The following is a 144179-nucleotide window of genomic DNA, read 5'->3' as shown; positions in this document are numbered from 1 at the left end:
GACCAAAGAAACACTCAAGACAAAGCCAGGCAGAGGCTGGGACAGTGCTGCCACACAGCAGGAGAGATCTGTGGCCTCGGAAGCCAGAGGCAGCCTGGGAGGAACATTTCCTGCGCAGATTTGGAGGGGTACAGCCTGCAGCCGTGCATTTCAGTGGGTGGTAAAGATGCCAAGTCTATGGTCACACAGGGGATCTCTTTGATGCAAAAATGTGCCCTTGGTGGGGTGGGGTGGGGATCTTCTCTTTCATTGGTCTCCGTTTGATGAGACATTTGTCCTGGAGGTAGGTGTGTGATAGTATTGGCAAGAGAGCAGAAAAAAAACGGCAGGTCCACAAACAGGTGTCGGTTCCAAAAAAAGAAAACTATTTCCCTTGCTGGTAAGGGAGTCCCATGTTGTCAGCTTTCAAGCAAGGGTCTGCTGGTCCCCCAGGACTGGCAACAAAAGATCAGACCAGCAGGTCTTCAGTTGAGGCCAGAGTGACATCAGCCATGGTGAGGGTCACACATAACCCTCACCCACTCCTAACAGCATGGCCACCCAGCCCGAGCACAGCATGACTAGGCTGAGAACAGAGGACAGCTGACATTTGCAGACCAGTCTTCCGCCCACCTGGCTGGAGAGGCGTGGAGGGCCTTAGTGGACCCCGCATGTGGGGCAGAGGCCTGCCGACCTTGAACCACTCCCTCCCTCCCATCCACTCACCTCTTCCCTGGGCTTCCAGTCCTGCTCTGCAGGCATCCGCTAGAAGTATCTTCCAGTTTCTGCTTTGTGGTAGTCTTTTGTTTGTTTGTTTTGTTTTTCGAGGTAGGGTCTCACTCTATCCCAGGCTGACCTGGAATTCACTCTGTAGTCTCAGGGTGGCCTTGAACTCATGGCGATCCTCCTACCTCAGCCTCCCAAGTGCTAGGGTTAAAGGTGTGCACCACCACACCCGGCCTGTGGTTTTGTTTTTTTAATGATTTGTTCCAGCACACAACTAATGGAAGGAGACATCCCTCTCCGCATCTAAACTGTGAATCAAGATCTTTCTTATCGTGTCTCCTATATGGCCCGTCTGCATCCTGTCATCAGGAGTTGGGCACACACGTGTGTTTATACGTACCCACAAACACAGTTAAAAGTGGCAGCAGGGAACTGGAGAGATGGCTTAGCAGTTAATGCACTTTCCTGTGAAGCCTAAGGACCAAGGTTCAACTCCCCAGAACCCACATAAACCAGATGCACAGGGTGGTGCTTGTGTCTGAAGTTTGTTTGCAGTGGCTAGAGGCACTGGCATGCCCATTTGTTCCCTCCCTCCCTCTCTCTCTCTCTAATAAATAAATAATGAAATAAATATTTTTAAAGGGCTGGAGAGATAGCTTAGCCATGAAGGTGCTTGCCAGCAAAGCCAAAGAACCCAGGTTCCGTTCCTCAGGACCCACATAAGGTCACCTGCACAAGGTGGCACATGCATCTGAAGTTTGTGGTAGTGGCTACCATTCTCTATATCTGCCTCTCTCTCACACACACAAATAAATAAATTAAATATTTAAAAAAAAAAAAGAGAAAAGACATGAACCCTAGGGGTGTAATGTCTGCTGCTGTCTGGTTAAATGTGTATACTATGCTCAACAAACTGCCCAGTAAGCAATTCTTTTAATGTTCATACCCATATATTAATGCTACTCTCACTTTTGGTTAAAGAAGCTTCCCTTTTCAGGTGGCAGTGACTTTGGGATGACTCAGAAGGCACCATGGTGCTGAGAAGAAGTGACAGAGGAATGCTCAGCAATGAAATATTTCTATCACACCTTCCAAGGTTCAGGGTCCATTGTGGAAGAGGTGGCAGAAAGAATGTAAGACCCAAAGGAAGGGTAGAACTCCTTATAACGTGTTCCTCCAGACACAAACTTGTCTGGATATCCATGACCTCACAGTGCCTGACACTACCTACACAAGACCATCATAAGAGGAGGAAAAGATCATGACATCAGAATAAAAGAGAGACTGATTGAGAGAGGGAGGGGATGTGATGGAGAGTGGGGAAGGGAGGGAATTACCATGGAATATTATTTACAATCATGGAAGCTGTCAATAAAAAATAAATAAAAAAGAGAAAATAAATCATAATGATGAAGATCAAAACTGCTTGTGTGGGTAGCATACAGACCCCTCATAGGAACCATGGATGTACCTCTGTCCCAGTCAGGTCCTTGAGAGGGAGCCCTGTCCCACATGCAAAGGAGAGTCCCTGATTGTTTTCGGGTCTGTTGATGTGCTTAACACCTAGTGTGTTAGTTATTCCTTGCTGTGGCCAAATACCTGACAAGCCACAGCTTAAGGAATGAGGGAGGGGCTTGTTAGGGCTTAAGTTTCCAAAGGAAACATTCCTCCGGGCAGGGAAGGCCTGACAGAGGGAGCAGAAGGCAGCTCGCCACAAGCCATTAGCAGTCAGGAAACAGAGGGTGAACAGGATGTAGGCCTGGCTATAAAACTGCAGGGTCCGCCCCAAATGACCTACTTCCTCCAGGAAGCTCCACCTTTTAAAGGTTCTGCCGCCTTCTCAAACAGCACCATGAGCTGGCAGCCAATTATTCAAACAACCCTATGGGGACATTTTACACTCCAATCACAACACCTGGGTTCATGGTTCATGTTTTGCAGGTTCACAACTTTACACCTTTTATTGTAACCCCATTGGAGAAGATCATGACCCCACTGCTTTCAAATGCTGAAGATTGCTATAGGCTTCTGTGATGTTAGGCAAATAAATGGGCTTGGTTCTCCACAAAGGAAAGAAACATATTTTGGTTCTGTTTAAGTAGGGCTGGAGACATCTGGAGTCCTTAGCAGTAAGTACTGTTGAGGATCTGTTGCCATCCCCTACAGTAGCAGTGTCTCGTTGACTTACCCAGTAACACTTAAAGTGTATTTAAACATCCTGGCATGTCACAAGCAGTCACTGGGTCACACTTCAGGTTTTGTATAGAGGAGACATAACAAAACCCCAGAGCAAAGTGACTCCCGCGTCATCCTCAGGAACAGCAAGACAGTGTGGGGAGTGATGGTAGTCATACACACAGTCACGTCTGACACCACCTCGCCGCCCTTGTTCACAGCAATGGGGCTTTCAGTGCCTCTCTCTTGGGTACAAATGTCACCTCCTGATGGGGATGGTTTCAGCCACATGCAACTCAGCCACACAGGTAACACCACATAGGAGTCCCTGTTACCTGAGGCCTCCCTCTCTCTCTCTCTCTCTCTCTCTCTCTCTCTCTCTCTCTCTCTCTCTCTCTCTCTTTCTCTCTCTCTCTTCTTGCAAATAAATAAATATATTTTTTAAATAGAGAAGAGGTCCAGAGGTCAGCAGCCTGGACCAGATCACACAGGCCTGAGGTAAGCACTGCTCTATGACTTTCTTTCCTATCCTCAGTTCACACGACCACCATCAATAGCTGCATCCCCTGAAATTTTATTTCTCCAGCTATGATCTGACAACTCCAAGGGGAAAACTCATTGGCCCATCTCAGTGCAGAGGTCCATCTCTGGACCAGTTGTAACTCTCTGAGCAGCAAGGGCCATGCGAAGACATGGCAGCTGTACAAAACCGCCCAGGTGGAGTGGTGTTGGGAAGTTTCCCCGGGGAAGGGGACAGTGACCTGCCAAGCATTTTCAACACAGACCGCTTATGAGCCTGCAGACATGAGGTTCGCATCTTCTGCCGCATGGCTTCAAACTTCACTCGGCCCTGAGAATCTTCTCAGCCTTCTGGAGTCCTCATGGGTGATGCCACATCTTTTGACAGATCCCAGGAGAGGCCCACAGGTCACCAGCATCCAGTACACGATTTCTCCATTTGCCCAGCGGGCCACTAGGTGGCAATGGAACTCAGAAGCCAGAACTGCGACATCAGCCCCTCCTCCCCAGACAAGAGATGCCTGAGACAGCAGGGTGACAGCTACGTGACAGATGCTTCCTGGCTAAAGGCACGGCTTATGCAGGGACCAACAAGGAAGGACCACGGAGGGCAGCAGTAGCCCTGCAACCTGACCAAGGAGGGGTAAGGCCCGCCTTTAGGGACCACTGCCAAGTTGTCCTATTTCATTTATGAGAAAACCACCCAGGGGAAGGAATCTCCATAGCAACCTGCTCCAGGGTAACTTCGTGATGGCACAGTGGGCACCATGATCGCTGGCTGTGCCAAATGCCTCCCAGGATGAGTCACCCAGGGTGACAGCGCTGACGGGGCTGTGCAGGAGGGAGGCTGAGGGCTGTCGGGCCTGGCAAGGGGGTTCAGGAGCCCCCAGAATTGGACTCGAAGTTGAACAGCATGTTCCGGGAATGTGGGAGGCCTGGGCGTCCACGTGCTGTTGGGGCCACAGGATCGTTCCTTCGCTCTGAGATTCTTCCTTCCACTTTCTCCTGCACACCTACTCCTTCTCCTGCTTCTCTTCCTCCTCCCTCTTCCTCTCTTCCTCCTCCGCCCCTCACTTTCTCCCCTCCTCTTCCCCTCATCTTCACCCCTTTCTTCTTCCCTGCCTTCTTCGTTTTCCTTCCCTCCTCCTCTTCTCTCCCTCCCCACCCCCTCCCAGCTTCCAGGATTTGTTCCATGGGAGCCTTGGGTCTCGATTCCAAATTCCTACTAGATGGGTTCTCACTGGTCTGCCTCAGTCAAATGTCCCCACAATTATTTGTCGTTGTGGCCATGGGCATATGACACAAGGTTCCAAACTGGCCGCTAAGACCCCTCCGTGGGTAGGAAGGTTAGTGTCAGTAGAGGGGTTTATGCCTCGTGACGTCCATAAAAACACAAGTTCGACGTGCCAGTGGCTTTCATGCCCAGAGCCTACCGTCTTGTTTGGAGAAGCTGTCCCCCGCCTGGGGGTGCAGCACGCCCTCCCCCTGCGATAGTGTCTCGGGGTGGGTGTGAGCATGGGCGTCCCCGAGCGACCTCAGAGGCTGACGTCATTGAGCTTGGTGGTCACATCTCCATGCTGAAATCTCACACTTTTCTTCCTCTTCAAGTGCCTGCCTGGCTCTGCTTTTCTTATAGCTCTGCCGTGCTTTCTGTCCTAAGAATCTGTGAAGTTCTGGCCGTGACTACTACCAGCCATTGCTGCCGATGCAGACGGAGAGACGGCAAGACTGAAGGCTGTGCTCCTGGGCCACGTGTGGATCCCAGCCTCCGAGGATAGCCATATGGGTACCCCCCACCCCCGTGTCACTCTATGCAAGAGCAAGTATGAAACCCCAGAACCAAACCAGCGGATTTTTAAAAGTTACAGAACCTCTCCCAACCCAGGTTTCCATACTCAGGAGGAAGAAAAAAAAATACCTCCAGTTAAATTTTAATTTCAGTTAAGCAGCGAATGTTGCTTAGTGTCAGTGTACCCTATTTCCCTTGCTCCTCTGAATATTTGAGACACCCTTAGGTAGTTGAAGGTAATCGGAAGTTAACTAGTGCCCTGTATTTTATCCAGTAATCCTTCAATGCCCACATGTTCATCAGTAAACTAGAAAGAACAATTGGGGTTTTGTGGGGTTTCCACGTGGATTTAAAGAAGCAGTATGCAAGGCCCTGGTTCACCCACGTGTGCAACATAATCGTCACACCTCCCTCCCCCACTAGGATTAGGTTTGCTCTTGGAAGACCTGGATCATGCTTGTTACTCCAGAAACGTATTAATCACTTCCCATTTTACATTCAAAACTCCACACACGGGTAACTATGACCATACTACAGAAGACATGGGTATAAGTTGGAATGCAGTCCATTTTAACCACCAGGTGGCACTGTGGGGCGAGAAACAAGAAACCGGACATGCAGAGACTATTTGAAAGAACATCCTGAGGTTGATTTGCTTCCTACTCACGACCCACACATCCTCACTTTATTCGAGTTGGTGTGGATAGTGACTCAGAAATTCTATGAATAGGCTGTGCATGGTAGCACACGCTTTTAATCACAGCACTCGGGAGGCAGAGGTAGGAGGATCGCCATGAGTTCGAGGCCACCCTGAGAGTACAGAGTGAATTCCAGGTCAGCCGGCACATAAAAAAAGACTATCTCTGCTCATACATAAAACCTATCAATGACTTTCCTCTCGCCAACTTTTATTTCTGAATACAAAAGTATGTTTCCGAGTTCATAATGCATGCTAAGCTTATCTCGAACACTGTACTCTTGCAAGAGCAGAAGCCCATTTCTCACTTGTTTACAGGGTAGCCTCAATATCTGGTACTAGGGTTTGGATGAGCAGCACCCAGAAGTCCACCTATAAGTTCCTGGTCCCTGGGTACTGGTACCGGCAGGTGCTTTGGACCTACAAAAAGTGGGGCCCAGTAGAAGGCCTGTAGGTTATTGGGAAGGCACTCTCTGGAGGAATGGTGGGGCTGAAGAGATGGTTCAGTGATTAAGGTGCTTGCCCACAAAGCCTAACAACCTGGGTTCGATTCCCTAGTGCCCACATAAAACCGGATGCACAGACCAGCACAGGCATCTGGAGTTCATTTGAAGTGGTTGGAGACCCTAGCATGTCCATTCTCTCTGTCTCTCCTCCTTTCTTTATCTCTTTCTCTCTCTCCTTGCAAATATATAATTTTTTTTTAATATTTTATTTATTTATTTGAGAGGGGGGTAGGAGAGGCAGATAGAGAGAAAGAGAGAGTGAGCATGCCAGGGCCTCTAGCCATTGCAAACAAATTCCAGATGCATATGCCCCCTGGTGCATCTGGCTTACATGGGCCCTGGGGAATCAAACCGGGGTCCTTAGTCTTCACAGGCAAACGCCTTAACCACTCAGCTATTTCCCCAGCCCATAAATCTTTTACAAAAAAGAAACAGTGGGATCCTATTTGCTCTCTCCCTCCTTTACTCACTTCCTGCCTCCTGATATGCTTCCCAAACAAATGGGGCCACCTGTCCTCTGACCTGAAGTTCCAGAACCACAGATGAGGCTTTCTTTTGCTTTCCATGCATCCTGTATTAGGCGTTCCGGTATGGGGACACGAAGCTGGCTCTTGTACTGTTTATCCCTACCATGTGTCCTGGGTAGATGCCTAATGGAGAAGGAGTGACTGAATGATTGACAAGGGTGGAGTTGCCAGTGGCTACTGTCTGGACCTGAACTCAGTGATTTCAGGTTACTGGCGTTTCATGCAAAGAGTGGACAAAGTGCACATAGGTCTCAGACTAGGCAGCGGTTTCATTCAAAGGTAAAACAACGGTATAGAAAAGATGCGACGCCAGGGAGCTGTGGAACACTTCAGCCTAGATGCTCAAGAGAGTGGTGACTTCTCCGGCTGGTGTCCAGGAAGAGTCCTTGGTTGCTGAGAGTAGGGTATGGGTGATGTTCTGTTTTGACCCACAGGCTTGGCTTGTGCAAGCTTTTATTCACTACACATGACCTAGAACCATGACACATTTGATTCTACTCATATGCGTGCCCAAGCATGCATAGGCATGTGATGGTATTTAGAGGATTCCTCCCAAAAGTGCACTCAGGGGACCTAGTTTGCCTTACTGTGGAATACACCCCAAACCAGTCCAGGCTGGAGTGACCCCATCTCTGGTTCCAGGATGTGGATGCTAAGGAGTTATTAGGAGTTACTAGGGCAGGGTGACCACTTGCTTTGTTTGGAGTAAGGTACGTGCATGTGGAACTTGAAGCAGGAGGCGGTCTCGGGTTGCTGAGCACTATGTTAGACAAGGGGTGTTAGTTAAAGGCAAGCAGGGCCTGGGGCTGCTAAGCTATCCCTACACTTACCTGCCTTGTGAGTATTAAGAAAATAAATATGTGGGCTGGAGAGATGGCTTAGCTGTTAAGCGCTTGCCTGTGAAGCCTAAGGACCCCAGTTCAAGGCTCGATTCCCCAGGACCCACGTTAGCCAGATGCACAAGGGGGCGCACGCGTCTGGAGTTCGTGTGCAGTGGCTGGAAGCCCTGGCATGCCCATTCTCTCTCTCTATCTGCCTCTTTATCTCTCTGTCACTTTGAATAAATAAGTAAAAATAATTTAAAAAAAAAAGAAAATAAACATGTGATCTTCAGGGCTTGGACTAAACCTGTTGAAATGATGTGGCCCTGTTGAAAGCAAAATAATATGTTACTGATATTTAGAAGGAGGTGTTTATAGCATTCAAGATTATTCACCCTCTGCCTTAGAGGAGAATCAAACGTTCTTGGGGGAAGAAGAGTCAAACAGAATAAAAGGCTAAAATTTTTTACCGGATAAATCTTTTTTTTTTCTTACTCTACCCCAATATGAAGATCAGGAAGATCCCCCCCCCCCGCCCCGCTTCAAGCTCCAAGCAAAGCCATTGGTCCCTCTGCCCTGGTGACCCCTAAAAAGCCCTTAGCAAGCCCCCTGCCCTCTGCAGCTCCTCTGCATTCTCTTCTGAAGACATCATCGAGAAGAGCAGGCCAGACAAGGAAATATTCGGACTGAAACTGTGATCCAGGCTGGACACTATGAAAAGAGGGCCATTTCCTCTTCGGGTCCGTCAATAAGCAAGACACATGAAACATGCCAGCAAACGTCAGTCAGCCAAGCAGAAGAGAAGAGAGGAGCCTTTTCAATCAGTGAGGCCTACTGGGTTTTTTGGTTGCTGGTTTTTTGGGGTTTTTTTTATTATTTTAACAGAAAATTTCACTAGCTAGTCATGTGTTTATTTTTAAGGCAAAAGAAACAAAATGCTGCAATATCACAGAAATATCCACAATAACTTCCTGGTGGGGTGGTATCCGGAAACAGAGCAGATGGAAGGTGCGCCGTGAATCCCACCCCCGACGCCCACACCATCTGGTGCTGATGGCTGAAGTGTGTTTAATGCTCCTCGCAACACAGCGTACTCGGTGAGGGAGGATTGCTTAGGTGTGACTCCCCCCAGTCTGAATCTGTCCCTACTATGAAAACTCGCTCTATCACTCCCTTCACTGTAATAGCAATGTTTTCTCCCAACCATCGGAGGTCAGTCACTGGAGATTACATGCATCCGAAAGGCAACATGGCAGACCCACAGAGGAGATAGTCCATTGCTAATCCAGTGTGCCACAGCTGGATAGCCAGCCCTCTGGTGGCATCCTGCTGTACCAGTGTGGCTTCTTTAGCCTCTAGGCATGCTTGTGAAGGATTATCTTGGTTAGGTTAATTGATGTGGGAAGGCCCGCCTTTACTGTGGTGTGGGGGTGGACCATTCGGTGGGCTGGGGTTCTGGACTGTAGAAAGAGGAGAGAGCATGCTGAGCAGCAGCATTCAGCACTTTCTGTTTCTGACTATGGACTGGATGTGACCAGCTCTGCTTCAAGCTCCTGCCGCCGTGCCTTGCCCTCCATGAGGGACTGTAACCTGGAAGTGACTTCCTGTTGGGTATTTTGTCCCTTTAATGAGAAAGTCACTAATGCAGCATATAAATACCAACCTTCAGCAACATGCGGCGTATGCTGGGCAAAGTAGAATGACCAGAGAACAGAGCTTGGGGGTAGTGAGACGGAGGATCCCAACTCTCTGTGGGACACTGGGGCAGGAGATCAACACTGTTAACCGGTATTTTACATGCTACCATTAAATGCTATTAGAATTCTTAGCTCAGTGTTGAACCTTCATTAAATCTTCGCTGTAAACACTCTTTTAATGCTTTTTGAAGCAGATTAAAATCGTCAAGAGTGGGTGCTTGGCAGACCCTCCGATGCCTGGCTTGAGTGGAGGGCTGTCAGCCAAGCAGCAAGCCTTTGGCAGCTGTTCCGAACACCCCATGGATGGGGAAGCGACAGTAAGCCACGGCTGCTCGATGCTAAAACACAGCTCTTGGCTCCCAAAGGCCACACCTGTTTCAGACAGCTCACACCAGGCTCTTAGGCATCCCCAGCCTCAGTGAACAACCATGATCACCCAAAGGAGACAGGGGAACACTTCCCTTAGTAGACCAGAAGAAGCCTTGTGATTGTTGCAAATGCTTCGTTGACGTGTAGTCCTGTGCTGTGATGGGTGCCAACACCATTGACCCGCCCTCTTTCTGTGTAAAGCGCTTTGTGAACCTACCATTAAACGCCCTCCTGTGCTGTCTCCTGGCATTGCAAAGTTAGGCTATGAAGTGCCTTATCTTCAGTGGTCTCTTCTGGCTACTTCAGACCTTGATCATGAGCTAGAAGAGGAACCCATGGAAGCGAGAAGCAGCTGTAACCATGGTGAAGACAGCAATGGAGACAGCAATAGCAGTAGCAGTAGGGACAAGAGGGTAACTAGCCCAGGCTGACCTGGAATTCACTATGTAGCTTCAGGGTGGCCTCGAACTCACGGCGATCCTCCTACCTCTGCCTCCCGAGTGCTGGGATTAAAGGCGTGCGCCACCACGCCCGGCTAGTCACGAGAACTTCTAAGCTTTAAAGGCCAAAGGATCCCACATACAACTTTCAGCTTTAGCCCTAGCAGGGGGCTGTCCCTGCTGCCAACTCATTTCTGCTAGATGCCAAGGATCACAACAGCTGCCGAGGGCCATGTCCATCAGGGTTTAAAGCCCAGAGCAATAAGCCTCCAACATGAGCACCTAGAACCTCCAGACTGGAGCAGTCAGCCTCTGGCTCTTGGGGCTCAGAGATGTAAGCCTCTGGGTCTGCCAGTCCAGCTCTAGGCCCTGAGGAGAGCCCAGGCTTGTCCACAGTGGAAGAGCTTCTCACCTGCTCACGATTTCTGTCAGGGTAAAGGACCTCAGGCGGCAGGTTAAGAACAGCCAGACCTGGTCCTGATGTCCGTACACACTACATAGAGGCGCTTCCCACAACTCTGGTTTGGGGACCACCTATGGGAGGAGTACACGCCCACCATCTTCTCCCACACCTGCATAAGTCCTGTCAGGATATAAAGTCCTTCTCTAGCCTCATGTGGCTCAAGGGCCTGCCCAACAGTGAGTACTGGACACAGCGCCATGACTTACAGCTGTAGCGAAGTCATCTGCACGGAGAGAAGTGTGTTTTCAAAGGAGGTGCAGCGCTTTTAAGAACTTGTAGTAGGGCTGGAGAGATGGCTTAGTGGTTAAGCGCTTGCCTGTGAAGCCTAAGGACCCTGGTTCGAGGCTTGATTCCCCAGGACCCACGTTAGCCAGATACACAAGGGGGCGCACGCATCTGGAGTTCGTTTGCAGTGGCTGGAGGCCTGGCGCACCCATTCTTTCTCTCTCTACCTCTCTATCTGTGTCTGTTGCTCTCAAATAAATAAATGAAAATAAAAATAAAAATAAAAAAAATTTTAAAAAAAGAAGTTGTAGTAGATGTTGGGTAACCAAAACATCAATACTGCCATCACCGGACTTAACTCAGAGAGACCTGCATTTGCTGTCTACAGAGCAGAAATTTCCCTCAGAGGAGTGTCCAGGAGACATGGCCTCCCCGTCCATTCCACTTCCTACATAGTCCTCCCTTACAGGGAGGATGCAGGCTGCAGGAAACACCTCAGGCTCAGTACCTTCAGGCTGGCCTGACCCAGGCCACATGTGTGCCTACATAGTCCTTCACCCTGTGTGCCTTTTCAGTCATCCCAGAGGTCACCACCATCTGAAAAGAGAAGCTTCTCTAACCAAAAGTGAGAGTAGCATTAATATATGGGCATGAACATTAAGAGAAGTGCTTACTGGGCAGTTTGGTGAGCACAGTATATACATTTAGCCAGACAGCAGCAGACGTTACACCCCTAGGGCTCATGACCTCCCCTGACATATGTTTTCAGTATCAGGCATGTATTTCCTCCCATGGAGTGGGCCTCTAGTCTAATTCGAGAGTGGTGGGTTTCCCTCATAACAGACATTCCACTATTGCACCCATTGTCTCATTTGGCTTGGCTAGCCAAACTTAAGGCTTACAGTGTCCACTATTGTTTATCTCCACTGATGACTTCTCTCTCTCTCCCATGGAGCTGCATGCAACGTAGCTTTTTCCAGCTTTCTGTCAGCTGATCTACTCAGAGGAGGTTTTCAACTCAGCTCCCGCAGGATTTCTCAGTAACCTTGCAGCCCAAGTATGTGGAGTCTTCAGCAGTAGGGTCTTACCATCTATTCCTAGTGGGAAATAAAGAGGCTCAGCAATAGCCAATAATGTTTTTTGGAGCATCAGAGAACTCCATGGCCAACAACTCACTGGAAGTTATCCCATCTCTGGCACTGAAAATTTTCTAATGACAATCAATAGCTTCTGGATGCACCATTGTCCAAAAAAGTAGATTTCCATATGACTAACTGATACCCTCTTAGATTTTTATTAACTTGTTTATCTTTAAAAGCCAGAACTGGGCTGGAGAGATGGTGTAGCTGTTAAAGCATTTGCCAGTGAAGCCTAAGGACCCAGGTTCAACTCCCCAGTACTCATGTAAGCCAGATGCACAAGGTGGCACATGAGTCTGGAGTTCATTTGCAGTGATTAGAGGCCCTGGCATGCCCATTCTCTACCTATCTCCCCCACTTAAATAAATAAATGAAAAATAAATGGCCAGAACCACTGTGGCAAGAGAATTAAAAGGCTCCAAGAAGTGTGCACACCAGGAAATGTACACCACTTTAGATGATTGCTACTGATTGTCATCTTGTTGGGATTTAGAATCACCATGGAGACAAGCCTCTGGGAACATCTGTGAGGAAGTTTCTAGATTAGGTTAACTGAGATGGGAACACCCAAGCTAAGTGTGTGCATTCCACTGGCCTCTGGTAGTTTGAATAGATGGCCTCCAATACATTCAGTGTTTTATTAGTTTGTAGTTTGGACCTGCAGGCACCCAGCTGGAGGAGGTGTCACCGGGCAGATCTTAGGGTCCAGCCCTAAGGTGTGGTGGTGGATTTTTAATTCCAGTCTAAAGATATGAAAAGTGCCTGGAGTTCCTGAAGTGTGTTTGTTAGTGGTGTGGCTTTTTGGGTTTTTAGCTTGGGGCTTCTTTCTGTCTGCTTGGTCCTGTGAGAGACAGCCAGTTTATTTTGCCATTATGGGACTTCCCTTGGATCTGTAAGTATTAATAAATCCCTTCCTCCATAACTGTACCTGGTTTGGAAGTTCATCTTAGAGATCTGGAAGCTGCCTACTACAACGCCCACACACACACACACACACATACACACGTGCACACACACGCACACATGCACTTACATGCATGCACAAATAATTTTAAAAAGAAAGTAGGTTATTGTATATGTGCTAACATAATTAGTGAGGATCCTAACCATTATAACTGAATATAACTTGCATCCTTCTGCAAGAGAAATGTAGGGGCTGGAAAGATGGCTCAGCAGTTAAGGCACTTGTCTACAAACCCTAATGACTTGGGTCCAGTTCCCCAGTATTCAGAAAATCCAGATGCACAGTGGCCCATGTATCTGCTAGAGTTCATTTGCAGTGGCCAGAGGCCCTGATGTGCCCATTCTCTCTCTCTCTCTCTCTCTCTCTCTCTCTCTCTCTCTCTCCTTGTGAGTACATAAATAATATACTTTAATTTTTTTAAGATTTTCTTTTATTTATTTTTATTTATTAGAGATGAAAAGAGAGAGTGAGTGAGTGAGAATGGGCACACCAGGGCCCCTAGCCAATGCAAATGAACTCCAGCTGCACAAGCCACCTTGTGCATCTGGCTTACATAGGACCTGGAGAATCGAACCTGGATCCTTAGGCTTCAAAGGCAAGCACCTTAATAGCTAATCTCTTCAGCCCAATATTTTTAAAATTTTTTGAAGAGAGAAATCTTGTCACAGGACATTCAGAGAAAATACCATGTGAAGATGAAGCCAAGACCATGGCGACACTTGCACAAGCCATGGAACCTCAAAGACCATGCTGACACTTCCACAAGCTATGGAACACCAAAGGTCTCCAGCCAACCAGCAGAAGCCAGTGAAGCCTAAGGACCCAGGTTCAACTCCCCAGTACTCATGTAAGCCAGATGCACAAGGTGGCACATGAGTCTGGAGTTCATTTGCAGAGCAGAGGGAGACATCAAAAGGATCCTTCCCCACCACTCTCAGCCAACTGCTGACACACCTTATCTCACACTTCTGGCAGCAAGTACTATAAGGCAATAAACGCCTGCTATTGACACCAGCCAGGCTGACACCTCGTGTCCGCACCACATACAGACTCCTGTCCTGAGGAAATAGCTATCACTCAGAAATCTCCCTTCAGGACAAGATAGGAAATCAAAAACAAGATTGTAGCCAGGGAGAACAACAGGAATTTAAAGATTACTGCAGGGCCATGGATTCCTTCCTAACCCACACTCATTCATTCGCTAATTGGGCTCCTTCCAACCACAGACATTTTAGAAGGTAAAAATGCAGCCTTACACAGGTCAGTTATTTCAGACTCGACACCCTTCCTAGAAGTCACTAGCTGAGGTGTGGGATGGAGCCATCGCCTGTGGGATGCAGGGTTTCCATCTTCACCAGGAAGGGAGACTGGATGTGGCTCCCAGCTGCGTGGATGGATAACAGTGTTTACTCACAGTTCTATCCCAAGGCTGTGTGCATTCCCCCACTCTATCTATAACAGTCCAGAAAGACCTGGATGGTCAGAAGCTCCCGTTTTTCCACAAGCACCCATCACACAAGTGCACACACGTGCAGGCACAACACACACACACACACACACACACACACACAGAAAGACAAACATTTAATGTTTTATCTCATTTGAAGAACCTGGAGTTTGAAGCTGGAGAAATGACTTCGTGGTTAAAGCGCTTGCCTTCAAAGCCCAGGTTTGATTCCCCAGTACCTCTGTCAAGTCAGGTGCGTGAAGTGGCACATGCATCTGGAATTCATTTGCAGTGGCTAGAGGCCCTGGCACACCCATTCTCACTCTCTCTCCTTCCCTCTGTAATATATATATATATATATATATATATATATATATATATATATATATATATATATATATATATATGAGTTTGTTTAAAGGGAGTAGGAGGGAATAAAAAATAATGGGAAGGAAAAACGGAGGTAAATACCACATGTTCTCTTACATATGCAGAACCTACATTTAAATATATATATATATATATATATATATATATATATATATATATACAAATGATGTTAAAATGAAGGGGAAACTATTGGGGGAGGGGGACTAGTAAGAGAGGAAGGGAGCAAAGGAGGGTGATATGGGGGTGACTTTAAGCAAAGTCCAATTTTATGTGTGTATGAAAAACATAAAGAAACATTATTTTTCATGCTCACTAAAAATTAATTTTTAAAAGTGCTTTCTGTAGCCAGAGACGTTCACTCTGTGACAAGCAGCCTGTATCCTGCTGCTGCGTCCTGAGAGACCGAGTCCCTAACCACGTGCAGGACATGAAGCCGTAACTATTGGTCATGGCCTGAGCTCCTTCAGGATCCACAAACTCACAAGGTCAAGCACGCCATGCTCGGTGGCTCTTGGGTGGGAGACCAGCACACAGACGGGCACCCTTGGGACACAAATGCCTGCAACTCCCCAGGCCAGGCGCCAATGCCCCCTATCCACCTTGAGGGCACCCCACTTCCTTTAGTCCACACTGTGACCATGGGGTGGCAGGGAAGGGGACTTGGCCTTCGTTGCTGGCGATGAGTGGGAAGGGTACTGCCTGAGCTCTCTGCATGAATGGTCCAGAGTACTTCCCAACTCTGCCAGGAAATCCTCTATCGTTGTCTGGGGACTGGCACGTAGCTGAAGGCTGATGTACCAGTGTCATTCTACAAACCTCAGGTGGACCACTGACCTGGCATCTGGGTCTCTCTGATCACTGTGTCTACGTTTCATTTCTGTCTGAGCTGTCCCCAAGCCCCTCCTGGTGGCATAGTCAACAATGATAGTTTAGAGTAAACTGACTGACCTCTGGGTAAGCTCAGTCAATCAACCAGGAGTTCATTGTCTTCTCACCCAGCCTCAGGGTGGCGTCTGATTGCTATGGGCCTCAGAGAGCATCTTGGTGTGAGGCAGGTGTCATCACCAGAGCTGGCATCTGCTGGGGTCCACCATGCTCCTGGATCTTGGAGCCCCACACCGCTGGTCTCTGATGCTCTGGGCTACTGCTTCCTGAGGATGGATTCACTGGTGAAGAGACTGGGCATTCGAGCTGGTCTGAGCTCTACTTACTGTGAGATTGTGTGCGTGTGTGTGTGTGTTTTCAAGCAGGTGCATGTGTATGCGCGTTCAGGTGTGTGTTCATGTGGGAGACATGTGTGGCTGCACATGCAAGGGTGTGCATGCCAGAGGACAACCTGGGTATCATTTCTCAGGTGACATCCACCTGTTATTTTTTTTTTGGGGGGGGGGGACAGATTCTCTCATTGGCTTGGAGCTCGCCCAGCAAGCTAGACTGGATAGCTAATGAGCCCCAGGGGACCTCCTTTCTCCTCCACCCCAGGGTTGGGATTACAGGCATATACCCCTATGCCTCAAATTTGTTATGTAGGTTCTGGGGCTCAAAATTCAGCTCCTTGTGTTTGGAAGCTCAACTCTTTGCCTACTGAGTCACTTCGCTGCCCCTGCTATAAGACTTGGGGACATATGTTTGAACTTCCTAGTGTTCACTTCCTTGTTGGTAAGATGGACTCCTCATAGTGTGGGTGGAAGGGACCAAGCAGGATGCCATCTACTCTGTGAGGCAGCCGTTTTCATGTGCTCGGCTTCATCCCCAAGCACCCACTGCCTTGTGCACATTCTTTTTTTATTATTTTTTGTTTATTTTTATTTATTTGAGAGTGACAGACAGAGAGAGAAAGAGGCACATAGACAGAGAGAGAGAGAGAGAGAGAGAGAGAGAATGGGTGCGCCAGGGCCTCCAGCCACTGCAAACGAACTCCAGACGCGTGCGCCCCCTCGTGCATCTGGCTAATGTGGGTCCTGGGGAATCGAGCCTCGAACCAGGGTCCTTAGGCTTCACAGGCAAGCGCTTAACCGCTAAGCCATCTCTCCAGCCCGTTGTGCACATTCTTGACATTATTAGCAAGCACGAGTTGCATGCTCATAATCCCAGCACTGAGGAGGTGCAGACAGGAGGGTCAAGGTTCAAGCTCGTCTTTGGCTACAGAGTGAATTTGAAACCAACTATACATGAGACCCTGTCAAAAAAAATTGTAATTAAATTAAATTAAATTTTGTAATTAAATAAGTAATTTATATAATTTACTTATAGATAATACATGTCATATTGCTTTTCTAAGACCTTTAATCTCCCTCTGGCCATGGGAACCATAGGAAGTAGATCTTTTGGATGTTGGAACTCAGGACTAACAGCACCACAAGGGTTTGTTTGTTTGTTTGTTCTTTTGAGGTAGGGTCTCACTCTAGCCCAGGCTGACTTAGAATTCACTCTGTATTCTCAGGGTGACCTCAAACTCATGGCAATACTCCTACCTCTGCCTCCAAGGTGCTAAGTGCTGGGATTAAAGGCATGTGCCACCATGCCTGGCTCACAATTCTTTTTTTTTTTAATTGTATTTTTTTTTTGAGATGCCATCTTACTATGTCACCCAGGCTGGCCTTGAACTTGTGACCTCCTGTCTCAGCCTTTCACATGCTGGGTTTATATGTGCCACTCTCTTGAATAATACACCCTGCAGTGATGGTAATGTTGGGCTACTTAGGGTGTGCATCTAAAATGGCACACAACAGTTCTGCATTAGCTATAAAAGTCACTGCTGCCCAGTACCCTTGGCTGGCCCTGCATAAGAACATGACCTAAACACTGGAAGCCTCATTTCTATTTAGATGCAACATGTTCCCTAAAGTTATGTTTCTACATGTCATCAACACACGCCAGCCAACTATGAATTTAATACCAACCAAAATTTTCTCTGGTCTGACTGTCCAGCTTGCCAGTGTGTCCTGCACCTGTCAAGTAAGTAGTAAAAACAGTGAATTCCAAGTCAGCCTGGGCTAGAGGGAAACCTTACCTCGAAAAATCAAAAAATAATTAATTAGTTAAAAGATTTAGGATCAAGAAAGTAGTGAAAACCTTGGCTTCTATTGCTGTCACTTAAGACAGGAGCACCCAAGCCTGGAAGATCAACTTCTTTCCCATCATCTGTCCCGCCAGGTCACTGACATTATCAGATGAGCAATGCGTTGTGAGGGGTAATACATCAGCCGGGCGGTAATCTGGGTGGACAGCTCAGAGCACACATACCCACAGGACGGAACTGTAAGGAAGTGTGCAGTGCGCTCCCTTCCCCGGACTGCCTTCGTTCTTTTCCAGTTGTCCTTCACGTCCTGCCAGAACGATCTGTATTTCTATTCTAGCCTGGCAACTTTATCTGTCTTTTATTCATTTAAAATGTTCTTGGGAGCTGTAGAGATACCTCAACAGTTAAAGGCTTGCAAAGCTTGATGACCTAGGTTTAATTTCTCAGTAGCCAGGTGCTGTAGTCAGGTCCACATTGCTGGCAGAAATCATCTGACCAAGAGCAGCTTTTGGTAAAGAAGGATTTATTCTGGCTCACAGACTCCAGGGGAAGCTCCAAGATGGCAGGGAAAACAACAACGTGAACAAAGAGTGGACATCACCCCCTGGCCAATGTAAGGTGGACAACAGCAATAGGAGAGTGTGCCAAACACTGGCAAGAGGATACTGGCTATAACACCCATAAACCCACCTCCTCCAGCAATACACTGCCTCCAGGAGGGGTTAATTCCCAAATCCCCATCAGCTAGGAACCTAACATTCAGAACACCTGAGTTTATGGGGGACACCTGAATCAAACCACCACATTCCACCCTTGACCCCCATAAACGGATAACCATACATTATATAAAATGCCATGTATTCACTCTGACTCTAAAAGTCCCTGTAGTTTATATCAATCCCAGCGATCTTCAGACATTCCCATAGTCCAAGGTATTTTAACTAAGCCATAATACCAAAAAAATTCCCCCCAAAACCCATAATGTCACAGAATAAACATTCATACTGCAAAAAAAAATTAAAAATGTCATTGGGCATAGTAAAGAAATACTCAAGCAACACATGATTTAAACAGGGCAAATACCAAACTCTATAGCTCCAAATCCAACAACTCTAGCCATTGACAAATCTCCAAGTCTGATAATTCTAGCCAGAAACAAGTTTCTAGAGTTCCAATTCTGCCCCTCCAGCAATGCTACTCACAGTCCTGGAAAACTTCATCTGGGGCCAGCAGCTTTCCTTAGCAGCCATCCTGTGGTCCTGGCATCTCCACTGGGTCTCCACTGCAACCCATGGTTCACCCTCATGGCCCCATGGGGTGTCCATGCAGGCAACCAGCAAACCTGCTTCACACTGCCCATGGCCATTTCCAAAACACAAGTATGCATTGCAAACTCAATGACCCTCTCTTTCCTGCATTTCTTATACTCCACAATTATCAGGTAGGGTGCCCATTTGTTAATCCAGGGGGGAATAAAGCAGACTTTGAAGAACAGGACAGTCCTTGAGCACTCAGGCCCCTTCAAAAGAGTCTACATTCTTCCTGTTGCCTCAGTGCATGGCAGCTGGCCAAATCTCAAAGGCTGTAATCTCTCAATTGCAGCTGAATGGGCAGCAGTTCACCCAAAGATTTCTTTTTTTCTATGCCATACCCCTCTGCTCACACCAGTCTGTTTCTATGCGAAGCAACCCTGCACAACTTCTCAGGACACAAGTATAACAGCAAGCCTCTCACACAAACTGCTTCTAGCCCAGTCCAGACAAAGTTCCTTTTCACCCTCATAAGCCAAACCTCACAGTCCATACATAGTTCTTACTGCATTCAGGTCTTGCAACTATGACCAGAATAATTCATCAAGCTGTACTCACAGCACTGCAAGGCATCTCTTAGGCCAAAGTTTCAAATCCTCCCACATTCCTCTTGAAAATAAGCTCCAAAAGGACAAAGCCACACAGTCAAATGTCTAACAGCAAATGACCCTATTTCTGGTACCAACATTACTATCACAGTCAGGTTCACATTGCTGTAGAAATCACCCAACCAAGAGCAACTTTTGGGAAAAAAAAATAATTTATTTTGGCTTACAGATTCAAGGGCAAGCTTCAAGGCCACCCTAAGACTACATAGTAAATTCCAGGTCAGCCTGGGTTATGGCAAGACCCTACCTCGAAAAAAAAAAATGAAAGAGAAAGACAGAGACAGAGAAAGAAAGAAAAAAAGGCAGGAAGGAAGAAAATATAGGATTTTACTGCAATTTTTCCTTCCAAAGATATTATACCTCATTCTGGGAAAATGCTGCAGAATCTATAACATGGTCATGTCTGACTTATTTAGACTTTTCTTATTATTGCACTCTAAAAACTTGATTTTATCCACTAAAGATAATGCTTTGGAGGCTGGAGAGATGGCTTAGTGTTTAAGCATTTGCCTGTGAAGACTAAGGACCCTGGTTCAAGGCTCAATTCCCCAGGACCCACATTAGCCAGATGCACAAGGGGGCACACATGTCTGGAGTTCATTTGCAGTTGCTGGAGGCCCTAGTGCGCCCATTCTCTCTCCCTCTCTCACTCTCTCTCTCTCTCTCTTTCTCTCTCTCTCTCCCTCTTTCTCTCTCTGCAGCTCTCAAATAATAAATAAAAATAAAATTAAAAAGATAATGCTTTGGTACAATAACACTGTATATACTCTGTGTCCGTGGGCAAAAGCTGGCTTTAGCAGAATACCACTGCACATGTTCTGTGAGCATGGACAAGGTTCCATGGACAAGGTTCCATGAGGTTTCAAGACAGACACAAAGCAATGGAACTGCAAGGTCAACCATCAACCAGCCTGTCCTTAATACAGCCTTTTACCCTACTCTGCAATGATAAGCCTTCTGGCTCCTCCTCCCATTGCTAAGGTCTGCAAAGGCCTCTGGCTATGGATGACATTCTATGCTCTCTCCTCTTATCATGTGACCATGTGGAAACTGCACTCTCCTTCCTTAAGCTCTGTCTGTTGCCTTGTGATTGCTGCATCTGCCTAGTTCCTCTGCCTCCCTTCCTGTATCTTCTCCATCGCTTTTATTTTTTTTTTTTGTTCATTTTTATTTATTTATTTGAGAGTGACAGAGAGAGAAAGAGGCAGATAGAGAGAGAAATAGAGAGAATGGGCGCGCCAGGGCTGCCAGCCACTGCAAACGAACTCCAGACGCGTGCGCCCCCTGTGCATCTGGCTAACGTGGGACCTGGGGAACCGAGCCTCGAACCGGGGTCCTTGGGCTTCACAGGCAAGTGCTTAACCACTCAACCATCTCTCCAGCCCTCCATCGCTTTTATCTAGTGATGCTCAGGATCTGGTGAACACATAATCACTTATAGAGCTTAGGAAATGAAGAGCCCAGGCCCCCACCCTATAGAATTTGCAATTCATCAGGTGTCAGTGTGGATAAGGAAGGCATATTTCCTCTTTGTGTGTATGGCATGCATGCACATGTGTATATGCATGTGGAGGCCAGAGGTGGATGTCTTCTTCAATCACTCTCTACTTTATTTACTGCTACAGAGTGTGATGATTAAACCAGAAATTCAGTAATGTCTGTGAGGGATTTTCCAGATTAGGTTGCTTTAGGTGAGAGACCCACCCTAACTGTGGGAGGCACCATTCCATAGGTTGGGGTCCTGGACTATATAAAAAGGAAAAAGCCAGGTGAGCATTCAGCATTCATCACTCTCCTTCCTCACAGCTTGAGGTTGCCATGATAGACTGCAACCTGGAACTACGCAATGAAATAAACTTTCTCCCATAAAATGAATTTTTCCTAAGCATCTTGTCTCAGAAGGAAGTTTCCCCTGAGAAATCCCTGCATCTACAAACTCAGCCTGCACTGGGTTACAATTATTAGGTGGAAAAGAACTTACAGATGTTTTTCTCTTGTCATTATTCTCTAAAGAATATGATAGCATTTATACTGCAGTGGGTATTGCAAGTAATCTAGAGATGATTTAAAGTATATGGGAAGATCCATGTAAGTTACAAGCAAATATGATGCCATTTTGTATAAGTAATTTGAACATCTAAAGATTTTGGTATCTACTGACAGGGGAGTGTTTTCTAAAACCAATCTACCACAAATATAAAGGAGTTATCATCATTTACATGTATTAAAATGCACCTATTTCAAGTTTATGTTTCAATACATTTTGACAAATTCATGTCGCTGTGTAACTACCCACAGTAGGCTGGCAAATACCCCAAAGGATGTTCATATCCTAATCCCAAGAACTTGTCAACATATTACCTTTCACAGGAGAGTGTCTGACTTGGGGGTAGACCAGATGTCTCTCCCAGAGAAAGCATCACAGTAGATCCAAAAGAATTTTTTTTCCTAGGCCTTGAAACCAAATGGAGGTACTCCTGCTAAAGCCTGGTGAGAATAACGAAAGATGACCAGCCTTTTCTACCAAAGGATCAAATAAGATAAATTCCATTTTGAGAAAAGATGCAATTTGTTAAAAGTCCTTCCCAAGCCAGAAGCTCCTTGAACTAAAGTTTCCATTCCCTTATTTGATAATAATTCTCAAAGTCTCATTTTTTTTTCCCTAAAATCTATGCCATTCTATATAAAGTGGCAAATCGTGTAAGAGTGTGAGGCCAAGCTCTGACTAATCAGGGGGAAGCACAGGACCCTCACATTAGGGATAAAAACCCAGCAGACCCACTAGGAGTGCTCACTTGCCTGAACTTTTTATACCACACACCCTTCTACAGAAGTAAACCACTGCCTTGCTGAAGTGTTTTGGATTATGTGGCCATTCTTATGACCTCAGGCTCATTTGTAACATTCTTGAGGTCAGTAACTTCATTTTATTTCCCTCCAATTTTCTTCCCTATTGTTTACTCATTTTCCTAGTGTTGGACATTCAAATTATTTCCAATTTAAGCTGCTATAAATAAAACTCTGAGCATTTGAGTCAAAGTCCTTGTGTGGACAGATAAATGCTATTTTTTTTTTTTTACATTTTAGAAACTGATCCACAGAAGTGAATTTACTAGCAAAGTATCCACAATTAAGTTAGAATCATGTGTGAAGTCTATGTACCTTGTTTAAATATAAATAAAATGTATATAACCCTTATATAATACAGTAGTGTTTCTATAAATATTCTTTGCAGTACATATAAAGCTCTTATTCACACCATTTCAAGTGAATTTGCATCAATCTAGATTATAAGATAATGTAAAAGAAACTCTAACTTTATAACTTCTAGGTGCATAAAATGACAAATTATGCACATAAGATGTTTCTAGGGGGAAAGTCCTGTGGTATCTAGTTCAGTCCTCAATTATACTCTGTTTTAATTTGCCTTGGGCTCTTAATCACTTAAGCATTCTCCCTGGGATCTTGATCACTCTGTTAATTTGCTTAGCAAACACTTCCTCCAGAGAATAAGAGAAAGTGTGAGCTAAACACAGAGATATAACAAATCCCTGGCTAATGAGGCCCAATTACTGAAGCTGGTAACTTTATGTGAGCATGATTCACATCCCAGCAGCTCAGCCCATGACAGAGGCAGGTTTCTGACGTACTAAGCACATGGTTGAGACCAGGAAGGGTGGGACCAGAGGCAAGTCCCTTGCTCAGGAGCCCCACTTGCTTCTAGCAGCACTGAGTGACAAGTCCCTTTCCATCACACACTCCTTGGTATGCTTAATCAATGATTAAAGGCTGAAATAATTCATCCTAATTCTGATAATTCATCCTAATTCTGACGCACATCAAATCAGTCTAGGATGGATAATCAAAGTTAACTATCAGAAAAACTAGGGCTGGGAATGTGGCTCAGTTTTATATGGTGTTTGCCTAGCATGCATAGAGCCCTGGGTTCCACCCCCAACATCGTATAAACTTGGCATTGTGGTGCACACCTATAATCCCATCCCTGGGGAAGTAGAGGCAGGATGATCAAAAGTTCAAGGTCATCCTCGACTATATAGCCAGTAGAAGTTCAGCCTGGGATAAATGAGAATGTGCGTGTGTGTGTGTGTGTGTGTGTGTGTGTGTGTGTGTGTGTGTTTTAGACAGAGAAGTCTATTAAAATGTCCCCTCCAGATAAATTAGACGAATAATGTGTTTCATAACTTGGGAAGATTGCAGAGTGTTTGCCAAGGCTTCAAGAGTGTTCTGAGGCAAGAAAAACCACTGGCCTCCTGAGACAAAGTAGAGTGTGTCAAACCCTCTGTCCAGAGAAACTGGACTGTAAAAATCTTGCTTCAGAATATGATTTTAGCAAGAGGCCTGGCCTTCCCCTTGGGGTACCAAGCCACAAGGCTGTGCTGTATTCAGCTCTCAGGACACCCCATAAAAGCTGGACACTGAAGCCAAGATGGTGAAAGTGTTTGCACCACAGACATTGTCAAATACCTAAGTCAGTTCCCTGCACTCCCAAGCACTTACACACACACCATATAATAATAACAGTGAGATCAATAGCAGCTAATGGGGTTGAAATGAGATGATTAAAGCATATGACAAACGTCCACGGATGTTAGGAAGAAGATGAAGGTAATTGGTGTGAGTAAGCTCTGTGTGGTGCAAGCAGAGTGTAGGAGTTGGTCGGCTATAGGTTTCAGTCAGAAAGTGTCTGTGTGTTGTCTATAGGATTACCACTAACATGACAGAACCAGTTTTTCATTGCCTCACTATTCAAAGGTTAAAAAAATAAAAACACATAACAAAGCAAAATAGGAGACATGAGAATGAGGAAGAGCAATCAGTCCATTGGGCAAATACAAACAAAATGAATGTTCCAGTTAAAAGGTGTGTAAAAATAGTTTGGTTAAAAATACCTAACAGGGGCTGGAGGGATGACTAAGAGGTGAAGACACTTTCCTGCAAAGCCTAAGGACCCAGGTTCAATTCCCCAGAACCCACGTAAGCCAGATGCACAAGGAGGCACATGCGTCTGGATTTACTTTGCAGTGGCTAGAGACCCTGGTGTGCCCATTCTGTCTTTCTCTCCCTCTCTCTCTCTCCCAAATAAATAAACAAATTAAATATTTTTTAATGCCTAATAGGAGGCGAGCAAGAATGCTCACTGGATAAACCACCTGTCATGCAAGTCTGAGTATTTTAGTACTGACCCCAGACCTCACATGTGACGGTTAAGTTCTATTGCCAACTTGATCAGATTAGGGACCAAGTAAATGACATGGCTCCTCGGTGGGTCTGTGAGGGTGCTTCCAGGAAAGAGTAACCGAGGGAGAAAGTCCTTCCCCAGAGTGGACAACCCTTCCAGGGAGGACTATATATAAATAAGCTCTGAGAAACACAGGACCCCTTTTGCCTGGCTGCCCCAGATACTCGCTCGTGAGTGGCCATCTGCCCCGTTTCAGCTGCCCTTCCTGGATGTCGAAACTGAGTTTCATCAGCCTGGTGATGTGGACCGGAGACTAGAGGCTTTCCAGGAACTCTCCAGTCCTTCAGTGCTGGATTAGGACTGATGAAGTACGCAGCCTCACAGACTGAGCAGCTACCGAGTCCTTTGACACCCAAGCCTACAGAGAGCTCTCGTCAGACTGCCCAGCTCAAATTCTGTAAGCTAATCTCCTCAACGCCCTTAATAATACATATTGATTCTATTTCTCTAGAGAACCTGACAAATATGAAAAAGCCTGAAGCCATGGCAGGAACCTGCTCACATGAACATGAACATGCGCACACAGGTACACACACAAAACACATCAAATTAATTAATTTCAAAAAATCTAAGTGCATGCAGAGGCAGGATAGAAAGGCAAGAGAAATTATGGGGCTGTGGGGAGATAACAGATGTCACGGGCAATAGAGACAGAGGCACAGCCCCACTCCATTCCCCTGGAGAGCCTGGAGAGTTCTCTTTCCCCTTAGGGACCTCTATTCAGGCTTCTTGTGGCTTAACCACTGAAAAGAATTCCAGGAAGAGCCAGTATGAAGCAGAATTGAATTTATCAAAGACTTTTTTAAAAAACTTAAATCTTAAGCACAGGGGTTAATAGAGAAATGCTAAGAAACAACCTCAAGAAATAATATTTTTAAAAAAGTAACAGCAGGTAAAACTGGAAGAAATAGGTGGGGAAGGACGAGGCCATCACTTGTTGCCCATCCCTCCCTTGTTTATTAACGGAAGGAATCCAACGAGAACCTCAAGGCGGTGCCATCACATAGTGCGGCATTAGCAGACCCTGGAGAGCTTGGTGATACCGCACTGTGGGAGGCTAAGACCTGAGACCTCTTAGTGGACCTGAGTTAGAGAGCCTGTCTGGAAATCAAGTTGATACTTTCTATTAGAGTTGAAAGTATGTATCACCCTGATACATACTTTCTAGGATACATATGTTCGAGGAATAATACAGTGCTAAAGAAATGAACACTGTGAGATAGCTGTGAGTGTCCATCAGCAACAGAGAGGCTTCACTGTGGTCTATCAGAGTGGGATGTCATGTTAATAAGCTAAGCAAAAGCACTACACTGCTTCATTCCTAGACAGCACAGCTTCCAAGAAAGGCAAGCAGCTGGCTACAGACACAATGGCAGTCTTCCTCAGGCAGGCACAAAACAGGTTTCTAGGGCCAGTGTGTGTGTCCTGAGTTCGCCTTCTCTTGTCCCACTCCTGCCGAATGCTTACCTCTTTCCAACAAATCCCCCTGGGCTGGAGAGATGGCTTAGCGGTTAAGTGCTTGCCTGTGAAGCCTAAGGACCCCGGTTCGAGGCTCAATTCCCCAGGTCCCACGTTAGCCAGATGCACAAGGGGGCGCACGCATCTGGAGTTCGTTTGCAGTGGCTGGAAGCCCTGGCGCGCCCATTCTCTCTCTCTCTCTCTCTGCCTCTTTCTCTGTCTGTTGCTGTCAAATAAGTAAATAAAAATAAACCAAAAAAAAAAAAAAAAACAAACAAATCCCCCTGCTACTTTCATGCCTTTTTTGTGACCCACTGAATTTAATTAGGGTTGCTTCCATGAGCTTGGGTGGCAGTTTGTTTCCCAAAGTATAGGCACCTTAAAAGTGCAGAGAATTAATTATGTTCATAACTATTTACTAAACTTTACATATGTTTCAAGTCTCTTAAACACTTCACTTTTTGACTTTTAAAAAATATTTTTATTAATTGTTTACTTACTTACGTATTTTCAAGCATATAGAGAGAAGAGAGACAGACAGAGAGAATGGGCATGCCAAAGCTTCCAGCCACTGCAAACAAACTCCAGATGTATGCGTAGCTGGCTTTACGTGGGTACTGGGGAATCCAACCCAGGTTGATAGACTTTGCAGGCAAGTTCCTTAACCACTGAGCAATCTCCCCAGCCCCACATTTCACTTAAAAAAATATTTTATTTTTATTTATTTATTTGAGAGGGTGGGGGAGAGAAAGAGAGAGAATGGGCGCACCAGGGCCTCCAGCCACTGCAAACGAACTCCAGACGCGTGCGCCCCCTTGTGCATCTGGCTTACGTGGGCACTGGGGAATCAAACCTGGGTCCTTTAGTTTTGCAGGCAAGCACCTTAATCGCTAAGCCATCTCCCCAGCCCCCACATTTCACTCTTTAATGGTGACAGAGTAGATCGAAAACACGGAGCAGTGCTGAGGACACGGCACTCTTTGCTTGCTGAACACAGAGAAATCAAGCTGGCACTTAGCCAGAAGCTTCCCCCCAGACAGCTTATTTCCATAGCGCTGGAAAGGGCTACGCAGGTCCCTGGGGGAGGAATGTCATCAACAGTGTTACTCAGCTGCGGACCCATTATACTACACTGCCAACCCGCCAGGAGAGGTGTACCCACAGGTACAATAATGACATGTCTGTTGTGGAAGTCACCAGCCACTGTCTGACTGCATTTGAGACCTGCTTCACAAGAGGGAATTCATGCCTGGCACTGAACACCTGGTCAAAACCCTACGGTTGGGGAGGTCATAGGCCCTAAGGAGGAAGCTACCACTGTTATTTGGCTAAATAAACATGTCGCACCAGCCAACTTGCCTTCTAAGTATGAAGGTTTATGCTGCCTTCAGCCTTGACCAGAGCCTTAGGGCAGCAGCAAATGCAGAGACCCATAGCTAGTCAAAGTGCTGAGATAAATGACTATTACTGAGTGCTCAGTCCTAAGGGGGACACTGAAATCACCCCCCGTAAGGCTCAGGAAGTATTGCCAAAGAGGGGGCGGGAAGAATGTAAGAGCCCAAGAAAGGTGAGGAGCTTCGTGGAAGGCTGTCTTCCGACCGTGGCACGGCTGGCACACCCAAGCACCCACAGCAGCTGCTCAAGACTGAGCCCCGTCAGCATTCGATCATGAACGTGGCACGAGGGGCACTCGTAAGACCCCATCCTTCCCTTAGGATTTATTGTAAGTCGACGGTGGCTGGGAGAGGGGAAAGATTTCCTTCAGTCATAGAACGAGTTTTAAGTCTCTGCTTCCCCATCCACGTTAAGGCAAGTGATTCTCATTCAACTCAGTGGGTCAAAATAAACGCTGTGAAAGTAGGAGAGGGACGAATTGGGAGGAGGAAAGATTCAGCAGGAGTGGGGAGGGACACAAGACAGGGTCATGGTGGGTGAATAGGATCCAAATACATTATATACCTTTATAAAATTGTCAAAAAAATAATAAATTAGGGGCTGGAGAGATGGCTTAACAGTTAAGGCATTTGCCTGTGAAGCCAAAGGTTCGATTCCCCAGGACCCACGTAAGCCAGAAGGGGCACATGCATCTACAGTTCATTTACAGAGGCTGGAGGCCCTAGTGTACCCATTCTCTCTCTCTCTCTCTCTCTCTCTCTGCTTGAAAATAAATATATAAAATTTTAAAAAATAAATTCATTAAAAATATATATAATGTTTTAAAAAGACAAAGAGTTTGAACCAAAATTAAGTTTGCAGAGCAGTTAGCAGGTATGACTTTTGTAAACAGAAATAAAATCCCATCAGTATTAGTTAGTAACTAGTAAATGCATCTTTTAGGATGGCAAACTCCAAAGCACAGACATCCCCAAACGCTGGCAGAGATGTGGGGCAGCAGGAGCTCACTTGTCCCTGGCAGAGAACAAGTGGACAGAGAGACAACTGGGCAGCTGCTTCCAAAGCTGAGCTTCCTCTTCTGCTACAGTCCAGCAGTCTTGACCCTTGACATCAATCCAAAGAATTTTTTACCATTATTATTTTTGATATTTCATTTTAGTTTTTAAACTTTTTTATTGACCACTTCCATAATTACAAACAATATACCATGATCATAATTCCCTCCCTTTCCCACTTCTCAAATCCCCCTCCACTGAATCTCTTCCTCTTTCCAACTAGTCTCTCTTCTATTTTGATATATTTGTCATCTTTCTTTCCTTCCTATTATACAGATCTTGTGTAGGTAGCATCAGCCACTGTGAGGCCATGCATATCAAAGTCACTTTGTGTCTGGAAGACAGTATTGTAAGCACTCCTCCCCTTCCTTAGACTCTTACATTATTTCCGCCACCACCTCCACAATGGTCCCTGAACCTTGGCGGATGTAATAGAGACGTCTCAGTGCTGAGCACTCCGCTGTCACTTCTCGGCACTTTGGTAACTAAGCATCCTCTCTGCTATGGTCCTGCTCCTTGGCAACAATCCTAAGAATTTTCAAACTTGTGCCCACGAGAAAGCCTGCGTGTTTATCACAGCTTTATTCATCATTGTGAAAACTTGGAAGCAACCAGATGTCCTCCCCTAGGCAAATGAATAAGTAATCCAGATGACTGGATACCATCCAGCACTAGAAAAGAAAGAAATTGATATAACAAGTTAAGAAAAGGCATGGAGAGACCTTAAATGAATACGGCTGCATGAAAGAAACAATATGGCCAGACTAATGCATTCACTACTTCACTCATTGCTACAGCAATACCTGGCCAGAAGTAGACTAAAGAATGGAGGGTGTGTTTAGGTTTATAGTTTGAGGGAATGCTTTTTCTCAAGGCAGCAGGAGCAGGAAGCTGACTGGACACATTGCATCCACAGACAGGAAGCAGAGGCAAACAGGAAGTGGGTCCAGGCTAAAACCTCCAAGGCTCAACAACCTCCTAAAGAATCCACCTCCTAAAGGTCCTAAACCCTTTCCAAATAGAGGTACCAGCTGGGAACCAATTGTTCAAACACATGAGCCTTTGGGAGAAATTGACATTCAGATCACAACAGCTACATACCATACTATTCCAAACGTGGGGGATTCTGAAAAAGGAAAAAGGATGGAAACAATAAAAAGAAAGTTGTTGGACTGGAGAGATGGCTTAGCATTAAGGGGTTTGCTTGCAAAGCCAAAGGACCCAGGTTCAGTTCCCCAGGACCCATGTAAGCCAGATGCACAAGGGGCACATGCATCTGGAGTTCACTTGCAGTGGCTAAAGACCCTGGCGTGCCCATTCTCTCCCTGTATGTCTCTCATCTCTGTCTCCTTGCAAATAAATAAATATTTTTTTAAAAAAAGAGCAGTTGTTACCAACAGTTTGGGGAAAAAGAGAAATGAATGGAATGAAATAAAATAGAATAGAATAAGAGAGTGTAATAGAATAAAGAATAAAATAGGATAGACTAGATAGAAGAGAATCACTAGAAGGAAGACACATAATTTTCATAGTTAGACTCTTAGAGCACACAACACTGAAAATGAACCCTAACATAAACTCTGGGCCCCAGGGATAAAGATGTGGGTGAAGGTTCACCCATTATCACCCACACACACTAAGGTAGTGGTGGAAAATATTGACAGTGGGGAGGCTGTACAGGGGAAGGTGAGCCTGGAACCCTCTGTGCCTTCTATGAACATCAAACCACTCGTCACAAACTTCTGCTGAGTAAGTGAAACACAGGACAACAACAGGGTTTGGAGAGGTCAGAGAAGAGTGATGACTTCCTCCCCTTCTCGAGAGGTCAGTTCCTGGAGGCCCAAACGTTGTGAAAACCAGCTGGAGAGATTTGAAAGCCCGGTGCCCAGGAGGTAACCAGGTTAATTAAGTCAGCATCTCTTGGGGGACATTTAGCATAAGTATTTTTTTGAAAGTCTTCGGTTGATTACAATGCTCCTCCTGGGTTGAGAATCACTCTGTAGGTTAAGGTGTCCCTAGGTCAGTCTGTGAATATGTGTACTAGAGGTCATGATGAGTCTTTTTTTTTCTATGATCATTGGAAAGAGCAGGAAAAAATAATTTGTAAAATTGAAAATGTTTCCAGAGAAGGCTGGAGAGAGAGCTCAGTGGTTAAGGCACTTGCTTGCAAAGCCTAACAACCTGGGTTTTGTTCCCCGGTGCACATATATAGCTAGATGCACAGAGTGGCACATGCATCTGGAGTTCAATTGCAGTGGCGCACCCATTCTCTCTTTCATGCAAATAAATAAAAATATATTTTAAAAAAATAATTCCAGGGTTGGACAGATGGCTTAGCAGTTAAGGTGCTTGCCTGTGAAGCCTCAGGACCCATGTTCGACTCTCCAGATCCCAGGTAAGCCAGACGCACAGGTGGCACAAACACACAAGTTTGCACATGCACAAAAGGTGGCACACATGCCTGGAGTTCAATTGCAGTGGCTGGAGGTCTTGGCACGCCAAATCTCTCCCCCCACCCCCTGCCATGCCTCATAAAAAGATGATTCCAGAAAAAAAATAGGGGCTGGAGAAATGACTCAGTCAATAAAGTGCTCGCCTCACAAGCCCGAGGTCAATCCCTACTAGCTGTGTAAATGCTGATCACGGTAGAAAGAGCCTGTGGAGCTGGAAGGATCCCTGGAGCTTACTGGTCAGTCTGGAGGCTGGGGATACAGCTCCATGGTACAATGCTTGCCCTGTACAAGGCTCAGTACCACACACACACCCCCCAAAAAAATCACAAAATAGCTTTAGCCATTATCAACTTATTTAGCCATGTCTTTCTTGTCAACTTTCACTGTTCTTGCTTGGACCAAAGTCCTTCCTACACAGTGGCAACTGAGCAGAACAGTGAGAAGTCCAGGCAGGACTCAGGAAAACTGAAGGGGCTTGTGGAAGCGTCTGGAGTGGGGGCATGGGGACACTAAGCCATCCCTCCAGCCCATGTCTTGGTTAGAGCAGCTTCCCTTTTCAGGCAGTGGTGACCACGGCGGTGACTCAAAACTCACCAAAGTGCTGGAAAATGACAGTAGAGTGTTCAGCACAAAATGAGACATCTCTATCATACCCTCTAAGGTTCAAGGTCCATTGCAAAAGAGGCAGTGAAAAGAATGTAAGAATCTGGGCTGTAGAGATGGCTTAGCGGTTAAGTGCTTGCCTGTGAAGCCTAAGGACCCCGGTTCGAGGCTCGGTTCCCCAGGTCCCACGTTAGCCAGATGCACAAGGGGGCGCACGCGTCTGAAGTTCTTTTGCAGAGGCTGGAAGCCCTGGCACACCCATTCTCTCTCTCCCTCTATCTGTCTTTCTCTCTGTGTCTGTCGCTCTCAAATAAATAAATTTAAAAAAAAAAAAAAAGAATGTAAGAGTCAAAGGAAAAGAAAGAATGCTTACCATACTGTCTTCCAGACACAAAGTGGCCTAGATATTCATGACCTCACAGCGGCCGATGCCACCTGCACAAGGCCTGCAGAATAGGAGGGGAAGATGATGACGTCAGAGTAGAAGAGAGACTAGTTGGAAAGAAGAAGGGCTTCCCTGGGTGGGTGGACTTGGGAGGGGAGAGAGAAAGGATGGTGAGAGGGGGTTACAGTCATGGCATATTGTTTGTGTTTATGGAGGTTGTCGGTAAAAATTTTTTAAAAAATAAATAAAAAGTAAGGAACAATAAACAAATGAAATATAAATAATTATTAACCAACAGAGTGGGACAAACTTTCACAGAAAAAAATAAATGTAACTACTTTTCTAAGCATGTGTAATAAATTCAGATTTAACCCCCCAAAAAATGTGATAGAAAGAAAAGGCAGGGGCTGGAGAGATGGTTTAGCATTTAACGTGCTTGCCTGCAAAGACAAAGGACCCAGGTTTGATTCCCCAGGACCCACATAAGCCAGATGAACAAGGCACAAGGGGACACGCGCATCTGGAGTGCATTTGCAGCAGCTGGAGGCCCTGGCATGCCCATTATTTTCTCTCTTTCTCTGTCTCTGTCTCTCTCTCTCTCTCTCTCTCTCTCTCTCTCTCTCTCTCTCTCTCAAAATAAATAAATAAATAAAAAGAATTGTAAAAAGAAAAGTGGGGCTGGATAGATGCCTCAGCTATTAGGACTGTATTTGATTCCCCAGTACCCACATAAAGTTTTTAAAAAAAAATTTGCTGGAGAAATGTCTTAGTATTAAGGCCTGAGAAGACTGAGAACCCAGGTTCGATTCCCCAGGACCCACATAAGCTAAATGCACAAATGTCACCTGTGTCTGAAGTTCATTTGCAGTGGCTGGAGGCCCTGGTATGCCCATCCTCTCTCTCTCTCCCAATCTCTCTCTCTCTCTCTCTCTCTCTCTCTCTCTCTCTCTCTCTCTCTTTCTCTCTCATAAACAAAATAAAATATTTTAAAGATAAAAGACCAGGGAGATGAGGGAAAGATAACTGCTAGTATTTGAATACGAAGCCCCCCCCCCCAGGCTCGTGTGTTGAACACTTAGTCCTCAACCGTTGGCTCTGTTTTAGGAGGGTGCAGGGACTTTAGCACGTCAGGCCTGGCTGAAGAAAGCAAGTCATGGGAGTGGGGGTGTGCCATCAGGAGCCATAGCTAGCTCTGGCCCCTTCCCGTGTTCCTTTTTCTCCATTTTCAGGTCACCACAAAGTAAAGAGCTTCGTCCACACGCTCCTGCCATGATGCTGCCTGGAGCCAGCAAGACTGAGGACCACGGACAAACCCGCCTCCCGCAGCGTGAGCTGAAGTCAGCCTTCCTTCCTTCCGGGAAGTTGTTCGCACAGGTATGTTGGTCACGGATATGCACAAGTAGATAACCCCCCCAAAAATGGCTGAACCCCAAGTGCAGACTTAGAAAGAGGAGAAATCTGAAATGATAGCATGAGATCAACCAGTGTTACATATATAATTTAGGAATAGAGTCGTGCTCTACATAATAAACATTTCAGTCAATGACAAAACATATATACCACACTAGCCCCGTAACATTGGAATGGAGCTGAAAGCTAGAGCCTAAAGCCATCACAGCCACCATAGCTTCGGAGAACACCATGTCAGTCCTCTGACACAAACTGGCCTACGGTAACACCCATCACACAAAAGGACACCGTGCAATTGGGTACAGAGCATAAGGCCTGACAGCGATGAGCAAACGGCACTCACTTGTGGACTCATTAGCTGTACTTCACCATCATGGTGGCATTGCTCCTACTTGCAGAAGAGGAGCGCTGTATAAGACCTTGCTGCACCAGAGCCAGCCTCATATGCCTTGCGTCGCTTGAATGGAGAGGCCACGTCGAGTGACTGGCCCATGCCACCCTCATCTATGTTTGTGTCCACAGCAAGATCGCCTAGTGATGCATTACATTAAAAAGAAAAAAAAAAAGATTCTCCTGTTAGGTGACATGAGTACACTCATAGAAAATACCAGAAGCAGTGGCAGGAAGGGTTCCAGAGTATAAGGAGGGAGGGCTGGGTCAGAGTTTGCTGCTGGCTTTTCCTGCAGGCGTTGCATCACTGTGACATTGTGCACTGTGCAGATGACATGCTTTTTCCAAAATAATGAGTTTTTAAACATTCTTCCTATATGGAAAATTCGTATATAGTTAGAACTCTATCTGTATGAATTTTTTAAAAAATCATACTGAAAGTCTTCCCATGTGTTTCAGTATCTCAATGTCAAAGCTAGCATTTTCCAAGAATTCCTTGGCAAACATCTCTTCACGACACACTCACAAGCCCCGGACAATGAGTCACGGTGTTCATCAACATCAGACATCTTTTGGAGAAAACCGAACGTGAGAGCTGGCATCCCAGTGGCCTCACGTGGGAAAGGTTCATTTGTCACTCATGGTGAGTCCAGCAGAGGGTGGACTGCACTGTGGTTGGGGATCTATGGCCCTCCAAGGTCACCTCAGCAGTGTGAAGGACACGTGAGGTTCCCTGACACTTCACTGTCTTCTGTCCTGGGTCACAGGCCAGAAGGACTTGCTTCCAGATTAATTGCAGGGTCTTTAGAGAATCCAGAGGTGTGCCGGGACCCTCAGGCAACCATGGGCATGCTCTGTCACAGTCACTGTCACCCTGTTCTGTCACTGCCTGTCCACAGACTGGCCAGGAGGAGAAGGTGGAGTGCTGAGTAAAATGAGGAGGGGACAGCTGGAAAATCTTACCCACGACCCAGGACATGGCCCACTCTCAGCCATCCTGAACCCCAAAAGAGAATACACATCGTAATCTTTGATGGAGTGCAGACTCATGTCAGCGGCTGTCTGTAGAGAGAGGGGTGTGTGCTTCACCAAAGCCAAGCTGTGTAAATACACTTGATGCCAATAAGTTGCCTGATTGCCTGGAGAAACTTTCCTTATCAACTTGTTTTCAGATACATTAAGCTGAAGGTTATAAAAGTGAGTGGCTGACTGCTCAGAGAATCCTTGACTCACACCGTGGAAAGGCTGTGGCCCGCAGCGGAATGGACCCACACGTCGCCGTTCTCACTGCACCAGGACATGGGCCTCCCTTAAGCCAGACTGCCAATGATGGTGCAGATGCTGATGCTGCAGATCTGTAGCCCCCTTTCCTGCACCTCCTGGGCTGTTGTTTTTACTATTTTACCCCTTACTTGTAATTGTCAAGAGCTACAGGTATTGCTTCGTTTTCATTGATTTTCACCCTCGCTGATGCTCATGTTTAAGTGATAAACGTCCCTGATAAGGAAGCAAGATGCGCAGGTGTGCACAGATGCACACGCCCTCGTGTGCACACACAGGTGCCAAAGGTTGGGCATCATCCTCTATCGCTCGTTCGCGTGTTTCCTTGAGGCAGACTCTCGCTGATACCAGAACGTGCCATTTTTCACAAGTGCTGGGGATTCTCTGCTCTCGACTCCATAGGACTTGGGTTACAGACGTGCATGGCCACACCAGCTGTTTATGTGGGTTCTGGACATGCGAAAGCAGGCAGTCTCGGGACCCTTTCGGCTCTCATGCTTGCGTGAGAAGTGCTTTTACCCACTGATCCATCTCTCCATCCCCAAGGAAACATGTTTCTATTCATGTTCCACTGCCATTCTCTGCTATTCTCTTTTAACTACAATATTAAACCAAGACACCAAAAATGCTGATTGCAGCCCAGCCAAGACCCATGTGATACTTCTGACCTACAGAACTACAATATAAACTTACAGTATTCTAAGTTACTTATAGTTATTTCTTATGGAATCCACAGAAGGCTAACATATATGCATATAATATGTAAGAATATGCCATATCATATAGCGTTGCATGTTGTATGTGTGGGGAAGGCATGTAGCGGTCCTGAATGTGCTCATCAACTCACTTCCATAATCACCAGCTCGTCTTACTTCACTGACACATCCCACCCACTTCCTCCCTATTGTGTCAAATTATTTAGAAACAAATCTCACACATTTTATCCTTCAATCCATAAATATCCCAGCACGCTCTGCAAAAAGCAAGAACTCTCCTTTAAGCAGAAATGTAATTCAGCCCAGCACAGCTGAGATTTAACAATAATTCCATGATTAACCTCAAAAACCTGGTGTGCGGTCAAATCCATGTCGGTGGAGCTCAGACACAGGCACGCATTGCTTAAAATGTGACTTTGCCTTCTCCTTGTGTGCAGGAGTCTCCCCACCTCACCATCACCGTTCTTTCTCCTTACCAGATATTTGTTGAAAAACTGCCTTCTATTCTTTTTTTAATTTATCTTTTATTTATTTGCAAGCAGAGAGAGAATGATAGAGAGGGGGAGAGAGAGAGAATGGGGGTACAAGGGCTCCAGATGCATGTACCACTTTGCACCTGGCTTTATGTGGCAACTAGGGAATCAAACCCAGGTCATGAGGCTTTGCAGGCAAGTGCCTTAATCACTGAGCCATCTCTCCAACCTCACGTTCTACATTCTTTATTCTTCCTGCTGCCCATTTCTCCAGCCAACCTCACTTGTCTGCCTGAATTATCTGTAAAGAGGATCTCCTGTCCTGTGTTCCCCACGCATTGGAGGGTAGATACAGACATCTGACTGGACTTCTCTCTTTGTAAGACTCTTTCAGAGGCGGCACCATGCATTCTCCTTTATGTGAGATCAATGGCTAATTAATTGTCATTTTGTTCTTTTTTTTGTCCCCTTACTTGTATTAGGGTTGTAAAGTGATAACATTCTAACTTTATAACTTGACTTATAATGAACTACTAGAAGCACACTTCTCCTTCCTAAGTATACAGATACCATAAGGCAGAGGTTAGCGTGCCTTAGGGCCATGTGGTAAATATATGTGTCTGTGGGTCATATAGTTACTGTCACACCTGCTCAGCTCTGTTTTAGAGCACAGCCCCAGACAAGCCATATGTGCAAATGGGGTTGTGTTCCAATAAGACTTTATTGACAACAGCGCAGCAGCGGGCCCGTTTAATGTTCAAGCTGTACTTCTTCAGCCCCCACTCTAGAGTGCATTTTGCATAGGAAAAGGCTAAACAGCGTCACTTTCCCCTTGGCTTGCTAGCTCCAGAAACCGTTCGTTGCCCTGTGAGTTTTTCTAAGCATGCCCGCTGTGCACGCGTTGGTCCCGGGGGTCATGGCGTGACTGGCGGATGCCCATGCAGTTTTCTCTCTCCTTTCCTGCTCTCAGTCTTTCTGCCACGGCCCCGAGAGGGTTTGTTAGGTGTCGTAACAGCGGCTTCCTGGTGTGGCACCATAGTTCAGGCTCTCTGTGTCGGTCCTGGAGTCCGAAACGAGGCCCCTCCTCTTCAAGGACCACAATGTGGGCAGGGAGGGTCTTCCTTGTTAGTGAGTTAAAGGACAAGTCACCATGTCTAGGCTTCTGCCCCACACAGAAGTGAGTCGGTGCTTTGAAGAGGGAAAATTTACTATGATGCTTTTCTAATTCATCTAACCTCACACCTTCTATGTGCACTTCCCTTCAGCAATACTGAAGGCTCTGGTTCTTGACCCAATTCCTCACTTGCTTCATTTCACTTTAAACAAACAACAGTCTGTCAGTGAACACATTGACCTCACCACAAATGAGGCCACGGGAGAAGGGGGTTATTTTCTTTCTGTCTGTCTTTCTACTAGTGTGTCTATCAATGTTTCTTTCTTTTGGCATTCCTTTTGGTTTTTTTTTTTTTTTTAATTTTGTGTTTTATTTATTTATTTATTTGAGAGCGACACACAGAGAAAGAGGCAGAGAGAGAGAGAATGGGTGAGCCAGGGCCTCCAGCCACTGTCAACAAACTGATGCATGCGCCCCCCTTGTGCATCTGGCTAACGTGGGTCCTGGGGAATCAAGCCTCGAACCGGGGTCCTTAGGCTTCACGGGCAAGCACTTAACCGCTAAGCCATCCCTCCAGCCCACTCTTTTTGTTTTAGAGGACCCGCTCCTCCTACACTATCTACCCTGGCTTGCTTACAGCTGGCCTGTGTGACTTCTCAGCCTGGGACTGAGAATATTCTGTCAGTCTACCAGCTCTGCCTTCCCCAGCTCCTGCAGGGTGGTAGAAGGTCTAATTCCTCCCGTGAACCCCTTTGTTCACAGCAGGCCTGTTTTCCTGCTCAAATAAAACCTACGGCTTCAGTGTGACATGCCATCCCACTCCAGAAAGGAGAGGCCTGCTGTCACAAGCGGCTCCCGCTCCTAGCTGCAGTCTGCCTTGAACTCGGCAGTGAGACAACCTGTGAAGCCCTCACCCTTGTCACTGCAGGGGTCCTCAGTGGGGCTTAACGCTCTCCCCCAGCCAGCCCCATCCCACAGATGGCATGGGGTGGGGGGGCATCCTGAGAACTGACCCGCACAAAGTAGGTAGGGCTGCCTAGGAAAGCTGGTCCATGATTAGCTCAGGAGGGTGCCATTATTTTTTAGTTTGGAACAAACAAATTGGGCTGGCTGGAGAGATGGATCAGTCAGTAAAGCATTTACCATGAGTGCTCGAGGACCTGAGTTCAAACCCCCAGGACACACATAAAAGCCGGGCCAAATGGTGCGCATCTGTAATCCCAGAGCTGGGGAGGCCGAGACGGAAGGACCCCTGAGGCCTGCCAGACAGCTGGCCTAGCCGAGTTAGTGAGCCCGAAGTCCGCTGACAAACCACCTCCCAGCATGAGGTGGAGAGTGGCTGAGGAAGACACGGAGCACACGTACACATGTGCAGATACATACACGTGCCCACACACATGTCAACATGCATACACACACATGCAGGTAAGGGCCCTCTGTGCAACAGGAGCTCTGGATGACCAGGATGGAACCGAATGCTACAGGGGACATACAGCAGACTGACAGGAATAGAAGCCAGATATAATTCTAGTGTCACCTATGGCCCGCCTCCCCAGCCTCCTGCCAGCTTTAATTGCCATTTACTCAAGATTAAATTCATGTCTGTCCCCCTCAAAATAAAAAATTAAGACTGGTCGGGCGTGGTGGCGCGTGCCTTTAATCCCAGCACTCGGGGGCAAAGGTAGGAGGATCACTATGAGTTCGAGGCCAGCCTGAGACTACACAGTGAATTCCAGGTCAGCCTGGGGTAGAATGAGACCCTACCTCAAAAAAAAAAAAAGACCAATTTAATGACCTAGCAATCCCCTAGCTTCTGACAACGGGGACGCTATCTCAGCGGGTGGAAGGTGGATGAGCAGGCGCTAAGCACTTTATTTGGTGCAGCTCACATATGCACACTGGATCACACAGTTTTTATTCCACGTAGATTATGCCAGCTGCTCTCCCAGGAAATTGCACAGTAGAGACACCATAGTTTCTCCCTTGGCCCCTAAGAAAACCTATCCCCTTCAACTCACACTAAATCCAGCAGTTTTCTCCTGAGGTCCATAATACAAGAGGGCATGACATCGCTTCAGGGAATGAGTTACCAAAGATGGTGATGGTAACTCTGGCCTTGATCATTTGGCTAAGTGGTCACCAAAACCCCTTAAAAAGTAGGGCTTCCCAAGCCGGGCGTGATGGCCCACACCTTTAATTCCAGCCCTCAGGAGGCAGAAGTAGGAGGATCGCCATGAGTTCAAGACCACCCTGAGACTACATAGTGAATTCCAGGTCAGCCTGGGCTACAGTGAGACCCTACCTCAAAAAAAAAGTAGGGTTTCTGGGGCTGGAGAGATGGACTAGCAGTTAAAGCATTTGCCTGCAAAGCCTAAAAACCCAGGTTTGATTCCCCAGTACCACATAAAGCCAGATGCACAAACTAGGTCATGCATCTGGAGTTTGTTTGCAGTGGCTGAAGACCCTGGCGCGCCCATATTCATTCTCTCTCTCTCCTCTCTCTGCTTACAAATAAATAAAATATTTTTTAAAATATTTTAAAGGTAGGGCTTCTGACATTTCACCGCTAAGTGAGATTTTTGCTATAAATTTTCTGGAGACGCTAATTAATGTTTTGGGGTTTACAGCCAACAGAAACTGGCTTGGGCTAAACTTATAAGGCAAGAAATAACAACAGAACATTACCAGGTTGCTACCAGAATCAATGCCGAGTCTGATAGAGCGGTTCAGAGACTGGACCTGAGCCAGGGAGGCTATGATGGAACCCAGAGCAAAAGGAATATCCCAGAAAAGCTCAGGAAGGACACTGGGGAAAGCTTCTAGCCCTGTGGGCAGATACAGCCTCAAACCCAGCTGCGCCTTGGTGAAATAATGCGTGTTCAGGGTCACCGGAGAAGCATTCAGTTGACTAGAGTCAGGTGGCAGAGTGGCCATGGCATGAAAGGGGTGGCCTTTGGGTTTCTAGGGTGATGTGTCTGTTGGCCTAAACTGCGCCAGGAGGATTTGGATAAAATCTGCTTTCAAGTTAATTCTAGTTATTGGCCGATTCAGTTAGTTCCTTGAAGCTGCAGGACTGAGACCCCATTTCCTTGTTAGCTCACAGAGGAGGTCCCCCATTCCCTGGTGCTTATGGGATGGCCTTTCTCTCTGCTTCCTCACCTGCTCAGTGCAAGGCAAACTTTGCTTTCAAAGACTCATCAGATCATGTTCATTCGAAGAACTCAGTCAACTGATTCGATACCTCAATTTCATGTGAATTACCTTTCCATGCAGCATAATGGAATCCCAGCTGTGATGTCTCGCCATGGTCTGTACTGGAGATTAGGGAAGAAAATCCTAGGGGACCATTTTAGGATTCTATCACATTATTAAACTATCCATCTTGTCTTAATTAACTTGATTTAAAAAAAAAATACTAGGGCTGGAGAGATGGCTTAGTGGTTAAGCGCTTGCCTGTGAAGCCTAAGGACCCCAGTTTGAGGCTCGATTCCCCAGGACCCACGTTAGCCAGATGCACAAGGGGGCGCACGCGTCTGGAGTTCATTTGCAGTGGCTGGAGGCCCTGGTGCGCCCATTCTCTCCCTCTCTCTCTCTCTCTCTCTCTCTCTCTCTCTCTCTCTCTCTCTCTCTCCCTCTTTCTCTGTCTGTGCTCTCAAATGAACAAATAACAAATAAAAATAAAATACTAGCTGGGCGTGGTGGTGCACACCTTTAATCCCAGCACTTGGGAGGCAGAGGTAAGAGAATCACCGTGAGTTCAAGGCCACCCTGAGACTACATAGTGAATTCCAGGTCAGCCTGGCAAAACCAAAAATTGAAAAAAAAAAAAATACTATATGATGGCGTAGAGGTAGCGTGGAGCGTGGAAGACGTCCAAGATCAAGCTCCTGGCCGACCTGGTGGCCACTAGGGCTCTCTGCCTTGTATGCAGACAAACGCCTCCTTGTCCTGTTTGCTCGGCTTTCCATGCCAGAGAGAGATCACCTCACTAATCTCTTATAAAACCACAGATCCTATCCAGCCCAGGATGGCTGCACCCTCGTGACCCAATTATTTATCTCCCAGATCTCATCACATAGGGGTTGAGCTTCAACACGCAAGTCTGGGAACCACACGCTCAGGCCAGAGTGGGCAGAGCTTCTGCACTGCAGACTGTTCTCGCTGGGTTGAGAGTTCCCTTCCTCAGCTTCCAGGACTCTTGCCCATGTCCTGCTTGACATGCCGCCTCCCCTCCTCTCCCCCCATGCTTCCCCCCATGGGAACAGAGTGCACAGGTGTCCCTTTAAACTGTACTTTCTCTGGTGTGCTTTCCTAGAGCCTCAAGAATACTGGGGGCAGCCTGCCCATGTTCACTCATTATGCCCTTCGTGGCATTGTCCAAAGCCATTTTCTTTAATAGAAAATAGGTTTGAGGGAGTGCGTAAAGTGCTTGTCACACAAGCCAGGGTCCTTGAGCTCAGACCCCCCCAGAGCCCATGTATAAATACTGAGCAAGATGGCAAGCACCTATAACCCAAGCACCAGAGAGTTAGAGACATGGGGACCACCAGAACTTACTGGTCAGCTAGCCTAGAAGTTGGCCAAATTGGTGAGCTCCAGCTTCAGTAAGAGACCCTGTCTCCAAAAGGATTGTGGGGGGCTGGAGAGATGGCTTAGCGGTTAAGCGCTTGCCTGTGAAGCCTGAGGACCCCAGTTCGAGGCTCGATTCCCCAGGACCCATGTTAGCCAGATGCACAAGGGGGCGCATGTGTCTGGAGTTCGTTTGCAGTGGCTGGAGACCCTGGTGCGCCCATTCTCTCTCTCTCTCTCTCTCTTTCCATCTCTCTGTCTCTAAAAAAAAGATTGTGGGGAGAAATTGAGGAAGACACCCAGTGCCAATCTTTGGCCTGCATACCCATGTGCACACTTGTGCATATGCATTGACATACACATTTGCACACGCACATGCAAACACCCATGTACATGTGCATACACACAAAGAAAAAATAAATAGAAAATAAGTTCCAGCCAGGTTTAGCACACGCCTATAATCCCAGCACTCAGGTTGAGACAGGAGGATTGTGAGTTCAAGGCCAGTCTGGACTATAAAATAAGACAAAAGGAAGGGAGGAAGGGGAGGGCAAAAGGCAGAGGAGGAGGAAGGAGTGCCAAGGAACTGCACAAGGGCAGAACCTTGGCACACAGTGAGCACTGAATAAGAATTTGTTGAGTGAGCCGGGCATGGTGGCTCACTCCTTTAATCCCAGCACTCAGGAGGCAGAGGTAGGAGGATCGCCATGAGTTCAAGGCCACCCTGAGACTACAGAGTGACTTCCAGGTCAGCCTGAGCTAGAGTGAGACCTTACCTAAAAAAAAAAAAAAAAAAAAAAAGAATTTGTTGAGTGAACAACAGCACTGCCAGTGGGAATGCCATGGGAAGACGAGGTGTGTGGTTACACCAGGCCTCCTGGGGGGGATGCACACCCCGTGACTCTGCTAGGTGTTCCCAGCGGCACGTGATGCAGGTGGAGAGAGAACTCAGAGCCAACTGCTAGCTGTTTATCTTGGGAAAATATATGAACTTCTGAGGCTCTGGGTTAGGATACTTTGCATGTTTAAGGACCCGCCCCCCCCCCACATACACGCACAGAAATGTGTTGGTTTTAAACATCTGTGATTTTAATGCAGCATTCAAAATCCAAAACCAGCAAAAATCATAAAGACACGAGTAGGAAAAAAGGCCTTGCGTTCTGCCATTGTCTCCCGTGGAGAAACCACAGGGTTACAGGGATGGGACCCTACTCGGGCATGGCCAGTTATATCTGGCATTGTCTCCTGTGGGCAAGTCACCCGTTACCCCGCTTCACCGACCAAGCAACAGGCAAGGTGGACCACTTTGTTTCCAAGGTCCCTCCTGTAGCTAATGTGCCTGGCTTCTTACCTGAAATGAGCAATACCAGGACCGTGGCTGAATGCCCTAATACAAACATGATGTAATTGAGAGGCAGCCTGGTTATCATCATTGAAAGGAATCTAATTGTTGAGTTCCAGTCTCCCTCTACGCAGACAAAGGGCCCTGAGCGCCTGCAGAGTCACACCACTTCCGAACAAAGGAAGAATCAACAACAGCACATACCGTGCGCAAGCTGGGTGTGGCGCGCCTGCCCCCTCCTTTCTAGCAAAGGATACCAGATGAATCGAGTGTTCCATTGCAGCTCATGGACACTGGCCATGAGCTCTAAGCGCGCAGACCAGAATAAGGCTACAAAAGACCACTGTTGTGGCTTTTCCACCCAAGTGACTCCTTTCTGCCTGTATCTTATAGTCCTGCTCTGCAGGGCAGTGTGGCTCAGCAAGGACTTCGTAAGAGCAACAGGAGGTTTCGTCTTTCAGTTGCTATCGTGTGGGGCTGCAGAAAATCAATAGAAATGGGCTTGCTGATATCAGTTTCTTTTTCTCACGCCTTGCAACTGACACAGACCTCTGCGTCTGTCATAAAGTGGAGATAATTCTAGCAACGATTCAAATGGCCTAACTCAAATAACATCCATGACCGATTACTGACACATGAGAAATGCTTGCTATTAGCTGACAAGTTGAGCTTTGGAGGACTCATGGCTTCATGGGTGGGAAAAGTAGACAGGTAAGTGAGAAGTGGGTTTTAAAAGGTGTGCTCTATATAGAATCTTCTAGGCCACACACACACACACACACACACACACACCAGTCTCCCATCACTACAGCTCTCCTCCCTCCATCTTCATAACTGCTGACAATCTCTGTAGCAGCGTTCTGTCATTTGCTCTGAGCAGTGTGTTCTTTCCTTAGAATGCAATGTCCCTTTCTCTCAGCCACACACTTCTGCTGACAATGCCAGTCTCAGTCAGCCCTCAAAACCACAGGGCTGTGCTACAGGGATGGGGCCCAACTCAGCAATGGCCAGTCATGCTTTCCTCATCCCAGTGAGCTCAGGGCCTGTGACACAGAACAGAGGGGAGAGCCTGGCAGGTCAGTGCACGCCTGTAACCACCACACATGAGGTGGAGGCACAGGCAGGGAGATCACAAGTTGAGGCTAACCTGGACTACATTGTGGTTCCTTGACAGGGAGAGAGATAGAGATAGAAAGACAGAGAGAGATAAAGACAGAGAGAAAGGAAAGAAGAAAGGAAGAAAGAAAAGAAGAAGGGAGGAGGATGGAGAGATGGCTTAGTGGTTAAGTGCTTGCCTGTGAAGCCTAAGGACCCCGGTTCGAGGCTCGATTCCCCAGGACCCACATGAGCCAGATGCACAAGGTGGTGCATGCATCTGGAGTTCGTTTGCAGTGGCTGGAGGCCCTGGCGTGCCCATTCTCTCTCTCCATCTGCCTTTTTATCTGTCTGTTGCTCTCAAATGAATTAAAAAAAAATAAGCATTTAAGAAGAAGGGAGGAAGGAAGGATGGAGGGACAAAGGAACAATGGAGGAAGGGAGGAAGGATGGAGGGAGGGGAGGAGGGAAGAAGGAAGAAAAGAATGGAGGGAGGGAAGAAGGAAGGAAGGGAGAGAGGGAGGGAGGAAGGGGGAAGGGAGGGAGGGAGGAAGAAAAAGAAGGGAAAGGTGGCAGTCCTGGGAGTCCTCTCCCCAGACAGCCCAGCTCCCCCTTCCATCTTGTGGGATCCTCAGGCATCTGGCCAGCTCAGTGTGGCTGAGGAAGATGGGAGTGGGTGAAGTGCTTACACACAAGACGTGAGCTCCTGCATGAAACATGGCATGCGCTTGCGATCCCAGTGCTGGAGAGGCAGAGACAGGGAATCCCTGTGGGCTGGGAAGGCTAGCCAAATTGGTGAGCTCTCGGTTTAGCAGGAGACCCTGTCTCAAAGAGCAAGGGGGAGAGCAACTAAAGAAGGCCCCCATGTCGACCTCTGACCTCCACATGCACACAAATGCACGTGCACCCACACACGTACATGTGCCCACACACAGGTGTACGTACACACATACATACACTTGTGCAAAAACAAAAGAAAGTCTCTTCAAAGCTAGTTGGAGTAAGGTTTGCTTCATGTACTGTTGGAAGCATTCTAGTTAAAAGCTTGTTGTTGACAATCCATTATTTACATTGAAGATCCACTTTGTATCTCTGAACGGAGTTTACCATTACCATATTCAGGCAGCAGCCCCACAGTGGGTCACTGCGACTTGATAAGAACAAAAAGAGTTTTTTATGGTTTTGCCAGAAAAAAAAAAAATTAAAATTGTGGTGACTCGCTCATGTGCCCTGAAACTAGGGCACGAGGAAGTGAATTCAAGCTCAACCACCAAGCATGTCACCTCACCCAGGTATCAGGTATCCGTTCTTAACCCAGGGCCTCACCATCATTCTTCTAAGCCAGTGTCCTACCCTGTGGAATCACAGGCCCATCCTCTAGTTCCTAAAATCAAGCTCTCCCTGGCCTAATTCCCTCAAATCACAGGCTTATTGAAAAATAGACCACCGTGTGAAGGCACTGCGGGCGTATCCAGCGCAGGAAGCAGGACGGGGAAAATGCGCAGCGCTCCCAGGCTGTGGGGAGAGACAATGGATGGCCAAAGCTACAGACTAGGGGCTTGGGGGCTTATATTCTCTGCCAATTAAGGATTAAGAGGTAGGAATGTATTTGTTAAAAAATAAAGTTTAAAAAGCAGGGTGCGGTGGTACACATCTTTAATCCCAGCCCTCGAGAGGCAGAGGTAGGAGGATCACTGTGAGTTCAAGCCTCCCTGAGACTGAACCTTTATTAAATGGGAAAGCCAGAATCCCGAGTGTGTGACTGATGGGCGAGCGAAGGTGAGGCGCTACCTGGTTTACGGACCCCGCCTCCAGTGCCGCTCAGGTCTCAGGCTAGCCCACCAAGGCAGCCCGGCCCGCTGGCAGGAAAATGTGTCCAGGCCAGGAAGAAGTCACAGCCCCTCATGCAGTAGCAGGAGAATTATGAGGAAGGCGCAGTCAAGCCAAAGAAAAGCACATCTGCCTCAGCCACTTTATTTCCATTTAAATGACACCTTGAAAGAGCAAGAACTCATTCTGTACCTCAAAAAGTAAATTATTACCAAAGCCCCCAAAGAGATAATCAAATGAAATCATAAAAACCGTAAGACTAATTTTTAAAACAATAGAAAAATATACCTGAGAGAGGAAAAAAAATCCAAAGGATGCCTGCCTTGTAGTGCCTAGACTTATAACACCCACAGGACTTCCAGCCACCCCTACTCACCCAGACACCGAGCACCCCGCAATGGTCAGCTGACTGTACAAGCCACAGCTCTGCTTTCAGACTCCAACAAAAGCAAGAGGTATCTGACTTTTATGGAAATAAGCCAAGTTACTCAGCAAGACTTTCCTAAACATCAGAAATCAAAGTCAAATTTCAACGGTATGTCTCCAGACACATAACGCAGAAAAATGTCAATGTATACGTATATAGTCCAATTTAGACTGTCCGTTGATGACTTTTCACAGGAGTACAAGTGTATCCTATCCATCTATAATTTAGAGCCATGTGTGAGTCACATATATTGTTCTGTTTATAACTTAATTACTATCAAAGGTAAATACCATTGTTAACAGATTATAAATAAACACATATGCCCACTCACAACATACAATGTCATTGGACTCCGTAGCTCCCCACTAACATACAAACAAATGACAGTTTTCAAAGTCACTTGGTGACATATAAATTTGCTTTCATTTCTTATCATTTAGGAAAAGCAGATTTGACCACAAAGTCTCCTCAGTTGCCAGTGAGTCATTTCCAGGCACAGAGAATATATTTAATGTCCTATTTGACCAGGTCAAATGAGCCAAGTCTCCACCTCTCACGTCTCCAAGAGCAGAATGTAAACAAAGATGTCAGATTCTACTCTGCTTGGGGGTCTGAAGGGTAGACCCCTGAGCCAGTAGGTCCAGTGCTAACATAGGGAGCATGCTTGCAGGAGGAGGTCCTGAGCCCCCCTCCGTTCAGGTGCCCCATGGAGCACTCCAAGGGCTCACAGCAGGCACTGATCTCATGAAACAGTGGGTGGAGACCTGCCAGACTTTGCAAAGCAGGAGGACAGGTGGCGGAGGTGGCTCAGCGAGACAGCTCACACAGCATGTGCGACGCCCTGCCTAGCTTCTATTCTCAAGCACCAAAAATCACAAAATAACATCACACACACAAAAAAAAAAAAATTACATTTGGCTATGGAATCCATTTTCTACTTGCATTTAAAAATTATTACAGGTCTGGAGAGATAGCTTAGGGCTTAGGGTGTTTGTCCTGCAAAGCCAAAGGACCCAGGTTCAATTCCCCAGGACCCACGTAAGCCTGATGCACAAGGCACATGTGTCTGGAGTTCATAGGCCCTGCTGTGCCCATATTTTCTCTCTCTCTCTCTCTCTCTCCCTCTCTCTCTCTCCCTCTTTCCCCCTCTCTCTCACAAATAAATAAAAAAAAATTTTTTAATTTTTTTTGGCGTTTCAAGGCAGGGTCTTGCTCTAGCCCAGGCTGACCTGGAATTCACTATGTAGTCTCAGGGTGGCCTTGAACACACGGAAGTCCTCCTACCTCTGCCTCTCGAGCACTGGGATTAAAGGCATGCACCGCCACGCCCGGCAAATTTAAAAATTTTTTAAAACTAAAAATAGGGGCTGGAGAGCTGGCTTAGCAGTTAAGGCATTTGCCTGCAAAGATAAAGCTCCAGGACCCGCATAAGCCAAATGCACAAGGAGGCAGGAGCATGCATCTGGAGTTTGTTTACAGTAGCTGGATGCCCCGGCTTGCCCAGTCTCCCCCCCACCCCTCTCTCTCTCTCTCTCTCCTTCCCTCCCTCCCTTCCACCCTCCCTCCTTTTTTCTCTCTCAAATAAATAAATAAAATATAGTTTAAGAAATAAAAACTAAAACTAAAAGTGACTATGCCTGGAGAATGTTTTATAATTAAAGTGTTTTTGTTTTCTGGTGCCAACGCACTCCAGCTTGCTCCTGTCCTGGGCTCACCGCACGCTTCGTGGCTCTGTGCTTTGTACTGGGGGCAGATGGTTTCACCCTTCACCTTCAGGGACAACCTGAGGGTCCTTTGCTGGAAATGAGACTTCCATAGAAGGGGAATTCCAAAGAAATTCAGCATGAGACCATAAAATTCTTTCCATTGCATTCCCAACAGAGAATGAAAATGATTTTCAAACCCCAGATTTGCAAGTTTATTTCAAATACACCTCAGCCCGGGATGCATTTCCTAATGTTCACACGGGGGTGCCTGGGTCATGGAGAAGCAGTCGCAGTAATAAGTGGCAACAACCATCAAGGAAGCTGCAGGAACCAGTCTTGAAGGTCCTCATGTTCATTTGCAGCCCAGCCATCAGAGCCCTCCTTGGGGGAGTCTCCTTAGAACCCAGGCATAATTCGAGTATCCCCCACACCGCCACCAACCAGACTCAATCTACCAGGAGAGACTTAGCCTGGAAATGGCCAAGAGGCCAGTCCCAACTTGCCAAATATTTAAATAATTCTTTTTTTTTTTTAATGTGTGTGAGAGAGAGAATTGGGGCGCCAGGGCCTCCAGCCACTGCAATCGAGCTCCAGACGCGTGAGCCCCCTTGTGCACATATGCAACCTGGTATGCTTGCATCACTTTGCGTGTCTGGCTTACATGGGACCTGGAGAGTCAAACATGAATCCTTAGGCTTTGCAGATAAGCCACTAAGTCATCTCTCCAGCTCGAAATATAATTCTTAATTTAAAAACATTATGAGCCGAGCGTGGTGGCGCAAACCTTTAACCCCAGCTCTGGGGAGGCAGAGGATAGAGGATTGCTGTGAGTTTGAGGCCATTCTGAGACTACATATTTAATTCCAAGTCACCCTTTGCTAGAACAAAACCCTACCTCAAAAATAGGCAAAATTATTTTCAAATGAGAGACATAATGTAAACATCTCATCTATTTTTAAAATGGTGTCCAGCAGCTGTTACGCTAAATCAGGCTTGTTAATTATTTAGTTCATCACAGGGCCACAGGCTCAGCACAGAGAGCAGAGGAGATTCACCACGCAAGCTCCGTTCTTTCCAAGCTGCACGGAAGGCCAGGGCTGGGGGGGGCTGTCATGGTGTCGCTCACTCAGGCTGTGCGCCCCACGTGGGGCAGATGCCCGCTCCGTTTCACTGTATTTAATTCTTTCTATACGTGGCGCCTGAGAGACGGAGTTGGGGAAGCCTCTGGGTCCCGTGACTGCGAGCCACTCCTGTAGCTGATGCTCCCACCGCTCCACACCTGTGGCCTGTGACGCATTGTAAGCACGGATATGCAGCCGGCCTGCTCCTCCCCAGCCCCACGTTGAAACTAAGATCGGGCATTCCCTGACAAGCGCACCCTCCTCCTTTCATACTTCCCCATAGCCTCCCGCTCAAATCACGGGACAAAACCTGGACCAGAATCTGCGTTGTTCCACAGCACACCAACCACATCTTGAGCCAGCCTCCAAGTCTCACTGCCCTCACAAATGAGGAGGCAGGACTGAAGGAGCTCTGAGGTCCCTTTAAAGCTCTAGATCATGAGATAATGCTTCCTCATTTATTACATGAAGAAACACCACAGAAGAGATAAGTCAGTGGGTGGGTAAGGGTGTGCCTCGCGGCATGAAGACCTGAGTCTGATGCCCAGTGCCCACGTGAAATGAAATGTTGGACGTGCTGACCTGTAATCCCAGCACTGGAGGGTGGAGACAGGAAGATCCCCGGGGCTCACTGGATAGTTAGTCTAACCTACTTGGTGAGTTCCAGGCCAGTGAGAGACCTTGTCTCAAAAAAGAAGTGGGCAGTGTTCCTAAAAATAACACCTAAAGTTTCCTCTATGCACACATGCACTGCCCACACACATATGAACACACACGCCCCACATATGCACACCACACGCACACATTCAAAAGAAACACGACAGGGAAGACAAGGTCTTGCAAGAAATGTTCGAAGAGCATAGCCGGGGGACAGGCTGGTGCTGGACACACAGAAGACTAACTAGTGTGACCAGCCCGAGCCACCCTCCCTGGTCACACAATGGACAGGACGGATGGCTAAACACAGCCTCAGGCCCCCTTCCAGACTAAGCCATCCACCCTCAAAGCATAATGGCTCTTTCAGAATCAGAAGCAGCTCGAATGGGCTCTTGCAAAGGCTTCACGCAAGGAGTAGTCCAGGCCAAGATATGCCCATCTGAGAAGGAGGGTCCTCCACACGTGACGCAGAGCAGCAGAGATGAAAAGCCATCTCCCAAAGCCATGGCTCCGTCCAGACACAGGGACGCCGAATGAGAGGGGACTTCAGGGCCTCCCCGTGCGATCAAACCTTGTTCTCACCACCAGACAGCGGGGAACTTTTCCTGAGTTCATGTAAGAGCTTATTTCCGTATTTATAAATTACGCAGCCTCATGAAGCCTTTTCTCTGAGTACTTTGTAAAGTCTAGTAAAATTAAAAAGTGGGGGTGGAGAGCCATTCTTCCTATGGCCAAAGCAAGATCACTGTGCATGTCCATGGACAATGGCTGAATGGTCACAAGCTCCTTACAAAGAAAACCTCTCTGGGGGAGTAAGGAGGAATAAAAAGTTGAACTCCAAATAAGACTCAGTGAGTTCGTGGCCAGGTGACAAACTCTGTGTTGATGAGCTGAGGGTAAGCAGGGGCTGCCTACTTGTATCCCGGGGGGCTTAGACCTAGACCAAGCCCCAAGAAAATTCCTGATACCTGCGAGAACCCTATCTGGGCCTAGCTGTCCTTGAGTTTGAACTCGGAAACCTGAAGAGCTCCAGAGCTGCAGCTGGTCCTCACTGACGGAAGACAAAAGGCATCCACCATGATGGGACCGAGGTGCTCCAGAGGACACTTGCGGGGGGCGTCCGCGGTGCGGTCAGCCTCTTCCGCAGGACCGCCTCAGCAGCGGCCTTTGAATCTAATTTATATAGTTATAAACCTGGGGGAGCTGAAGCCACTGCAAGCACACGCATCTGCTGGAAGAGGCTCGGGGTTACGGTGGGTACCGAGGGGCAACGGGGACTCGGTGTCTCGCTACATCATCCCAGTGAAGACCAGGTGGCTCATCCCAGCCTGCAAAAGCCCAAGCGCTGGTAGGCAAAGAGGAGAGGTGTCAGAGGAAAGATCGATGGATGCTTGCTTCCACACTGCCCGCAGAGCCTTCATCACACCGTCCTACCCCGAGGGATGAGGAGCCGGTCGGGGGCTGCCAACTGTACTCCAGCAGCAGCAGCCAGTTTCCACTCGTGCCCCACTGCCGGCTGACAGTGAGTGAACCTTGGGGACAAGTAAATTCGTCCGTCTGTCAAACGGGAATGAATGATAAGACCCGTCACTTCAGACGCATCCCAAGCCCCGGAATGAGCAGACAAGGTGTGTGTCCAACAGTCAGCGCGAGACGGGATCTAGGATCGCCGGCAGCGCAGCGCCAGGCAGGGGCAGGTCGGGAAGATTTGCTTGCATGAACGCCGTCCGCTCCGGTGTGAATGGCGGCCTCGTGGTCCTGCTCCGTCTTTCCTCCGCGGGCACCCCCATGGCTCCCAGCCACACCGCGTGAGCCCTTCCCTACTCAGCGCCACGGCTCGCTGGGGAGTTTCTCTGCCAGGCTCCCATCAGACAGCCAGGCAGTCTTCCTCCCGGGAACTCTCCAGCGCCCGCCAGTAGGTAAGTAACTCCTGGGGTGTGACGAAGTGGCAGGCTACGATTTTCTGAAAGCGGCAGGGGGAGAAGCGCAAGCCCCCCGGGAAGAAGGTCTGCTGGGAGTGCAGCTCCTCGGGCCTGATCTGCAGCTTGGCCAGGCAGAGCCCCACAAACACGTCTTCCAGCTTGATGAACGGCACGCTCTCCGACACATTGTACACCTGGCTCGCCACGTCGCCGGAGAAGACGTAGCCGGTGCCCGAGCAGAAAGGCGGGTACTTGTCCCACGGGTATTCGTACCTGCTCACAAACCACTTGTTCAGCTTCTTGCGGATGGGAAACTCGTTGAGCTTTAGGTAACCCGTGAAGAACCTCCTCGTCCTGTTCTTCCTCAGCAGCAGCTCCGTCAGATAGCCGACGTTCACGAACATGTCCGAGTCGGTTTTCATCACAAAGGTGGCCTGAGGGCAAAAGTGGTGGACCCATTCCATGCCCATCATGGTCTTGAGGGTCAAGTTAAAATACACGTCCTTGAAGTCCTTCTGGATGATGTCACAGTGCTGCTGGCTCTCCCGGGCCACCGCGGCCATCTCCTCCGTGCTGGCCGAGGCCCCCAGGAGGAACAAGGTCTTCACCCGCTGCCCCCTCACCCTCGTCTCTCTCCCCCACGTCTTGCGGATGGCCGTGCGAGCTGCCACCTGCCTGTGGGATGAAGTCACCAGCAGGACGAGGAAGGGGGGGTCCAGGCTGCAGTCTACATCGGGAAGCTGGAGGAACTTCCCATAATTCTTCTTGAAGACAAATGGCACGTCTTTAAAAGGCGCCATGCTGAAGTAGAAACAGAGCGCCCCCACCACCAGCATGAAGGCATACACCAGCCTCATCTTCACGAGGGCCATCTGAAAGGACAAAGAGAGAAGGTTAGGCATCCATAGCAAGAGGCAAGTTCGAGAATAATTCAGGGCTGGAAAGACGGCTCAGCGGTTAAGGTGCTTGCCTACAAAGGCTAATGCCCCCTCGGTTCAGTTCCCCAGGACCCACATAAAGCCATATGCACAAAGTGGCACATGTATCTGGAGTTCATATGCAGTGGCCGGAGGCTCCAGTGCATCCATTCTCTCCTCCCCTTCCCTGTCCCCTTACAAATAAATTTTACAAAAATAAGTAAATAAACAAATAACATTCAATTCATGTTTGTTTGTTATTGTTTTCTTTTTCAAGGTAGGGTCTCACTGTAGCCCAGGCTGACCTGGAATTCACTATGTAGTCTCAGGGTGGCCCCAAACTCACGGCGATTCTCCTACCTCTGCCTACCAAGTGCTGGGATTAAAGGCATGCGCCACCACGCCCGGAGTCAATTCATGTTATAACATTAAGAAAGCAAGTGGGCTGGAGAGATGGCTTAGCGGTTAAGCGCTTGCCTGTGAAGCCTAAGGACCCCGGTTCGAGGCTCGGTTCCCCAGGTCCCACGTTAGCCAGATGCCCAAGGGGGCGCACGCGTCTGGAGTTCGTTTGCAGAGGCTGGAAGCCCTGGCGCGCCCATTCTCTCTCTCTCCCTCTATCTGTCTTTCTCTCTCTGTCTGTCGCTCTCAAATAAATAAATTTAAAAAAAAAAAAAAGAAAGCAAGTAACTCACATTTTTGCTGGGTAAGCGAAGCTCTGGTTTGAGAGCTAAGCTATGGGGTAGATGCCAAGAGGAAATGAGCTTGAGAGGTGTCACAACAAGTCTTCCCTTCTTCCGCTACCCAGCATCGGGATCCTTTCTCTCGGGAATCTCTAGGGAAAGAGCAAAAATGAACAAAGTTCCAGTCACTCATGCCTGAGTGGTAGGTTTTCACACTTTCCCACCTACCTATGTGACCTTGAGCAAATATCTGAGCCCCTCTCCCAGCCTCACTTTTCTCCCCTGTGAAATGGACACAGTCAGGCTGGGGAGATTGCTTAGTGCTAGCTTGCAAAGCCTAATGACCTGGGCGTGATTCCTCAGTACCCACATAAAGTCAGATGCACACGGTGGTGCATACATCTGGAGTTCGTTTTGCAGCAGCTAGAGGCCCTGGTGTGCTCATTTTTCACTCTCTTCCATTCTCTCTCTGCTTACAAGTAAATAAATAAGTGAAATTTAAAAATAATGGACACCATCAAGGCACAAAATTCTGCACATGATTCATGTGCCCACAGCAATAATACACAAATATCCAAGACTCCTTTAAGGCCTGATGGGTTAGGAGGACACCTGATAGCTTTGTAAGGACAACAGTGACTCCAATAATTCTTTTTTTGAAGTAGATTCTGGCCCAGGCTGACCTAGAATTCACTGTATAGCCTCAGAGTGTCCTCAAACTCATGGCCATCCTCCTACCTCTGCCTCCCGAGTGCCGACATTAAAGGCGTGCACCACCATGCCTGGCTGCTCCAACCTTTTGTCCTAGCAATTGCCTACATAAAAGAGTATGTGGCTGTTAATTGAATAATTTCTTTGTGTGTGTGTTCTGTGGTTATGAATTTGTCCTCATATCCGTGGGGACATGCATCTGTGGGTGGGGCATGTGCATATGTGTGTGCAGTTGTATAGGGGCCACATGTCAACATCGAATGTCTTCCTCAATCTCTTAGCACGTATTTTGTGTACATACATAGTGTGTACACATGTGGTTTTGCAGATGCACACACCACATGCACACACAAATATACAGAGGCCAGTGGAGAACATCTGTGTTCTCCTCCATCATACTTCTGCTTGGTTTCCTTGAGACAGAGTCTCCTGCTGAACCAGGAGCTGCATATTTGGGGTCAGGCTGGCTGGCCAGGGTGCCCCAGTGATTCTCCTGTCTCCACCCCAAGAATCAATGTTGGAGGCAGAGAACGCTATGCCCCCTTTTGAAGTGTGATAGTTAATTTTATATGAACCTGAGTGGGTTATGGGGTGCCCAGATAGTCAGCCAAATGTTACTTTGGAGATGTGAGGGTGTCTTGGGATGGATGGGTAGGAGGATGATGCACATGGCTTTGGTAACGGAGATGAACCTCATCTACTGAGCAAAGGACCTGCATAGAAAGAAAAGACCAGGCCTCTCACAGGAATGGGAATTCCTGCCTGGTACTGAAAGCCTAGAGATGGGAGCTCATAAACTGTAGGGGGAAACTAATACCGTTGTCTGGCTAAATGGATATATGATGGCCACCAAACTGCCCTCTAAGTACTTATATTAAGGTTCATATATTAATGCTACTCTCACTTTTGGTTAGAGTAACTTCTCTTTTCAGAAGGCAGTGACCACCAGGGAAACTCAAAACTCACCACAGTGCTGAGAAGAGGAGACAATGGAGTGTCAGCACTATGTGAGACATCTCTCTCACACCCTCCAAGGCTCAGGGAGTTGGGAAAAGGTACTGGAAACAACGTAAGAGCCAAAGGAAAGGGAGGAGTGATTTGCAATAATGTCTTCCAGACACAAAGAGGCTGTGGCATTCATAACCTCAAAAGTCCTGCATGATAGGAAGGAGAAAAAAATGATGACCTCAAAATAAAAGAAGGTCAGGCTGGAGAGATGGATTAGTGGTTAGGGCACTTGCCTGTGAAGCCTAAGAACACATGTTCAAATCTCCAGGTCCCACATAGCCCAGACACAGTGACACAAGTGTGCAATGTCACACATGCACACAAGGGGGCGCATGCTTCTGGAGTTCATTCACCGTGGCTGAAAGGCCCTGGAGCACCCATTTTCTTCCTCCTTCTCTCTCCCTCTCTCTCTCTTTCTCTCTCTCTCTCTCCCCTCCTCCCTTTCTCTCTGTCTCTCTCTCAAATAATAAAATAATAAATAAAAAATAGAAAGGACCAGTTGGAAAGAATGGAGTCCCTACAGGCGGGACTTGAGAAGGGGAAGGTGAGGGTGGGGGAGGAAATTAAGTTCTTGGTATATTCTCTATATGTATGGAGAGTGTCACTAAAAAGTATTTTTTTGGGCTGGAGAGATGGCTTAGCGGTTAAGCACTTGCCTGTGAAGCCTAAGGACCTGGGTTTGAGGCTCGGTTCCCCAGGTCCCACGTTAGCCAGATGCACAAGGGGGCGCACACGTCTGGAGTTCGTTTGCAGAGGCTGGAAGCCCTGGCGTGCCCATTCTCTCTCTCCCTCTATCTGTCTTTCTCTCTGTGTCTGTCGCTCTCAAATAAATAAATAAATAAAATTTTTTTTAAAAAAAAGGTATTTTTTTAAGGGCTGGAGAGATGACTCAGCAGTTAAAGGCATTTTCCTGACAGCCTGAGTTCAGTTCCACAGTACCCATATAAAGCCAGATACATAAAGTGTTTGCAATGAGGAGAAGCCCTGGCATGCCCATTCTCTCTTTCTATCTCTCTTCCTCCTTTCCTCCCTCTCTCTTTCTCCATACAAATAAATAAATAAAAATAAATTTTTTTGGCATTTTCAAGGTAGGGTCTCACTGTAGTCCAGGCTGACCTAGAACTCACTCTGCAGTTCCAGGCTGGACTTGAACTCACAGAAATCCTCCTACCTCTGCCTCCTGAGTGCTGGTATTAAAGGCATGTGCCACCACACCTAGTGAAATAAAAAAAAAAAAAATTAAGTTTTAAAAAAGCCAAGCATGGGGCTGGAGAGATGGCTTAGCGGTTAAGCGCTTGCCTATGAAGCCTAAGGACCCCGGTTCGAGGCTCGGTTCCCCAGGTCCCACGTTAGCCAGATGCACAAGGGGGCGCACGCATCTGGAGTTCGTTTGCAGAGGCTGGAAGCCCTGGCGCGCCCATTCTCTCTCTCTCCCTCTATCTGTCTTTCTCTCTGAGTCTGTCACTCTCAAATAAGTAAATAAATAATTAAAAAAAAAAAGCCAAGCATGGTGGTGCACATCTTTAATCCCATCACTTGGGAGGCAGAGGAAGAGTATCACCATGAGTTCAAGGCCACCCTGAGACTACAGAGTGAATTCCAGGTCAGCCTGGGCTAGAGTGAGACCCCACCTCAGAAAACCAAAAACAAAAATACAACTTTTTTTTAAAAAAAAAAAAAAGGAGGCTCTGGTGCACTCATCCTTCCCCTCTCTCTCTCTCTCTCTCTCTCTCTCTCTCTCTCTCTCTCTCAATCTTTCTCTCTGTCTCACACAGAGAGAGAGAAAAAAAAAAATATCTGTTTGATGTAATAAAGAAAATTGGCCTAAGGACAGACAAACAGAGGATAGAGCAGAATCAAGAGCCCAGAAACAGACCCACACATGGGCTGGTTGCTGGGACCAGGTAACAAAGCCATCACAGTAACACGATGGGCAAAGAGAGCCAGGTCAGCTGACCTCCTGCAGGATAAAGGAAGAGCTTGCCCGCTTCTCCATGCCACACACAGAGATCCAAACCCAACAAATCAGGTACCGAACAGTCAGAACACTTCTGGAGGAAAAGCTCTCTGGCCCAGGACTGGACTGTTATTGTTGAACACAGAACACACGCACCGCAAAGGAAAGGCAGGTGACTGGGAGCTCAGAAGACAAAACGGCAAGAAGGAAAAGGTGGCACAGGCTAGCGCACATCTACACCGGCACCACCCACGATGTGCCAAAGCCTTCCACCAGCCGGAGCACCCACAACTTGACGACGGAATTGTGAGTAGAAAACTCCAAAAGGAAGCTATCCCAAAGGTCCAATTTCTGTGAAAGGTCATTAGCCATCAGGGAAATGAGAAGAAAACCAGAGTGAACTGGCGCCCGTGAGTGTAATGAGCATGACATGGACGACAACATCCAGGCCACTGAATCCTGGAGGAACCAGCTCCCTTTTACTGTGCCCGTGGGAATGAAAAGTGATACGAACACTTTGGGAAGCCCCTTCGGCTTTGGAAGTATACACCCCAGAGGGACGTACGTGCTGCGACTCAGCAAATAGCTCTTGGGCATGAACCCAACAGAAAGGACGACTCATGGCCACCGAGAGAAGACATGGCTCACACAGCATGAAAATGGCCAGTCTGGGTGCAAAGGAGAAAGAGCCCACACGATAATTTGCAAAGCGAAAGTTTAATGCAAAGAATCATTGGCTATATCCATGGATGTGAATAGTGAGAGATTACCAGTATAAAGTATATAAAACTCAGACGGTGGGCTGGAGAGATGGCTTAGTGGTTAAGTGCTTGCCTCTGAAGCCTAAGGAGCCCGGTTCGAGGCTCGATTCCACAGTATGCACATAAGACAGATGCACAAGGTGGTGCACGTATCTGGAGTACGTTTGCAGTGGCTGGAGATCCTGGCGCACCCATTCATTCTCTCTCTCTCTCTGTCTCTCTTTCAAATAAATAAATAAAAATAAACAAAAGAAAAACCTCAGACAGACACAGGAGTAAGCATAATACAATATACAAGAGTCACTGCCCCAGGCTGGAATTCCATACCCAAGAAGAGTGCTTCAGCCCCAGGATGATAGCTAGACCTTGCCAGAAGGGAGACCACACGCACCAAATGGCAGAAAAGTCCCCTGGTTCACACCTGTAGAATTCTGCCCTCTGGCCGGGCATGGTGGTGCACACCTTTAATCCCAGCACTCGGGAGGCAGAGGTAGGAGGATCACAGTGAGTTCAAGGCCACCCTGAGAATACAGAGTGAATTCCATGTCAGCCTGAGCTAGAGTGAGACCCTATCTCGAAAAACCAAAAAAAAAAAAAAGAAGAAGAATTCTGCCCTCTGGGAAAGCCACTCACAAGTGACCTAAAGAGGGCACTCTGCTACAAACCCCCTATGGAACACCACTTACGGCTGGCTACTGCTGACCCCTGCAGCAGCCTGCTGCCTCAGTGTCCCTGACCAGGAAGGAAAACTCTTGACTCTATTTAGGCTTCTTCCGCTCCATCTACTGCCAGGCTTCAAGGGCTGGACTCCAGAGGGAGAATTTTTATAGGGTCTAGACCCCATTTTCACACTCTTTAAACAACAATAAGCTGGGGAGAGGCTCAACTGTTAAGGCTTTTGTCTGCAGAGCCTGATAACCCAAGTTTGACTCCCGCAGTACGTACATACATAGAGCCACATGCACAAAGTGGCCCACACAATCTGGAGTTTGTTTGCAGTGGCCAGAGGCCCTGGCTCACCCATTCTCTCTGTCTCTTTTCTCTCTCTCTCTCTCTCTGCCCTTGCAAATAAATAAATAAAATTTTTTAATTAAAAAAAAGAGAGTGAGAAGCCAGGCATGGTGGCGCACACCTTTAATCCCAGCCCTCAGGAAGCAGAGATGGGAGATCACCGTGAGTTCAAGGCCACCGTGGGACTACATAGTGAATTCCAGGTCAGCCTGAACTGGAGTGAAACCCTACTTCAAAAAAAAAAAAAGAAGATCAAGTGTCTGCCACACAATCTTGAGTACCTGAGTTTGGATCTCCAGGACCCACGTAAAGCCAAAGGCTATGGTTCCTCCATCCAGTGTCTGAGATGAAGCCACTCTCTTTTTCACCTCCCAGCCAAGGCAAAGGCCATAGGAACAAATAATGATCACATCCTGTCCCTGCCCCACAGCAGCATCTGGCCATGTGGAGTCTATCACACCTAACTTTGATACCTGAAAAATCTGAATTACTTCCCTGTCCCCTGGGGCGTTGTCACCAGCCCATGTTTACTTCTGTCTACCACAGGCTCTTCCCTTGAGAGAGACACCAATGGCTACACAGGGAGGCCAACTGCTAGCTTTGTGCCTTTCTTTAGACACATCAGATGTTTGCAGATTTTTTTTTTTTCCGTTTTGTTTTGTGTTTTGAGGTAGGGTCTCGCTCTAGCCCAGGCTGACCTGGAATTCACTATGTCGTCCCAGGCTGCCCTCAAAGTCACAGCGATCCTACCTCTGCCTCCTAAGTGCTTCTCAACTGCTGAGCTGACATTGAAAAGGAACCCTTGTGTGTGGCAGGATCAAAAAAGTTCAGTCAGAGGCCGGGCGTGGGGGCGCACGCCTTCAATCCCAGCACTCACGAGGCAGAGGTAGGAGGATCGCCGAGAGCTCGAGGCCACCCTGAGACTACATCGTGAATTCCAGGTCAGCCTGAGCTAGATCGAGACCCGACCTCAAAACACTTCAGATCAAAGTGCAGATCAAACGGCTTGTCCCGGGGGCGAGGGGGCGGGCATGTCAAACTCTCTGGCAAGGTTGTAATTGGGCTTCACAGATAAGGTGTCTTTACTATTCCCCCGAGTTGGGACATATTCTAAAGCTGGGGCAGGGGGAGGGTCAACAATACGGACACAGGTTTTGGTTTTCTCCACTCATTCCTTCTGACTTGGCTGAGCCCAGTCAAGGGCCTGGGACTTGGGGCTGAGGTGGAGTGTAGTGGAAGTTATTTTCTTTCCTTTAGTTAAAATGGGTTTAAACTTTGCTTTTAAAAACGATGAGGGTGGTGGACAATTTTACTAAATGTTTTCACCCTGTTTATGTTCCACCTTCTGGGCCGACAGAGGCGTCCCGGGCTCCACTGGCTGCCGAGATCAAACAGACCAGCCGAAGCTTTCTGTGCTCAAAGCTGAGCTCAGAGGTTCCTGGAGCCCTGTGATGAGGAGGAACTTCCAAGTGTCCTGAGCCTGGGAGAAGTGGCTTCTTCCTCTGTCTTTCACGTCACCTTCTACACACAAGTCCCATTCACCGCTCACCTTTTTTTGTGGCAGGAAGCTGTGAGGAACCTGCCCCACCGGTGTGGCCTCATCACCCTGTGGCATCTTGGGAGGCTGACCAGTGAAGACAGGCCACTCCCTGCTGGAAGGACTTTCATCATACCCCACAGCGAGGTCAGCGAGGGACAGCACCCTGGACCTTCACTGGCCTTCCTCCCCCTCAGAAATCCTGAGTGCTTCCTGAATGCCCGGTGCCAGGGAGGTCTCACCAGGGACGTTTGGGGAAGCTGCTCCTGGTGGGTCGTAGTGCTATGCGCACAGAGAAAGCTGGAGGTGAGGGGAAGCAGTTCAGTGAGGCCTTGGAGAGCATTTGGGCAATTGGGACTTTTCCAGGCCACTAGACACTACAAACCTTGTAGCTACAGGGTCTCCCTCTCTCTGCTCTCTGCCAGGAGGGCAATGTAGCCAGACAATATATGTCCATGCCCACTCCAGCCAAGCTGGGTGAGGGGAAGCAGGCAAAGACTCACCAGAGCTATGCACTCTGAGCCACTGAATTGAAGAACGAGGGCATCTTAGGGGCTGCCTCACTGGTCAGCTGTGAGGCTTTACCAGCTCACAGTTCTGAGGTTGATAACCCTGAGCCAGGGTCCAGCACCGCTGAGTTCTGGGGAGGGCCTTCTTCCTGCTTCGCTGAGTCTACACGTGGCAGACACAGAATTCCAGTATCTTTTCCCACCCTGATAAGGGCACTAATCCCTTCACTGGGACTTCATTCTCATGACTCTGATTTGGTGGCAGTATGGAGGCCGGAATGCCTTTGAGATCACCTGGGGTGAGGGGAGAAGATGTTGTTCCTTTCCAGGCCAGTGGTATGCCTTTCTGAGAAACAACACGTCATCTCACAGGCTCTTCTTCTCACCTGGACATGGAGAGCGAGTGAGAGACAGGAGTATACGATATCCTATCACTCTGCAATCTACCCCCTGCTGAAGCTGTCTCGGGTTTATAATATTAGGTATTTTTCAGGTCTGGGGAGATTGCTCAGTGGCTAAAAGCCTTGCTTACAAACCTGATAGCCCAAGTTCAATCTTCCTCAGTGCTCACATAAAGCCAGTTGTAAAGTGGCACATGCGTCTATAATCCCAATATGCCTATAGCAATGGGAGCAGAGCCAAGAGAATCTGGAAGCTCACAGGCAGCAGCAGTAGAAAGAGACTCTGTCTCAAAAGAATCCTGAGGTTGTCTTCTGACCTCCACATGCATGCATAAATATACATGCACACCCATCATACACATGTATATACACACATACCCATGTGTACACACACATCATATACATCATGCATGCATGAATACATGCATACACACAAACATATCCAAATAAATAATGAAAACAGATCCCAGCAAGGTGGCACGTGCCCAGGACTTAGGACACTGAGGTAGGAGGCCAGCCTGGGCTACAGAGCAAGTTTCAGGTCAGCCTCAGCACACTCAACATTGTTTGGAAGTTTGATTCTTTTAAATTTCTGGTCTGTTTTTGTCTGAAAAATAGCCCAAATAATAATGAAATATTTTACTGAGCAATGCTATCCATAGCCAGAAGGGAGAAAAATATGGCACTTATAGATTTAGAAAGGCTTATAATCCACCATTTTTATTTTGTTGTTGTTGTTGTTGTTTTGGTTTTTGTAGATAATGTCTTTGGTTACCTCAATTATCTGAGAATGAAAGCATCAGGGTCTCCCTTCTTACCCAAAACCCTACAAAACCAAGGAATAGCTGGTAAAATTTTAAAAGTAAAAAGAAAGATTAGCAGAATGACTTTAATAGTCATGCATAACCAAGTTAGGAAAGGAAATGAGAAAACTCTATAAAAAGCTCGCAGGTTGCCAGGGTCTGGCAAAATGAAGGAAATAATAGTTCCTTGAGCCCCCCCCCCCACCACACACACACACAAAACAACTTGAAAACAGAGACTTTTCATAATTCTGGAAACAGTTGTCCTAATGGTAGAGGAATAGTGGAGCCACTTAAGTGAAGTCCCCATAAAGTGACAGGTGCTCAGAGCGCAGACAAGTGCAGGTAAAAAGAAAAGAGGCTTAAAACAAGGGAGTGGGATCCTTGTAGAAACTACAGCCTGCTAGGTTCCATTTCTGTAGGATGCCCCCAAACAGAAGTAACCCCCATGTTTTTACTGTGCTGCATGAGACCATCGTAACTCTCATGGCCTAAAATATTGCTTAATGAGCAAGCTTAGCTGTCCATAAGATGGTGATTAGGCTCTGCAAGTCAGTTCATATGCTCCAGGAGACCTCCCCTGGCGCTCTGCCCTGACATATTTGTCTCTCATGGCTCCTTTGCCTTGTCTTTCCCCACTGAGTGGGTCTTTTGCCTCCACACCTGCTCACCTCTACTCCACACCCACTCTCTCTGTTCCACCAACACTTGTCCCTCTTAATTGCCAGGTCTTTAGGGAAGCCCTTTCTCTACTGACTACTCATGGCACACTGGGTTGTCTTGTGTGGATTTAACTAATGGACTTTGCTGTATTAATTCTCAGTAGTGCCCACCTTTCCCATTAGTCAATAACTCCAGAAAACTGAAGAGACCATTTCCCTGTTTTCATCACAGTAAGCTCTGCCTATTCACAAGATGCGGCTCATGGAAGAAGGTCCAGTAGAGAGTTTTGAGTGACAGGTGAGAATGAAAGATGGGCACATATCCAAGGCCAAGTTGAGTGACTGGTGACTTGGATACCTTTTCTTGGTTGATAACAATGCTTGGTTTACACAAGTTCTCCTCAAGATGAAAGTGTTGTGCAGACTCATTCAGTAGTTAGGTATCTTCTCCTTCTGAACCTTCCATAATAACTTAATGATTTCTGAGAAGAGAAGCCGCTTGTTTCAGAGAAAGCTGCCTGAAGGAGTTTCAACCCCTGCTTTTCGCATAGGGGCTGGCGGGGTGATGGGAGGCACAGTGTGCTTCTAGGGCAGGTCAGACACTAAGTTCAGTGTGCTTCCCCAGCTTTAAAGGCTGCTAATGCAACTGCCCAGCCTCTCAGAGCAGCGCAGGGGCAGGGGGGAGTTTTGTCACACTCTGCAGTTTTCCTTCTCTCTACTGAAAAAGGAATTTTAAAAAGCACATACCACCGGTAAGAGACAACCTGACTCTTACAGTACAACAGTGAGAATAGGCACACCCTTGTGGATCCACCACACAGGGCAGCCACAGGATGAGCAACGAAGCTGAAAATCTCACTGGGAACATGTCTCTTACTCAGAGACTCTGCTTAACAGAGTGAAAAGGACAGGTCAGCCGGGCTTAGTGGCGTGCCTCTCATGAATTTTCCTTCTTCCTTGTGTCCGCTATTTGTCCTTGACAGGTGGCATTTCTCAAAGGCTGTCATGAAATCTTCATGAAATTGGCCAGAACCTGTTGTAGTTTGAATATGTAACGTGCCTCCCCCCCACCTGCCCAGGGCTAATGACACTGTTTGGGAAAGTGGTGGAACCTTTTGGGGGTGGAACCTTTTGGAGGAAGTGGGTCACCGAGTCTGCAGTGGACCTGGAGGTTTTGTAGCCCTGCCCCCTGCTTCCTGTTGTCTCTCTGCTTCCTGACTTTGAGTGCAGTGTCACCAGCCATGTCCTGCTCCTTCCTGCTGCCTTCCCTACCATTAAAGATTTCACCCATTTGGAACTATAAACTGAAATAAACCCTTCCTTCTTTTTGTTATTATTAATTTTAATCAGAGAGAGAGAGGGAGAAAGAGAACTGGCATGCCAGGGCCTCTAGATCACGCAATCGGGCTGCAGATGCATGCACCCTCTTGTCTGCATGTGTGACCCTGCACACTTGCAGCACTGTGCATCTGGCTGATATGGGACCTGGGAGTCAAACATGAGTCCTTAGGCTTCACAGGAAAGCACCTTAACATCTAAGCCACCTCTCTAGCCCCCTTCCTTCCTTAAGTTGCTTCTTCTCAGGTATTTGATCACAGCAATGAGTAAAACAGCTAATCTAGAACCACTGGGTTTAGAAATCAAATGTCTTCATTCAGAATCCAATGCCCGAGTCCCCCAACTTACCTGTGCCCATTACAGACCCTGGGCAGGAGCTCATCTGGGAAGTTCATGGTCACCACCTCTCAACCACATCTCAGTGTAAAAATGGAAAGAGCCCCCACAGGGATTCAGCAATAGGCTAGACACCAGCGTAACCACCCTAGCAGGAATGAAAATATTCTAAAGAGACACATGTGCCTCCCCCTTTGGCTATCAGATTAGTGAAACAATGGTCCCCAAGGAATTGAAATTTCCCCAGGAATATCACACTGGGAGAGGGGAAGGGCTAAAGCCAAGTGCCAGTCAGAGGAAGAACCTGAAAGAGCTTTCTCATAGGTCTGACAATTTGTCACAACATCTTTTAGGAGAAATTGAAGCCAAGATAAATGATGGGCAGTATTGGACCAGGACAGTTTAGTCAAGCATACCTCTTGCTCTCTGTTTAAACCTGAACTTGTCAAGACCACAAAGGTGGACTTGATGAGTCAATGGACCTCTTTGTTCCTCTTCCCAAGGGGGCCACCTTGAACAAATCTCCTTTCTCTGCTTTTCACTATTGCCTGTCTCTTTAACTGGACTCTTGGAAGACGGGTGGTGGCGGAGCCTCTGTTGCGAGTACTACCAGGACCAAGGTTCTGACGCTGACAACTCCAGTAACACTGTGACACAAACCAAACCACTGCTGGGGACGTTCACCAAGATCCAGCAAAAGCAATCCAACTCCCACAAACTGGGACAAGCTGCTGGGAACACATCGGTGAGGAAGTTCATGAAGAAAGTAAGCCACCTCAGGCTGAAGCCACCAGAACCAAGCTCTTCCTCTCTCCAAAGGCAAGGAGGGGGTTACACGCCATGTGAGAGAACCAAGCAGAGGGTTACAGACCATGTGAGAGACTGAGGAGGGGGTTGCACACCATGTGAGAGAATTGAGGATCAGACAAAGACATCAGCCTAGTAAGTTTTCTTTATCATGGACCCAAACTGCTTCATATGACCAGAGCAGCAGTGCATTTGACACCTGTGAGCCAGTCGCTGGCCCATATAAAGGCTCCGTTTTGAAAATAACAGAGCCAATCACCTTTCTCTTGTGTACAGCAGGCCAATCCCTCAGTTAGACATGGACTCAACCATTTCAGAAGAGGTACAGCCAGGGACAGAGACAAGCACTACAGTGAACACACAGGCAGGCACTGGTCTTACGGCATGCAGTCTCCCACTAACTGTCGGAACACCATCCTCCCCAGAGCGTGCTGACACTGGGCCTCGTGGGCCTCGGGCTCTCGGATGAGCTGGTTGTACAGGTGGCACATCTGACATCTGACGAGGAGAGTTCCTCGGCAGTGGAAGAGTGAGAAGAAAAGAGCACGGGTAAAGCCATCACCTTCAGACACTGTGACAGGAAGGTGTGGAACCGAGAGGGCGGCACACCTGGGGGGACTGGACCCCTGAACGTAAGAAAGGCAGGAACGTCTGCACTTGCTAGAAATCAAAGATGATCTGACTTACTCTCTCTTGCCTAGTTCCCTAGGCCTGTTTTTCCACAAACAACCTGGACTCCTCCTGGAAGGGAGGTCTTTCAGTGGGATTTAAATATTGTGGTTGGGGAGCTGGAGAGATGGCTTAGCGGTTAAGCGCTTGCCTGTGAAGCCTAAGGACCCCGGTTCGAGGCTCGATTCCCCAGGACCCACGTTAGCCAGATGCACAAGGGGGCGCACGCGTCTGGAGTTCGTTTGCAGAGGCTGGAGGCCCTGGCGCGCCCATTCTCTCCCTCCCTCCCTCCCTTCTTTCTTCTCTCCCCCTCCCTCCCTCCCTCTCTCTCTCTCCCTCTCTCTCTCTCTCTCTCTCTCTCTCTCTCTCTCTCTCTCTCTGTCACTCTTAAATAAATAATAAAATAAAAATGAACAAAAAATGTTTAAATGTTGTGGTTGGTCAAGTTCAGTGCCGCGGAACTTGGTGTCAAGGCCAGCCTCTTCCTGAAACAACCCCTAGCCCTAACCAACAAGCTGTTCCTCACCTGAGCCAGAAGACAAGGCCTACCACTGCAAGATTATAAATAGCTTTGCAAGGGGACAGCAGGCTCTCTCACCACTTGGGAACTTCCAGCTGTGGGTGAGTTTCTCCCTTGGCGGGGCCCCTTACTCTCCGCATGGGTTCTTTATTCCCTCCAGCTCCCCACATGGCAAGAGCTCCTTGAACTTTTTTTTCTCTTTTCTTTCCATGCTTTTTTTCCAGGCCCTCCACACGGGATCTCTGGCCACATGGGGGCCTTCCCTTGGCTCCGTACTTCCCTCAATAAATATAACTTAATAATTATTCTTCCCAGTCTTCTTTTTATTCAAGTCTTTGATTAAAATTAGAAGTGAACCTAGGGTTTAGGGTGCAAGGACTTTCCTAGACCTCGTTACACCTGTCATGACAGCCTGTGCCTGAACCCACCATGTTGAAAGCTGTCTCTAGAAATCAGCCTCTGGCTCCTACTTTCTCCAGGAAGTGGCTGGCTCACAGCATTTCCGTCCACCACTGTCCATGGTCAACAGTCTCTCCTCCTCTGAAGCATTCCCACAGAGCGGGTTCACCCTGTCATATCCACCTTCGGAAGGCCCAGTGGCCCTTCTTTGTATTCCAAATCTGCCAGACGGTAGCACGTGTCTTTAATCCCAGCATTCGGGAGGCCGAGGCAGGAGGATCCCTGTGAGTGGTCCTATAGCTCCTTCCAATCCTGCAGACAAAAAAAGAAGAAGCCCTGACCCACTGGATCCCTGGAACCGGATGTCTGTATCAACAGGCTGCCTTTGGTCACTCTGTGCGGGGCTCAGTATGTCTTTGGTGAAAGGCAGAGTCAGGCATGACTCTACCTGAACTGGCTGCAGGAAGAACAGCTGTGGGGAAAACCCCAGGGCTGCCGGGAGCCACACAGGGGGAGAGCTCTGGAAATACGAGGCGATTGAGGAGGCTGAGAACATGGATGAGCAAGAACAAGGACCTGTCTGTGGTGGCTTCCTGCAGAGTGGAGACTCGGGAAAGATCTTCGGTTTCGCAATGTGACATGATGACTCACAAGATCCAAACTAAGGTTGTGCACAATGGATTTGTGTCAGCCAGGGTTTGCCCAGGTGTCACCTGACTCATTGCTCACGCTGCTGGGCCTTGGGCAGACACTGTGTCCAGCCTTTGCTGGCCAGTATCCCCTTTGGGTTAGGTCACTGAAAGGCAACTTTAGATGGCTCAGGGAACAGTGGAGGTCAGGACAGCTGACACCAGGCTCCCTCCCTGACTTCCACTGACCGTAGTTCCTGCAGACTCCTCCATCAGATGGGTCCCAGTGCGGCTGCTGTTGCCACGGCGTTCGGGGTTCCCGTCCCCTTCCGCCTCTCTAAACCATGGTGTGGTCGCTCATCAGTCTCACCTCTGAGGCTTCACTGCAGTGTCTCTGGAAGTTAGCAGCAGAGGTGTTGGCACGTGCCATACTCCATTAAGGTCTTTACATGAGTTTCCTGTTGTTGTTGTTGTTGTTTAATTTTTGTTTATTTATTAGAGAAAGTGAGAGGGAGAGAGAATAGGTGCACCAGGGCCTCTAGCCACTGCAAACAAACTGCAGACACACGCACCACCCTGTGCATCTGGCTGCCGTTGGACCTAAAGAATTGAACCTGGATCCTAAGGCTTCTCAGACAAGTGCCTTAACCGCTAATCTCTCCAGCCCTCTATATGGGTTTCTTAATTAGCTTCACCCTGACCTCATGTGGCATTGCCATCCGTACTTCACAGATGAGGCCCTGAGGCCTGGAGATGCTGAATGACCACTAACTGTAGCCATTAACCGTAGGCATTTCTGGACTGGACTCCTGTGGTCATCATAATCCCCTTTCTCAGCTCCATGGATTGATGCCTGCACAAGACCTGAGCAGTACTGGGCCTATCGACATGTCATTATGGGTAATAGAGGCGAGGGGAAAACAACATCACGATAAAAGAAGGACAAACTGGAAAGAAGAAGCGATTCACTAGTAGGGAGTGGAGGAGGGAAGACAAAAAGTAATGGGAGATTAGGATAAAAACACATTATGTACATGTATGAAAATTATCAATAAAATGGGTGTTGTTTTCATAAGAGAAAGCTCACTGGGCTGGAGGGATGGCTTAGCAGTTAAGGCATTTGCCTGCAAAGCCAAAGAACCCACGTTCGATTCCCCAGGACCCAGGATGTTAGCCAGATGCACAAGGGGGCGCACGCGTCTGGAGTTCATTTGCAGTGGTTGGAGGCCCTGGTGTGCCCATTCTCTCTCTCTCTCTCTCTCTCTCTCTCTTGCTCTCTCTCTCTCTCTCTTGCTTTCTCTTTCCCTCCCTCTTTCTCTATCAAATAAATAAATAAAAATAAAATATCTTAAAGAGAAAGCTCACTATGGAAGAAGATCAGCTCTTAAGCCGATATAGCTTCTTTCGTTGGGGAATGTTCAGACAAAGACATCCACAGACAACTCTACATGAATTCTTGTACAAGCCAATGATCATCAGGTATTACCAGCAATGCCTAGAAGCTTACAGGGAAGCATCTATGATAGCCATCCTAACACCGATCCATTAGACTCCTTGACTTGAACTCTGGAACTCTGGAAATTTTCCTTGAGGGCTCTGGGTTTGTGCTCATTTGATATGGCAGCTAGCGAACAAATGCATTAATGAAATGAAACTGCCGTAGGTCCCTGACCCGGCTCTCTTCCTTGGAGAACAAGGCAGGCATTCTGTCCATACACGCGTCCTCTTCCTCTAGGAGTATTTTGAAAGAAAAAGGCAGGGACTGGAGAGGTGGCTCAGATGGAAGGGGAGGGGAGGGGAGGGGAAGGGAAGGGAGGACAGGGGAAGGGAGGGCAGGGGGAGAGACATCACTCACCTACAGTGCTGACTTCCCCAGAGGTTCCGAGTGAAAGGCTGGCACCGAAACGGCAGGAGTATGGCTAGGATTGTCAAAGAGCACTCTGAGGGCACTCAAGTCCAGATGGACAAAGCGCTGCCCCTCACTCAGCACCTGGGTTTCCTGCGGGACCCTCGTCCAGTTCCAGTTGCATTTCCCTTGCATTCGCTCCTCTCCAAGTCGGGCTGCAAACACAAGGCTTTTGCTGAACGTGACCGTAGCAGGGAATCCACAGATTTTAATGTGAAATGATTCACACGCCAACACAGGACATTTTCTACAACCTTGTTAAAATTGTTAAACATTGATAGATTTTTTTTTAGAAGTACTTCTGCTCCATTAAAAGATGCCTTTTAATTTTTCACTGGTATTGGAACAGATTGGGGCTGCTTTCCCATAAAAACCAAAAAGTAGGGCTGGAGAGATGGCTTAGCGGTTAAGTGCTTGCCTGTGAAGCCTAAGGACCCCAGTTCGAGGCTCGATTCCCCAGGACAAACGTTAGCCAGATGCACAAGGGGGTGCACGCATCTGGAGTTCGTTTGCAGTGGCTGGAGGCCCTAGCATGCCCATTCTATCTCTGCCTCTTTCTCTCTGTCTGTCACTCTAAAATAAATAAAATAACAACAAAAAAAATTTAAAAAAAAACCAAAAAGTAGCATTTGTTGTAAGAATTTTCTTGAATATATATATAGTCTTAGAAGCAAAAAAAAAAAAAAAAAAAAAAATTCAGTTGAGAAAACAAAACTTCCAGACCCAGGAACTAGTGCTGACTGAGGAAATTCTACAGACTTCTATAGTTCCTAAAGTCCTGCTGTTCCTTCTGACATGCGCTCAAGATATAATCCCTTGTCACTGTCCCATTAAGGTCACCGCACAGCAATATTTGTGATCAGAGAACACTGCAATCCCCAGAAATGAGTAAAAGGTCAATGTGTCCATATTTAAAGTCCTACTGAAAGGGTTGTGCGCACACTGGTAACGGGCAGCTGGAGTGGACTGATTTGACAAGGATCGACGTGTTGTGAAGGACATGTATCCATTGTCTTGCTACGAGAAACTTCCTACTAAAATGCAACAGGGGGCACTTGCTCACAGACCTTTGCTTGGAGCCGACCTGCATTCAGATCTCCAGACCCCACACTAAATAGCTAGACGAGGTCACAGGTGCCTGTAACCCCAGACCTGCAAGGGATCAGAGGCTGAAGAATGTTGGGAGCCCCACCAGCTCTACAGTTAGCAAAAAGAGACATGGGCTCAAAAACAAAGACCAGAAGCCCAGCGTGGAGGCACATGCCTTTAATTGCAGCACTTGGGAGGCAGAGGTTGGAAGACTGGCTATGAGTTTGAGGGAACCCTGAAACTTCATAGGTCAGCCTGGGCTACAGCATCTCGAGACCCTACCTCAAAAAAAGAAAAACAAAAGGACTGGAGGGATGGCTTAGTGGTTAAGGTGTTTGCCTGCAAAGCCAAAGGGCCCAGGTTCGATTCCTCAGGACCCACGTTAGCCAGATGCACAAGAAGCACACGCATCTGGAGTTCATTTGCAGCAGCTGGATGCCCTGGCATGCCCATATTCTCTCTCTCTCCCAGGCCCTTTCTCTATCAAATAAAGAAATAAAAATAATAAAATATTTTTTTAAAAAAAGGACCAAGGAGAAAAGCCACAAACCTGACACCTGATGATTCATTCCAGCCAGTAAAGGTGAGTGACCCCCGCAGCAGGCAAGTATAATGGGTGTGCAAGGGCACATGCATGTGCACATGACACATTGCACACTAACACACACTTCTTTGGAGGACAGCTGTGCTGGTTTGATTCAGGTGTCCTCCATAAACTTAGGTGTGCTGAATGCTAGGTTCCCAGCTGAGGGAGATTTGGGAATTAACTCCCTCCTAGAGGGAGTGTATTGTTGGGGGTGGGCTTATGGGTGTTATAGCCAGCGTCCCCTTGCCAGGGTTTGGCACACTCTCCTGTTGCTATTGTCCATCTGATGTTGGCCAGGAGTTGACGTCCACCCTCTGCTCTTGCCATCGTTTTCCCTGCCATCATGGAGCTTCTCCTCAAGTCTGTAAACCAAAATAAACCTTTTTTCCCCACAACCTGCTCTTGGTCAGGTGATTTCTGCCAGGAATGCAAACCTGACTGCAACACCAGCTGAAATCTGACTCTTGGGGCTTTTCCACCTTTTTTCTTCAAAAAGGCTTCTCTGCCTTACTCACAAAAACAAAATATAACAAGGGGCATGTTTCCAACCAGCCTATGTACAGAGTGACATTGGATGAGCAAAATGGGACAATGTCTAGACCTTGAACAATGTACAGCAAATACTAGAATGTGGAAAGGAAGGGGAAGAAGGAAAGAGGATCGATTGGACATGAAGAGGAAAACCAGATTCATGGTGTGACTGACTGTTGTGGTCACACAGCCCTTCCTGTGTGTCGGCCACTGTTCTAAGTGTCCTCACATGGTTATGGGTTGGCTCCTCCCAGCATGTCCACAAGATGGGTACTAATGTTCTTATGTGAAGAGAATCCCATGGATTCAAATTGTCAGCTTGGAACCCCAGGGAAAGTTCATAGGCAAAGACACACTCTGGCTAGCCGAAGGAGCCCCAGAGTGTGCACTCCACCCTCCTGCCCAGCCCCCATCACACACCACAGACATGGCCCAGAAACATGCCAGGAAGAAAGGTGAGCCACCAGTACCAACCCTACAGAAAATACTGGAGGCAAAATGTCTCAGACTTCCAAAATGCAGCCTCAGAGAAATCAGTTGGCATGGCAATCTTTAAAAACAGAGGAGGAGGGCTGGAGAGATGGTTTTGGCAGTTAAGATGCTTGTCTGCAAAGCCAAAGGACCCAGGTTCAACTCCCCAGGACCCACGCAAGCCAGAGATGTACATTATTTATTTTTTGAATATTTTATTTATATTTATTTCTTTGATAGAGAAAGAAGGAGAGAGGAGAGAGAGAAAGAGGGTTCATCTGCAATGGCTAGAGGCCCTGATGTGTCCATACTCTATCTACCTCTTTCTCTCTCCCAAACTCCCTCTCAAATAAATAAATAAAATATTTTTTTAAAAAGACAGAGGAGAGGGCTGGAGAGATGGCTTAGTGGTTAAGTGCTTGCCAGTGAAGCCTAAGGACCCCGGTTCGAGGCTCAACTCCCCAGGACCCACGTTAGCCAGCTGCACAAGGGGGCACACGCAGCTGGAGTTCATTTGCAGTGGCTGGAGGCCGTGGCACACCCATTCTCTCTCTCTCTCTATCTGCTTCTTTCTCTCTCTGTCTGTCGCTCTCAAATAAATAAATAAAAATGATTTTAAAAAAATTTTTTTAAAGACAGAGGAGGAAAGTGATGATTGAAGTTGGCCTAAATAAATAAAATTTCTCCCCATGGAACCCACAACTAATGAGATCCCGAGACTTGAGATCTGCATAAGCAAGCAGTCATTCTGTCCAGTCTGAGAACACAGCAAGCTAGGAAAGTAATGATGGCTGACCATTCTGATGCATGAGGAGAGTTAGAAGAGAAACGAATGTCAAGCAATCCACAAGTTTGTGACAGTAACACCATCATATCTGCTATGGGCTAGAGGTTTGTCAGCAGCCAAAAAGAGAGAGAGAGAGAAATCTGATTTTAAAATGGGCAAAGGGGCTGGAGGAATGGCTTAGCAGTTAAGGCATTTGCCTGCAAAGCCAAAGGACCTTGGTTCGATTCCCCAGGACCCACGTTAGCCAGATGCACAAAGGAGCGCACGTGTCTGGAATTTATTTGCAGTGGCTGGAGTCCCTGGTATACCAATTCTCTCCCTCTCTCTCTCCCTCTCTCCAGCCCCCCTTTCTCTTTCTCTATCAAATAAACAAATATAAATAAAATATTCAAAATATAAACAAAAAATAAAATGGGCAAAGAACCAGACATGCTCCCATAAACCTTTAATTCCAGCACTCAACAGACAGAGGTAGGAGGATCTCTGTGAGTTCAAAGCCACCCTGAGATTACATGGTGAATTCCAGGTTAACTTGCACTAGAGTAAGACCCTACCTTGAAAACACCAAAAAATTTAAAATTTTTTTTAAAATAGGCAGAGAGCTAGACCAGACCCTTCTCCAGAGGGGACACACGGATGGTCAGCATGCTCATTAAAGACACTCAGAACCCCTCATCATAGGGAAACTCAACCTAAGACCCAGTGAGATATGCCTGCCAAGATAGAATGACTAATATAAAATCACAGCCAAGGGCTGGCAAGATGGCTTAGTGGCTAAGGCACGGGCCTGTGAAACCTAAGAACTCCTGTTCGAATCTCCAGGTCCCATGTAAGCCAGATGCACAGTGATGCAAGCTCACAATGTCACACATGCATACAAGGGGGCGCACGTGTCTGAAGTTCATTCACAGTGGCTGAAGGCCCAGGTGCACCCATTCTCTCTCTCTCTCTCTCTCTCTCTCTCTCTCTCTCTCTCTCTCTCTCTCTCAAAACATAAAGAAAGAAAAATAAAATCACAGGCCAGGAGTGGTGGCACACGCCTTTAATCCCAGCACTCGGGAGGCAGTGCTAAAGGATCACTGTAAATTCAAGGCCACCCTGAGACTACATAGTGAATTCCAGGTCAGCCTGGGCTAGAGTGAAACCTTGCCTTAAAAATCAGACAATACCAAGTGTTGATGGAAATGCAGAGAAACTGGAACCCTGTGCATTGATGGAGGGTATATAAATGGTGCTGATATCATAGGAAACTGCTGTCCAGGGGCCTGTGGAAACAGTTCAGTGAGCAAAGTGCTGTTTAGGTTCCTAAAGCTGCTATTGTCAACACATTAGCAATCTTAAGGAAGATGGCCCAACCACTTTACATTAAAACCATGGAGAAGATGCCTGAGGAAAGACTGTTAGATATGCAAACTCTTTTGTAAAGAGTTGACTGGAGAAGGAACCTGCTTTTCAAGGTTACAATTTATTTGGTACCTAAATTAAGAATATGGCTGTGTCCTTCACACCTGGTATTAGCTTTGGACGCATGAAAAATGCATGGAGTGGTCATGAATTGCACATGGTTCCAGGAGCCACTGCTAAGATGCAACATGAGGCAGGGCATGATGCCCTGATAGGCTGGAAGAGCCTTTGGAAGACGGACTGTGACATGCATGGAGACCTGAAGATGTTTTGGATATACCAGGACTGTGCAAAGGCTACCATGGAGTGCACTGTTGGCCTGGGATGGAAGTTTTCCCTGGGTACTCTGCCCACCTGGAGGGGCAGAATTGGGAAACCTGGAGACTATCAGTCTCTGATCATATTGAACTTGAACTGCAGATGTTTGATGATTACTTGATGGCGGTTGAGTTTGCATTGTTCTAGTCTCTCCTTACTATACCTTATACCAGTTGAAAATGTTTACTCTGTGCCTTTATATGTGGAAAGTATATAACTTGTTTGATTTTACAGCTAAGAGACAATCTTAAATCTCAGATGAGACTTCGGACTTTGGAACTATGTGAGAACCTTTGAAATAGGACTGAGTACAATTTACAATGTGTGATGGTTATGAATCTATTGGGGGGGGGGGGGCAGGGGCAGAATGTGGTAGTTTGAATAGATGGCTCCCAGTATATTCAGTGTTTTATTAGTTTGCAGTTTTCATCAGCAACCACCTGGCTGGAGGCAGTGTCACTGGGCGGATCTTAAGGTGGGTTTGAGATTTCAATTATAGATATGCAAAGTGTGCCTAGCTGGAGTGCCTGAAGTGTGCTGTGCTGTGTGGCTTTTGGCTTTTTCTCTCTTTACTTGGCCCTTTAAGAGGGGGCCAACTTCTGCCATTATGGAACTTCCCCTGGATCTACAAGCTTCAATAAATCCCTTCCTTCATTAAAAAAAAAAGAGAGAGAAGAAGGAGGAGGACAAGGAGGAAGAAGAAGAAGAGGAGGAGAAGGAGGAGGAAGAGGAGAACTGGTGGCCTGAAGGGGGAGAGAAATGTTACCCCACCCCCATGTGCAAAGCAGAGAATCCAGGAAGCCAGCCACGCTGGGACCTGAACCAGAGACTTAGGCAGCCTCCACAGTGGTGAGGAAATAACTCTCTGTTATTGAAGCCGCCTGATCTATAGCAACTTTCTATAGCAGACCAAGGTAATCAATAAAATAAACAACTCAGAAACAGATCTACATGTCTCTTGAAGCTGCAGCACCCATTAGCAGGAAAATGAAGGATCCTGAAGTACAGCTCGGAGACTCCTGACTGCATTTGAGTCCCTAACTCACACCTTACCAAACCCAAACCCATGGACGCTGAGGAGACAATTCAGTGATTGGAGATGCTATTTCTTTCTTTTTTTTTTTTTTTCAAACCTCTCCAGTACCCATGTAAAGCCAGATATGTGGTGCATTTGTCTGCAGTTTGTTTGCAGCCCGGGTATCTTTCTCTCTCCCTCCCTCATTCTCTCTTTCCCCCTTCTCTCTCTCTCAAATTAAAAAAAAAAAAAATTTAACCCAAGGCAGGTTTAAACAGACATGGCTTTCCCAGTTACAGGGAGTTTAAACTTTTACAACTTTAAGACTTTTTATAACCTTGTCTTTTATAAGAAAATATATGAGAGTGGCTTTAAAACTTCAGCATGGGGGGGGAAAAAAGATTTCCTTCAGAAAAAGCACAAACCATAAATGAAGACTTGGAGAATTAAACACATGAAAAGCTAGTTTGATAATATGAGAACACACAAGCCACAGACCAGGAGGGGTCTTTACAATGCAGATGATCGAAAACGAAGGCTCTAGAATCTTCAAATGAACTTGTACAATCAGTAGGAAAGAACTCTCCCACATGAAAAATGAACAGAATGAACAGGTCATTCATAGAAAAGGAACCCCAAATGTTAGATGGGCAAACTTTTATGGCTTACAAGATCATGTGGTTGAATGCTTGCTCCCTAGCTGATGCACTGTTTGAGGAGTCTATGGATTCTTTGGGGCAGTGGACATAAATGGAGGGAGTCCAGGAGGGCAGGCTATTGAGAGTCATAGCCTAGCCTGCTTCCCACCCAAGCTCTCTGCTTCCTGGCTGAAGGAATTTCACAAGACGCATCATGCTTCTGCTGCCAGAGGGCCTGTATCGGGGTGCACTTACCCTCTGAACTGTGAGCCAAAATAAACCCTTCCATCGTTAGGTTGCAAGAAATGTAACTAATACAGAGACAGTGATGGAAGATAGATGACAGACAGACAGACAAGATAGATAGATAGTTAGATAGATAGATAGATAGATAGATAGATAGATAGATAGATAGATAGATAGATAGATAGATAGACAGACAGACAGACAGACAGACGGACAGATGGATGGATGGACAGATAGATGATGAGGTGATAGACTGACAATTTTATACAGATGATCAGATATACTAGAATCAGGCTGATACATCTTCAAGCAATAAAGCTGAGTTCGTACTTTCCATATTAATACACTTTTTTGGTTTTTTTTTTTGGTTTTTCGAGGTAGGGTCTCACTCTGGCTCAGGCTGACCTGGAATTAACTATGTAGTCTCAGGGTGGCCTCGAACTCTCGGAGATCCTCCTACCTCTGCCTCCCGAGTGCTGGGATTAAAGGCGTGCGCCACCACGCCCGGCTTTAATACACATTTTTAAGGTGCGATAATTCTAAGTGTTGGTAGAACTGTGCAGAACCAGTCACTGAGCTTCTGAGTTACACAGCTGGTGGGTAGAATTCTTCAGTATCTCGATAAATGGAGACACACTTGCCCTTAACTCAATCATTATTTTCTAGGTATATAATTACCCTAAAAGAAATTCATGCATGTAGGCTGGAAAGATGACTCATCAGTTAAAGGCACTTGCTGGCAAAGCCTGCCAGCCTGGGTTTGATTCCCAGTAGCCATATAAAGCCAGATGCTCACAGTGGCACATGCATCTCAAGTTCATTTGCAGTGGCAAGAGACTCATGATATCTCTCTCTCTCTCTCTCTCATAAATAAATGTTTAAAAAAAAGAAATTCATGCATGTATGCAAAAGGAGATATGCACAGGAATGTTTATCACTGCATTTTATATCAAAAGTATAAAGCAACATGGACTGAAGAGATGTCTCAGCAGTTAAGGCACTTGCCTGCAAAGCCTAAGAATCCCAATTCAATTCCCCAGGACTCACATAAAACCAGATGCACAAGGCGGCGCATGTGTCTAGAGTTCATTTACAGTGACTAGAGGCCCTAGCATGCCCATTCTTTTCCTCTCTCTCTGTCTCTCTTTCTCCTTCTTTCTCTCATTCTCAATCAAATAACTAAATATCTTTTTCTTCTTTTTTTTGGTTTTTCAAGGTAGGGGCTCGCTCTAGCCCAGGCTGACCTGGAATTCACTATGTAGTCTCAGGGTAGCCTCGAACTCACAGCAATCCTCCTACCTCTGCTTCCCAAGTGCTGGGATTAAAGGCGTGCACCACCACGCCCGGCCAAATAACTAAGTATCTTTTAAAGTGTAAAACAACTAAACATCTATCAACAGCAAGTGAACCAACCATGGTAAATCTTGTAACACCACGTTACAGAGAGAGCAATGAAAACGCAACTGCTACAGCTGTGTGTCCACGCGTCTGGATTTCAAAAATATCACAAATGAGAAACTGGTCACAGTCCAACCACTATGGCACCATTTTAATTTTGTGTGGATGTATGTTCATGTGTGTGTCCATGTTCATGTATGTGAGGCTGCAAGCATAGTGGAGAGATCATGCCTGCAAAGCCTAAGGACCCAGGTTAAATTCCCCAGGACCCACTTAAGCCAGATGCATTTAAGCCAGGCGCATGCGTCGGGAGTTTGTTTGCAGTGGCTAGAGGCCCTAGCGGGCCCATTCCCTCTTGTCTGCCTCTTCCTCTGTCTCTCTCTCTCTCTCTCTCTCATAAATAAAATTCAGGAACTGAAGTTTTTACAAAGAATGCTTTACGCTGCCCGGCCCTGCAGGCGTGGCTTGTCATCTGCACCAGACGCGCTCGCCCAGCTTGCGGGCTCTTCTCTCACTTCCACGCACCTGATCAGTTTATGATTTGGAAAATAAGTTGGAGCCTCCAAGCTACACCCTGAATCTGGGAGTAATCTTTTGCCCGGGTGTATCTTGAAAAGAATATTTTTTTAGTAACAATACAGGAAAAACATAAGCCAGTCATGATTATGGACCATGCCTGGTGCACCTCCCCCGCCCCCATCTTACCCTGGGACGACAGAAAAGCCGATTACAACATGCAGGGCTTGACTGAAGCGCTGTGGAGAACAGATAAATGCTCAAAGACAAGGCAGTCAACTTGTACCTGAAGATACAGCCAGCCAGGGAAACTGGCCCTTGTAAACATTCCTCGGGCGAAAAGAGAAAAGAAGAGAAGGAACAAAAGAACAATATAGCCGGGCGTGGTGACAACAGAGGCTGGGTGAGGCGGAGGTAGGAAGATGGCTGTGAGTTCAAGGCTAGCCTGGAACTACACAGTGAGTTCCAAGTCGGCCTGGGCTAGAGCGAGACCCTACCTCAAAAGAAAAAAAAGAAAATAGGAAAATATACAACAGACCGAAGAAGGGCTGGGGAGATGTGTCATTGGGTCAGACCCACTGGCTGTGCACATGAGGACCAAAGTCGAACCCCAGCACCCACCCATAAAGCCCAGCATGACAGCACGTGACTGTCACCTCAGTGCTGAGGGGACCGAGACAGGAGGATTGCTAACCAGAACATGGGGGGCTCGAGTACAGTGACAAGTGAGGCAGAGAGTGACAGAGGACAGCTGACATCTCGCCCTGCCCTCTGCCCTCGGGCGCACGAGGCGTGCACATCTGCACACGATCACACACAAAACAGAATAAAAAGGCCCTGGAAGCTCTTCACTTGACTTCACACCATATGCTAACGTCACTCGCGGGGACCACTACAATGACCCAAAGGCACCATGGTGCTGAGAAGACGTGACGGAGGAGTGTCCAGCACTGAAACATCTCTATCACACCCTCCAAGGCTCAGGGTCCATTGCGGAAGGGGTGGCGGAAAGAATGCAAGAGCCTAAGGAAGGGCACCACTCCTTACATACAACTGTCCAGACAGAAATTGGCCTCGATATCCATGACCTCACAACTCCTAGCAATACCTACACAAGACCCTCATAAGAGGAGAAAAAGATGATGGCATCAAATTAAAAGAGAGACTAATGGAGAGAGGGAGGGGATATGATGGAGTGTAGATCTGTGAAGGGAAAAGTGGGGGAGGGGAGGGAATTATTATGGTTTATTTTCTGTAAGTGTGGAAGCTGCCAATAAAAAGGGGGGAAGATTAGAAGGGCAGAAGAAGCAGAGAGTCTGAAAGAAGAGACTTGCAAATGGATTCAAAGTGTTCACAGTAAATGAAACGCTCCCACAAGAAATTAAGATCACCAAAGCAGAAAGGACATATGGGATGACAAAAAGATGGGAGGTGGTGTACTGGGGAACTCGCACAGCTAACATGACGTGATGATTTGATTCAGGGGTCCCCCATAAACTTGAGTGTTTGGAACGCTAGGTCCCCAGCTGATGCAGATTTGGGAATTAACGCCTCCTGGAGGCAGTGTACCGTTGGAGGCCAGCTTATAGGTGTTATAGCCAGTGTCCCCTTGCCAGTGTTTGGCACACTCTCCTTTTGCTATGGTCCACCTTATGTTGGCCAGGTGGTGATGTCCACCCTCTGCTCATGCCATCGTTTTCCCTGCCATCGTGGAGCTTCCCCTTGAGATTATAAGCCAAAATAAACCCTTTCTTCCCAAAAGCTGCTCTTGGTTGGGTGATTCTACCAGCAATGCGAACCTGACTGCAACACATGAGATAACCAAAACTCCTCTAGGGCAAATAAATAAAGGAGAAAGAGAACTAGTAGCGTGGTAGCCTGACATTACAACGCTGAGGAACACTTCAAATTTCCAGAGAGTCAGAGGCTACAGGAAAGAGCCCCGGTCAGACAACAATCTCCACCTTGTACCCTGGTGTTCATCATCATGTTTTGGTCATTCTGCTGTGCCTCAAAATGTTTCCGGCACACTTTTTAAAAATATTTTTTAATTTATTTATTTTTAATTATTTATTTGACAGAGAAAGAGGGAGAAAGAGAGAGAGAGAGAATGAGCACGCCAGGGCCTCCAGCCACTGAAAACAAACTCCAGACGCGTGTGTCCCTTGTCCAGCAGACTTTTCTCTAACAATTACTTTTAAAAGCAAGTAATTCTTACATTCATTGTTTCAGCCGGGTATGGTGGTGCATGCCTTTAATCCTAGCACTTGGGAGGCAGTGGTAGGAGGGCTGCCATGAGTTCAAGGCCACCCTCATCTTGGGCTAAGGCAAGACCCTACCTTAAAAAAAAAAAAGAAAGAGAGAGAGGGGGGAAGGGAAGGAGAGAGGGAGGGACGGAGGGAGAAAAGGAGGAAAGGAAGGAAGGAAGGAAGGGTGTTTCTTTATTTCCATGCCTCATACCTTTTTTTACAGACCTCAAATCCAATCAGCAAGCAGTTGATTATACCCATAATAGTCATGCCACTATGATACCAGTGGGCACATCTTGCCTAGCTGGCTGGTGGTATAACTTGCCATACCTCATTCTGTTTTGGTATTTTGTTGTTGTTGTTTGTTTTGTTTTGTTTTGTTTTTGTTTTCTTTCATTTTTGTTTTGTTTTGTTTATTGTTGTTTTTTTTGTAAGCGTGAGTTGGCGAGCCCAGGCCTCCAGCCACTGCAATCAAACTCCAGACGTGGGCGCCCTCTTGTGCACAGGTGTCATCTTGCACACTTCAGTCACCTTGTGCGTCTGGTTTACATAGGATCTAGAGAGTCTAACCTGGGGCCTTAGGCTTCGCAGGCAAGTGCCTTAACTGTCAAGCCATCTCTCCAGCCCCAGTCCTCATGCTTGATCTGAAATAATATTACTCAGCAAGTGCTTAGAAAAGTACAGGGAAACAGCAATGGCTGGGATAAAAGCAATTATTGTGCAGCATATATCCGGCCTCGCCCCGTGGCTGCTTGGGGAACACCAGCCCTCACAAGCACACACGCCATCCTCTGTGGTTTCAACGGAGAAAAGTGAGGAATTGAGAAAGGTACTTGCTCAAGGTTACCCAGCCAAGACATTTGAACCCAGACACTTGACTTTGCAGCTTGACCTCTCTAAACATTTAGGAGCTGAGTGGACCCAGCTACTTTATTTACCCAGTCGGATATCTAGGTCTGTGTCTACTATTGAAAACGAGGGATGATGTTCAATGTGGTGGTTTGAATGTAATTCCCCACAGCCTTAGGTATTTTTGATTAAGATTAAGCTTCCTACTTAGTCGTCAGCAGGCGGAGCCCTGCTGGGGGAGGTGCGTCATGGGGCGGGGGCAGACCTGGAGTCGAGCCCTAAGAAGTGGGTTCAGAAATAGGTTGTGCTCTGGCTGCTGGTTCTGCCTCTCTGCTGTGGATGTCTGAAGTGAGCTTAGTTCTTCTGCCCTGATGGAGTTTTCCCTGGAATCTGTAAGCCTGAAATAAACCCTTTCCTCCCATACGCTGCTTCTGGTCAGGTGTTTGTCCCACAAGGTAAGTGCAACATTCAAAGTCACACATAAAAAGTCTGGTTGGTTTCTTTTCGGATGACACTCATTCACTATACCTCCTGACCCTGGTTTTCAACTAAAGACCTTGTTATTCTGTCAAAATCTCTGACATCAGGCTGGAGAGATGCCTTAGCAGTTAAGGCATTTGCCTGCAAAGCCAAAGGATCCAGGTTCGATTCCCCAAGACCCATGTTAGCCAGATGCACAAGGGGGCATATGCATCTGGAGTTCCTTTGTAGTGGCTGGAGGCCATGGCGTGCCCGTTCTCTCTCTCTCTCCCTCTCTCCCTCCCTCTTTCTTTGTCAAATAAATAAATAAATAAAAATTTAAAAAGGCATACGCCACCATGCCTGGCTCCATCAGGCTTTAAAGTAAAAATCTCTGACATCTTTTTTTTTGGGGGGGGAAGGATTCCGAGGTAGGGTTTCACTCTAGTCCAGGCTGACCTGGAATTCACTATGTAGTTTCAGGGTGGCCTTGAACTCACGGCGATCCTCCTACCTCTGCCTCCTGAGCATTGGAATTAAAGGCATGTGCCACAATGCCCAGCTCCTCTGACATCATTTTAACAGTTGCCAGATTTTCAGATTCTTTTTCTACTCAATACCATTTGCAAATAACCAAACCATTCTGGGAGCACACAGGACATTTCACTCAATGGCCAGTGCATAGAGTAACAAGGCTCACCCTCTACAGGAACCTTCTCTCCACAGCAAGTTTGAGGTTTGGATTTGCACTCCCTGGGATGGAGTTAGGAGGGCTGTGGCATGCATGCAGTCACCACAGCATGCTCAGATCTATCTGGGTACCCATAGGCGTGTCCTTATCTTTATAATGAGATTATAATGAGCCGAGGTCATCTGGAATGTCAATATGACATCTAGACCAGATGGACCTGGTCTGGAGCCCCACACCGCCCCACTTGGCAATTGAGACTATGTGCTGCCTTGGTTATGGCAAGGGGCTCCAGCATCCTGGCTTCAACTTTTGCAAACAAGTGGCATAACCCGACAACAGCCTCTCCGTGATGAGGGGGGGATTCTGTTTGGTGACATTATCTCCTGATTCTGGTTTGCAACCGAAAGCCCCATCGGTTCACCCAAACCCTACCATCCATCTTACCCACCCACCCATTCACTCTGTGTTTCACACAAAGGCTGAGGTTCACACCGTCCTACCACATGCAAAGAAAAGTGCTCTCCAAACCCATGGGAGGCCAGCCACGAAGCCCGGTGAAGCTCTGCTCTCAGAGCCAGGTGAAGGAGAGCCTGAAATTGAGAGGTAGGAGGAGTCCTCCACACTCATGGTCTTTCCTGAGGACGGGGAGGAGAGCAGAGAGGAGAAATGGGGGACAGAAGGAAGGTCAAAGGAGCAGCTGTGTCCACTGGAGGCTGCACCCCTGGGCTTGAGGTGGAGCAGGAAGCATGTCAGTGAGCTGACCGCTGATGATCACACCCGGGGGTTTGGGTGTGGAAGCTCATGGTCCATCAGGTTCGGTGAAGAGCCCCACCCTAGGCAGTCAACCCGCTCAGCTGTGGAACAGACAACTGTCAGGACTGGTCAGCCTTTCAAGGTCTGAACCAGGATTCAGGACCAGCATCCTGTCTAATTGGAGCCCGATCAAATGGACATGGACAAACATGCACAGGAGGTGAATGCCTAGGCAAGTCCATGCCTAAGGAAGGGGGAGACAGGACCTCGGAGGCCCTTCCAGGATAACTGCGCTGGCTGAAGCCACCCTCTCCAGTGTCGCAGTCAGTGGATGGGGATGGCAGCGAAAAGAATGAAGGTGATGACCATGACGGGACACGTGACTGAATCTCAAAGCACCCAGTCTCGAGTGGCCTGGTAGACATAAAGCCACCTCTGTAGAAATCACGAAAGAAAGGACTTTGTCTGGAAGAACCTCTGCATGCGACACAACTGCCCTGGTTGAGCCTGTGTGGGGATAGTGTGTAGGGAACTATTTGACCCCCAGGTGCCCTTCCGAGAGTTGATGCCCCGAGACTCGCATGCAGCTTCTCCCAACTTCAGTTCTTTTTAATTCACCCACTGGGAAGATGGCTTAGTGGATAAGAGCTTGCCACAAGCAGTGAGGACCTGAGAGGTACGGGAGCCACCTCAGTTGGATTGCCCAGGACCCAGGTAAACAGCTGAGCACGGCCATACATGTCTCTCACCCCAGTCCTGCAGCAGGGAGCAGAGACCAGAGAACCTCTCGAGTGCATGAAAACCATAGCTCCACATTCAGAGAGACGCTCTGTCTCAAAGCAATACACGGATGAGCGACAGAGGAAGAGCATGCCGTTCTCTCGGACCCTTGCATGCCTGGTACTGACACCTGCCCACCCGTGTGCATGCACCACACACGTCACGCCATACATGCCACACGGGCAAACGAAGGATGGAAAAAACTAAAGGGGATAGAAAACGGGTCTTCATACAATTAGTCCATTGGACAACTGAATTTGCACGTTAATCATATGTGTCAAAGAGGAAATGCCAAAAAAAAAAGATGGGGCAGATAGATGGAACATGCACAAGACTAGAGAGATGATGGATAATATGATAGATGGCAGATAGATAGATAGATAGATAGATAGATAGACAGACAGACAGACAGATAACAGACAGACAATTTTTATTTTCAGTGCTGGAAATTACACTCAGAGCCTCCCACGTACCAGGCAAGCACTCTCCCTCTAAGCTATATTCCCAGCCCAGCCTATAACTTGACTGAAAAACTTTACTGCCAGTAAGGATGGGCATTATCAGCATGTGTGTAACTCAGTAGTGCAGCTAAGAATTTCCTACATCTATAAACACAGGCACAGTGGCCACTGGGCTCCCCAGAAACTGACTGGAGCCTCACCTTATTAAAACGTATCCTCCCATCTTTTTGACCAAGGACAGAAGCAGTAAGTGACGATGCCAAGATGGAAGGTGACAATATTTGTGTGTGTGTGTGTGTGTGTGTGTATGTATAAAACCACAAAGATTTTGCTAAGTTTGCCTTGCTAATATAAAAAGGGAACATGAAAAAATGATTTTTACATGAGACCACTGCTGATTCAGTTTCCATTCTTTGAAAGACAACTTTATTACCCAATTAACAAAATGCACAGTGGAAACAGGGCAGGGGGAAATAAATTCCTCAAATGCAAATAATTTCTTCATTACCACACATATTATACCTGGGCAAACATGCGTGCACACACGGGGGAGGCGGGGGAAGGCATAGCTATTGTTTTTAAGAAATAAAAAAAAAAGAAAGAAAGAAAATCTTGAATCTTAATCTCACTGTGTTGAGAAATGGCCTAAAGAGCTTCCCAATAAAGTGGCACCGCTGGCCGCGGCTCCTTGCTGAGAAAATGACAGTGTCCCCCTCCAGCCAGCCCTCCCGGCAGGTCCCCTCCATACACCACGCCGCAGGATCTGTCTGCCATCCACCGCGTGCCTAGGAGTTGGTTTTATTTTATTGATCTTATTCTCTCGAGCTCGGGGTTGTTCTTTTCAACTGCGCAGTGCTGTCAATCCAGTATGCACCCCCAAATTTCTGTTTGCTGTGTTGCCCACCCAGGAACACAACTTCCCCTCGGCGTGGTGTGTGTGCGTGCGCGCGCGGCAGGACTTTATAAACGAATCCACGGCTGCGCCAAGTTCCGCTCACCTTCCCTTTGTCTCACAAACAGGGGGGACCCTGGGGAGGCAGCCCGAGGGTGCAGGCCCCCAGCCCAGTGCCCCGCGCCCGCCCGCCTGCGCGCCGCTGTCCCGCCCCGCGGTCCCCGCGCTCCTGCCCGGTGGGGTCCCTTACCGTGCGCCGCCGCGGGTCCTCGGGGCCCCGGGCACCGGACTCCGCCGGGGTGGGCCGCAGGGGCAGGGCAGGGGGCGCGCAGCCGGCCCGGGAGGCGCTGTCCAGGCCCGCTCGGCGGGGCATTGAGAGGTGGGAGGAGCGCGGCGATGCGCACCGGGAATCTGATAGGTGAGGCGCCGCGGAGGAGGGACGAGCTGCCCGGGACGCCCGCCCGCGCCTCCGCTGGACCACCGCGCCCGGGAGAGGCGGCAGCTGTCTGCAAACCTTCCGCCACCCAAGCCTGCCCGGGGAAGAGCATCGTTCGTTCACCGCGAGCCAGAATTTGCGCAAATCTCTCCTTGGGCGGGTGCTTGGAGTTTGCGGTCCTACCCTCCCAGGGGACAGTCCCCAAGTTAACTTTGGAAAATGCTTCCAATGCAGAGAAGACAGCAGGGTCCAAACCCCAGAGGCCTGCCGAAGGACAAGGTGCCCCCTCCCCTCTTTAAAAAAAAAAAAAGGTGCTATTTTCATACACAAGGTTTGCGTGCTATGCAATGTGTCAAGGTCCAAGAACCGTGTAGACTATGCTGGCCCCTTTTAAAGCTAAGACAATAATTTTCCCATTTTACAGATGAGGAAACTGAGGCCCAAAGAAGTTAAGAGACAGGTCTGGGTTACAGAGTCAACCCCACAGGCAGTATGGGGATTGAATACAGATCTGTGACAGGAGGGTCGTGGATAGGCAGAAATCTAGAGGTAGCAGTAGGACCTTACTTGCCTCTGTACCCCCCCAAAATAAATCCAAATTTATGTACACTTATGTACACAAATGCACACATGTTCTTAAGAGTTGAGGACTTCTTCGCCTGGGCATGATGGCTCACACCTTTATTCCCAGCACTCTGGAGACAGAAATAGGAGGATGGCAATGAGTTCAAGGCCACCCTAAGACTACATAGTTAATTCCAGGTCAGCCTGGGCTAGAGTGTGAGACCCTACCTCTAAAAAAGCAAAAAGAAAGGAGAGTCGAGGACTTCTGGGCTGGAGAGATGGCTCCGTGGTTAAAGACACTGGACTGTAAAATCCAGTAGCCTGGGTGCGATTCCCTAATACCCAAGCAAACCCAGATGCACCAAGTAGCTCATGTACTTGAAATTCATTTGGGGTGGCAGGAAGCCCTGGTACACCCAAACTCACTCAGTCTCTCTCTCTTTCTCTCTCTCTCTTAAAGAAGTAATATAAAAAAAAAAAACTTGAGGGCTGGAGAGAATGCTCTGCAGTTAAGAGGCTTGCCTGCAAAGCCTAACGACCTGGGTTTGATTCCCCAATACTCATGTAAGCCAGATGCACAAAGTGGTGCATGCATCTGGAGTTTATTTGCAGTGGCTAGATGCCAGGGTGCACCCATTCTCTCTGTGTGTCTCTTTTCTCTGTCTCTCTGTGCTTGAAAATAAATAAGACATAAAAAATAAAAATAAAAAACTTGAGGGCTTCTATAATTCAGTAGTCACCAGCCTGAGCCAGGCCGTGAAAACTGCCCCAGGAGGCTTTGAAAATCCCCAGAACACACTCAGTTCCAAGCCCAGTGAATCTGATTTATTCTCCTTAATGTAACATCTCCAATGGTTTCAGTACAATGCAAGTCCTTAGTTCCCTACAGTTGGCACGTGATCCTTTTTGCAGGAAGATAAAAGAGCTCCTGGTGCTGGGGAGATGACCATCCAAAACCCTAAAGATATGGAATCCTTTCTGAGTGACGCCCTGGGGAAGCAGGGGGACTGGGTGGTTTGGGGGAGGGGACTAAGAAGCATCTGAGCAGGAGGCACAGAGTGACTGCAGCATAATCGCGAGCGATTATTTACCTCCCCCGCCACTCTGCACCAGGCTGCACTCGGAAGCTCCGTTTCCTGGGGTAACAGGGCCTGGCGCTCAAGCAGAGCCAGGCTGCACACAAGCCTGGGGCAGCCGCGGGGCTTGAAGCATCCAACCCCGCGAAGGAGTGAGGCTTTTGCCCTCCACAGCCCCTCCCCTCCCTCCAGATGGTCCTCCGCCCCCTCTGAGCAGCCCACTCCCCCACCTATCCCATCCAGGTCACCTTGGCTCTGACGGTTCACAGGACCTCAGGCAGCTGATGTGACCAGTGACCTGCATACTCGATTGTTTAGTTAAATTACAAAGTGATGGGTTTCATTATGACATTTTCCTACCATCTCCGTCATTATCCTTTACTCACTCCTCCATTATCTTCACTTCCCTCCCCTCCCCTCCTCTCACTGGTCCCCTCCAGCACAGGACTGGGGGGCCACTCAGAGGGGCAAGGAACTAGCATCTCAGGGAAATGCAGCCTGGCACCCAGCAACAAGGGAAGTTTTGCAGCTAAGACCTAAAGGATGAAGAGGCTGGAGAAGATGCAGAGGGACCACTCCATGTAGAGGTGCCACCAAGACAAAGACTTGTGAAGGGAGCTTGCCTGTCTGGGACTCAGTGTTATCGTGTGGGAAATGGGTAGATAGCAAAGAATAGCTGAAGTAGGCGAATGTCTTCAAGCTACTTAAGCCTGAGGATGTCTACACTATTGAGCCCAGGGAATGAGCCTGCCTTTGCCTTAACCCTTGAAGATGCCTGTCGGCAGAGTAGAGGCTTCCTAACCTGGGCCTGAGGCTCCGACGTTGTTCTTGTAAGAGGCCCAGGTAGTAGCCCACATTGTCCCAGGCATGAGAATGGCTGTCACCTTCAAACCTATCTATATCTCTTCCTTGTGTGTCCCTAATCACCTTCCCCAGCCCTTTCCGGAACCGTGTTCTACTGACAATGAAAACATCCATCCAGAGCCGGGCGTGGTGGGGCACGCCTTCAATCCCAGCACTTGGGAGATGCATATAGGAGGACTGCTGTGAGTTCAAGGCCACCCTGAGACTACATAGTGAATTCCGGGTCAGCCTGAGCTGGGGCGAGACCCTACCTCAAAAAGCCAAAATAAATAAATAAATAAATAAATAAATAAATAAATAATCTGACCTTTTTGCAGCAGTCACAAAGACCCCAAACAGGATACATTCCCCACCTCAGCTTGTTTAACATACAGGCTGACCATCCTGTGCTGAGACGGGATATTTACTAGTGTGTCCCCCGTGACCCACCTCCCCAGGGCTGAGACCACACCTGGCTACTACGTGGGAACTAGTGATCCAAATTTAGGTCATGGTGCTGCCAGCACACAGCTGACTGAGCCATCGGCCCAGCCAAGGAAATCCCTAATTTCTGAATCAATATATTGGGTGGAGGGCTGGGCAAATGGCTACTGCAGTTCAAGGCACTTGCTTGCAAGCCTGCTGGCCCAAGTTCAATTCCCCATCGCTGTGGTTCCTGGCCGCCCCGGGGCCGCTGCGCATTGGTTTCCCAGGGGCGTCCAGGCAGCAGCGGAGCAGGGTCTTGAGTGGCCGTGAGTGCGACGGGAAGAAACACCCGGGAGATTGTGTCAGAGGACAGCCCGTTTATTTGTTGGGGGGAATGGGCTTGTAAGTGTTCATGCAGTGGCGGGAAAAAGTACAGGGTACAGCCACAAGGGGATTGGCTGTGAGAGGGCTGCTGGCTGATACCTCATTAACATACATGGACCCTCCTGGTAAGCAGTAAAAGGTCACATGGCCACGGAAATGGAAACCTAAGTCTTATCAGGATGTCCAGGTGCCCCAGGTAGGGAGAGAGAGTGGCCTCACCCCTGCAAGTCTGGAGGAGAGATTATTGGGGTCTAGGCCTGCTGCGACCTCCACTGGCCCAAGACCCTCAACCGTGCCCGACACATCGCCTGCATTAAACAGACACAGAGTGGCACAAGGTGGCCACAGTTGTCGTCAGACTCCCACACGTGCACAGAAGTACATGCACACCCATACATGTGGTTAGTGATGGCAGGAGTAATAATAGACTGAAAAAGAGCCAACTTCTCTCTGAATTTGAGGTCTGCTCCTTAGGAGGAAATGCATGCCGGTTACTGAAATCTCAGCCAAAAGCCAATGGCTAGAAAGGTTGTGGGTCCTGGGAGGAAAGCCATTGCTGCTGTTCAGCTAAATGGATCCACTGTGCTCATGAAGTTGCCCTGTAAGTGTTGATGTCTATGTCCACAGAGCAGTGTGTTCTCAAGTTCGCTCAGAGAAGCTTCTTTCTTAAAGACGGTGGTAACTACTGGGGAACACTCGAGGCTCATCCAAGCGCTGAGAAGTGACAGTTAAGTGCTCAGCACCAATGTGACAGGGTTATCACACTGCCAAGGCTCGTGGGATATTGCAGAAGAGGGGGTGAAGGGGCCTAAGAGCCAGAGGATGGGGAGGAGTGCCGTGGAGCGCCGTCTTCTGGATGCAAAGTGAGCATTGCACTCATGACCTCTCAGCGGCTGCTCTAACCTGCACAGAATTGGGTCCATCAACGTGTCGTCATGGAAGATGGAGGAAGGCACAAAAAAAAAAAAAAAACCAGACATCAAACAGGAGAACTAGCTGGGAGAGAAGAAAGGGTTGTGTAGAAGAAAGTGGGAGAGGGGACAAAAGAAAATAGTGGAAGGAAGGAGACTATGATCAAAATACATTATGCACATGTATGCAAATTGTGAATTTAAACAGATGAAAATAGGGCTGGGAAGATGGCTCGGCAGTTAAGGCACTTGCCTGCAAAGCCTAATGACCTGGGTCTGATTCTCCAGTGACCACATAAAGCCAGATGGACAAAGTGGTGCACATGCGTCTGGAGTTCCTTTGCAGTGGCTAGAGGCCCTGGCCCTCTCTCTCTCTCTCCTTTCTCTCTCTCTCTTTCTCTCTCTCTCTCTCCCTTCCTCCCTCTCTCTCCTTGCAAATAAATAAATTAAATTAAATTAAAGGCAAAGGCTGCAGGCACAGCTTAGCAGTTAAGACATTTGCCTGCAAAGCCAAAGGATCCAGGTTCAATTCCCCAGGACCTACATTACCAAGATGCACAAGGGGACGCACGTGTCTGGAGTTCATTTGCAGTGGCTGGAATCCCTGGCATGTCCACTCTCCCTCTCTCTCTCTCTCTCTCTGTCTCTCTCTCTCTCTCTCTCTGCCTCTTTCTCTGTCTGTCGCTCCCAAATAAATAAATAAAACTAAACAAAAATAATTTTAAAAATGAATGGATGAGACCTCTTAGCACAGAGCCTAGAACACAGTAAGCATTCCACATTATCAAGTAACAGTAGCACCAGTTACCATTGTCATAACATTATCTCACCTGTCGCTTCTCCTACGGCCATACCACCCTGAATGCACGTGATCTCGTCTTTTGCTTTTAGACCCCCAAAGGTCTTTCAATAGGGTTATGCAATGGTTAATACTGATGATCATTTAGATAGGATTTATCATCACTGAGGAGACAAACTTCTGGGCACGTCTGTGAGGGAGTTTCTAGATCAGGTGAATTGAGATGGGGCAGCACATTTCATGGACTGGGGACCCAGACCAAGTGAAAAGGAGAAGGTAGGCTGAGCCCGGGGCCCTCGTCCCTCACTCTCTGTGCCCTGAGGAGACAGCTGTCTCACACACCCGGCACACTGAAGACCAAAACAAACCCTTCCTTGGATAATGTTCTTGGTGTTCAGTCACAGCGACGAGGAAAGTATCTGATATAGGTAGTAACTTCAGCAGCATAGTTGGTCATTGCAAAGACGCTTTCGTTGATGGTACTTTGGGGAGGAAAGAACCACGGGTTATCTCTGTTCCTGAAAGCAAATGAGCAAAAACACTTCCATTGGTTCTCTCTGTATTTCTTTCAGAAAAGAGATTTTTGTTTGTTTGTTTTTGTCTTTTTGAGGTAGGGTCTCGCTCTAGCTCAGGGTGACCTGGATTTCACTATGTAGTCTCAGGGTGGCCTCGAACGCACGGCGATCCTCCTACCACTGCTGGGATTAAAGGCGTGCACCACCACCACACCCTGATTAAAATTCAATTCTTAAAAAACAACAACAACAAAAAGAAGGAGTCCGGGACTAGGGAACTGGCTCAGTGGCTGGAAGTACTTGACCCTGAGGCCCGCTGACCAGAGCGCAGACCCCCAGTAACATCATGAAGTCAAGAGCGAAGGTCCACGCGTCTGTCATCACAATGCTGCCAAAGCAACTGGAGGCAGTTAGGAGAATCCCAAAGCTCACAAGCCAGAAATCTGGCCTTCCCAGTAGCAAACAACAAGAAAGACCCTGTTTCAAACTAGGTGGAAGGAACAGACAAACACCCCAAAGCTGTCCTCTGACTTACACACACACACACACACACACACACACACACAAATTTTAAAAGCAAAGGGCTAGGGAGATGGATCAGTGGTTAAAGGCACTTGCTTGCAAAGCCTACTGGCTTTGCAATTTTGATTCCTACCCACATAAAGCCAGATACACAAAGAGGTGCATGCATCTGGAATTCTTTTGCAGTGGCAAGACGCCTTGGCAAACCCATTCTCTCCTCCCCCGCCCAACAAATAAATATTTTTTTATTTAAAATGTTTATTTCTTAGCAGGACATGTGGTGCATGCCTTTTATTTTATTTATTTATTTAACAGATAAAGAGGTGTAGAGAGAGAGAAAACGGGTGTGCCAGGACCTCCAACCACTGCAAACGAACTCCAGATGTGTGCACATCCTGGTACATCTGGCTAAAGTGGGTCCTGGGGAGTTGAAACTGGAACCTTTGGCTTTGCAGGCAAACACCTTAACCACTAAGCCATCCCTCCAGCCCTAATTTTTTTTTTTTTAAGCATGGACCATCTGTATCATGTTAATGGTGTTGAAGTGGGCGGGTACATCACCCAGCAAACCCAAGCTTGGGAACGCAGGTCTCAACTGTATGCTGTAGCCAGCCCCAGGGATAGCCTTGCTGCCTGTAGATCCACCTGGTAGCGGGGTCCAGCCCAGTGGAGCTTGTGCAGCAAGGAAGGAAGCAAGGAGTACGCTAAACAAACAGAACCCATTCCTGCCTTCATCCCTCTGTCAAACCGCCTTGTCACTCTGAGAAGCCACACCGTGGGGCATCCTCTTGAGAGCGCCCCTTCTTGTGAGGGACACCAGCTAGCTGTCTGACGCTGGAGGAGCTGGTGCTGCTGTGAAGGTAAGTTCGTGGAAAGAGCTGTCTCCCGTGGAGCCCGCAGCTCTGCAGTGGCGAGAGATGCTGAAGATGGTGGTGAGTCCTGGGGCCATTTGCAGGAGAGGACACTTGTCCGGGGTCTATTAGTTCTGGGATATTTGCTCCATATATTAATTATCCTTTGGGGGGTACAGAAAAAAAAAAAGCCTTTCTCCCTCAGGAGCACCCAGCAGCTGGAGGGTGACCAACCTTGCAGCCAGCGGCCTTGTGGGTGCCGGAGAGGCCCACAGAGGAGCAGAAGCTGGGCGCACAGGGATGGGCGGAGGACTCTAATCCTTCTACCTCGGTGAGACTTGTGGGTGAGTCACCAACACCTTGCAGCAAAGCAGGTCAGAGAGGAAGCGCTTCGCTCAGTGTCCGCTCCTGCCAGGCCACGGAAAGAACACCTCAGCCGCCTCCCACCTACCTGTGTCAGAGGAGGGAGACGTCCCCTCAGACCTAGCCCAGATCTCCTACACTGCTTAGTGGAAACCCAGCGTGTGGCACGAAAAGGAAGCTACACGGGCTAGAGACATGGCTCGGCGGTTCAGGCGCGACCCTGTGAAGCCTAAGGACCCAGGTGTGATTGCACAGTACCCACATAAAGCCCAATACACAAGGTGGCACATGTGCCTGGAGTTCATTTGCAGTGGCTAGAGGCCCTGGCATGCCCATTCCGTTTATCTACTTATCTGCCTACCTATCTGCTTCTCTCTCTCAAATAAATAAATTTTTATGTATTTTATTTACTTGAGAGAGAGAGGGAGAAAGAAGGAGCAAAAGAGAATGGGCACGTCAGGGCCTCCAGCCACTGCAAACGAACGCCAGATGCATGTGCCACCTTGTGCCTCTGATTGACGTGGGTCCTGGAGAATCAAACAGGGTTCCTTTGGCTTTGCAGGCAAGCACCTGAACCGCTAAGCCATTTCTCCAGCCCTAAATTTTGCTTTTTTCGTTTTGTTTTGTTTTAAAAGTATGTGGGCTAGAGAGATGGCTCAGCAGTTAAGTGCTTGCCTGTGAAGCCTGAGGACCCCAGTTCGAGGCTCAACTCCCCAGTATCCACCTAAGCCAGAATGTACAAGGTTCGTTTGCTGGAGGCCCTGGTGCACCCATTCTCTCTCTCTCTCTCTCTCTCTCTCTCTCTCTCTCTCTCTCTCTCTCTCTCAAATTAATAAATAAAAATTTAAGAAAATAAAAGGATGCTACAGGAAGTGGGGGACCACATAGCTTATGATGCTGAGTGGGGGTCACTTGGGGACTGTCCTCCTGCTGCTGCCTTCAAACTTTTCTCTGCAGCTGGTCCACATGGGGACACTGGGTGGGGCTGACAGTGAGCTTCTGGTCAACTCCCAGCAAAGGACATCTGCTCATGGTCAAGTACAATAAGACACTGGGCTGAGCTTGCCACTAAGAGACCCATAACTCTGTTCAATCAATGTATGCTAATAAAATCTTTCAAGGAAAATAAATCTAAGTGAGGTTTAAAAAAATAGAAAGTCCTTCGGCTTAACTGCTACGCCATTGCTCCAGGCCTAGAGGGAGGTTTTGATGACCTCCTGCCGTCACCCACCAGAATGCTGCCACTTTCCAAGCGCTGTTTTTGTTGTTTTTTGTTGTTGTTGTTGTGTTGTTTTTTTTGTGTGTGTGGTGATTGTTATTTTGTTTGGTTTTTGGTTTTTCAAGATAGGGTCTTACTCTAGTCCAGGCTGACCTGGAATTCACTATGTAGTCTCAGGGTGGCCTCGAACTCACGGCAATCTTCTACCTTTGCCTCCCGAGTGCTGGGATTAAAGGCGTGCGCCACCACGCCTGACCCAAACACTGTTTCTATGCATTCTGCTGAACCTATCAGGTCAGGTGGGTGCAATGTATTATTTATATCTGAAATTGAATCGCTGGTGACTGAGCCTGTGGGCTCTCGTCGCCTCTGGCAGGTCTGCAATGGAGAGAACAGGAGGCTGTTATACACTGTGCCTGCACGGAGGCTCCTCCCCACCTCCCTGCGTGCCAGTGCTGGTCACTGAGGGAGTGGCCCAGGACATGGGGAATGACAGGACTCAGACCTCCGGGTCCCTTAGCCTTGCTCTGCCACTCCAGAATCCTTGAGGTGATGACTGTCTAAAACTGTAGATAAATAATGAAAAATTGAGGCCAGGCATGGTGGTACACGCCTTTAATCCCAGCACTAGGCAGTCAGAGGTAGGAGAATCACCGCCATGAGTTCGAGGCCACCCTGAGAATACATAGTGAATTCCAGGTCAGCCTGAGCTAGAGTGAGACCCTACCTCGAGAAAAGAAAAAAAAAAAATTGCTAGTCATGGGCTAGAGAGATGACTCAGCAGTTAAAGCACTTGTTGCAAAGCCTGACAGCCTGGGCTTGATTTCCCAGGACCCACGTAAGCCAGATGCACAAGGTGGCACATGCTTCTGAACCGTTTGCAGTGGCTAGAGGCCCTAGCATGTCCATAATCTTCTCCCTCTCTCTCTCCACTCCCCTCTCTTTCCCTGTCTTGCTCTGCTTGTAAATAAATAAATGCTAGCCATGCCTGGTGAATACGAATGACACAGGGGACCGTTTTCCATCATTGGTCTTAGTGGAACCTGGGGAAAAAGAGTTCATCAAAGACAATTTGGGGCCTGGAGAGGTGGCTTAGTGGTTAAGGCACTTGCCTGCCAAGCCTAAGGACCCAGGTTCGATTCCCCAGGACCCATGTAAGCCAGATGCACAAGGTGACGCATGCAACTGAGTTTGCAGTGTCTAGAGGCCCTGGCATGCCCATTCTCTCTATCTGCCTTTCTCAAATAAATAAATAAAAATATTTTTTAAAAACCAACTTGGAAAAACTCATTTAAGTACTGCTTAGCGAGACAAATATTTTATTGCGATCAATTATAACTGTGCCCATCATTATTCAGGTGTTGGTACTGCTGTCTTGGTGCCTTCTTCGTCTAAGCATGAGAAGGTGGTGCTATTCTGCCCCCCTTTAAGGATGAGACACACCGAGGTCATGTCATTAGCCCAAGCCAAACAGCATCTGGGCAACGAGGAATAAGGTAAAGTCATCGTGTGGCTTTATTACTTTGTCAACAGCCCTGATTCCTCTCTCTTCTCATAGATGGCATGAGTGAAAATCTTCAATGAAAAAAGAGAAGTTGATAGACACTTAAGCCTGGAGGGAAGGGGGTGCAGATGTGGTTAGCATAGATTTCTCTCAACTGAGGAAACCCCAAAGCCATAATTAGTTGCTGAGCTGGAACCAGATGAAATACCTTTAAAAAAAGAGATGAAGATCTAATTACCCTACTTTCCTCTGAAACCAAACATCAAGAAGTAGGGTGAAGAGCAGTAAGAAAACATCATGAAAGACCAGGAAAAGAAATGGAATAAAAAGAGCCGGGCATGGTGGCACACGCCTTTAATCCCAGCACTCGGGAGGCAGAGGTAGGAGGATTGCTGTGAGTTCGAGGCCACCCTGAGACTACATAGTGAATTCCAGGTCAGCCGGGGCTAGAGTGAGACCCTACCTCAAAAAACCAAATAAAAATAGAGCGGGGAGGGAAAGAAAATTCAGTGTAGAAAAGACTACAATCTTTTCATCAGGGCCAGGAAAAGCCCCCAACTCCACTACTGGGGTCCACCCAGATCCTGCCCACTTTCATGGTCTCTCAGCATGATGTGTGTGTGTGCAGGCGTGTATGGACTTGTGCATGCATTTGTGAGTGTGCGTGTGCATTCGTGCGTGTGCACAAGCATGTGTGTGTGCGCGCACGCACGCGTGCTCTTTTCAACTGTGTACAGATGTGTGTGCCTCTTGTCCGTGCCTGTGGAGGCCCCCCATTACTCATCTGATTCCCTCCTGAGTCTCCCACAGCCAGTCTCCCACCTGAGCTCTGCTATTTGAACTGTTCTAATGAATTTGGGCCCTTGCTCAGAAACCACGATGTCCCCGGCAGAGGTGCATGCGTACAGCGACTTCCTGCCTTCAAACTGCTCACACACACACACACACACACACACCCGCCTACTGTCCCCAACACTCTGCAGCCTGTAACCACCCTGACACTATTTGTTTCTGCCTCCCCACTCTTCCTTCCCAAGGTTCCTAGAGAACTCCTAGTGGACCACCAAAAACCTGTCACGGGCCACCTTCACAGCCTTGGTTAGGTTAGTGTCTTTGCCCTCGGGGCACATTTGTCCTTGGCCCTACAGTGGCATGCGCCACGGAGTACCCTCGGGACTGCTGCCTCGCTCACGAGGCAGTCACCCTATGCGTGATGAAGGGCCTCACTGATCAGCGTGAAGCAGAGGGGAGGGTGACACAGGAAACCCTGCCCTCTGTATCGGGCAGGCAGACAGGACAGGTGGCAGCTGCTCTGTCTCCCGAGCTCAGACAGGGAAGAGGGACGCGGGGAGGTGAGCGCTCCATTCAGGAGGAGGACACTGCGGCTGTGTGCCAGGATAAGGGACGGGCATGCTTCACCAGAGGGTGATGGCTGTGGACACAGCTCCTCCAGATCAGCTGCCCTCAGCCATGTAAAGCCGGTGGCACGTGAATCTGGAGTTCATTTGCAGCGGCCAGAGGCCCTGGTGTGCCCATTCATTCTCTCTCTATCTCTCCTATTTCTCAAATAAATGAAAAAATATAAATAAAACACTTTTTTAAAGAAACAGGAAACAGGACTAACCATTCAGAAGCCACCAATGAACCTAAGCCTTATATAGTGAATATGATGTCCCAGGCATACCACAGTTGCCTCCAGACACCACAAAGAATGTTCCTGGAGGCCCACACCGTCCCCATGGACAGGCCAAATAGTGGGCATAAAAATCATGTATGCATAGACAGGCGACCCTGACACACAGGCCAGCCCTGATGCCCATTGGTGCCAGAGATACTAGCTTCCCCCACTCAGCTCACGTTCGTAAGGTGTCAACCACAAGCACCCCGGGTCCACTTTAGACACCATGATATATCCCCACCTAGGTATCTAGGTCCCTAGTGCATCTGCCTGCCTTCCCGCAATTCCTCAATAAATACTGATTGCCGGACTTTTGGGCACCAGACCCAGGACGAGAGCCACCTGCCACTGAAGGAATGGCCGTCACGCAGAAAGAGACTGCAAAGCGATATAACAAAGCCCCGTGCCTTAGAACACAGAGAAGGCTGTCGCTCACCGTACATGGCCATCCAGGGGAACAGCTGCTCATCTAGAGGGGAACAGAGGGGACAGGCCAGGCACACTTGCCACCGCAGTGGGAAAGTAAAGGAAGCGAGTCCTGGCAACAGTGGCAAAGTGACGGAGGCACGCAGCGAGGAAGGGGCAGGGCTCACCTCTCTGCTTCTGCTCTGACAAACGATGACAGTCACTCTTCACAGCCACGGGCTCCCTGTCCTTATACCCAACCAACAGCAGGCCAAAACTCCCAGGAAAGAATGCTGCATCTGTACTGGGCATGTGCAGGCTACTGTTTCTCACTGCCCCCTAAGCCACACAGCACAGCCATGGTGTCCAGGACCCCAACCCATGGACACCATGGAATGGTGTCACCCCACAGTTTAGACAGGTTTCCCCACCTCAATTAACCTAATCTAGATATGCCCAGAGATTTGCTTCCATGGTGATTCTAAATCCTGCTAAATTGACAACCCAGAGATTAACCATCCTGCTCTTCCTTAGGAGGGTCTTTCTATCCTCGCTGGTCATTGCTTGAAAACTCTCTCGTTCAGATGAGTAGTTAACGCCAAGCAGAAGACAATTCATGAATCCTATTTCAAAGCCTCTTGTGCTAATTGCTGGGTAGAGAATTTTAAGTATTGATAAAAATTTAAAACAGAATGAAAGACTTCCCAAAGGGAAAAAGATGAATAGCTAATGCCTCCATCCACTGGACCTCAAAAGTAAAACATTCATGTTGAAATTGATGTCACTAGAGCTGATTCAATTGTCTTGGCCAACTACATTTGGGTTTAAAAGATAAGAAGAAAGCCCACTAACTTGAAGACATTAACAACTTAGAAACAGAGAGAGACAGAGAAGTTCGTCAAGTAATATTTTTAGACAAGATGAATCATTTAACAGTAGACTATTGCCTTGACTTTAATGCTAGCATAAAAGTACTGTTAGCATAATATTCTAATTTATGTAACATTTGACTTTCTCACAGAACACCTAATAAAACTGAGCTTCTGAGGTTTCCTACAGTGATTTTGCTGGTCTTCCGCTAACATTGCTCTCATACACTTTAAGATTATGAAAATGTATTCAACTAAATTGAATTTTAATAACTACCATAGCTATAAAAGGGATTGACTCTTGTAACTTTTCTTTTTTGGTTAGTTCAAAGAAGATACATTCTAATTTTCCTAGTCACTTTCTCTTGACATATGGGTTATTTATCATTTCTGAGTGAGGATTTTTTTTTTTTTTTTAGATATCTTTCTGTCACTGGCTTCCTGTTTAATCCCATTCTAGCCAGAGAACACAGTTTTAATTATTGCATATCATTTTAATGTGCTTTTGTTAAAGATTTATTTTTATTTATTTATTAGAGACAGAGAGAGAGTGAAAGAGAAAGAGAGAGTGGGAATGGGCACACCAGGGCCTCCAGCCACTGCAAACAAACTCCAGACACATGAGCCAGCATGTGCATCTGGCTTACGTGGAGCCTGGAGAATCGAACATGGGTCCTTAGGCTTCGCAGACAGATGCCTTAACCACTAAGCAATCTCTCCAGCCCCTAATGTACTTTTTTGTGTGTGCACATGGTGTGTGAGGTTTGTGCAGAGTGTGGCCATCTTGAGCAGAATCTGTGTGTAATGGAGCCTATGTGTGCTCAGCAGCTGGAGGAGGTGTTTTACACACGTCAATTATGTCAGACTGCTGCACGGTGCCAGTCACGTCCTCGATGTCATTACTGGTTTATTTGTCTTGTCAATTACCAAGTGAGAAATGTTGAAATGCTTAAATATAATTAGGATCTGGGAACTGTGCACGGCATCAGTGTAAACACTCCACATCACGCCACATCAGTGGTATCTAGCCATTCATTATAGTTTGTAAATGGTTCCCTGCATTCGGCGTGAATTGTTTTATTATCCAAGCAGTCAACTGCTGATGTGTAGTTGGTATTTGTAGACCATCTCATCTCATATAATTATTAACTTCAGCAGATAGTTCTTTTAAAAAAGGCTATGCTTTCTTTTTTAAATTGTTAATATCTTCTTTATTTATTTATTTATTTAAGAGAGACAAAGAGGCAGAAAGAGAGAGAGAGAGAGAATTAGCACACCAGGGCCTCCAGCCACTGCAAATGAACTCTAGACACATGCACCACCTTATGCATCTGGCTTACGTGAGTATTTGGAAAACGAACCTGGGTCTACAGGCTTCACTAATCCATCACTGCAGCCCACAGTTCTTACATTGTATTTGTTGTCTGTACATCCCTCTGTGTGTGTGTGTGTGTGTGTGTGTGTGTGTGTGTGTGTGTGTGTGTGTTGCTAGTGATTGAACCCAGGGCCTTATGCATGCTAGGCAAGTGCACTACCACAGAGCTATAATGTCCAGCCCTTCTGGGAATTTTTTTTTATTCTGAGTCAGGGTCTCATTAAGTTGTCCAGGCTGGCTTTGAACTCGCTCTGCAGCCCAGGAAGGCTTTGAGGTTGTCATCCTCCTGCCTCAACCTCCCAAGTAGCTAGGATAACAGGCTTGTGTCACCAGGCCCAGTGATTTCTGTTCCAGTGTTTCCCCTTTCACTCCTCTTTTGGGTTATTTCAACAGTTTTTCATCCTCCATTTTAACTTATGTATAGGATTTTTGACTATATCACTTAACATGCTAGTGATTATTCGGTAAGTAACTGCACACATGTCGTGTATTTATTGGTATTTCCACATTTGTCTGTAACAGAGTCAAGCTACATTTAGTATTTTCCCATTTCAAGTAAAACAGAATTACAGCCACATAGTGGACTACAAAGATTGCTCCATGGTTAAGGCACTTAACTGTAAATCCTAACAACCTGGGTTCGATTTCCCAGTCCCCACATAAAGCTAGATGCACAAGGTGGAGCATGCATCTGGAGGCCCTGACACATTCTCTCTTTCTCTCTCCCTCTCTCTCTCTTTCTCCCTCTCTGTCTCTCTTCTCTGCTTGCAAATAAATAAATAAGGGCAGGGGGAATGCCTTAGCAGTTAAGACATTTCCCTGCAAAGCCTCCAGACCCCAGTTCGATTCCCCAAGACCCACGTAAGCCAGATGCACAAGAGGGCACATGCATCTGGAGTTTGTTTGCAGTGGCTAGAGGCCCTGACACGGCTATTCTCTTTCTCTCCCTGCATCTTCCTCTCTCTCTCTCTCTCTCTCTCTCTCTCTCTCTCTCTCTCTCTCAAATAAATAAATAAAATCTTTCTAAAAAAAATAAATAGGGCTGGAGAGATGGCTTAGCAGTTAAGGCATTTGTCTGCAAAGCCAAAGAACCCAGGTTCGATTCCCCAGGACCCATGTAAGCCAGAAGCACAAGGGGGCTCACATGTCAGGAGTTTGTTTGCAGTGGCTAGAGCTCTGTTGCACCCATTCTCTCTCTCTCTCTCCCCCCTTTCTCTGTCAAATAAATAAATAAATAAAACTATGTTTTAAATAATAAATAAATTATATATATAATTTTTTTTTGGTTTTCCGAGGTAGGGTTTCACTGTAGCCCAGGCTGACCTGGAATTCACTCTGTAGTCTCAGGTGGCCTTGAACTCACAGCAATCCTCCTACCTCTGCCTCCTGAGTGCTGGGATTAAAGGCGTGCACCACCACGCCCAGCTAAATAAAATATTTTTTTAAAAGCATTACAGCCACACAGTTCTTTACCTCCCTTGGGTTTTGTTATAGCTGTGATGTTATTCTTATTAGATGATAAGATCAGAACAATGAGATAACTTAAGAATAGAATTTATTTCTTTAGGGCTGGAGAGATGGCTTACTGGTTAAGGCACATGCGTATGAAACCTAGGGACCCAGGTTCAATTCTCCAGGTCCCACGTAAGCCAGATGCACATGGTGGCACATGCATCTGGAGTTCATTTGCAGTAACTACAGGCCCTCAAGCGCCCATTCTCTCTCTCTCTCTCTCTATCTCTCCTTCACCCCTTTGTCTCTAATAAATAAATAAATAAATATTTTTTTAAAAAAGAATTCATTTCTTTAAAAAATCCTGGAGTATTCTCTGACTCTTGCCACCATCTGAGGACACAGTGAGAAGATACACATCTATCACCCAGAAGAGCGTTTATGTTAATAGTCATTGTTACATCTCATATATTTAAATTCTACCAGTCACTGCTATCATTTTTGCTTTCAGCAGCATACTTATTTTTAAATATCTAAGTAGGGAAAAATAATTTATTATATTTTCCCAGGTATGGACCCATCCCATAATGTTTCCTTTTCTCCAGAAGCCTTAGATGCCCTCGTGTATCACGGCCCCTCAGCCTGAAGAGTTTCCTTCAGCTAGTTTCATTCATGTGATGGTGTCTTTGTTTTGCCATCAACCTAGAAGGATGTTTTCACTGACTGTAGAATATTCTGGATCTCAGCACTCTCATGATCGTCCACAGTTTCAGATGGAAAATCTGTAGTCATTGGATATGTGGTTCTATTTGTAGCTTCTTGCCTCATGCTGCATGTAATATTTTTCCCTTTTATAATTAAACCATTCCATGCAGAGATATCTTTTTCTTTGATTTGATTATGTTTGAGATTGGCTGAATTCATTAACTCTATGTAGATATGTCTTGCCACAGCTGACAAGTGTGGAGCCACTGTTTAAATTTTTTCTGTCCCATTATTACTTTTCCTCTGCCACTTCAATGATATAAATGTGAGATCTTTTGATATTTCCCCAAATACATATATCAGAAACTTTGTTCCTATCAATTGAATGTCCACCCCGTAAGTACACTTGTTGAAATCCTTTTTTTTTTGGTTTTTTGAGATAGGGTCTTACTCTAGCCAGGTTGACCTGGAGTTCATTATGTAGTTTCAGGGTGGCCTTGAACTCACAGTGATCCTCCTATCTCTGTCTGCTGAGTGCTGGGATTAAAGACAGGCGCCACTGCACCCGGCAATGTGTTGAAATCTTAATCCACCATATATGATGCCAGGAAGTGGAGCCTTGGGGGGTGAAAGTTAAGAACATAATCCTCATGGTGTTGGTACTAGGAGAGCCCCAGAGAGCTCTCCTCTCTCTACTACCTAAGAACACCATGAGAAGATGACCATCGGCAGCATGGCAAAGGATCCTTGCCAGAACCCACCCCGGCTGCCACCCTGGCCTCAGACTGCTCGTCTCCAGAATTGTGAGTAATGAATCCTATAATCTCCACCATCTATAACAATTGTTGTGCGGCCTAAATGTCTAAGGCATTTGTTCATTCTTTTCTAATCTATTTATCTATTTTCTCCCTCTTTTTTTTTTTTTCTGTTTGTTTTTTCATTGTTGTTTTGCCCAGGCTGACCTGGAATTCACTACGTAGCCTCAGGGTGGCCTCAACCTCATGGCAATTTCTCCTACTTCTGCCTCCCAAATGCTGGGACTAAAGGCGTGTGCCACCACGCCCAGCTTTCTCTCTTCTTCAAATCAAATATTGAAGGACCTCCCACAAGCCCACTGACTCTCTTCTGACATACTCGGAGCCATCCAGTCTATTCTGCTTTGAGGTTGTGGTGAGTAGCTTTTCCCATGACTGTGATAAAATGCTTTACAGAAACCACTTAAAGCCTGAAGGTTTTATTTTGGCTCAGTTTCAGAGGTCACTGGTGGTGAGGTTCATGCATAGGTTTGATCATTAATGTGGATCCCAGATGGTTCTGTACTAGAGCTACAACTTGAAATGTGATCAAGAAGGAAACACAGAGAGAAGTGATATGTGGGGATCCAACCCACACTGTGTATGCAGAGTCTCCTTCCCAGGCACTCGGGCTGGAAAGGGGAGGGAGTTACTTCAGGTTCATTTGACATATGTATGATCCTGTGACTAGTACCTACCACCAGCCAATAATATACAATGACCGTGAAAAGGAGAGAGGGGCTGGAGAGATGGCTTAGCGGTTAAGGCATTTGCCTGCGAGGCCTAAGGACTCAAGTTCGATTCTCCAGGTCCGACATAAGCCAGATGCACGTGGTAGCACATGCATCTGGAGTTCGTTTGCAGTGGCTTGAGACCCTGGTGTGCCCATTCTCACTCTCTCTTTCTCTTAGCCACCCCTCTGTGTGTCTAATAAATAAATAAAAATAAATCTTTAAAAAAAGAAAAAGAAAAAGGAGAGAGCTTACCTTACATGTGTTGCTCCTTCAAACTTTGACTTTGCTTCTGAACTTGCCTACTGCTTTTATTGTCTTTTCAGAGTTATCAAGTAATTACATTTTGTGTTTTGTCTCTAGTTTTTTTAATTATAATCTGTTGTAGAAATAAATTGTACTGAGCTTAACCCATATCAGCTAGAAGCAGTTCGCTTGAATCATTTCAGATGAAGCAGTAGTAAGAATTATGTTAATTTTCATCATGTTCATTTTAAATGTTATCTTTTCACACCCACTAATGAAGATACTATGACAATAACTGTTTCTTGTTTCATGGTCAATCTGCCTGGCAAATCATTTGACTATTGTTTCTCTCAAACTTGTGTTCCACATTTAGAATCACATAGCCATTAAGATGGCTTCTCCACCCAAAATATCTTTGAGGTTCCCTAGACAGTCTCTGGGTGTTGTGGTTTGAATATAAAATGCCCCCAGTAGAACGTTTTATTGACGTTGAACACTTGATCTCCAGCTAGCAGCGGTGGTTGGGAAGGTTACGGAACCTCCAGGAGGTGGAGCCCTGCTGGAAAAAGTGGGTCACTGGGTGTGGGCCTTGCGAGTTTGTCCTCTTTCTGTTTCTCCTCTGCCTCCCGATTGCATCACAATGTGACCAGCTCTGCCTCCTGCTCCTGTCGCCATGCTTCCCCGACTGTGATGGGCAGTGCCACCTGGAACTGTAAGCCAGAAGAAACCCTTTCCTCCCTCAGGCTTCTTCCCACTAGGCATTGGGTCACCATCAGCTGACAAGCGGTAAAGGAACTAATAGCGCGAGGGAACCAGGAGCCTTAGCGCCTTCCTCCTACAACAGGAGGAACAATAAAAACGGTTAAAAAAAAAGGTTGCTTAGCATCCTCCAGACTTTAATCAGCAAAGCTGCCATGATGACTCTTCTGTTTAATTAATTCTGAAATGTAAGGGGGAAAATTTTTAAAAAGAAAATAGTCTTTCCAGCTTAATATAAGAGCAATATATTGCTAATGCAGCTACATATTGCTGATTATATGCTCCTCTGGTTGAAGAATATTCATGCTCATATACAGTATGGATACATTAACCCTTGGAATATAGCTTAATGCTAGAGCATTTGTCTGTCATGTGAAAGGCACTGGGTTTAATCCTCCAACTAAACGCACACAGAGACATACACACAGACACACACACGGCTTTGCTTATTGCTGTTTTTCAACATGAGGTCTCCCGGTGTTGCCCGGGCTGGCTCAGAACTCCTGGGTTCAAAAGTCCTCCCACATCAGCCTTCCAAGTTGCTGGAACAACAGTCACACACCACTTCACTTGGCTGACTTTTCATAGGAAGTATTGTGTTCCTACATTTAAGTACTGTAGCAGTTGCCATCTCATTTCTAGGACAAAACACTTCAGTGGAAGCAGCTTATAGAAAGAAAGAATTTATTTCTGGCCTGTAGTTTTAAGGGAAAATTTCATCACAGTGGGGAAAACAGCAAAAGCAGAGAGCTGGGCATCATATCTCTATACCAGCAGGGAGGAAACAGCACTGGCAAGTGGGCTGGACTACAACACCCCAAAGTCCCTTAGTGACACACCTCCACCAGCAAGGCTCCACTTCTCCAAGGCCCCACCCTCTGGGGATTAATCACACACACACACACACACACACACACACACACACACACACAAGGCTACGTGGGACATTTTGCCTTCAAACGAAGTACTTTCCTCGTGTGAAAAAAATGTGTACATCATGTTTTACAATAAAGTACTGAAGAGCTATCTTTAATGTGTCGCCATGCTAATGTTACTATTTCTAATATCCTTATAAACTTATATGTGTTGTGTCTTAAAACAAGAATGTTTCTGGGCTGGAGAGATGGCTTAGCGGTTAAGCGCTTGCCTGTAAAGCCTGAGGACCCCAGTTCGAGGCTCGATTCCCCAGGACCCACATAAGCCAGATGCACAACATGCACCTGGAGTTCGTTTGCAGTGGCTGGAGGCCCTGGCACACCCATTCTCTCTATCTGCCTGCCTCTTTCTCTCTCTGTCACTCTCAAATAAATAAACAAAAAAAAATTTTAAAAAGAAGAATGTTTCTGGACTGGAGAGATGGCTTAGCAGTGAATGTGCTTGCCTGCAAAGCCAAAGGACCCAGGTTCAAGTCCCCAGGACCCACATAAGCCAGATGCACAAGGTGGCACATGCATGCAGAGTTCATTTGCAACATCTGGCATGCCCATTCTCTCTCTCTCTCTCTCTCTCTCTCTCCTCTCTCAAATAAAAAAGTAAATAATATTTTTTTAAAAAGAAGAATGTTTCTTTATTCTGATTCTACTGACTATTACATTATAATGCACATGAAATGGATTTATGCTTAATCTGGTCCCATGGTTTAGTCATGAAGCTTTTATTTCTTACTTTTCTGACCATCCTGATTCTATAAGAGGCTTATACCAAAATAATAGTGCAGATCTGAAGGAATGACAATTTCCCGTCCTTTACATGTCAGCCACAACGGGAAATGGAAGTCCAACAGAGGGACTGTGTAGGAGGAACTGTCTTTCTCAGTGGCACACACACTTGTGTAGACATCATCAAGCTGGCTGCTGTCTCCTGGGGGTGGTCAGAGGCTGCTTTTCTTGTGGAAGATGAACACAGTGGACTCACTCACCTGCTGAGAGGGCTTAGCCGCCGCTGCCGGCCTCTTCTCACCATGACAAGCCCCTGATTTTTTTCCCACTTGAAAATAATGGACTCCATTTTGCATTGTTTATTCTCTGATGTGTACTTTCCCATTTAATTCTCATACGAACTGGTAAACAGAGACAAGACGACGCGTTTCTTGGAATCTAAGAGAGCTTTAAAAAAAAATAATAAATCGAGTCAGCTGCAGAAGATGAAAGCAAGAGGCCAACTCTCATCCGACTGGTTTCTCAGATCCTGTTGCCGCTGTCATAAGTGACCACAGCTCACACTTATTATAGCACAATTCTGGGGGGCAAAAGCACAGCCTCACAATGCCAGCAGGGCCACGTCTCTTCTTAGACACTCTAGGAAGATGTGACAGCTGCTCTTGAATTGCCAGCTTAATAGGATTTAGTGTGAGAGACACGACCCTGGGCGTGTGTGTGAGGGTGTCTCCAGAAAGGAATGACTGAGGTATGCTCAAATTGGGTGCCACCTCCCAACAGGCGGCCCAGAAAAGAAAAGGTCTGAGGAAGGAGCAGTGTGCTTGCCTGCCTTCATTCTTCCTGAGAGAGTGCGTCTGTCCCTGCCGCCGCCTCTCACTGGTGACATCAGCCTCCAGCTTCTTTGTCCTCCAATATGGACACAATGCCAATGACTCCCCAGAGAGCTCCAGGCCTCCCTGCTGGATTGAGATCGCTGAAGCAGCCAGCCTCATGGACTGAACAGCCACTGGGTCCTCAGCCAGACCAGTGCCCAGGTGGCCATTGTTGGGTCACCCAGCCCCTATCGTGTAAGCCAATCCAGAAGGCATAAATGTGTACATTCTATTGGCTCCTTAACCCTAGAGAACCATGCCCAGTACAGGAGGGATCCATTTTCTGGCCTTTTTCAGCATCTGGAGACCACCCACGTTCCTTGGGTAGTGGTCCCCGATTCCACCTTCAGAGCCAGCAGAGTCCTTCTTTGGCTGGCATCTCTCCCTCTGCGCCACTCTTTTGCTCTCCAGGACCTTTGGGATTATCTTGGCACCACTCAAGTAATGCCAGATCATCTCCCTTGAGGGTATAGTAGACATGTAAGTAGAGAGGTTCAATATCGGGGATGGACAGGTCTAAGTGGGGTCAGGGATGGGGGGAAGGAGAAGAGGAGTGAGGAAGGTTAACCAGAACTAAAGATGTTATGAAGAAGCAACATGGAAACCTACTTCTTGGGTAGCTAATTTTAAAAATATAATTTTCAAAAATGAGTTTGAGGGACTGGAGAGATGGCTTAGTGGTTAAGGCTCTTGCCTGTAAAGCCTAAGGACCCAGGCTCAATTCCCTAGTACCTACATAAGCCAGATGCTCAAGCTAGTGCATGCATCTGGAGTTCATTTGTAGTGGCTAGAGGACCTTGCATGCCCATTCTCTCCCCCTCTCTTTCTCTCTTTCTCTCACTCACTCACTCATACACACACACACACACACACACACACACACACACACACACACACACGTAAATAAATAAAAGGGTTTGGGAAGAAGTATCTGGCAGGGGTAGATGATGCTGTACTCAGAGGCCATCGATTGTTACAGGAAAATCCCAGAGGTTGAGTTGTTGGTCAGGGAGGTCCCTAAAGTCCCCAAAATAATATAGGCCATTAATGGCCAGTGCTCTTGATTGCCCACCAAAAATAGACGGCAAGATCCTATTGCTGAAGACACTACCGGCTTTAGCTGCAGGACAGAGAAATCAAGCTGGAGCTGAGCTGAAAGCCTCCTCCCTGTTGACTAGCTGTCAGGGTGCTGGAAAACGGCTCTGCAGCCTGCTGGGGGAGAAAAGTCAACAGTTCTTAACCAGCAGTGGACCCTGTGTGTCACACAACTGGCCAGCGGGACAAGATGTGCCCACTGGTACAGCTGTGGCATTTCTTTAAAGCTGGGCTTTGTGAATGATGGCACCAGCAGTTACTTCCTACACCAGCCATGCCACGTATCAAGTGACATGTCCATGAGGAAGCAGCATTCAGGCTCCGCTTGCTCTCTGCATCTTTGCGGCTTTCACCCAGACCTAACTCAGACATTCCACTTCCCCAAGGACCCCATGTACTCGGGACCTAGGGAACCTGGACATGGATCTGAGCCTGGACCTCAGCCCACCCGTTGGTCCCCTCAGCAGCCAGCAGGGGTAGAAGCTTCTAGTATATCTGCTCAAGGGGCAGGTAACTTACCCGGCCCACCTGCCTAGTTACATGCATATTGTCACTGAAAAGTAGGGTGAAGGTAAAGAGGGACACCTCATGCTGGCTGACTCTGTGTTAAAGAGCACAAATGCTCAGAGGCAGAGCATCGTGACAACAGGAATCACCGAGGACCGAGCTGGTAACCTCTGACACCAGGGGTGTGCATCTACTCAGAGCTCACCTCCCCTGGGTGGCCAGCTCTGCTCCGAATCTGATCCACTCTGGAAACCTTCTTCCCAGGGAAATCAGCCTGGTCCACTCTGGAAACCTGCTCCCCTGGGAAGTCAGCCTAATCCACTCTGGAAACGTGCTTCCCTGGCAAGCCAGCCTCCAGGCTGCCTGGAAGCTGAGTTTATGGTCGCTGTAGATCTGCCACAAACCCGCTCTGGAGGGCTGACATCCCTGAAGCACAGCCCTGTGGTAGGAAGAAACCAGACGGAGCTGGCCTCTCCAGGATTGCCTGGGACCAGGGCAGGCCAGACCCACAGACACAGGTGGACAGATTAGGGTCACAGAAGCAGAGCACGTCTGTAAGCTCAGCACTCAGGAAGCTGAGGCCGGAGGATCATGGGTTGGAGTCCAACCTGAGCTATACAGCCAAACCCTGTCCAAAAGAAAAAGACAAAAAGTGAAATCAGTTACACAAAAGCAACTATTTACACAATTGCCATGGTAAAATTCAGGAAGTATTAAACCAGCATCAATTTAGATAAGGATCTATCAAAGATAAAAGATTAAATTAAAACAAACACCAGTAAAACCGGAAGAGGTACATGAAACGAACTATAGGTCAGGCCCTTCTGGTAACAGGCTTGGGGGCCCTTGGCCAGGCCTCCTGACATTCTCAGGTGCCAGGGCTGTGCCCACGCAGGGAGAATGGGCCTGGCACAGAGTGCCCTCGGCAAGTGCCAGGTGAGTGAGAGAGAGTGGAGGGTGGGTGGAGATCCAGAGCAGAAGGTATCAAGACAGGTAAGATGGTCCTTGTAGCTCTATGCACAAAGCTAGGCCCAGCCGAGATGACCGTTCACTGAGGAATGGTTGAAGGAAATGGAATTACACAGTGGAATTTTTTTTCATCTATAAAGAAAAATGAAATCATGATATTTGCAGGAAAATGGATGGAACTGGAAATCATTATGTTAAACCAAATAAGCCAGACTCAGAAAGAAAAGTGTACAATTTTTTTTATATGTGTACTCTAAATTTGCACGTGTGTGTGTGTGTGTGTGTGTGTGTGTACGTGCATGCACGCGCAGGTCTTGGAAGTAGAAAGAGACCATGAGCAGGGAGGAAGAGATCTTAAGGGAGAGAAAAAATGAAGAGAAAGTAATGGTACATGTGGAGTAGAAGAGGAGCTTCATTTAGGAGGAGGAACCAACAAGAGGGGCCTGGGGAAAATGGAGGAGGGGAGGGACAAATAGAATAATATGGGCTGGAGAGATGGCTTAGCCGTTTGAGCACTTGTCTGTGAAGCCTAACGACCCCGGTTCAAGGCTCGATTTCCCAGGACCCACATTAGCCAGATGCACAAGGGGGCACACGCATCTGAAGTTTGTTTGCAGTGGCTGGAAGCCCTGGCATGCCCACTCTCCTCTCTCTGCCTCTTTCTTTCTCTGTCTGTCACTCTCAAAGAAATAAATAAAAATTTTAAAAAATTTAAAGAAAGATAATATATATGTTTGCAAATATATTACCATAATAAAACTCACTGTTTTACATGCTAACTTTAAAAAATAAATTCAGAGCCAGGCATGGTGGCTCACATAATCCCAGCACTCAGGAGGCAGAGGTAGGAGGATCACCATGAATTCAAGGCTACCCTGAGACTACATAATGAATTCCAGGTCAGCCTGAGCTAGAGTGAGACTCTACCTCAAAAACCCAAAAAATAAAAAAGTAAATACATAAAATTTAGGGGCTGGGAAAATAACTTAGTAAACTGATCGTCTTGCAAGCATGAGGAACTGAATTCAAGCCCCAAAACCCACATCAAAAAGGCAGGCACGGTGGCACACTTGTAATCCCAGTCCTAGGTAAGGAAAACAAGAGGGTCCCTGAGGCTCACTGGACAGCCAGGCTAGCCAGACTGATGAATTCTAGGCCAATGAGAGACTCTGTCTGAAAAAGAGATGAACACTGTATCTGAGGAGAACAGCCAAGACTGTCCTTCGGGGCTGGAGAAATGGCTTAGCAGTTAAGGCACTTGCCTGTGAAGCCCAAGGACACAGGTTTGATACCCCAGGACCCACGTAAGCCAGATGCACAAAGTGACAATGTGTCTGGAGTTTGTTTGCAGTCATTGGAGGCCCTGACACACACCATTCTCTATAAATATATCTGCCTCTTTCTCCCTCCCTCTCTAGGAAATAAATAAAATATTTTAAAAATTACAAATTCAAAAAAAAATTTTAAGATTGTCCTTTGGCCTCTACATGCTCAAATACTCCCACACACATGCAAATGCACACATAGACGTATGCATACACACACACACACACACACACACACACACACACTCAGTTGGACTGCACCTGAGGAACAATACCCAAGGTTTACCTCTGGCCTCCACACACACATGCACACTCATGAACATTTACACTGGCAAAAGGTGGATTTGAGAAGTATAACACCCAAGGTTGTCCTCTGAACACACACACACGATTTTAAAATAAATAAATAAATCACAGGTAAGGATTGATTTAAATCCTAATTAAAATCTTTCTTAGGATACAAAACTAAAATCTCAAGATTAGCCAGAGCATACAGATTTAAAATAAAAGAGGGAAATGTCTTTGGTTCCATTCTGGAGCAACATAAGCCAAGACTGGCCCTTCCAGCTTCAGACTAGAGCTGTGCTTTTTTTTTAAATTTTTTGTTGTTGTTCATTATTTATTTATTTATTTGAGAGCTACAGACACAGAGAGAAAGACACATTGAGGGAGAGAGAGAGAATGGGCGCGCCAGGGCTTCCAGCCACTGCAAACGAACTCCAGACGCGTGCGCCCCCTTGTGCATCTGGCTAACGTGGGACCTGGGGAACCGAGCCTCGAACCGGGGTCCTTAGGCTTCACAGGCAAGCGCTTAACCGCTAAGCCATCTCTCCTGCCCTAGAGCTGTGCTTTAGAAAGCACGCCACGTGGACAAATGCCCTGGGGTTGGGGGAGTCTTGGATGCAAAACAAAGTTCAAAGAGGCCCCTGTAGGTAGTAAGAGGACTGTTTGATTTGTGGATTTTTGTTGTTGTTGTTGTTTTGGTTTTTTGAGGTAGGGTCTCGCTCTAGCCCAGGCTGACCTGGAATTCACTCTGTTATATCAGGCTGGCCTCGAACTCACAGTGATCCTCCTACATCTGCCTCCCAAGTGCTGGGATTAAAGGCGTGCGCCACCACACCTGGCTTGATTTTGGGTTTTGTCTGTCTTTGTGTAACGAAAGATGGCTCAGGTCCCCTCGTGATAACATCTGCTACCTGAGCCGATGAGCACAGAGGAAGAGCCTCCTACATGTGACATGAGCTTGCGTGTTCTGTGCCACACGGGCCTCCACACACATGTGCTCAAACACATGGGAGAAAAGCCCTGCTTCCGACACACCGCTGGTTGCTCTAGAGACATCCCCATAGAGCGGAACTACCCAGACTTCCAGATAGACAGTTGACTCTGAAATTGTCTTCTAGTTCATAAAAGCTGGATGGGGGCAGGGGAGACGGCCATCTATAAAGTGCTTGCCTTGCGAGCATAGGAACTTGAGCTCAGTCCCCAGAAGCAATGTAAAAGTGCTAGGCATTGTGATACACACCTGTAACCCCAGTGCTGGGGAGGCAGAAACAGGCCAAGCCCTAGCACACTGGCCAGCCAGTGTACCCTAATTGTGAGCTCCAGGCCAGCAAGAAACCCTGTCTCAAAAAGAGATGCACAAGTGGGGCATGGTGGCGCACGCCTTTAATCCCAGCACTTGGGAGGCAGAGGGAGGAGGATCGCCATGAGTTCAAGGCCACCCTGAGACTCCATAGTGAATTCTAGGTCAGCCTGAGCCATAGTGAGACTCTACCTCAAAAAAAACAAAAAAACAAACAAACAAACAAAAAAAGAGATGAACAGAGTGCTGAGGATATCTGAGGTTGCCCTTTGGCCAGTGGCAAACCACCTGCCTCACATGCACATTCAGTCCTCAGTACAATAAATTAACAAATACAAATGAAAGTTCTGGGCTGCAGAGATGGCTCAGCAGTTAAGGCGCTTGCCTGCAAAGCCTAACATTCACAGTTCAATTCCCCAGTACCCACCGAGAGCCACATGCACAAAGTGGTGCACGCATCTGGAGTCCGTTTGCACTTGCTGAAGGCCCCGGCATGCCCATTCTCCCTCCCTCCCTCTCTCTCTCTCTCTCTCTCTCTATCTCTCTCTCTCTCTCTCTCTCCCCCCCGCCCCATCTCTTTCTGTTTGAAAATAAATAAATAATTTTTAACATAAACTCCTTAATCTCTGTGTTGTGTTTTTAAATTTTTTAAGTATGACATTAAATTCTAAAATAATACCAAAGAACTTTTGAGAGCTTGAAATGATTTATATAAATTATAGGGTCTAAAGGGATTAAATACAATAGTATTGTCCTTAAAATAAATATATGTATCACGTATTTTATACATGTATGTATTTTCTCATATTCATCCCCATTACCCCGTTACACGCATAACTCCTCTTTCTTCTATCCCTTCTCCCCTAGAAGTCCGCCTATGACTTTCATGTCTTCCGTGTGTGCACACGTGTGTGTGTGAGAGAGAGAGAGGGGGGCCACGGAATTTAATTGGGATTGCTGGCATAAGCGTGGTTTAGGAATTACTTCTTGAGCGTGGGCAGCTTATGGTGACGGCCCTTTGAAGAGCCTGACTTCCCCTCCTCAAGCAACCATTAACTGCCCGTCGCTCCTCAGGGAGGCGGAGGGCCTCCTGAGCCTCTCCCTCGTCCATAATGGAATGCTGATGGACCCAAGTTTGTAGTCTTGGGCGGTTCCCATGGGTGTTTTGAGTTCGCGAATACAATGGATATATGCACTAACATTTCACATCCCTCCTCCTCATCTTCCAGCTCTTACATTCTTTTTGCCCTCTTTCTAAGCCCTGGAAGTGGCCGTCCCATTTAGAGCTGAACACTTAACAGTCACTTATTCTCAGTGCTTTGACAAGAGTCTCTGTACTAACCACCATCCATTGCAAAAAGAAACCTCTCTGACCAAGTCGAATAACGGCACCAATCTAAGAGTGTAAATGTTAATATTTAGAATATACCTTCAGAGCCGGGCATGGTGGCACATGCCTTTGATCCCAGCACTCGAGAGGCAGAGTTAGGAGGATCACAATGAGTTCAAGGCCACCCTGAGACTACAGAGTGATTCCAGGTCAGCCTGGGCTAGAGCGAGACCCTACCACAAAAAAATAAAATAAAATAAAAACAAATGGCAGCTTGAAAACTTATCCATTTAACAAAATAGCTGTAGTGGGTTGCCCCACGGGCCTATAGCCTCCCCAGCCATCAATTTTTGACCAGGTTTACAATACACAACATGAATTCCCTCCTGTGAAACAGGCCTCAAATCCAATCAGAAAGTGGTTCGTTACCCCCCCAATTGCCATGCCACTATTGCACGAGTGGGCACGTCTTGCCTGGAAGGTTAGTATTACAGCACCCAAAGTCCATAGTTAAAGACTGTTTATGATTTTGTCCCCCAGCAGCTTGCCTAGCACCTGATGGCACTGTAACAGCTAGCCACCCGTGAGGACGCTTCCAGCTCAGTTGAAACTTAACTTCTCTGTGTCCTGCAGCAAAAGTGTCTGACACATGATATACAAAAACAGAAGGAAGCAGTATTTGAGGGGAGGGGGCTAAGCAGGGATGAGGGTGGGGGATGGGAAGAGCAAGATGCTAGGATGAATATGCTATGAATATGAATAAGCATTATGGAAACTTTATAGTAAGTTTTAACCTAACTGTTGCTACAAAAGAATGTCTTAGCCAGGCGTGGTGCCACATGCTTTTAATCCCAGCACTCGGGAGGCAGAGGTAGGAGGATCGCCGTGAGTTCGAGGCCACCCTGAGACTACATAGTGAATCCCAGGTCACCAAGGCCAGTAAATCAGGAAGATATGCCCATGTGCTTCCCTTCTAGGATGACCAGCCGGCCCATCTGTCCTTCCCCTCAGCCTGTGGGCTAATTTAACACGATGAGTCTAGTCCATTAAATACACCAAGTGCCAAATTTACATGTTTCTCAGAATATTTGGTATCTCCTTAGATATTGCCACTTTTTCTTATCCTAAATTCACAATTAAAATCATGTTCCCATTGTTTTTCTTTTAGTTTTTAACCCATGGCTGGAAAAATGGAAGTATATTTATAATCAAAGTCAAATCTTTGTGTAATTCCATGCTTTGGGTCTGTTCTTTTTTTTTGTTTTAATACTTTAAACTTTATTTTATTTTACTTGAGAGAGAGAAAGAGGTAGGTAGAGAGAGAGAATGGGCCATTTGGCTCATGGGCCAGCACTAATCAGGAGCACTAATCTAACAAGTTCACCCCAAATTTCTCTCCTCTGAATAAAGAAAATTTGAGCAGGGTGTGGTGGCACACACCTTTAATCCCAGCACTCAGGAGGCAGAGGTAGGAGGATTGCCAGGAGTTCAAGGCCACCCTGAGAATGCAGAGTGAATTCCAGGTCAGCCTGAGCTAGAGTGAGACCTTACCTTGAAAAAAAAAGAAAAAAACAAATTTCTCTCCTCACCCCCTCAATCAGATCTGTGAAACAATGGCTTTTTCTGTAGATTTGGTCTAATTGGGACAAACCTAAAATTATACCCCACATATGAATGGATCCACTACTCTAGGCGTCATCTGTCTCCCCAGCAACGACAGGAATGAGTCGAAACCACTTTTCCATCAGAGTGGCCGGAGCTTTTCCATGCATGGCTTTACATTTTCTCCCATCTTTAATTTATTGCTAATTAAACCTCAAATTCTGAACCAGGCTTGTTGATGCACGCCTTTAATCTCAACACTTGAGAGGCCAAGGTAGGAGGATTGCTATGAGTTTGAGACCAGCCTGAGACAACAAAGTGAATTACAGGTCAGCCTGAGCTAGAGCAAGACCCTACCTCAGAAAAAAAAAAAAAAAACCTCCAATTCTTTCTCACAGAGCATATGGAGTTGGGTGGAAATGATGCTCTAATTGCTGAAATGTACATTTGCTGATTTTTAATCTTGCAGTGGCTCTTGGCGAATGTTCTAATATTTAGAGAAACTTTAATCTTCAGTGTTCAATCAGAATTTCCACTCAGCTTTTTGCAATGTGTGAATTTAATGCACATGTGCTCTGCCTTTCCACTTAACAATTCTTGACTGATTGATTACCCACAACCTCGAGAATTTTCACGTGATATATGCCTGCTGGAGGAACCCTGTATTCTCCTACACAAACTACTCGGTCTGCATCTGCATGCATGACTGCAAAACCATCAGACCGACAGAGACAGCTCCCAGGGCTGCATTCCCTGGGCCTCATCAATACGGCTCAGGAACAGTCGTTCATGGCTTAAGAAGCCACCCTCTGGCCTGTAGCCTCATATAGCCAACATTCATTCCTCAAGAATATGTCTTTTTAAAGTTATACATCAGACATTTCATCTACATAAAAGACATAGGAAAGCCCTCCATGTTTCTTTTTTCTTTTTTTAAATGTATTACAGTTTTAAAGTACTATCCTTTTTTTTTTTTAATTTTTTTTATTTATTTATTTGAGAGCAACAGACACAGAGAGAAAGACAGATAGAGGGAGGGAGAGAGAGGATGGGCGCGCCAGGGCTTCCAGCCTCTGCAAACGAACTCCAGACGCGTGCGCCCCCTTGTGCATCTGGCTAACGTGGGACCTGGGGAACCGAGCCTCGAACTGGGGTCCTTAGGCTTCACAGGCAAGCGCTTAACCACTAAGCCATCTCTCCAGCCCAGTACTATCCTTTTTTGTTTGTTTTTATTTACTTGGGATTGACAGAGAAAGAAAGAGGCAGAGAGAGAGAGAGAATGGGCATGCCAGGGCTTTTTTTGTTTGTTTTGTTGGGTTTGGTTTCTCCAGGTAGAGTCTTGCTCTAGCCCAGGTCCACCAAAAATTTACTCTGTAGTCTCAGGGTGGCCTCGAACTCATGGTGATCCTCCTACCTCTGCCTCCCAAGTGCTGGGATTAAAGGCGTGCGCCACCACGCCCAGCCCTCCATGTTTTTTAACATTGTTTATCTTCCAAAGTTTGTTCACCCAGTATGAAAACGGTCACCTCAGGGCTCTGCTTTATTCCCCTCACCACATAGTGCAATGTCACTGCTAGAGAGGTGGATCAGCAGCTCAGTGACTTCCTCCACAAGCCTGAGGGCCTGAGACACCAGAGAACAGATCTTCAGACCCTATGTAAAACAACTGGGCATGGCCACGCATGCCTGTGAGGCCAGCCCCTCAGGGGAGCAGAGAGCAGGTGATGCCCAGAGCCCTCGCAAGCTCCACAGTCAGTAGAAGGGAGCATGCCTCAAAACAAAATCTGAGCTGGGGAGATGGCTCAGTGGTAAGTGCGCTTCCTGTGCATGTTTGAGGGCCTGAGTTCAGTCCCCAGAATGCAGGTAGAATCCCAAGTGTGGCAGCGTGCACTGGTAGCCCCAGCCCAGGGGAGGACAGCGGCGGAAAGCTAGATCTGTCTGCTTGAGGAGGAGGAGGGCACAGGTTCTGTTCAGACCTGCTCCTTGTGGATGAGCCCCTTTGAGGAGCTGTCAGAGGAAGAGTTGGATGCAGGCCTCTGTGTTCAGGTGTGAAATAGAGATGAACACCAGTGATTCCACAAAGCCATGAGCTTGGAAGAGAGAAGTGGATATAGGCCCAGAGGGGAAGAGGCCCCAAGCCTGGAACCCTTGAGGACAAAGAGAGCAGCAGAGGAGACTGTGAAAGAGCAACCTCGGGGACAGGAGGGAGCCAGGCCGCAGAGCCACAAATCAGGGAGTGGTGGGGCAGGAATGGTGAGCTCCAGTGAGACCAAGGCAGGTCTTAGCGCTGGAATGTAGAGAAAGGACAGACAAGAGCTGACCAAAGCAAGCTCAGAGTGGACTGAGGCTCGGGAAAGGGGCAGTGTCGCAGTCAGGTTCTCATTGCTGGTAGAAATCACCCGAACAAGAGCAGCTTGTGGGAAAAGAGGTTTATTTTGCCTTACAGGCTCAAGGGGAAGCTCCACAATGGCAGGGGAAATGATGGCATGAGCAGAGGGTGGACATCACCCCGTGGCCAACATCAGGTGGACAACAGCAACAGGAGAGTGTGCCAAATACTGGCATGGGGAAACTGGCTATAACACCCGTAAGCCCGCCCCCAACAATACACTCCCTCCAGCAGGTGTTAATTCCCAAATCTTCATCAGCTGGGAACCTAGCATTCAGAACACCTAAGTTTATGGGGGACACCTGAATCAAACCAACACATTCCACCCCTGGCCCCCATAAACTGGGAACCATCCATGATGTAAAATGCAATGCATTCATCCATCTTTAAAAGTCCCCATAGTTTTTATCAATGCCAGTGATGTTCATACATCCCCATAGTCCAAGGTCTTTTAACTGAGCCATAATACCAAAAAAAAAAAAGAAAAGAAAACATAATGGCACAGAATAAACACACTGCAAAAGATGGCACTGGGCATAGCAAAGAAATATTCAACCAATACAAGATTTGAAACAACCAGGGCAAACATCAAACTTTGTAGCTTCAAGTCCAACAACTCTCGTCAGTAAGAGGCAGAGGACATGGCAGTAGTTATGGAGGAGAATGGATCAACATGTGTTCTGGGAAGGAGAGCTGTGCTTGCGTGTGTGTGTGTGTGTGTGTGTGTGTGTGTGTGTGTGTGTGTTTGCATGCGTGGGGATGCCAGAGGTTCACATCAGGTGTCTTTCTTCTATTACTCTCCACCTTATTCTTTGAAACAGTGTCTCACTGAACCTAAAACTCATCGATTCATCTAGACTAGCTAGCCAGCAAGTCCCAGGGATCCTCCTGTCTCAACCTCCCGAGCACTAGGCAGAAGTAAGTACAAAAGCCCGGGACACAGAGAGGAACACACAGCACAGCCTGGAGGAACTGCACTTACTAGAAGTGACACAGCCCCAGACTGATTTAGAAAGTTCCAGTAGAAAAGAAGAAGGGATCCCGATGTGGTGGCGCCCACCTTTAATCCCAGCACAAGGGAGACTGAGGTAGGAGGGTCGCCCTGACTTCAAGGCCAGCCTGGAGCAAAAGTGAGTTCCAAGTCAGACTGGGCTGGAGGAGACCCTGCCTCAAAAAAGTGGGGGGAGGAGAAGGAAGGGATTCAGTGGTGAGAGGATAGGGAAGGGGGGAAAGAGAGGGTGATGGGAGAATATTATGATTATGGAATATTGTACATATGTATGGAAGTTGTCAATAAAAAGTTAAAAACAGCACTGGAGTGATGGCTTAATGGTTAAGGCACTTGCCTGAGAAGGCTAAGGACCCAGGTTCAATTTCCCAGAACTCAGGTAACCCATATGTACATGATGGCATATGCATCTGGAGTTCATTTACAGTGGCTAGAGGCCCTGGCATATCCATTATTTTTTTTCTCTCTCTCTCTCTCTCTCTCTCTCTCTCTCTCTCATATATATATATATAAATGTATAAATAAAAACAAAATAAGGCTGGGCATGGTAGCACATGCCTTTAATCCCAGCACTTGGGAGGTAGAGATAGGAGGATCACCATAAGTTTGAGGCCATCCTGAGAGCACATAGTGAATTCCAGGTCAGCCTGGGCTAGTGTGAAACCCTACCACAGAAAACCAAAAAATAAAATTAAATATATTTTAAAAGTTAAAAAGAAAAAAGAAAGTTCTGGTAGAACTTCCTGTATGTTGCAGTCCGGTTCACATTGCTGGTAAAAGTCACCCAACTAAGAGCAGCTTCTGGGAAAAAGAGGTTTATTTTGGCTTACAGGCTTGAGGTGAAGCTCCATGATGGCAGGGAAAACGATGGCATGAGCAGAGGGTGGACATCACCCCCTGGCCAACATAAGGTGGACAACAGCAACAGGAGAGTGTGCCAAACACGGGCAAGGGGAAACTGGCTTTAACAGCCATAAGCCAGCCCCCAACAATACACTCCCTCCAGGAGGCGTTAATTCCCAAATCTCCATCAGCTGGGAACCTAGCATTCAGAACACCTAAGTTTATGGGGGACACCTGAATCAAACCACCACACTGTGTAATAAAAAAAAAAATTTCTATCTGCAGTAGCCACAATGGTGGCTCACCTCAGGTGTTTGAAACATTACTACTATAACTAAGAAACCAAAATCTTTCATTTTTCTAGAAATTCACATAAACTTAATTAGCCACAGGTAGCTAGTGGCTTCCATATTGGACAATTCAGGTCTAGGGTGTTGTAACGTGTGAGGGAATGGGGCTGGGGGTGGTATGGAACATGATCATTGCAAGAAAAAGATTCAGAGAGGGCTGGAGAGATGGCTTAGTGCTTAAGGTGCTTGCCTGCCAAGCCAAAGAACCCAGGTTCAATTCCCCAGGACCCACATAAGCCAGATGCACAGGTGGTACATGCATCTGGAGTTCAGTTGCAGTGGCTGGAGGCCCTGACATGCCCATTCTCTCTCTCTCTCTCTCTCTCTCTCTCTCTCTCTCTCTCTCTCTCTCTCCCCCTCTCAAATAAATAAAATTTTTTTTTTTAATCTTTGGGAAAAAAAGAAAGAGTTCTAGAGAGATGTTAAGTCACTTGCCTGCGAAGCCTAAGAACTCATGTTCGAATCTCCAGGTCCCACATAAGCCAGATGCAGTGATACAAGCGCACAATGTCACACATGTGCACAAGGTGGCACATGCATCTGGAGTTTGTTTGCAGTGGCTGAAGGCCTGGCACACCCATTCTCTCCCTCCCTCTCTCTCTCTCTCTATCTCTCTCTCTCATAATAAAACAAAATTTAAATGTCATGGAAATCTAGAAAGTACTTTGCTGGAAGAGTCAAATACATTTTTCTAATTCACAAAGAATTAAGATGGTCTAGAGATGGCTCAGAGCACTTCTTGTGCAAACATGAGGGCCTAAGAGACTGCTTGATTTCAACCCCTGGAATCCACATAAACACTTGGGCATGGTCTTGTGTATCCATTAGCCCAGTCCCATAGGAATTGCCAGCACTCTCAAAAAAAATAAACAAATAAAAATGATACTCTCCAGGAGAGTAAGAGACTCTGGCTCAAATAAGAAGGAGTAGCAGAGCGACAGACCAGAACCCCGAACGTCCCACTCCAGCCTCCACAGACAAGAGAGTTCACGGGCACTGTGAGAACACACACACGTGCACAGAACACACACACGCCCCACAGCATGTGTGGATGTGTATGGGCCAACATGTATGTGGAACCTGTAAGTGTTGACATGGGTAGGGGTGCTAGCAGATGGAGGCCTGGAGGTCTAAAGTATGAGGTGCCTCCCCCTCTGTTGAAACTCTCCCTGCTGGAGTAAAGGAGGCAAGGAGGTGAGGTCCCTTTGGGGCATGGGAATATCCTTCTTCTAGCACTCGGGGTTCACCCCTGCCCTCTGTGAGTAAGTGTGAAGACCTCATGAATCCATCTCTTCAGTGGGAAACAGAAGGATAGGATGGCATCCTCCTACACTCACCCACAAACGCAACCCAATGTCAGTACAATTCCAGGTGGGTGTTTGGAGGAACTCAGCAAAGCCTAAGGTTTAAATGGAGAAAGGAAAGGCCTGTGAAGAGATGAGCCAAATAAGGGCTGGAGGGATGGCTTAGCAGTTAAGGCGTTTGCCTACAAAGCCAAAGGACCCAGGTTTGATTCCCCAGGACCCACGTTAACCAGATACACAAGAGAGCATATGCATCTGAAGTTCGTTTGTAGTGGCTGGAGGTTCTGGTGTGCTCTCTCTCTCTCTCTCTCTCTCTCTTTCTGTCAAATAAATAAATAAAAATAAAGAGATAAGCCAAATGAAATAGAACACTTGTTCCATTAGACATCAGACACGTCCCAAAGTCATGAGACTAAAAAGGCAGTGTGTGGGAGCAGAAGAGATGGCTCAGTGAGTCAAGTTCTCGCCATACAAGTCTGAGGACCTAAGTTCAAATCCCCAACACCCATGTAAAATGCCAGGCATGGTGGCATGCCTATAATCCCAGGGTTAGGGAGGCAGGGGTCTCCAAGGCTGGCCGGCCAGGTACTCTAGCTGAATCAGTGAGTTCCAGGTTCACCGATAAACCCTGTCGCAAACCAAAGTGGAGAGCAGTACAAGAAGATGCATCATTGATCTCTGACCTCCACACGCACGCACATGAACTAGCCCACATGCACATAAACACACATGTACACATATCATACACAAACACAGGCACACACCTGTAGTCCCAGAATTCTGGAGGCTGAGGCAGGAGGAGCTCTTGAGCCCGAGAGCTTAAGGCCGGCCTGAGCAAAAATAATAAAAGAAAAAGAAGACAGTGTTCTACAGGCAAGGAGACCGAGCCCAAAGGCAGGGGCTTCGCATACAGTCACGGTGGTGATGAGACCCTGGTTAGTAGATGGATGAGGAAAACTGCAGAGGGAAGGATAACTGAACCTCGACCTTGCACAGAAGTGCAGGTAAGCCCCAGGTAAGTGCAATGCCTGCTTTGAAAAGGTAAAACCCAGTCACCACTGAGGTGACTCAAAAGCCGCCATAGTGCTGAAGGGAAGTGACGGGGGAGTGTTCAGCAGTGAGACAGCTCTACCACACTCTCCAAGGCTCAGGATCCATTGCAGAAGAGGTTGTGGAAAAAAATGTAAGAGCCAAACAAAGGGCGGGACTGCTTACAATGGCCTGGAAATCCATGGTCTCACCGTGCCTGACACTACCTACACAAGACCTTCGTAACAGGAGGAAAAGATGATGACATCAAAATAGGAGAGAAACCAATTAGAAAGAAAGGGTTCAATGGAGGGAAGATTTGAGAGGGAGAGAATGGGAGTAAGGTTGGGAATTATAGTCGATCGTCTGTACCTTTAGAAGCTGTCAACAAAAGCTTTTAGAAAAAAAGTTAGGGTTGCAGATGGCTCAGCAGTTAAGGCACTTGCTTGCAAAGCTTGACAACCGTGTTCTACTCCCAGCACCCACAGAAAGCCAGATGCACAAAGTGGCACATACATCTGGAGTTCATTTGTACTGGCAAGAGGCATTCTTCCTCCCTCTCTCTCTCTTTCTCTCTTCCCTTCCAAATAAATAAAAATATTTTTTGCCCTAACCAACAAGCTGTCCCTCTGGTTCACCTGAGCCAGAAGACAGCCCACCACTATAAGGTTATAAATATCTTTGCAAGGGGAGGGCAGGCTCCTCTGATCACTTGGAAACTTCCAGCTGTGGATGAGTTTTTTCCTCGGCTGGGCCCAGGCTTGGACCCAGGTCCAGCGGGGAGGGCCCCCCCAGCCTCTCCTCTCCACATGGGCTCCTTTACCCCCTCCAGCTCTCCACATGGCAGGGGCTGCTTGAACTTCCTTTTTTCTTCTTGTCCTTTTTCCCCACACCCTCCACATGGGATCTCTAGCTGCGTGGGTGCCTTTCCTTGGCTCTGTACTTCCCTCGATAAATATAATAATTTAATAGTTATTCTTTTTGGTCTTCTTTTTTATTCAATTCTTTGATTAAAAATAGAAACAAACCTAGGGTTTGGGGTTCAAGGACTTTCCTGGACTCCTAGCATCCTGTTACCATTGGCGACTGTGGCGGGACAATCTTGAGAAGGAAAACTATGATTATTATATTCCGGGAGAAAATGGGAAGCACGTTTTCCAGCTGTGAGCACACCTGGGGTATTTCCACTGCCTCGCTCCACTTGCAGGAAAACTGGCTTGCTTTCTCTTCTTGCTGGAGGCTAAGATCACTAGCTCTGGCTAAGCTGAAAATGGTGCATGGTGTTGGCATTGGCATTGGCCAGGCAAGCATCCAGGTCACCCTTCAGACGGGAATCCTCCATCACCAACCCGCCACCTCGCCACCTCAGCTGCTCCGTGGCCGGCTCCACCCTACTGGGATTGAAGCCCTGTTGAAATGCAAACTAGGGGATGGCACCAGGAGGGCTCTTCGGCAAAGGTGACAACTTTTGGACAACTGAGCTTCTCGGACCCCTGGCCATACTTAAGAAGGCTGAGCTCCTCTGAGCTTGGGAGCTGGTTCTGCTGACTGTTGGGGGGAGGGGGAGGGGGGTTCCTCCAGGCCACATGGAGACTCAGGAACCAAAGACAGCAAGCTTCTAAGATGAATGGCTTCTAATTTTTTTTTCCTTTTTCCATTACAAGTCATTGTCCCATAAGACGCATGGCTGCCCATGGGGAACAGGAAGATGGAGCTCCTATTTCTGCTCTGGGCTCCGCCCCTCCTATGGCCCAGGCTGCTGCCCAGTGCAATTGGAGACTCACTCGAGGCCGCACCTCCAGGGAGCCACTGTCCCGGGACAGCGGTCTCTGGCCACCTAAATGAAGGGGACACTGAAACTGCCCCAGCCAAGCCCCAGCCTAGGCACATGGCTGGGAAGGTTTCTTCAACAGGCCTGGATCCCAGGCACATGCCTCCTCCTCCTCCCTGCCGTGGAGCTGAGGCCTGCGGCTGTGTCATCTGGGTGGGGGAGGAAACCACCTGTCCCTTAGGAAATGCAGAGACAGTGGGAAGGACATGGCTGAAATTGCTTGCTAATTGCCTTGAGTTTCTGCTAAAGTGCTCTATGACAAATATATCTTCACATAACTGTAAATCATATTTTTTGTTCGTTTAAATTTATTTATTTGAGAACAACAGATAGAAAGAGGCAGAGAGAGAGAGAGACAGAGAGAGAGAATGGACGCACCAGGGCCTCCAGCCACTGCAAACAAACTCCAGACGTGTGTGCTTCCTTGCACATCTGGCTAACGTGGGTCCTGGAGAATCAAGCCTTGAACCGGGGTCCTTAGGCTTTGCAGGCAAGCACTTAACCGCTAAGCCGTCTCTTCCAGCCCTAAATCATTTATTTATACAGGTATTAAAAAAGTAAAATGAGGGCTGGAGAGATGGCTTCATGGTTAAGGCATTTGCCTGCGAAGCCAAAGGACCCTGGTTCAATTCCCCAGAGCCCACATAAGCCAGATGCACAAGGGGGCGCATATGTCTGGAGTTTGTTTGCAGTGGCTGGAGGCCCTGGCTTACCCATTCTCTCTCTCCCTCTCTCTGCCTCTTTATTTCTCTCTCGTTCTCAAATAAGTAAATATTTCAAAAAACGTAAATGAGTTAGGCCAGGTGTCACAGGCGTATTATCCTAGTGACTTGGGAAGCTAAGACAGGAGGATCACCAATTCAAGGCTCCAGTGTGATAGCCTGACCCCACATTTAAAAGCCACATGGGGGGCTAGAGAGATGGCGTAGTGGTAAAGTCCTTGCCTCTGAAGCCTAAGGATCCCAGTTCAAGACTTGATTCCCCAGGACCCACGTAAGCCAGATGCACAAAGGGGCGCATGCGTCTGGAATTTGTTTGCAATGTCTGGAGGCCCTGGTGCACCCATCTTTCTCTTTCTCCCCCGCCCCTCTGTCTGTCATTCTCAAATAAATAAATAAAAATAAACAATTTTTTTAAAGCCACATGGCTTTTAAATTGCTTGGCAAAAATAAGTACAAAATTTTGGTCTGAACTGTACCTGCTATTTTCTCTTTTGTTTAGGCTTTAAACAAATAAGGGTAAAAAGAGAGAAAGAACAAGAGATGCCTGAGAACCAACAAGAAAATCCTGGCGACCTCAATGGTAAAATGTGTGTCAGCAATTTGCAGGAGAGAACGCTATGCAGGCAGCATGCCCATGCCTGGGCAGAACTGCTCAAATTCATTAGGAGCCAAAGACATTCAAATTAACACCAGGAAATCACTTCACACCTATTAGACTCTAGACTCTGCAAGTTCAGAAGCTGGCTGGGGCCAAGCATTGGCAGGCATTCCGTCATGCGGGTCTGTGCCTGCTGGTGGGAGGCAAGACTTGGCCAGCTCAGCCAAACTGAGTCCCAGCCATTCTGAGCCTGGGTATAGGAATGCCTGCACAGCCTCTGTGAAGACACAGGAGGATGCTTAGCTTACAGCAGGTGTTTTCGTAGGACACGAAGTTCAAGGTTCCAGTGGCCTGTGTCTGTCTGGGAGAGAGGATGTGTGGGATGCTTTCCATCCAGGGGGACCAGAGGTAGCATCTGGGGGTGCTGGGAAGATGGCTCAATGGGTAAAGTACCAGTCATGCAAGCATGAGGACCTCAGTCTGGATCCCCAGTACCCACATAAAATAATGGCGCACAACTCTAACCCCAGCATCTGGGAAGTTGAGACGGAATTCCTGGAGCTTGCTGGCTAGCTAGACTGACCAGTTGGGTAAGTTGTGGGTTCAGTGAGAGACCCTATCTCCACAACCATGGTGGAAGGGCTGGGAAGATTGCCCAGTGATCTAAAGGCACTTGCTTACAAAAACTAAGGTGGAGAGGTGGTGAATGGCTGCGGAGACATCCAATATGGACCTCTGCCCTGTATTCACACGCATACACATATGAGCAGACATATGCAAATGCAGACCACGCACCTACAAATCAGAACGAAGGGATGAATCTTGGGGAGGCGATACGTTAACTGTCCCATTAGCCCAGAGGTTCAGCAAGTTCCCAGGGCTGCGGGTTATCGTGGAAAGATCTCAACACGCCGAGAGGAGTGAAAAGGACACACGTGTGCATAGGAAAATCAAAGGCAGTGTTCCGGGTGTTTGATGGTAGTTGCTTTGGGGAAGGGAATTAAAGAATTAAAACAAGAGAAATCCTTTCACAAAGCAGTGCAGGAGGGTGATGAGCTCAGTCCTCTGAGCTGTTGTCCAAGCGGGATTGAGAGGAGGGAGGAAGGAGAGGGAGCCTGGGGATGGAAGAAGAAGGGTGACTGGGAGAGAAGTAGGAAGAAAAAAGGAGAGGGAGGAGGAAGGAGGCTCTATAGGTCAATCCGATGGAGAAGGGTGGAATGCAGAAACCTCAAATGAGCCCGTTCTGTTGGATGCTCGGTGAGAACAGATTCTGCCCGCAGGGGCTTCACATAGCATAGCCCGTTAGGTTCGCTGCTCTCCAGGAGGGGTACAAAGGGCATCTCCCCTGGCAGCAAGCTATGACAGAAGCCTGGCCATTTTAGCTTATCAGGAGATCTCAGAACCCCCATTGTCTTGGGGTATGGAAGTACGTGCAGCCATCTCTGAAGAGGATAAGGAACTTGGGGGTCTCACACAAGCCAAGCAAGCACTCTGCACGCGCTATACCCCAGCCCACATGCACCCTTCCATCCCTTGCCCAAAGGTGGCTATGGTAGTTTGCTGTGGAACGTCCTCACAACCTCATGTGCTTGTGATTAAGTGTCGTATTCAATCCTCAGGTGATGGCAATTTGGGACATGGAGGCTTGCTGGAGGAGGTGTGTCACTGAGGGTGGACCTTAGGGTTTCTTAGCCCGGATAATACTTTTACTATTTCCACCCAGATGTGTGACTAGATGTAGGCCAGGCTGTACTCTACCATGGCATGATGAAACTCCACCTTGAGACTGTAAGGCAAAATAAGCCTTTTCCTCCCATCAGCTATTTCTGGTTGGGTGTTTTGTCTCCCACAATGAGAAAGTAACTGTGACAGAGGCAAATACAGCAAGCCCCTTGGTGGACATCTGGTGGGAGTTATCAGAAGCCACATCAATGTGTAGTCACAGTAATAGAGAAAAGGGGCAAAGTGAGTTTTAATTTATTTATTTTTTTAACATTTTATCTTTATTTATTTATTTGAGAGAGAGAGAGAGAGGAAGAGAGAGAAAGAATGGGCATGCTAGGGCCTACAGCCACTGCAAACAAACTCCAAATGCATGCGCCACCTTGTGCATCTGGCTCACATGGGTCCTGGGGAATTGAACCGAGGTCCTTTGGCTTTGCAGGCAACCGCCTTAACCGCTGAGCCATCTCTCCAGCCCTGCGAGGTGGTTTTTCTTATAGAAAGGTAGTCAGCCAGGGACAGAGGCCCAAGGAGATGCCACCTTGCCTGCACTGGCAGGACTAGAACCAACGTCTGATCCAGTTTCATTCAAGACGGCAGCAAGGAACACTCCCGGAAGCGGCTTCCTGCTTCTTCAAGGCCTCCAGCGCTCAGCACACCTGTGGGCTGGCCCCTCCTGAGTCAGTCTCCTGAGTCCACCAACCAACCAGGTCTCCTTACACAGCTGCGTCTGATGACAGGCTCATCCTAATTGGATGTTTAATCCATAAATGAGCTGGCACATGTATGTAAATTCCTGCCCCGCCTCTTGGAACACATGCCTAAGTGTCTTGACCCTTGCCACCTTGTCTCTTTCACTATATGAAGGAGGACTTCCTTGGTTTCCTCTCCCCCTTCCTACTTTTCCACATGTGGGTTTTTTGTATTTTATTTTATTTTATTTTATTTGTCTTTTGCAGTAGTGTCTCACTCTAGCCCAGCCTGACTTGGAATTCTCACTGGTAGTCCCAGGCTGGCCTTGAACTCATGAAGACCCTCCTACCTCTGCCTTCCGAGTGCTGGAATTAAAGGAGGCATCAGTATGCCCAGCTCCCATATATGTTTTATTTTGGGTGTCTTTCGTTTTCTTATTTATTTATTTATTTATTTATGAGAGAGGAAGAGAGAATGGGTGTGCCAAGGCCTCTAGCCACTGCAAATGAACTCCAGGCGCATGCAACACCTTGGCTTATATGGGTGCTGGAGAACTGAATGTGGATCCTTAGGCTTTGCAGTCAAGCGCCTTAACTACTAAGCCATCTCTCCAGCCCTTGGGTGCTTTCTTGCTTTACTGTGTGTAAGTGAGGGGGTCTTATGGCTGGGGCTGTCTTGTTTTGTTTGCCATGAGTGTGTGTGTGTGTGTGTGTGTGTGTGTAGATTGCAGATTTTCCCCGCCTCACCTCCTCCAGGGAGAATTTCTTTTGACTTGAGCTTTACCGCTTGCCTTTCTTCTGGCTCCTAACTCTCCCTAAAATAAACTTTATGCTTCATAATTTACCCTTCTCTGAATCCACATTTTTAATTCTTTGTCAATTTAGACAAGCACCCAAAGTTAGGGTCCTCAGGCCTGGGATCTCCTGTATCTTGACGGGTCTAATCCCTCCCTGGACTCCAAAAAAAAAAAATCTCACGTCAGCAACAGGTGAGGCCAAGCCACCAGTTGCTCACTGTGGTGGTTTGATTCAGGTGTCCCCCATAAGCTCAGGTGTTCTGAATGCCAGGTCCCCAGCTGATGGCAACTTGAGAATTGACAGCCTCCTGAAGGCAGTGTATTGTTGGGGGCGAGTTTATGGGTGTTAAAGCCACTTTCCTCTTGCCAGTGTGTATCACGTTGCTATTGTCCACCTGATGTTGGCCAAGAGGTGATGTCCACCCTCTGCTCATGCCATTGTTTTCCCCTGCCATCATGGAGCTTCCCATCAAGTCTGCAAGCCAAAATAAACCGCTTTCTCCCACAAGTTGCTCTTGGTCGGATGATTTCTGTCAGCTATGCAAACCTGACTGCAACATTTTTTAAGATCTGTCCACCCTCAGCAGAGCAGCTTTCACAGTCCTCCAAGGAACCTCCATGATGGGGAATGAAGCAGGAGTCATTCCCTGTGTCACCTCCCCAGCCCGCTGTCCTTGTGTCTAATCTCCCCTGGGGCTAGGTTGGACATAACACACTCACTCGCACACACATATACCACACACGCTCGACACGCATCCACAGCGTCACATGAGCTCCCTTGCTCTGTGGTTTTAAAATTACCTCCTCGGGGCTAATCAAAATCTGAGAGGATATAAATAAATCAAATGGAATCCTTCAGTTTTGGACAATGGAACACTCAGGAGCCATAGATCATTGCTAGAAAATTTTCAGTGCCAGGGATTGGATACCTTCCAGTGAGTTGTTGGCCAGGGAGGACCCTGATGCCCCCAAAACTATTATATGCCATTGCCGAGGCCCTTAGGTTCCCACCAGGAATAGATGGTAAGACCCTATTGCTGAAGACTCCACATACTTCACCTGCAAGGCCACTGAGAAATCCTGCTGGAACTGGGCTGATAACCTCCTTCATGTAGACCAGCTGACAGAAAGCTGGAAAAAGCCATTCTGCATGCAGTTCAATGGGAGAGAGATACACCACCAGTGAAGATACTCAACAGTGGACACTGCAAGCCTTATAATTGGCCAGCCAGGCCAAATGAGCCAACGGGTGCAATAGTGGCACGTCTGTCAGGGTGGAAACCAACTGCCCTCCAATTGGACTGGAGGCCCACTCCAAGGGAGGGAATACATCCCTGATACTGAAAACTTAAAACAGGGGTAGTCATGAGCCCTAGGGTTGTAAATTCTGCTGATGTCTGGATAAGTGTATATACTATGCTTATCAAACTGCCCAGTAAGCACTTCTCTTAATATTCATACCCTTATATTAACGCTACTCTCACTTTGGGTAGAGAATCTTCTCTTTTCAAATGGCAGTGACTTTGGGACAACTCAGAAGGTATCAGTGCTGGAAAGAAGTGACTAGAGGGGCTGGAGAGATGGCTTAGCGGTTAAGCGCTTGCCTGTGAAGCCTAAGGACCCCGGTTCGAGGCTCGGTTCCCCAGGTCCCACGTTAGCCAGATGCACAAGGGGGCGCACGCGTCTGGAGTTCGTTTGCAGAGGCTGGAAGCCCTGGCGCACCCATTCTCTCTCTCTCCCTCTATCTGTCTTTCTCTCTGTGTCTGTCGCTCTCAAATAAATAAATAAATAATTTTTTTTAAAAAAAAAGAAGTAAGTAGAGTACCAAGTAACATCTCAATCACACCTTCCAAGGCTCAGGGCCTAATGCGGAAGAGGTGGCAGAAAGAATGTAAGAGCCAAAGGAAGGGTTGGACTCCTTACAACGTGCTCCCTCCAGACAAAAAAGTTGGCCTTGATATCTATGACCTCATAGTGCCTGACACTACCTACACAAGACCATCATAAGAGGAGGGAAGGATCATGGCATCCAAATAGAGGAGAGACTTATTGAGATGGGGAGTGGATGTGATGGAGAAGGGAATTTCAAAGGGAAAAAGGGGGGAGAGGGGTATTACCATGGGCTATTTTTTATAATCATGGAAAATGTTTAATAAAATTGAGAAAAATAAAATAAATCACCTCCTCAGGGGAACCCCATCAGGAGAGTGGGGGAGGGATAGTGGCCCAAGGAGCCCCTACAGCTGTGGCCATCCTCGCCTGAAAGGGGACGTTCTAAAGAGACACTTGTTCCCTTTCACTGGCCATCAGACTACTAACACAATAGATCACCCCCAGAATTGGAAGTTCCCCAGGAGTCTCATGCTGGGAGAAGGAAAAGGCCAAACTCTGGTGCCAGCCAGAGGGGAAGCTTGTCTCCCAGAAAGAGACTTCACACAGCGCTGACAGCTTGTCAGTGGCATCTCGGGACACACGTCTCTCCTGGCTCTCGTGCAGGTGTCCTGGGTCACTGCTCCCATCCAGATAGCCTTCCCGCATAATCGGCTCCTTCTCTTCCCCCGTTTGGCCACTTCCTTCCTGCCGCCCCTCCGGTCCTGGGGGCCAGAAGGGCTGTGGTGCTCCGCCGCCTCCCTGCCCCACACTGCGCCAGCCCCGGCCGCCTCCCCTGCACCCCGGCTGGGCTTTGGAATCCAGTGCTTTTCTGAGGCCCTTCTTGGGTGGCTTGTCATTGTCATGCGCTTTTCCTTCCCCTGGGAACCCTGACCCTGGTGCCCATCACTGCGCTATCCGGCCATCTCTGCTTCTGTGCCCAGACCTCTCACAGGCCCCTTTATGACTTCTTCTTTCAAGAAACACCCGTAACTCCAAGGATTTTATATACACGGAGCTGGCCCCTTTTTTTTTTCTTTTTGGCAGCTTTTAAGGTTATTTACTGCATTCCAAGTGCTGCCCCCCACTGCTCTGGATGCATTTTCTTACTTCGGTTTGCAGATGAGGACGCCGATTCAGCCAAAGCCACAGTCAATAAAGGAGCCGCCTATTGACGGGAAGTTGCGAGAATCTTTCATCCGAGCTTTATGAACTGCAGTTATCGTTACGGTTTTGTAGTTTGTTGGTTATGAGCTTCTCCTCCACCTGGATCAAGGAGCTCCTACTGATGTGGCCATCCTGGCAGGCAAAGGAACACTCTAAAGCGACACTTGCTCCTTTCCCCTGGCCATCAGACCACTGAGACAATGGACTCCCCCGCCCCCAAATTGGAGGTTCCCCAGGAGTCTCACACTGGGAGAAGAAAAAGGCCAAAGCCTTGCTTCCAGCCAGAGGGGAAATGTGTCTCCCGGGAGGAGACTTCACACAGTGCTGACAGCCTGTCAATCCATTTGTAAGGCAGACTGACGAAAATAAGTCGGGGATGGGTAGGATCACACCTTGACCAGGGTTGCTTAGCTACATACGCCTCTTCCTTTCTACGTAAGTGGAAACCTCATGTCAGGACCTTGAAGGGGGACTTGGGGGTCACTATACATCCCAACTTGTTCCTCTTTCCAATGTGTCCGCACTGAATAAAGCTCCCTTCTCTGGCCTGTGAAGTACAGGTGGCTGAGCCTAGCTAGCATCAGGGGCACAGGACCCAGCCTAGGACCCCCAACTCCAGTAACAGTGCTGGTTCTAATCTCAGCCTCGGCTGTGAGTCAGCGCCCATCCCTTGAAGCCCTCAGACTGGCAGAAAATTCGTCTATGTGTGCCTGAAGCTGGGGCGGCCACTGGCCTCAGTTGGCATAATGGAGTAAATGTCTCCCCAGAACTCATGTCTGCTTGGTGCCTCAGCATGTGACCCTACTTGGAAAGAGTATTTGTAGGTGTCACTCAGGTGACATTACCTTGAAATACTCAAGGTAAGATATCCTTGTAGCATAAGCCTCAAGGGCAGTGGCCAATGTCCTTATAAGAGAACACCAAGGTACACAAAAGAACAGAGGGGAAGCCCATGTGGAGATGGGGCAAGGACTGGAGCGATACTGCCACAGGCTGAGGGACACCGAGGCCACCAGAAGCTGGGAGAGCCATGAAGGATCCTCGCGGGCGCCAGAAGAGGGAGCTATGGGCTCCTTCATTATACACCTCCGCCCGCCCTTCGGAGCTTGAGAGAGGGAAGAGAGAGAAATGGAGAGGGAGGGGGACATTATTGCTATTTTAAGTCACAAAGCTTCTGATATTTTTTTAATTATTTATTTATTTGAGAGCGACAGACACAGAGAGAAAGACAGAGGGAGAGAGAGAGAATGGGCGCGCCAGGGCTTCCAGCCTCTGCAAACGAACTCCAGACGCATGCGCCCCCTTGTGCATCTTGCTTACTTGGGTCCTGGGAAATTGAGCCTTGAACCGGGGTCCTTAGGCTTCACAGGCAAGCGCCTAACCACTAAGCCATCTCTCCAGCCCAAGCTTCTGATATTTTATTACCTTGGAAGCTAATACAGCCAGATTAAACAACTTGGAGACAGGAGCCTGACAGGAACCTTCATAGAGACATTTTCTAATCTAGTCAAACTTCCAATCCAAAAGAGTAACCCAGGCTGAGGAAAACATGCACGTAGCCAGTTAACCCTTCCTTCCCCGTTGGGAAAGCCTATCCACCGGACATTAGATGGCCATTACCAGCTGAGCCACAGGAGACCCTCACAAGATCAGGTCTGTTGACATTCCTTTGCCAGAGGAGGTCATTAAAGCCTCACATGAAATTCCCCTCCCAGCTGCATGTGATGCTGCCCCCCCCCCGTCACATGTTCCTAGGGGTGCTCAAGTGTACAGAGTGAAACGTTTTGGTTTTAATTTTTTTGTTTATTTTTATTTATTTATTTGAGAGTGACAGACAGACAGAGAAAGAGGCAGAGAGAGAGAAAGAGAGAGAAAGAGAGAGAGAGAGAGAGAGAGAATGGGCGCACCAGGGCCTCCAGCCACTGCAAACGAACTCCAGACGCGTGCGCCCCTTGTGCATCTTGCTTACTTGGGTCCTGGGAAATTGAGCCTTGAACTGGGGTCCTTAGGCTTCACAGTCAAGCGCTTCTTGGCTAAGCCATCTCTCCAGCCCCGAGCGGAACTTTTTTGATTTTATTTATTTATTTTATTTATCTGTTTGAGAGAAAGAGACAAATATATAGAGAGAACAGAAGCATGCGCCACCTTGTTCATCTGGCTTACACGGGGACTGGGGAGTCGAGCCTCAAACTGGGATCCTTAGGCTTCATGGGCAACTGTTCAACCACTAAGCCATCTCTCCAGCCCCAGGTGGGAAGTTAACTGAAGGGGGGACTCTACCTAACTTTCAGGAGGTTTTCAGTCATGTGGCTGTTTTTGGGTCACCTTCACCCATAATTCTATAAATATGCCCAATAAACTCATTGGTTCTCCAACCTAGACCTGGGTGGGACGTTTTCTTTGGCCTGTCATATATAACAGACATTTGCTCAGGTCTCCCCAGGAAAAGTCACACAACATGTGTTCAGTCAGAGTCCTTCACGTCTCTGGTAGGATAGTGTGCTCTGGCTCAGTCCCCTGTAACTGACTCCTCCACTGCCCGACAAAGGCTAGGGAGAAGAACGGGCAGGTGGAAGCCACCCCTCTGGACCTGGCTTTGAGATTACTACCCAGGGGTCTGTTTGATTAAGACTTCCTGCCAGGGCTGGAGGGATGGCTTAGCAGTTAAGGCATTTGTCTGCAAAGCCAAAGGACCCAGGTTCTACCAGATGCACAAGGGGGCACCTGCGTCTGGAGTTCGTTTGCAGTGGCTGGAGACCCTGGTGTGCCCATTCTCTCTCTCCTGCTCTTGTGACCAGGCCACAGGACGCAACATCTCAGGCCAGGGCCTGTCTCAGACCTCATACTACAGAAGAGAAAGCCTGCTGCACTGGGGAAGCGTTTGGAGCGCTAGGGTGGAGCTATTTTAGACTTCCTGAAATGTCACAGGACCATGAAGAAAGGGTAGCAGCATTGTTCTTTAATTGTCCAACTGTCACCACCAAGCTGAGGTCAGCCTTGGGACAGGGTGCCCCTGCTAGTTAAAGACAAGCTGTAAAAGACACTAATCACTTAACTCCCGAACTTTATAACTTCTGTGGAAAGGAAAATAAGCCAAACAAAATATTAACCAAAATCACAGCCAGGCATGTTGGACTCATGCCTGTAACCCTTAGCACTTGGGAGGATGAAGGCAGAAAGATTGTCACGACTTGGAGACCAGCCTGAGCTACAGAATGAGAGTGGAGGGGGAGACTTCTCGGTGGTTAGAGTGCTTGCTCTGCAAGCTCAGATCCCCAGCACCCAAATAAAGCCAAATACCAAGCAAGCGGCTCATGCGTCCGTCATCCCAACACACCTCCAGCAATGGGAAGTGACATCAGGAGAGTGCGGAGCTCCCGGGGCCTTCCAGTCCGGCCTGCCCCACAGCGAAAACATCAAAGGAGACCCTGGCTCAAACAAAGTGGAAGGAAAGGCCCAACAGCCTGGGGTCCTCCGACCGTCATGGCACAAGTGTGCCGCAGACATATACATACACATATCACCTTCCTGTTCATTGATAAGAGAAAAGTTGTTTTATTTTGCCTCACAGTCTCGAGGGGATATTTCAGCAGAGGCTGGACATCACCCTCACCAGCGTGGGGTGGACAACAGCAGCAGGAGAGTGAGCAGAGTTCTGGCCAGGGGAAGCTGGCCATGCCACTTCTAAGCCTGCCCCTCAACAACACACCTCCTCCAACAAGGCTCCAATTTCCAAATTGCCATCAGCTGGGGACCAAGCACCCAAAACACATGGGTTGATGGGAGACACCTGATTCAAACCACCACGCACACCTTGTTGTATCATACCAACAACCTGCTTGTTCACATGCAGGAGATAGGTATCCAAGTTCTGGAAGAATGTATTAACATTAATAACCTACAATAACTAATCATTATGAAATGATGACTTCTAAGGACCAGGAAAAGATCAGAGCAGAAAGGAGAGTTTTACGTCTTGTGCTAACTTACCATGAGCACCGCTGATGCCAGTGTTGGCCCAGCTTGGGTGCAGAGGCCTCACCTGGTCAGTGGGGAGCATTTTGCGCACTCAGATTTTTGTCCCTGCAAACCCCACATAGCTCACCCCACACTCAGGGTTACCATGAGCATTGTATCATCATTACATACATATGAGGATCATGGAGAGATGATCATTACACATGTATGCAGTCAATGGAGAGATTTAGGAGTGTGGTGTTATTGGCTCCTGTCTTGTAGCTTTTATTGTTGTCTTTGGGGACAGAGAGAGAGAAGCAGAGAGAGAGACAAAGAGACATGGAGAGAGCCATGAAATTAGGAAACACCGAGAGACAGATACAGAGATGAGACAGAGATAGGGGCAGGAAGGGAAAGAGAAATAAGAGAGAGACCTTGGCATTAGGTCTAGCAAAGAGGGCTCTGAGATGGCTTTCTTGGGCAAGGAGGGTTTATTTAACTCCAGCAAGAAAGTGGTGTGGAGCAAGGTGTGGTGGCGCATGCCTTTAATCCCAGCACTCAGGAGGCAGAGGTAGGAGGATCGCCATGAGTCTGAGGCCAGCCTGACAGTACATAGTGAATTCCAGGTCAACCTGGGCTAGAGTGAGACCCTACCTCGAAAAAAAAAAAAAAAAAGTGTTGTGTTTGAAGCAGGAGGGAAGGGATCTCTAAACCTAGGGGTGAAGTTAAGCTCAGAAGGGAAGGGGGAAACCAAGTCTGGAGTTTGAATCAGATGTCCCCCATAAACTCATGTGCCCTGAGTGCCTGGTTCCCAGCTGGCAGCAATTTAGGAGATGGAGCCTTGCTGGAGTAGACCTGTTGCTGGGGAAGGCACAGGGGTGTCATAGCCAGCTCCCCTTTGCCAGAGCCCAGCTCACTCTCCTGCTGCTGTTGTCCACCTAATCTTGGCTAATATCTGCTCTCCCATCTTTCCTCTGCCGTCATGAAGTTTCCCCTCAAGACTGTGAGGCAAAATAAACAACTTTCCTCCCACAAACGACTTTTTGTCAGGTGCTTTATGGCAGCAATGAGGAGGGAACTACACCGCCAGGTCGGGACCAGGAGCAAAGAGGCAGGTAAAGGGAAACTCCAGAAACACCTGGGGCAGAGGAACAAGAAATCAAAGGGTGCCAAACTTAGAGCTGGAGCAAGAGGAAAAGAGAGGGAAGCTCGGAATGAGGGAGCAGAAGGAGGAAGAGGGACCTCTGAACCAAAAGGGAGAGGAGAGGAGAGGGCTGGAGAGACGGCTTAGTGGCCAAGGCGCTGCTTGCCTGAGAAGCCTAAGGACCCATGTTCTACTCTCCAGATCCCACATAAGCCAGACGCACAAAGGTGAAACCCCCCCCCAAATCCCACCAAGAAACACTTCTCACTGATCTGAACTGGGGACTGTTGAAGAGTGCTTTCTCCAGGCACAGCGGCTATTATCATCATCGGAGCAGTTGTGAGTACTCCCAGGAGACCCTCATAGTAGGAGGGGCTGGGGAGAGTCTAATGACCCTCCCCTGGGCCTCCTCCACTCCCTCCTGCATCTCCCTGCCAGCCGTACGTAACTCTGCCCCGGTGGCACATGGTCTCGGAGTCGCGGGAGGTGCTCCAGCACGTAGTGTGTGGAAAGTTAACTGCAGGGAGGAACGGTCTATGCAGCTATCCATGCTGGGGTGAGCTTTACTTGTGAGGTGCCTGGTTTGGGGGTCAGCCATACCCCTGTAAGTAATCCCTTGCCTGTGCTCTGTAAGTAAGCCCAGGAAACTGACTGCTCACTGAGCTGTACTTCAGGGAGACCATTACTTTGGTATCTGTGGGGAGCAGACATTTGTTTACAACTCACCAGGAAAATTCACCCGACAGGAGCCTCTGGGCCCCTGAGCTGGGCAGGGCAGACTCCTCCCACGACACCCATGAGGAAGGTACTGATATCGCCTACCACCCAGCTTGTACCAGGGCACGCAGCCATGAGACAGAGGAGCCAAAACAGACGCTGTCCTTCCTCCTGGGCACTCACACAAAAACCACAGAAGCCCCTGGAAGGCCATAAAACCAAAAATAACATAAAGCCAAAAATGAAGGCATCCATAGAAGATGCAGTCAGGCCTTCATTTTTACATCCTGGGTTGGGGTCCACGGGGCACTCCACTGTGAGAGAATCATGCTCATGGTTCAGGAAGGTCCAGTCGGCCCAGAGGCCAGGGTGGATGGGCCTGGACTTGGTCTACAATTTCCCATCCTTGCCTAGTTACCCTCCATACACCTTTATCCCTGACACACAGCACAGGCAGACAGCTGCCAAGGATTTCAGCTCAACCTCAAGCAAAGACAGGTCAGTAAGGAGAGCCATCAGGATGTGCCATCCCAGGGGGTAGGACATTCAGCCTCTCTGGTATAGTCAGCTTCTCATTACTGGCACAAAACAACCAAGAACAGCTTGTGGGAGGAGAGGGTTTATTTTGGCTTAGAGACTCCAGGGGACGCTCCATGATCAGAGGGGAAAACATGGCATGAGCAGAGGCTGGACATCACCGCTGGGCCAACATCAGGTGGACAACAGCAGCAGGAGAGCGTGCCACACACTGGCAAGGAGAAACTGGCTATAACCCCCATAAGCCCGCCCCTCCCTACAACACACCTCCTCCAGTAAGGATCCAATTCCCAAATTGCCATCAGCTGGGGATCAAGCATTCAGAACACGTGAGTTTATGGGGGACATCTAAATCAAACCACCACACTCCCCCCCCCAGGGTGGAATGAACTTGAGGCAGAATGGCTTCCTAAATCTGAAGCAAGTGCTGTGGTGATGGTGGGTGGGTGGGTGGGTGCTGGGAGTGGACCCAAGGCCTCACTCATGCTAGGGAAATGCCTTACTTACTGTGCTTTCTAAGCCATCTTTTAGACCTGTTGAGATCAGGCTGTACTCTGCTTCAAGTTCCTCCTTACTGTGGGATTGTTTTTTGTAGCCTGTCTTAGCCTGAGAGGCGCCATTTTATAAGCAGTGTTTGGCTCCATTTTGAGTGCACATGCAGAGGCAGGGTAACTCCGCACCTTGTTGTGCCAGGAGGCTCTACCATCTGACTGGCACCACCCACAAGGCAAACTCTGAGAAATAACTTTTTCTTCAAAAAAGATCAGGGGGGTGAGGGGAGGCTGCTGGGAGTGGTGGCTCACGCCTTTAATCTCAGCACTTGGGAGGCAGAGGTAGGAGGATCTCCATGAGTTCAAGGCCACCCACCCTGAAACTAAATAGGTAAATTCCAAGTCAGCCTGGACCAGAGACCCTACCTCAAAAAAAAACAAAAAGAAAGAAAGAGAGAGAGAGAGAGAGAGAGAGAGAGAGAGAGAGGGAGAGAGAAAGAAAGAAAGAAAGAAAGAAAGAAAGAAAGAAAGAAAGAAAGAAAGAAAGAAAGAAAGAAAGAAAGAGGGAAAGAAACAAGATTGGGATCCTGGAGATATGGCTTAGCAGTTAAGGCACTTGCCTGCAAAGCCTAAGGACCCATGTTCTATTCTGCAGATCCCACTTAAGCCAGATGCACAAAGGTGAGGCAAGCACAATGCTGCACATGTCCACTAGGTGGCGCAAGTGTCTGGAGTTTGATTTAGGTGGTTGAGACCCTGGCATGCCAATTCCCCCTCCCTCCCTTCCTCCCTCTCTCTCTCATAAATAAATGAAGATTAGGGCCATGTGATTGATATATCAAGACCAGGTTCAAGATCTTAGCAAACACACCAGACCAAAGAAAGAGTAAAAGTCTCACCTGAACCCCGTAAGAGGCACTTGCCTGAGCCCCACCCAACTGTCATCTGAGCATCTGAGTGTCACTCAGAGAACCTCCTACCGTCCCAGGGCCTTCAGTGCCTTCACAGCCTACGTGGAATCCATCCACCCACTCATTCAGCCTCTTGGAGCCAGTACTGCCCTTGGCCTCGAAGGACTCCATAGCCGGGCACCTTGCTTTCGCAGCAGCTTGGTTGAATCCCGAGGCTCCGTCCATCCGACAGGGTTTTCTCTGTCTCCCACGGGGAGTCTCTCTCCACACGTTTCTCCGCCCTCTGCTCTGCCTTTGGAAAGACCTCTTTGCAGCTCCTTGAACTCTGCAAGGGGCCTCTTCAGTGCTTTTGTGACACGTATAGATAGCCTTACTGTGTGGCATGTCATCTGAGAGCTGCCATTAGTTGCAATAAAAGAACCTGTGTTTGCCTTGGTGGGCGATCAGAACACCGTGGCAAATTGCAGCCAACCAAACTGACATAGCTTGTGAATTTGTTTTTCAACGGATTCTGACATTGTGGAAGACACCATATGTCCATCGATGTTTCTGACCAAGTACATGGCAGCAACAACTTCAAACACACACCAAGAGTGTTAGGGTGACTCCTGTCGCACCCTTCCATCACCACATTCAACACCACGGTAATATTCCTCAGGAAGGCTGCACCTGTCCAGAGAGCTCAGCAACAGCGCACCCATTAAGCAGGGTCCTACATCTGCCAGAGCTGCTGTTGGGTCACAGCACCACGCACGTCACACGAAGGACTTAATCTCACGGTCTGAAGCACTCTTTTTACCTCCCTCCCCTCCCCACCAAAAAAATGGTTGTACACACTTATTAATTATAAGAACATTTAAAAATGAACAATGAATAAAGAAAAATGGCTCAGCTGGTAACGTGCTTGCTTTGCACGCATGAAGACCTGAGTTAATCCCCAGCACCCACATAAAAAAATAAATAAAACATTTTTAAAAATTTGCTTAGGGCTGGAGAGATGGCATAGAGGTTAAGCGCTTTCCTGTGAAGCCTAAGGACCCTGGTTCGAGGCTCGATTCCCCAAGACCCACGTTAGCCAGATGCACAAGGGGTGCACACGTCTGGAGTTCGTTTACAGTGGCTGGAGGCCCTGGCACAGTCTCTCACTCTCTGTCTCTTTCTCTCTCTGTCTCTGCCTCTGCCTCTGCCTCTTTCTCTCTGTGTCTACTGCTCTCAAATAAATAAATGAAAATAAACAAAAAAAAATTTAAAAAAAAAAAGGAGAAAATGAAAATAAGGCCTAACCACCTAGTCCATGAGTTGGCCACTGTAACTTCCAAGGCTACCATTGTGGTCGGTCAAAATGAACCGGAATTCAGACACATTTTTACTGTCACTGGAACTTCTGAGCTGCATGCTTCTCCTTAACCCACTTCGGTTCAGTGAGGAGTGGAGGCTTGCCTAACTAACCCAGCAGCTCACTAGTGGAGGTGGGGGTGCAAGGTTCACATCATTGGGGTTAAGGAAGGAAGTCTGCGGACAGGATGGCTCTGTGACCTGTTAGACCTCTGAGACAGCTTAGTGGCTGTTCCCACTGCACAAAGACGGAGCAGTCCCTGAAGAATGGGACAGACTATTCACTCGAGAGCGTTCAAGGCGCTTACGTAGGAGCAGAAGTAGTGGGCTGCTGAGGAGGCCCGGGTTACGTGGCTCACGCGTCCGCATCGGGCTGGCCAGCATTGCCATCTGCTGATAAGATCACTGATGGCGGGCTGAAGTGATGGCTTGGCGGTCAAGGCGCTTGCCTGCAAAGCCAGAGGATCCAGGTTCTACTCCCCAGGACCCACGTAAGCCAGATACACAAGGTGGCGCGTGTGTCTGGTGTTCGCTTGCAGCAGGTGGAGGCCCTGACGCACCCATTCTCTCTCTCTCTCTCTCTCTCTCCCTCTCTCTCAAATAAATAAAAAGGAATTTTTTCTTTAAAAAAGGTACTTAATGATGGGAGGGACGTGACTTACATTTTTGCCCGGCGAGTCTTCAGCCTGAAGGTTTGTCTCGGCAGTGCCGCTGCGCTCACTGGAACAGAAGCGGCTTTGTTGTAGGAATTAGCCTCTTGGCCTGCGTGACTCCAGCTCTCCGAGCCACTTGGTGGATGGCAGCGATGTTGCCATGGTTACCAGGCTTGCCCTCCCCAGCGGGTCCCTACACCTTGCCACAAAAGCACTGGCAAAAGAAATGACGCCTTGAGTTGAGCCACAAGCTACCAAACTGGCTTATCCGAGTAGTTGTTGGTGTCGGCTAGAAACAGGTGTTCCGGAACAGGGGAGAAATAGGAAAGCGGGCTTTGCGGAGGGGCTTAGAACTGCTGGCCCATGTGGATGGATATTGAGTCATGCAGCTTCCCGGTTTCAGACCTTGTTGAAAGCAAGTTTGTTTGTAGCCATAGCCTGTGAGTGTGTGTGTGTGTGTGTGTGTGTGTGTGTGTGTGTGTGTGTGTGTTACACATGTGGGCATGTGCGTGCCTGGCACACGTGTGGAGGTCAGAGATATTGGTCTCCCCTACCTTCTTTGAGACAGGGTCTGTCTTGTTTTGTCACTGTGAACACCAGGCTAGCTGGGTCACCAGCTTCTAGACGCTCCTGGCTCTACCTCCCACAGACATAGGCGTGCATTCTCTGACTCCGCCTCCCGTCCACATGGGCTTGCTACTTGCGTCCAGCTTTATGTGGATTCTAGAGATCCTAAACCTGGTCATCAAGCTTGCACAACAAGCACGTTTTTTAAGGTGTTTTATTTATTTTATTTTTTTTTTAATTTTTATTTATTTGAGAGCGACAGACACAGAGAGAAAGACAGCTAGAGGGAGAGAGAGAGAATGGGCACGCCAGGGCTTCCAGCCTCTGCAAACGAACTCCAGACACGTGCACCCCCTGTGCATCTGGCTAACGTGGGACCTGGGGAACTGAGCCTCGAACCGGGGTCCTTAGGCTTCACAGGCAAGCGCTTAACCGCTAAGCCATCTCTCCAGCCCTATTTTTTTTTTTTTTGAGAGAGAGAGAGAGAGAGAATTGGCAAACCAGGAACTCAGCCACTGCAATCAAACACCAGGCATTTGCGCCACCTAGTGGGCAGGTGTGACCTTGCGCTTGCCTCGCCTCGATGCATCTGGCTAACATGAGATTTGGAGAGTTAAATATAGGTCCTTAGGCTTTGCAGGCTAGGGCCTTAATCACTAAGCCATCTCTCTAGCCCTAGGGTGTTGGGTTTTTTGTTTTGTTTTGTTTTGATTTGATTTGTTCTGTTTTTTTGAGAGAGAAAGAATGGGCACATGAGAGCTTCTAGCCACAAGCACTTGTAACCACTGAGCTATCTCCGCAGCCCCTGTAGTCACATACTTTTCGGGGGAGTTCATTCTTGTATTAAAAACCACCTGGGGCTGCAGAGATGGCTTAGCAGTTAAGGCGCTTGCTGCAAAGCCAAAGGACCCAGGTTCAAGTCCCCAGTGCCCACGTAAGCCAAATGCACAAAGGGAGCACATACATCTGGAGTTTGTTGGCAGTGGCTAGAAACCCTGGTGCACCC

At 47.6% G+C, this 144179-nt stretch overlaps 1 protein-coding gene across 4 annotated transcripts; it reads right to left on the bottom strand.

Annotated features, from left to right (window-relative positions):
• Nucleotides 1–49896: 49896 nt before the first annotated feature.
• Nucleotides 49897–142740, bottom strand: B3galt5 (beta-1,3-galactosyltransferase 5). Of its 4 annotated transcripts, none has more exons than XM_045150303.1 (4): nt 142616–142740; nt 69986–70191; nt 54085–54224; nt 49897–53347 (listed from the first exon to the last, which is right to left on the bottom strand). In XM_045150303.1, exon 4 carries the CDS (start codon nt 53345–53347, stop codon nt 52421–52423), a length of 927 nt encoding a protein of 308 aa, XP_045006238.1. In that variant the 5' UTR covers nt 54085–54224; nt 69986–70191; nt 142616–142740; the 3' UTR covers nt 49897–52420. The 4 variants fall into 4 exon arrangements, with proteins under 4 accessions (XP_045006238.1, XP_045006239.1, XP_045006240.1 ...); XM_045150304.1 differs by lacking the exon at nt 142616–142740 and adding an exon at nt 86420–86459; XM_045150305.1 differs by lacking the exon at nt 142616–142740 and adding an exon at nt 55750–55937 and having other exon boundaries at nt 69986–70219.
• Nucleotides 142741–144179: the final 1439 nt, after the last annotated feature.

The sequence above is a fragment of the Jaculus jaculus genome, chromosome 5, assembly GCF_020740685.1.
Source record: "Jaculus jaculus isolate mJacJac1 chromosome 5, mJacJac1.mat.Y.cur, whole genome shotgun sequence".
Taxonomy (NCBI): Eukaryota; Metazoa; Chordata; class Mammalia; order Rodentia; family Dipodidae; genus Jaculus; species Jaculus jaculus.
This window is presented reverse-complemented; position numbering and strand designations above follow the sequence as displayed.

Coding starts and splice junctions, on each gene's coding strand:
- B3galt5 (XM_045150303.1), bottom strand. CDS start 53,347: ATGGCCCTCGTGAAGATGAGGCTGGTGTATGCCTTCATGCTGGTGGTG.